Below are 144,179 nucleotides of genomic sequence, written 5' to 3'. Positions count from 1 at the left end.
TAATGTTGGGCTGGGGATGTGGCTCAAGTGGTAGCGCGCTCCCCTGGCATGCGTGCGGCCCAGGTTCGATCCTCAGCACCACATACAAACAAAGATGTTGTGCCTGCCGAAAACTAAAAAATAAATATTAAAAAAAAAAAAAAAAAAGAATGGCCTAATGCCCAGGCTGATTGCAAGGAGGATTGCAAGTTCAAAGCCAGTCTCTCAACTTAGTGAGGCTCTAAGCAACATAGCAAGATCCTGTCTCAAAATAAAAAAGGACCTGGGAATGTGGCTCAGTGGCTAACCCAGGTACCAAAACAAAACAACAAAAAAGAATGATATAGTGCTTGAGTTTACATCTTAGCTCCATTGCTTTCCCTCCTTTGTAGAAAGGGAGTAATTCTGTACCTAACTCACATAATTGTTATTAACTCATTAAAGTGAAATAAATTAAAACTTGTCTCTCTGGTTAGTTATGGCCACTACTTCCAAACATCATGAGAGCCTTGGAGGGGATATATAGGGCTTAGCAGAATCCTAGTAAGTGTATCTGCTCTTTGTGCTGGACACAGAGAACATCCTTGCCTCCAGAGTTCATCCCAGTGCAATGTCCCTAAAGTAAGAGAGATCCAAAGGAGTCATGAACTAGAAATTCCTTGTGTGTTAGTTTTTTTCCCCTAATGAGCATTTCACATCTCAGTTGAAGTTAAGACTACCAAAATACAGGTAGTTTCCAAGCCCCGAAGAAGCAAATCCTCATTCCTGGGTTGTATAACTTTCTTCTGTCACCTGCCCTTCTTTCTCATCCATCCTTCCACTCACCCCTGCTGTGGGTGACAAAGACTTTGCCTTTGCCTTTGCCTCTTTCTGCCTGCCCTAGATTCCCTGTTCTAAAGGTATGTTTAGGATGAGATATTGCTCATCCTGGCACAGCAGAGAAAGAAGCCCATACATCCTGCTGTTCAAGTCAGGCCCAGAATTAATCCCTTGCCTCTTCTTGCTCCACTTTCACCCCAGCTGACTAAATCAAGCAATAATCCTAAAAGGGAATTTCAGGCTATTTGTGACTCCCTGCCTCCCCCCCCCCCCCCCCCCGCACCCAACATGATGTTTAGGAAGGAGAAAGCAAAGCCCTTGGATCAGAGTAATCTGTTTCTAACCCATTTCCATTCTCAGGGATTACCTCTGCAGGGGGAGGGAGACAGAAATAAATCTGACACCTTGTTTGGGAATTTGGGGAGGAAGCTCCAGGAGGGCCCTAGAGGCCTGTGGGCATGGGGTCCCAAGAATCTAGGACCCTCCTTCTCACATGCTGGAGTACCCTGCAAAAAGGTCCACAGATTTGAAAAGCAATGTCTACACTAGTGTTTGGCAATAATAGGCACTCAATAATTGTGTTGAACGAAAGAATAAAAAAAGTACAGATTGTGGGCAGATGAAGGCAAAAACAAACTCGGGTTGTCTCTACAAGTCTTGTGTCCTTATATGCACACATCAGTTGTGGCTGAATTCAGTCAGCCAACAAATAAGGAAGTATGATGTGGTGGAAAGAGCTCTGGATTGGGAATCAGGAGACATGGATTGTAGTCCCACTGTTGCTTGCATAGGTTTGTCCTATGGCCTTGGGAAAGTCACTTTGCATTTCTGATCCCTAATTTCCTCCCATTAGAAAAAAAAAGGGGGGCTGGGGATGTGGCTCAAGCGGTAGCGGGCTCACCTGGCATGTGTGCGGCCAGGGGTTCGATCCTCAGCACCACATACAAAGATGTTGTGTCTGCCAAAAACTGAAAAATAAATATTAAAAATTCTCTCTCTCTCTCTTAAAAAAAGAAAGAAAGAAAGAAAGAAAAAATCTCTCTCTAGAGCCCTAAAAGTCCACAGTTTCATGTGATGTGTATTGAGCTCCCATTAATAGTGACCAAAGGGGCTGGGATTGTGGCTCAGGGGTAGAGAGCCCCCCCAGCACGGCGGGACCTGAGTTCAAGCCTCAGCACCACATAAAAATAAAGGCATTGTGTTGTGTCCATCTACACCTAAAAAAGTAAAAAAATGTAAAAAAAAAAAAAAGTGCCCAAAGGCCTGAGCTCATGAATTACTGAAAATTACTCTTTTAGAGGCCCTTTGTGACCCCGGTACTAAGCATACATTCTCTGTAGTCTGGGTTCCTTCCTCTACCCTCCTTGGACCCTAACATTCAACCATGTCTTCCCCCTGACATTATTTTGGGATATTTTTCAGTGACTAGGTGAGGGTGTGTGAATGCAGAAAACTTCCACTAGAGGGTACCAAGGCTGCACTGGGATCTCAGATTGCAGGGAGGGCCTTGCAGACCCAACAGTTCAAGATGTTTAAGTATCTGTGTTGCGAGATGGAAAGACTTTTCATTCATTGCTCATCACATGGTCTATCTCTTAGTGTGCCTTGATAGACTCAAGAGGTCTCTGCTATTTTGGCATCACTATGATTTGATTTCACTTTAAATCAAAGGCAGCTTGTTATCTTGGAGTCCATAGGGTTCTGGCAACTGATGTGAACCTTTCTTCATGATTTCAAAATTCTGTGAGCAAATTAATAAAATCCACTGTAGCTTGGCTACCCATCTATGAAATAGGGATCACAAAACTTACCTCATAGGGCTGTTGTAAGCACTAAGTGAAATAATATGTAGAAACATGTGACTGACACAGCAGAGTTGCCCAAAGCTGTTTCCGTGCTGACAGAGAGCTCTAAGGCCTGCCACAAACGCAGAGAATTGAGGTGTTGAGAATGAGAGATGGATTTCCAGGAGCCACTTCCTCCAAATGAGAAGTGTGGCTTTTTTGCTGTTTTGCTCTTGAGTCTTGGAGGTATGCAGGCTGGCACAGCTGAGCATTCGGGGTCATACCTCAGTTGTGTTGTATCATTCTCAGTAGCCTAGCCATGACACTCCTCTGCCCTTTCTTTATCTTGGTTTCCGAGGAGGTGAGTTTAGTTTCTACTTCCTCCTCTCTTCCTCCGCAAAAAGTCTCTTGTATCTTGCCCGGTGTTTTCCTGAAGTGCCACATCCCCACCTCGCTCTATACTTTCTTCCCCTTTCCTCTCATCTCATCTCTGGGGTTTCTGAGACAGAGCGGAGGTTTGGGAAAGAGGGAGAGGCAGAGTGTCAGAGCTTGCGTGTCAGGAGACACGTTACAGCTACAGGGCAAACCAGGGTGAAACCACAAGCCAGAGGCCCCAGGGCAGGCAACCGGAGGCCCGCCCCTTGGCTTCTCTCATCCCTGTCTCACCCCAGAGGTTTCCTGGCAGGAGTGGGAGAGGTTGGTATTGAGTCCTTGAGCCCTGACTCATTTTCTGGCCCAGTTGGGTGTTACTCCCAAATACTTCTCCAAGGTCCTGTCTTAGCCATACGATGGTGTCACCCCAGACAGAAGGCACAGAGAAGGAGAAAGCAGACCACCTATTTATTTCATCCCCTTTTGAGGATCCTCAACAACAGAGTTTATAGTCTTCATGATTGTACGTACCACCCAGAAGCTTCCATTGGTTATAAAATGAACAAAATCATCTTACATTGCCACATTACAGGACTTACTATTTTCCAAATTGTTTTATGAAAACAGTCATTCTTAATTTTCTCCAGAAAGAATGAAATGGTTATCTTCTTTTACTTACATAAGGAAAAGGGAAGGGGGGAGGTGAGGTAAGGACTAGAACATGAAGCCAGGAAGTGACTGGCCATTATCACACAGTGAGTCAGGGGCCTATCTAGGGACATAATTCAGGTTTCCCAACACCACCCCAAATTCCATTCTTTCCTTTACTACTTACAGACTACCCAATTATTCTGGGTTTTTTGGACTTTATGAAAGTTCTCATCCTGAGAGTTCAATAGGAAATCAATTGTATTGTACTTCTGGGTTGTTTTTTTTTTTTTTTTTAAAGAGAGGGTGGGGGGGGAGAGAATTTTTAATGTTTATTTTTTAGTTTTTGGCGGACACAACATCTTTGTTTGTATCGAACCCGGGACGCACGCATGCCAGGCAAGCGCACTACCGCTTGAGCCACATCCCCAGTCCCTACTTCTGGGTTTTGTATGTGACCCTTTCACTATTTGTCCTGTGGAAAATGTGAGATATATTTCTGTTGCCTCCTAGATGGATTGTCAAAAACACTTCAGAGGGGCTGGGGTTGTGGCTCAGTGGTAAAGTGCTTGCCTGGCAGGTGTGAGGGAGTGGGTTCTATCCTTAGCAACACATAAAAATAAATAAATAAATAAGATAAAAGTGTTGTAGTGTTCTGTCCATCTACACCTAATATATATGTATGTATGTATGTATGTATATATATTTCTTAATTTTTTAATTTATATATGACAGCAGAATGCATTACAATTCTTGTTACACATATAGAGAACAATTTTTCATATCTCTGGTTGTATACAAAGTATATTCAAACCAATTTGTGTTTTCATACATGTACTTTGGATAATAATGATCATCACGTTCCACTATCATTTCTAACCCCATACCCCCTCCCTTCCCTTCCAATCCCTCTGCCCTATCTAGAGTTCCTCTATTCCTCCCATGCTCCCTCTCCCTATCTCACTATGAATCAGCCTCCTTATATCAAAGAAAACATTCGGCATTTGGTTTTTTGGGATTGGCTAACTTCACTTAGCATTATCTTCTCTAACTCCATCAATTTACCTGCAAATGCCATGATTTTATTATTTTATTGCTGAGTAATATTCCATTGTGTCTATATGCCACATATTTTTTATCCATTCATCTAATGAAGGGCATCTAGTTTGGTTCCACAGTTTAGTTATTGTGAATTGTGCTGTTATAAACATTGATGTGGCTGTGTTTTATATATATATATATATATATATATATTTTTTTTAAACAAACACTTTAGAGTTATTTAAAATTCAAAGAAGACCAAGTAGTAGCCTGCAATCTAAGGTTAGATCTTGGAGACAGGAGATCACATTTTTAAATCATTTGTTGAAGGGCCTAATATCTTTGTGAATCCCTGTATCAGTGGATGCTTTAAATTATTTTCTCAGGGCTGGGGATGTGGCTCAAGCGGTAGCGCGCTCGCCTGGCATGCGTGCGGCCCGGGTTCGATCCTCAGCACCACATACCAACAAAGATGTTGTGTCTGCCGAGAACTAAAATAAATAAATAAATAAATTCTCTCTCTCTCTCTCTCCCTTTAAAAAAAAAATTATTTTCTCACCTTCCCTTTATTCAAAGGTTCCAATCTCTCCCAAACTAGGGTCATGCTTCCTGAAGATACAAGCTGCTTTCCAAGAAAGCAAGATTTTAGCTTTATCCCTTGGCAGAGAAAATGGAGTCATTGCACATGGGCCGGAACTTTCTTTCTGCCAGAGCTTCCCATCTGGAAGAAAAAAAAAGAGTTTCAGAATTTCCATAAGGGCTGTCTAAAGGGGAGGCAAGGAGAGTGAGCCATTGAGAAGGAAGAAAACTTCAGGGCTGGAACCCAAGCTCCGTAGCCTGAAAAGAAAATCAGATTCCAGACTAAAAATCACTCCTGGCATTGCTGCATTTCTCCCTCCTTAACCATTTGTCAGGATTTCTTTTCTTTTTCTTCTTTCCCTATCCCTTTATCTTTCACATATATTTATCTACCCTACCTCTCCTACTTCAGAATTTTATTCCCAACCTTTTTTCTTTATGTACCTCCCTTTCAATCCTGTGCTATTCCTATGGATGAGTCTTAGGGATTCTTAATACTCCTCAGAAAAAATAGGATTGCAGAATTAGAAGGAACTTTCTCAGAAGGATTCAGGTGAGTCCAGGGAGCTTCTAAAATTGGATGTCAATTTAGTGCACATATGCTTTGTTTTGGCAAGAAGACCCATAGTTTCCATTAGTTTCTCAAAGGGTTTCATGATCATAACTTCTATTTGAATGCCTACTCTGCGTTAGGAGTATAGCTCAGTGATAGAACACAAACTTAGCACACAGAAAGGAAGGAAGGAAGGAAGGAAGGAAGGAAGGAAGGAAGAAAGGAAGGAAGGACAAACGAACAAACGAGTTGGGCACAGTGGCGCAGGCTTGTAATCCCAGCAGCTCGGGAGTCTGAAGCAGGAGGATCAAGAGTCAAAGTCAGTCTCAGCAATTTAGCAAGGCCCCAAGCAATTCAGCGAGAACCTGTCTCTAAATAAAATACAAAAAAGAACCTGTCTCTAAATAAAATACAAAAAAGGGTGGCTCAGTGGTCAAGCACCTCTGAATTCAATCCCCAGTACCAAAAAAAAAAAAAAAAAAAAAGAGAGAGAGAGAGAGAAGGAAGGAAGGGAGAGAAAAAATTATCAAATGCCTCTCTGAATCATGCAGTTCGGTGTTCTTCAGGATGAAACTAGAAATCCAAGTTGGAATTTGGAACCTAGGTCATGACTTCCATATTTAGAAATAAAATAGAATAAAAAAAATCAACGTGCATTACACATAGTAAGTGTTGCTGAGGGTTTGTTCCTTGTCCCTGATGCCAATCCAATAAAGAGGACAAGATTTTGAGAAAAAGGGAAAAAAAAGGTTTATTGCTTTGCTAGAGAAGGAGAAACACAGGGGACTCCTGTCCCAAAGGCTGTGATTCTGCCCATCAGCAAGAACAGGGGATTTTTATTTTTTTTTTTAAATTTTTTTTTTAAAGAGAGAGAGAGAATTTTTTTAATATTTATTTTTTAGTTCTCTGCGGACACAACATCTTTGTTGGTATGTGGTGCTGAGGATCGAACCCAGGCCGCGCGCATGCCAAGCGAGCGCCCTTACCGCTTGAGCCACATCCCTAGCCCTAACAGGGGATTTTTAAAGAAGTGATTCAAAGAGGGGTTGGGGATGTGGCTCAAGAAGTAGTGCACTCGCCTGACATTTGTATGGCCTGGGTTCGATCCTCAGCACCACATACAAATAAAGATGCTGTGTCTGCCGAAAACTGAAAAATAAATATTAACATTCTCTCTCTCTCTCTCTTTTTTTAAAAAAGTGATTCAAAGAAAATGAGATTAGAGAGGAAAAATCAGGAAGGAGACAATCACGGAAAAAGTTAAGGAAAAGAAGATCACTGAGAAGATCAGGAAGGAGAAGGTTAGGGGAAAGAAGATCAAGGAGGAGAAGGTCAAGGAGAAGAAGGTTGGGAAAAAGAAAAAAACATGTAAGTTTCAAAGCAACAAGGGGTATAATCAAAGCATCAAGTGAACTCCTCTTACATAAGGCCAATAATACTTGAGACAAAATTGATGCATCATAACATTTAAAAAATATTTTTAGATGTTAATGAACCTTTATTTTATTCATTTATTTATATGTAGAGCTGAGAATCGAATCCAATGTCTCACACATGCTAGACAAGCATTCTACCACTGAGCCACAACCTAGCCCCAGCACAATAACATTTTTTTTAAGAGAGCGTGAGAGAAGGGAGAGAGAGAGAGAGAGAGAGAGAGAGAGAGAGAGAGAGAGAGAGAGAGAGAGAATTTTTAATATTTATTTTTTAGTTCTCGGTGGACACAACATCTTTGTTGGTATGTGGTGCTGAGGATCGAGCCCGGGCCGCACGCATGCCAGGCGAGCGCGCTACCGCTTGAGCCACATCCCCAGCCCGCACAATAACATTTTGATGTTGCATTTATATGAAAATAAAATACCCAACCTCATTTATTTAATGAATATTTATTGAGCATTTACCATGTGGCAGATATTACTCTAATCACTAGGAATATAAAGATCAAAGAAATGTTTCTGGCCCACCAGTGGCTCACATTTTTTATAGAATTTTTAAAAAATATATATGTTGTAGGTGGACACAGTACCTTTTTTTTTTTTTTTAAGAGAGAGAGAGAGAGAATTTTTTAATATTTATTTTTTAGTTTTCGGCAGACACAACATCTTTTTTTGTATGTGGTGCTGAGGATTGAACCTGGGCCGCACACATACCAGGCAAGCGTGCTACCGCTTGAGCCACATCCCCAGCCCCTGGACACAGTACCTTTATTTTATTTTTATGTGGTACTGAGTATCGATTCCAGTGCCTCACGCATGCCAAGCGAGCACTCTACCACTGGGCCAGCCTCTCTCACATTTGTTTTTTTGTTTGGTGCCAAGGATTGAACCCAGGGGTACTTAACCACTGAGCCACATCCCCATCTTTTTTTTTTTTTTTTTGTATTTTATTTAGAGACAGGGTCTCACTAAGTTTCTTAGAGCCTCGCTAAGTTGCTGAGGCTGGCCTCAAACTTGTGATCCTCCGGCCTCAGCCTTCTGAGCTGCTGGGACTACAGGCACACACCACCACGCCCAGCACATATTTGTCAAGAAAGAGATAAGTGCACAAAAGGTTGCAAAAGAATGTAAGAGCCACTACAGAAGTAAGCACAAAGTGCAAGGTGGCGCAAAGGAGAGCTTGATGGATCATTTGGGGAATTCAAGTGGGGCCACACTCAAGTTTGGAGAGATAATTGGAATTTGCGGAATGACTAATTGGGAGATTGTGGGGTCCAGCTTCACAGACTGTAGATGCAGGCTGGATCATGGAGAGTCTCCCCATTGAATGTGGAATTTTTAAATATCCCCAGCAGAATATTACCCAGCTCTAGCTAGGCTCTTGCAGTGATAGGGAACCTGGGTCTTTGTATAGAAGCTCATTCTGCTTTTGAGTGTCCGATTGTGACAAATTCCTTCCTATACTGATGTAATATTTGCTTTCCTCTTTCACCCAATAATTCTGGTTTGCCCTCTGCAGCATTACAAAATGAGTCTACATCCTTTTCTATTAAGTCAAACCAAATGAAATTGCCATTTTTCATAGACCAAAACAGTTGAATGTGACCATGACCAATTTCATATTGTTAGCCTTATAGTTGACAACTCACTACTTGAGGACACTGTTATTTATCATCTTAGTCTTTTCTTCCAAATTTAGTTATCTCTAAATTCTATCAAATTCTTTCTCACTTCATAAAATTGAGGAACACTAGTTCCTCAATTCTTTCTTAACTGGTATGACCAGAACTTGTCAGTTCAAAATACAGTGAGATTATCTCTCTGTATCTAACATTGTTTCTTCTCATGAAACTGTGACTGAACTGTGTTTAGTGAGGCCTAACCCTTTTTCACCTAAAATGCTGTCAAGCCAGTCTTGCTCCTTCCTGTGCAATTTTTTTCACCCTTGGGGTAGTGGGAATTGAACCCAGGGGTTCCTTTTTTAAGATATTTTTTTTTAGTTGTAGATGGACACAATACCTTTATTTCATTTATTTTTATGTTGTGCTAGGGATTGAACCCAGTGCCTCACTGGTGCTAGGCAATTGCTCTACCACTGAGCTACAACCCCAGCTGGAACCTAGGGTTCTTTACCACTGAGCTTTTTTTATTTATTTTTTGAGACCAGGCCTTGCTAAATTGCTGAAGCTGCCCTAGAACTTGCAATCCTCCTGCCTCAGCCTCTGGAGTCACTGGGATTAGAGGTTTCCACCATTAAACCCAGTTGATTTTTTTTTTCCAACCTAACTGTAGGTCTTCACTTTATTTGTGTTAAATTTCATCTTGTTGCCAGGTGCAGTGGCGCACACCTGTAATCCCAGAAGCTTGGGAGGCTGAGACAGTAGGATCACGAGTTCAAAGCCAGCCTCAGCAATGGCGAGGCACTAAGCAACTCAGTGAGACCCTATCTCTAAATAAAATGCAAAATAGGGCTGAGGATGTGACTCAGTGGTCAAGTACCCCTGAGTTCAATTCCTGGTACCTTACCCCCCCAAAAAAAATTCATCTTGTTGATTTTGACACTTTGTTCCAATCTGTCAGGATGATTTGATCACATTGTAAACATACATCAAAACCCCACATTGTACCCCACAAAGATATGTGATTATTTATCTGTCAATGAAAATTCTAATTTTTTTGTACTGGGGATGAACCTAAATAATTAATTTCTGAATTGTTTATTTAAGTTTCTTTATTTTATTTTGGTATGGTGGGTTGAACCCAGGACAACTTTATCACTGAGTTACACCCCCAGTCCTTTTATTTTTTTATTTTTATTTTATTTTTTTAAAGAGAGAGGGAGAGAGAATTTTTTCATATTTATTTTTTAGTTTTCGGCAGACAAAACATCTTTGTTTGTATGTGGTACTGAGGATCGAACCCGGGCCGCATGCATGTCAGGTGAGCACGCTACCGCTTGAGCCACATCCCCAGCCCTATTTTTTTATTTTGAGACAGGGTCTCACTAAGTTGCTTAGGACCTCACTAAATTGCTGAGGTTGATCTTTTTTTTTTTTTTTTTTAAGAATTTTAATATTTATTCTTTAGTTTTCAGCGGACACAACATCTTCGTTTGTATGTGGTGCTGAGGATCGAACCCAGGCCACACGCATGCCAGGCGAGCACGCTACCGCTTGAGCCACATCCCCAGCCCCTGAGGTTGATCTTGAACTTTTTTTTTTGTTGTTGTTAATATTTATTTTTTAGTTATTGGCGGACACAACGTCTTTGTTTGTATGTGGTGCTGAGGATCCAACCGGGGCCGCACGCATGCCAGGCGAGCGCGCTACCGCTTGAGCCACATCCCCAGCTCCGATCTTGAACTTTCAATCCTCCTGCCTCCAACCCCAGCACTATATGTATTTTTCTTAACTGGTATTTTATATATACGTATACATATATTATATGTATACGTATATATGTTTTTATTTATATGTAAGTTATTATGCATACATATATACATATATTTGTACATATACATATATATGACATTTACATATATAAAAATTTATATAAAATTTCAGGGTCTCTACCCTTATCTAATATCTCTTTCTTTCTTATATATATATATACATGAGAGGAATATATCTTTTTTTTTTTTGGTACTGGGAATTGAACCCAGAAGTGCTTAATCACTGAGCAACATTCCCAGCACCCCCCCCCCTTTTTTAAACTTAGAGACAGTGTTGCTGAGTTGCTTAAGGTCTTGCTAAATTGCTAAGTCTGGCTTTGAACTCACAATGATTCTCCTGCCTCAGCCTCCCAAGTCGCTGGGATTACAGGCATGCACCACCGGGCTTGACATATCTGCTCCTTTTTTTTTTTTTAATTTTATTTTTTTTAAGAGAGAGTGAGAGAGGAGAGAGAGAGAGAGAGAGAGAGAGAGAGAGAGAGAATTTTTAATATTTATTTTTTAGTTCTCAGCAGACACAACATCTTTGTTGGTATGTGGTGCTGAGGATCGAACCCGGGCTGCACGCATTCAAGGTGAGCGCACTACCACTTGAGCCACATCCCCAGCCCATATCTGCTCCTTTTAATGATTCTATAGTATTCCATCACACAGATATGCAATGATGATGGACACTTAGGTGCTTTCTAAACTTTTGCTATTACAAAGAAATAATGAATTTATTTGCAAACACTAACGTGTAGATAATGTAGGATAAATTCCTGAAAATAGAATTAAAGGGTCCAAAGATACATATATTTTTATTTGGATAGATCTTGCCAAATTGCTCCTCAAAGAGTTGCACTATTTTACTTGAGTCATGGTTTAGATCTTAGCAACATAAGAAATTTCAAATTAAATATATCTGTTATTTAAAGGTACCCTGAAGAATTAAAATTGCTCTAATTTTTCCCTCTCTCACTTCTAATTTCTCCACCCAACAACCCCAAAGTTTAAATTATACAAAGAGATTCTACTGCCTCCAAACTCTTCTGCTTAACTCTGCTTGGTCCTGCAATCTACACCTTGGCATGGTAAACTCGCTGCCACCCTCTTTACTAACATTAAACTTTTTTTTTTTTTTTTTTTGGTGGTGGTGCTGGGGATTGAACCCAGGGCTTTGTGCATGTGAGGCAAGCACTCTACCAAGTGAGCCATATATTCCCAGTCCCCAAAACTTTTTTTAATATATTTTTTAGTTGTAGATGGACATATTACCTTTATTTTATTTTTATGTGGTGCTGAGGATTTAACCCAGTGCCTCACATGTGCTAGGCAAGTGTTCTACCACTGAGCTACAACATTAATCTTAATCCATTTAATGCTTTCAACAATTTTATGATGCTAATACTATTGTCATTCTTGTTTCATGAGTGAAAAAATTGAAGTATAAAGAAGTAACTTTTGTAAATTCATACAGTGTTGAAGTTCTACCAATACTATTTGAATCTAGACAGCAGTTCTTTATTTGTTACTGATATTATTTTTTGTGGTACTGGGGACTGAACTCAGAGGCACCCTACCACTAAGCTATATATCCCTAGCTCTTTGTATTTTTAATTTTTGATACAGTTGTTAAGGCTGACCTCAAACTTGCAATCCTTTTGCTTCAGCCTCTGGAGTTTCTGGGATTACAGACTTGCACCACCAGCTCTGCAGGAGCAGGTCTTTAGAGACCACACTCTTCATCCCTACTGATGCCTTTCTTGGATTAGTCTTGAGGCCCCTATCAAATCCTAAGCTAACTTTCACTATGATTCCTGCAGTACAATTAAGGTTCAGGTCTCTAACTTGATTCAAACCTACCCACAACCTGTTCTATTAATTAGCTCTGCCCTGTAAAAGGGTCAGGATCAGCATAGAAAAAAAGTTCCAGGACTGCCTTAGCCTGTGGCAGAGGAGAAAGTAGGAGGTGGGATCACTGTCAATATGCACCTCTGCAGGGGTACAACCTTCCTATTCTGATCTCTGGGTGTGTCTTCACAGACAGGAAGGGAGCAGTTGGCCTGGTCAATCTCCTTTTCCCTGGAACTCAGCGCACTGAAACTCAGGAGATGCCTGGGGCCAAGTCAGACAAAGGTATTCAATAAACCTTTATTGAGTCTGTTCCAACAATAGACCAGACCTACTGTGCTGTGTTGGGGTACAACATAAACACTCACAAGTTTGACAAATGAAGATAAGCACCTCAATTACCAGTTACCTAAGTGTAATAAGTGCCTGAATGAGCTATAGTGTACTGTTTGGAATGAGAGCCAGTTGGAGGAAGAAGGGAAAAGAGAAAGCTTATCCCTGGGGTTTCTTATTTTTTATTTTTTACCTTTATTTTACTTATTTTTATGTGGTGCTGAGGATTGAACCCAGGGCCTTGCACATGCTAGGCAAGAGCTCTACCATGAGCCACAACCCCAGCCCAGGTTTGTTTGTTTGTTTGTTTGTTTTTTAAGGAAACAATCCCCATTAGGGAAAGAAAGAAGTCAGTAAGTGTTGCTGCAGTGGGAGGCAACTTCAAGAGCATCAAGTTTAGGTGGGCACTGTGATGCATACTTGTAATCCCAGCTACCAGGGAGACTGAGGCAGGAGGATTTCAAGTTTGAGGTCAGCCTTGGCAAGTTAAGGAGACCCTGTGAGTCAGTAGAGTGCTTGCTTAGCCTGTATGAGGCCTTGGGTTTGATCTCCAGTAATTAAAAAAAAAAAATCATGCCCTGTTCTTCAACTGTAGATGAGTCAAATACCTTGCCTGTTTATCTGGAATGGTGGGGGAAGGAAGGTCTGAGGGCAAAGAGCAGCTGGGAAAAGTTCCAGGACCCATGACAGTGTGTGTGTGTGTGTGTGTGTGTGTGTGTGTGTGTGTTTAATTCCTGATATTTCTTGGCAGCTTTTCTGGAAATTGTGATGACAGCTAGTGGTGGGAAAAATCACTGAAATCACTAGTGACCTCAGTAATTTCCCTGTCTCTAGGTGGCTGACTAACACCTGAGCCATTCCCAATGGCAGACTGCTACGAATTAATTTTTTTTTCTTGTTCATTTAATAAAATGAACAAGCCTTGGGTTTGATCTCCAGTAATTAAAAAACCCAAGGTTGGTTTTTTTTTTTTTTTTAAATTGGGAGGAAGGAAGAGAGAGGTTTGTTTTCCAAGAGTAATGAATAAGCAAGCCACATCCTTAACATTAACTAGACAGCTTCTTGCAGGATAGAAAGCCTTGGAAAGAGACCTAATCCACAGAGAGATGCAGTTTCTGGTTTTAGATCTGTTGCAACTTCTGTGAGCTTTAGAAATTCACAACCTATCTATGTCCAGTTTCTTATTTGTGCAGTGGGAATAAGAAGTTTTTGTCTCTTAATGCTATTGTGGAAAAGGAAAGAAAGGAATAAGAAACATTTAGTGTCCTTAGTAAAAAATCCTCTGTAGAGATTTATTTTATTGTTTTTAGTAATTTCTCAGACTGCTTTGGAAAAGTAAAAAGACCATTTGAAAATGATATGTCATTTTTAAATGGATGCCGGGTGTTGCTAAGGGGCCTCTCTTGAATAACTTCCTCCTCTTAACTGGGACAGAAATTCTGGCTGTTGACACAAATGTGAAAGAGCCAAAATAGAACTTAACTGTTTTACAACTTCGGATTCTCAAGAGACTCCACTTAAGCCTTCGATTTTGTCTTCAAAGCTCAGTCATTAAAATCTGAGCCAGGGGGGAAAAAAAAGAGCCAGATTTTTTTGTTTTGTTTTTAGGTGGACACAATACTATTTATTTATTTATTTTTATGCGATGCTGAGGATTGAATCCAGTGCCTCACACATGCTAGGCAAGTGCTCTACTACTGAGCTACATCCATAGCCCCCAAACACGAGCCAGTTCTAATGAAAAGAATACCAATGAAGAAATATGGATCATAGAGAATGAAAAAGGTAAGAAAAAGATCTGCTGATGAACTACAAGTAGCCATGAAATCTAAAACATAGCTGAATATAAACAATAAAATATATGATCAATAATATTATAAGATATGATAAATATATTGTTAAGAATGCTTAGTTCGGGCTGGGGATGTGGCTCAAGCGGTAGCGTGCTCGCCTGGCATGCGTGCGGCCCGGGTTCGATCCTCAGCACCACATACAAACAAAGATGTTGTGTCCGCTGAGAACTAAGAAAAAATAAATAAATATTTAAAAATTCTCTCTCTCTCTGTCCCCCTCTCTCTCTCACTCTCTCTTAAAAAAAAAAAAAAAAAAAAAAAAGAATGCTTAGTTCAGGGCTGGGGTTGTGGCTTAGTGGTAGAGCACTCACTTAGCACATGTGAGGCCCTGAGTTTGATCTTCAGCACCACATAAAAATAAATTTAAAAAAATAAAGGTATTGTGTCCAACTACAATTATAAAAATAAACATTAAAAAAAAAGAACACTTAGTTCAATGTGCTGTATCAATTGTGCATGCAGTGGCCCTGGGGAATTTCTATCAATCCTTGCAAACGAGTTTGTGATACCTTGTCTCAGTTGATCTTTTTTTTTTTTTTTTAATTTTTATTTTGAGACAGTATCTCACTACATTCCCTAAGCTGGCCTCAAACTTTGGATCCTCCTTCCTCAACCTCCTGACTAGCTGGGATTATAGGTGAGTGCCCCTGTGCCCAGCTATCTTTGGTTTTCACATATCCGGGAAGAAATAATAATAGGAGTCCAATTTGTACAAAATAAATTCCAGTCTATGTTTTTAGGCTTTATGACTATCTTGTAGTTTCTTTTTCTTTTTTTAAATATGTATTTTTAGTTGTCAATGGATCTTTTTTACTTTATTTATTTATATATGGTGTTGAGGATTGAACCCAGGGCCTCACACATGCCAGGCAAGTGATCTACCACTGATCCACAACTCTAGCCCCTATCTTGTAGTTTCTACAATGATGAACATAGAGAATAGATACAAAGAGACAGTGAGGGATGTAGAGAAAGATAGGGGGGAGGGGACATGAAACACAGAATATGACCATGGAAGCAAAAGTGCTGTGAGAGGGAAACATTCATATTATGATTTGAATATGATATTATGTACTATGAAAAACACTGTCAGTACATATATACACATACATTTTACATACATATATTTATAGGCATTCCATATAAAGCAACCACAAAATGATGAAGCATCCAATTAAAAAATGGGCAAAAGATTTGAATAGATACTTCATAAAGATACATAAATGGCCACTAAGCCATGAAAAGGTGCTTGCAGTAATTGCTATGATATATCATCCAAATTCTCCTCTCTGGAAGAAAGACTTATTCCTCAGCTTTTGGGAAGGCTGCCAGCAAACAGCCCTTAACTGTCAGTCCACTTCAGTGATTGCCTCAGCTAAAGAGCCCTGACTTGCCTAAGTTCACTCCCTCTTCTCATGGCTTGCATCCAATGACTAATCAGCACAGGTGAATAAAGGACCACCCCCTTCCCAAACTGAGGTGAGGTCTCTAAGATGCCACTACAGCTCAACTTCTTTTCTTTTTTCTTTTTTTTGGAGGGGGTACTGGGTATTGAACTCAGGGGCACTCAATCACTAAGCCACATTCCCAGCCCTATTTTTAAATTTTATTTAGAGATAGGGTCTCACTGAGTTACTAAGCACTCGCTTTTGCTGAGGCTGGCTTTGAACGTGTGATCCTCCTGCCTCAGCTTCTGGAGCCACTGGGATTACCGGCACAGCTCAATATGTGACTCTGCCCATTTGTGCTCCTATCTTTCCCTCCCTCTCTACTGTAGCTTGAATGTATCCCTTAATAGTTCATATGTTGGAAATTAATCCTTGCTATGGTTTGGATACAGTTTGAGTATGCCCCCCAAGTGTTCATCTTCTGGAAGCTTGTTCTCCAGTGTGATGATGTGAGAGGTGGTACAACCTCTTTCTTTCTTTCTTTTTTTTTTTTTTTAATATTTATTTCTTTTTAGTTCTCGGCAGACACAACATCTTTGTTTGTACGTGGTGCTGAGGATCAAACCCGGGCCGCACGCATGCCAGGCGAGCGCACTACCGCTTGAGCCACATCCCCAGCCCCTCTTCCTCCCTCCCTCCCTCCCTCCCTCCCTCCCTCCCTCCCTCCCTTCCTTCCTTCCTTCCTTCCTTTCTTTCTTTCTTTCTTTCTTTCTTTCTTTCTTTCTTCCTTCTTTCTTTCTTTTTCTGTGGTGAGAGAAGCACTCTACCAACTGAGCTATATCCCCAGCCCAGGAGGTGATACAACCTGTAGGAGCAGGACCTAGAGGAAGGTGATGAGGTCATGGGGCACTGCCCTCAGAAGAGATGGTAGTTATTGAAGGATCCTGATTAGTTCTTTCAAGATTGGGTTGTAAAGGGCTGGGATGAAACAAGTCTATCCCACACACTTGGCCCCTACTACACATGGCTGTTACCCTTTCTGAATCTCCACCACGTTGTGACATAGCCAAGGGGGTTCTTGTCAGGATGGATGGGGCTGCCTAATCTTGGACTTAACAACCTACAAAATTATGAACTAAATAACTCTTTTATTTATATTCAGTCTCAATTATTTTGTTATAGCAATGGAAAGAGAACTAATACAGTCCCCATTTCATATGCTAATGATATTTGGAAGTGGGACCCTGGGGAGGTAATTAGGATCAATGAGTTCAGGAAAGTGGGGCCCTTATAATGGCATTAGTGGTTTTATGAGAGGGAGATCAAAACTAGCACATTTGTTCTTTTTTCACCATGTGTTACCCTCTGCCATGTTGTGATGTGGCAAAAGGCCCTCACTAGAGGCTAGTACCATGCTTTTTTGACTTCCCAGACTCCAGAACTGTGAGCTAAATAAACTTCTATTCTTTATAAATTACCTGGTCTTGAATATTTTGTGATAGCAACAGAAAATGGACTGAAATACCTTTTTCAGATGTTGAGTCCTTTAATTTCCCTGAGTTTGCTACCATGTGAACCCAACTTGTGACAATACTCAACATAATCAGTCATCACGGAAATGCAAGTTAAAACCATACTGAGATGCCACTTCACATCTACCAGAAGGGCTACAAAAGACTAACACTAAATATTACTAAAGTTGTGGAGAAAGTGGAGCTTTCTTTTTTTTTAAATTAGTTGTTAATGGGCCTTTATTTTATTTATTTGTATGTAGTGCTGAGAATAGAACCCAGTGCCTCACTACATAAGCGTGCTACCACTGAGCCACAACCCCAACACCAGAAGTGGAACTTTCATACATTGCTGGTGGAAGGTAAAATGGTATAACTACATTGAAAATTATTTGATAGTTTTTGTATAAAATTAAATATACACTTAACCTATGACCAGCAATTACATTCATAAGTATGTACCCCAAATAAACAAAGACATATATACCCATAAAAAGATTTATACAATAATACTCAGGTGGCCTTCATTGTAATAGCTCTAAACTGAAAATAACCCAAATGTGTATCAAAGAAAGAATGGATAAGAGTTGTGGTATAGTCATGCAATATTATACCACAATATAAAATAATATAAAAGAATGAGCTATTGATACACATAATTGGATGGCAATAATAAAAACAAGCCCAGTGGGATGCCTCATACCAGTAATCCCAGTGACTCGGGCAGGAGGATCACAAGTTCAAAGCCATCTTCAGAGACTTAGTGAGGCCCTAAACAAATTAACTAGACACTGTCTCCAAGTAAAAAAAATATAAAAATGGCTGGGGATGTTGCTCAGTGGTTAAGTACCCCTGGGTTCAATTCCTGGTACAAAAAAAAAAAAATGATTCTATATCTTGTTTTGAATTGTAGTTACACAGTGGTTACAATTGTCAGTAGTCATCCACTTGAACATTTCAAATTTGCCTTTTTATTGTGTGTACATAATTTTTGGATAGAAGTTCATATATATATATATATATATATATATATATATATCCATGCACATGCAACATGAGTGGCATATTCTAGGTGCTCAATAAATGTTTAAAGAACAAGTGAAGGGCTGGGGATATGGCTCAAGTGGTAGCGAGCTCGCTAGCATGCGTGAGGCACTGGGTTTGATTCTCAACACCATGTAAAAATAAAATAAAGATATTGTGTCCACCTAAAACTAAAAAATAAATATTAAAAAAAAAGAACAAGTGAAAAGGAGATGATATTTTCAGAAGAACCAAATTATTAATGATAATGAAATAGATTTCATTCCTCTGGGTTATGGTAAAATGTGAGATTTTGTTGGGATACTTTTTTGATTAAAATCCAATGAATATTATCTTTTCACAGTGTTTCCCATCCCCCTTCCCTATTAAAGTGCTTAAGCTTTGATATTTACAAGAGCAGTAGAATAAGGTTTAGAATTTCTGCCGGCATCATTTTCAGATAAAAAAAACATTATTGATTTCCCAGTGTGGTATATCAGCCCTTGGCTGCTATGTGACATAATCTTGCCAATATCATTCTCAAAGTAATTTCTTATAAAATATGGCACAATCACCTCCCTATTCTGAACATGGGTATTTAATCTCAGAAAGAGCATTTAAGGTATTTGAAATATTTGAAGAGACAAATTAATCTTATGGAGCTAGTGATATTAACCTATGTTGTTTTCCACAAAAGTGAATCCCCTGTATTATAAGAAAATCAGAAGAGATTCAGAGAATCCTTTTAAGGGTCTCACAGCCTGAAACATTAAACATGATAGAATGCCAGTCAACTCTGAAGAAAAAGATTTTTGCAAATGCACATGGCTATTTTAAAATTCCCTTTTATAAAATCAAACAATTTAAAAGTCATTGGCTGCAATCTTTAAAATCTGAAAGTGGAGTACTAGCAGGATTGCCAGATTCAGCAAGTAAAAATACAGGATTCCCAATTAAATTTTAATTTCCAACTACAATGAATAGTTTTTAATATAAGTATGCCCCTAGCTATTATATATTTTTATACCTCTCAGAACATTTGAGACATACTAAAAACTATTCACTGTTTTGTTTTTTTTTTTTGTATCAGGGGTTGAACCAGAGTCTCTTAACTGTTGAGCTACATCCCCAGCCCTTTTTTATTTAGAGACAGGGTCTTGCTGAGTTGCTTGGTTGCTTGGCGCCTCATTAAATTGCTGAGGCTAACTTTGAACATGCAGTCCTCCTACCTCAACCTCCAGAACTGCTGGAATTACAGGTGTGCGCCACCATGCCCAGCTAAAAGCTATTCACTGTTTATGTGAAATTCAAGTTTAACTCGGCATCCTATATTTTATCTGGCAACCCTAGAACTCAGGAGAGTTACTTGACTTAACCTTTTAGTAGGAGTCCTAACCCGACTGATGAGAACATGCCTTTTGGGTTACTATAAGGAATCATATTATGAGGTTAGCATTGATCATGGTGAAAGGAGAATTGAACCTTTTTCCTTTACACTGTGAAAAACATTTAAATGTATTTTTATTTATTCAGAGTAGTAATGGAATGATTGTACTAAACAAAGAATATACTTCATTTGGATTTCTATCATTGGTTTGTTCAGGGGCTAAAAGCCTAGGCTTAACCATATGAATTTTTAAAATTGATTTTATTATTTATTTATTTTTTTTTAAAAGAGAGAGCGAAAGAGAGAGAGAGATAGAGAGAATTTTTTTTTAATATTTTATTTTTTAGTTATCGGCGGACACAACATCTTTGTTTGTATGTGGTGCTGAGGATCGAACCCGGGCCGCACGCATGCCAGGCGAGTGTGCTACCGCTTGAGCCACATCCCCAGCCCCTATTATTATTTTTTAAATACACAATAACAGAGGAATGCATACAATCCTTATTACACACTAAGAGCACAATTTTCGTATCTGTATATAAAGTAAAACATATGAATTTATGAACCCAGAGACCTTGTTTCTCTTGCTAAATTTTCTATTCTTAGTGAGAAATGAACAGACTCAATTTTGTAAAACAGTTTGAGGACTTCAAATATGCTGAATGAAAATATTTTGTTCTAGGGCTGGGGATGTGGCTCAGCGGTAGCGCGCTCGCCTGGCATGCGTGCGGCCCGGGTTCGATCCTCAGCACCACATACCAACAAAGATGTTGTGTCCGCCGAGAACTAAAAAAAAAAATAAATACTAAAAATTCTCTCTCTCTCTCTCTCTCTCTCTCTCTCTCCTCTCTCACTCTCTCTTAAAAAAAAAAATTTTTGTTCTAATGAATTCATCCCCACTCCTTTCACTAAAGGGTTACACCATTGTTAGAATTACTACAAATTCTAAACCTTATTCTACTGCTCATGTTGGACTGCATAGGACTCGTCATTCTATGTCAGATCTGCAGGGTGGAAACCTACCCAGTGGAGGCTGGAGTATAGTCACTTCAGAGGTAAGTTGCAAACAGCAACATGGCTGTCAGTCTGGTTTAAGCACTCGTGAAGAGAGCATTCTTTTCAGCATCAGCTGACGCTCTGAAGGATGAGATTCTGTTACCCTCATTTGAGCTGCCTGGTTATTCTAGCAATCAGATCTTCCTGTTACCAGGCCTTAACACCAGCTATCATGTGCCCTCTTTGTCTTGATTCTCAGATATAAAATCCTTTTTTTTTTCTTCCCATTTTATTTCAAGTCAAATGCCAGAATATTGGGATTTCTAAGATATTTACATGGCTTATAACAGCAATGGAGAATATTTGCACTCAGGACAATTCTGCAAAATCTAGGGCATGGCTGGGCGCAGTAGCACACGCCTGTAATCCCAGAAGTTTGGGAGGCTGAGACAGGAGGATCTCAAGTTCAAAGCCAGCCTCAACAAGGGCAAGGCACTAAGCAACTCAATGAGACCCTGTCTCTAAATAAAATACAAAATAGGGATGGGGATGTGGCTCAGTGGCCTAGTACCCCTGAGTTCAATCCCCAGTTCAAAAAAAGAAAAAAAAAATCTAGGTACAAAAAAAGAAAAAAAAAAATCTAGGACATGGATGGTCCCCCTAATACTTCAACACTTGTCCTCTGTTAGTTACCTAGGACAGCAAGGACATTTGGAAAGGGGACAAGGTTGGGAGTCAGAAATCCTTCTCATTGTGACTTTAGTCTTTGCTTTGCAGTTAACCTTGGGAAAATTGCTGCAACTATGTCTGTCTTGTGTCAGTTTATTCTTCCCTTTTATTTGAAGCACCCATAACAATAATTTTTAAAAAGAAAAAGGAACTAATTTCCAACTTATGTGGGCTATCAAAAAGTAAAGAATGAATCCTAGGGTTTGTAACATAGTATACTATTTTATCTTTCCCTTTATCATGAAGTGGGAGAGAAACTATGGAATTCAAAGGCCTTAAAGATTTTGTCATGTGAATGTCTTATTTAGGAGAATGATGAATCTTGTCCACTTTCAGGACTGCAGTTTGTAAAATTTAAACCTGAAACCAACTTGGATAGAACTCACTCTACTGTTCTAGTTCATGGAAAAAATAAAAGGGGGTGGAACTTATAAACTAAAGACATCCATTTACCCTGTCAGTAATAATTTCTGTAACATAATCTCTCATTTCCCTCCCTTCTACTTCTCCCATTCTTTTGATCCTGTCACTCTCCCTTGCATCTATTGATACCTTTTTGCATTGAGATAAAACAGTAATGAATCACTTTAGCAAAAGTGCATAGGGTTAAACAAAGATGACATATATTGGTATCTCTTGGCGCTGAGACATATCAGGACAGGACACAGAAGAGTTCAGGGTTTTTCCTGATGCAAAGTGACTAAAATTGTGGTCTCTAGGCACTAGCTAAGTTGCATAGGTTTAAGGCAAGAAGAACAAAAATTTCCCTTGAATGGTTTAAATTGTGCATTTTTGCCTGAAAAATTGTCTTTTTTTTTTTTTTTTTTTTTTGAACATGCCCTAATTCCTGATGTCAGATCCCTAGGGTATCTGTGCTATGCCTCATTCTCAGTGAATGTATATTTTATACAGTGTGATCGCACTTTGAACTAAAATAGAGCATATCCAGAAACCTGCTGGTTCAGGCTTCCCAGGATTAAATAATATGAGCAGTTCGAATTGCTTTTTGTCTCTTTGGTTTTTGTGAGTTCAATTCACAATACAGAGGTGTTACCATCTAGATTTTTCTTCTTCTTCTTCTTTTTTTTTTTTGTACTGGCGATTGAATCCCAGGTGCTTTACCAATGAGCTTCATCCCTAGTCCTCTAGAATTTTTTGAGATGGGGTCTCACTAAGTTGCTCAGGGCCTCACTAAGCAGCTGATGCTGGCTAAGGCTTGTAATCTTCCTGCCTCCGGCTCCTGAGTAGCTGGGACACCATCTAGATTTTGTTTAACAAAAAAAAAAAAAAAAAAAAAAAAAGATGAAGGCGACTTCAGATTCTCAAAGCTGGCCTCTTTGCCAAACTATTTTGCTAGAAAATGCACAGTATATGCCGGGCATGGTGGTGCTCGCCTATAATCCCAGTGGAGCAGGAAGCTGAGGCAGGAGGATCATGAGCTCAACGCTTCAGGAAAATCGAGGCGCAAAGCAACTCAATGAGACCCTTTCTCTAAAAAATAAATAAATAAATAAATACAAGATAGAGCTGGGGCTGGGGCTCAGTGGTTGAGTGCCCCTGAGTTTAATCCCCGGTACCAAAAGAAAAAAAAGAAAATAAAAAGAAAATGCACAGTATCTGAAAATGAAAGGGTCCCATATACTTACCTTGTTTCTCTTCAGCTCTAACATTATTTGTTTACTGGGGACAAGATGACTGTCAGTTGAGTTCTTGAATAAGTGGATCACAAAATTTCTCCCTTCCCCTATGCTTTTTGTCTGTGTATGAATCTTGACTCCTGTACAAACTCTGTAGGAAGCCTGGCAGCCGAGGAACCTCATCTTCAGTTATGCTTGTGACTGAGACTCCAAGGCGAATCCCTGTTGTTAAATCACACCCCACAGGATGAGAGTCTACTGAGTTGGCATGCCTTAGTGTGTTGGATTTCTTCTCTTCACCCCACCCTTAACCCTGGGATTGGACAAAGGTTGAGTTTATTCTCTGTCAGATATTGAGAGAGGATTAATTCCGATGTCAATTCTTCTCATCAGAGATTTCAGAAGAAATAGAGCCAAGGGTGGAGAAACTGAGGCCTTCTGAGATTTTGTTGTCAAACTGCTGAGACTTCTAATCCTCTTGGCTACTCTACCGGACTGGTTCTATATGAGCCCACAGTGATTTATTTATTTTTGTTTGGACTTGAAATCATGGCAAACATCACTGTAAACTCAATGTCAGCATGCCAGCTCCAGAACACTATAGCCTTTAAAGACTTGGGGATTCTACAAGAAATGTTGTAGCAGCATTCCAGAGACCCACACATCATAGACATATGCATTTTTTCTTGCCTCCAGCAAAGGGTGTTGGCTTCACTCTCTAACTCATATTCTGCAAAGCTCTGGTGCCTTATTTGACACAGTCAAATAAGGTCATTTCAATTTGAAGATCACCAATGAAGGGCCTGGGTTAAGTCATGTAGCTGCTTGTTATTTGGGATTGGTATATAAAACTGCCTTAGTGGTTGTAAGAAGGGAAACATCAATGCTGAAAAAAATGGGGGTGGGGAGGGCTAGAAAGGAAGTGAGACAGGTGAAAATGTATGACTTTTTGAACTTCCTGATGGAAAGATACTAAGAGAAATAGAAATCTTTTGGACTAGACACAAGCTTTTCTTTTGCCATAGTTATATATATATATATGTATGTATGTATATATATATATATATCTATATATATATATATGTATGTATGTATATATATATCTATATATATATCTATATATATATATACACATAACATTGCTACTCTCAAATAACTAAGCCTATGTATATTTATATTTTTCTCAAATATTATTATATCATCTATTTATTAGTATAGTATAAGTTTTTTTTCTTTTTCTTTTCTTTTTTTTCAGTATGGGAAAATCTAACCCAGGGCCTTACACATGCTAGGCAAGTGATCTGGAGTAGCTGGTATTACACCACTGTGACTATGCCCAGCTAATATAGTATGCTGTTTCTTTTCTTTTTCTTTTTGTGGTGTTACACTGGTGATTGAGCCCAGTGGTGCTTTACCACTGAGCTACATCTCCAGCCCTTTTAATTTTATTTTGAGACAGGGTCTCCCTAAACTGCTCAGACTGGCCTTGAACTTGAATTCTCCTGCCTCAGCCTCCCAAGTAGCTGGGATTACAGATGCATGCCATCATGCCCCAAAGTATAACATACTTCTTAAAGGATATGGAATTACCTTACTTCCTTTCATGAAGAACACTGATGGACAGGCAACATTCCATCTACTCACATTTCCAACTGTCATTCCAACAGCCCTTTTAAGTTACAAAAGAGTCAAGGTGGGGATCTCATGATATTAGCTTCCCATGGATTGCTCTCCAGTTTTTTGTGTCCCTGGCTTTTGGAACCCCTTCACTGTATTCCTCAGGTAAGATTCAAATTACTGGAATTAGAGTTATGATTTCCTTGCTTGAAATTGACAGTGAAGGCTATAATTTCTAAATCAGGAAAGCTAAACAGTAACAGTGATGTTTTGTTTTGCTTTAATAGGTTGGGTTTTTTCATCCCAAACTCTCCACATCTTTCTCTTCTCCTTTTAATGTTCCACAGCCAAGGTTTCTTTTTCTCCTGCCTGAATATTTTGGCTCCCTTTTCCAACTTCTTTTTATTCTTTTTTCTTTGAAACATCTACTTTAGTGGCTAACATAGGCTCCATATATTCTTTACACCAATCCTTTACCATTCCTGCTCAGAGGACCTTTCTGACATTAACAATAGATTTAATTTTTTTTTTTTTTTTTTTGGTGCTGGTGAATGAATCCAGGGCCTTATGTAGTCTAGTGCTGTATCACTGATCTGTATATTCCCAGTCTTTTTTTTTTTTTTGTACTGGGGATTTAACTTGGGGGCACTCAACCCCTGAGCCACATTCCCAGCCCTTTTATGTATATTATTTAGAAACAGGGTCTCACTGACTTGCTTAGTGCCTCTCTTTCACTGAGGCTGGCTTTGAACTCAAGATTCTCCTGTCTCAGCCTCCTGAGCAGCTGGGATTATAGGCCTGTGCCACTGCACCCGGCTCCAGTCCACTTTCTTAACTTTTTATTGAAATTTATGAACTTCCACAGTTTTTTTTTCACTTGCAGATTTTCAGAGGCTTGGTAAACAGAAGCCCAGAAATCTGTTAGAAGTAGGGCTAATGACATTGAGACTTTATTGGCTTTCCCACTCCTTCTGAAGCACCAAGGGGGGAAATTAACTCTGAGGTTCCTTGAGTTCTTCATTTCAGTTATTTCAGAGAAGTGTGCATGGAGCATCCAGTTATATTTAAGGGAATTGTATGTTACGTTCTACTACCCTATTCCAAATTGTACATAATAAATCTGGGTTCATCCTTGACTTGCTGCATTGAGGCCTCTTTGGTCATGGGACCTGGGACAGGACCAAGTAAGCCTTTTCCCTTTCTTAGCAAGATCACAATTACTGTTGACACGAAGTCTATAGCCCTGATGTTTTTGTTTGTAATCTTACCTGTGATTTTTATAAAAGAAGGTTGCCTTTAGCTACAGGTTTCTCTGTGGGGCACACATAAAGTAACGGCCACAAACTGAATAAATATTTTCTCTTAATCAATTGGTTAGTCAGTTCAATAGCAATAGTACTTTGTGTATGGCCCAGCACTGGAAATAATATAAGGATTAGAAAGCAGGTTATTAAAAAGAAAAATAAGTGTGTATGTGTGTGTGTGTGTGTGTGTGTGTGTGTGTAAAGAACAGTAAGAAAGCAAGCTCTTGCTAGTAGTATATCTTGCAGATACATATAAAAACAAATTTAAAGTGCAGTTATAGAACAAAAGAATGTGTAGAAATAAGTCAGCAAAACACAGTACTTGTAAACTGATGGGAAAGGGTTTAGATTTTGGGTGGAGTTAGTCAATGAGGACTTTTCGGAAAAGGTGTTTAAAAGAAGGGAGGGGCATGGGTTTGACAAAAAAAAAGATGAGGAGGTCATTCCAGCAATATGTGTGAGCAATGGTAGAGAAGAGAGAATGAGCAAGTTGTAAAGGCCAATCAGAAAACAGGTTAGTTTGTTAAGACTGGAGAATTTATGTTAAAAGAAACAAAACAAAACAAAAACAAAAAACAAGTCTGGAAAAATGATAAGGACAGTTCATGAACAGCCTTCAATGGTTATAAATAAAATTTGCTTTAACAGACAAGAGGAGCCTTATGGGTTTTTGCATAATGAAAATAACATTTTGAAAAGCTGAGATACAGATGGATTAGAATACAACAAAACTAGAGAGTTAGAAAAATAGGGAAGCTGTTGCAAAATTGTCAAGGATTTGGGTCCCAATTCCAACTTCGCTAATTATTAGCTGTATGTCCTTAATTTTTTTTTAAATTTTATTTTGGTACCAGGGATTGAACCCAAGGGCACTTAACCACTGAGCCACATCCCCAGCCCTATTGTGTATTTTATTTAGAGGCAGGGTATCACTGAGTTGCTTAGCACCTAGCTTTTTTTGCGGAGGCTGGCTTTGAACTCGCGATCCTCCTGTCTCATGAAACTACTCTTCTGAAGGTCCAAATCTCATTAGCCGGAGTAATCTGGATTATTAAAGTTTTACTGTCAAAATTTTTTTTCAAATCATTCTTTGAACTTGCTATCTAAAATAAAATTAAAGAAATTAGAGGCAAAGAAACTCAGATCAGGGCTCCCCACTGATCTGAAGGTAGAATCCAGTTTGGGGCTTTGCTCTGAACTGATATTTTAACATGTTACCCTGACGAAACTGACCAAACGTGTAGGAGCCAACTTCCCAAGGTAACCCAGGCGCCCCTCTCACATTCCCCTTGGCTTCTCAAGCCCTTCCCCGCTCCTTCCGGTTCGCAGGCGGCCCTCTCTCCTAACAGGCGCCGACAGGTGCAGGGCTTGCTGCAGGCTCTCGCACTCCCGCCCTGCCAGCCGCGCCCTCGCCGCCCCGCCCACTGCCTCAGCGCGCGTGCACTTCGCGGGGGCGCGCCCTACTGGCGGGACCGCGCACGCAGCCGCCGCTGCCACCTCCCTCCCTCCCTCCCTCCCTCCCTCCTTGCGGGTCCTCCTCCCCTTCCCTCCCCTCGGCCCCCTTCCCCGTAGGCAGCCAGCCCGACCGCCCGCCCGCTGCCCGCCCGCACTGCCGCCCTGCCGGCCCCTGGCTCTCGGGCTGGATTTCTCCCCCGCCCCCCAAGCTCCCTCAGTGGCTCTCCTCAGGCGGTCGCCCGCGCTCGGTGGATGTGGCTGGCAGCCGCCGCCCCCTCCCTCGCTCGCCGCCTGCTCTTCCTCGGCCCTCCGCCTCCTCCCCTCCTCCTTCTCCTCCTCAGCCGCTCTCGCCGCCGCCGCCTCCACAGCCTGGGCCTCGCCGCGATGCCGGAGAAGAGGCCCTTCGAGCGGCTGCCCGCCGATGTCTCCCCCATCAACTACAGCCTTTGCCTCAAGCCCGACTTGCTGGACTTCACCTTCGAGGGCAAGCTGGAGGCCGCCGCCCAGGTACGGCGACCCTTGGGCGCCGGGGGCGAGCTGCGGGGCGAGCTGCGGGGCGAGCAGTTAGGCCGCGCCCGCGGTCTGGACTGGGGGCCCGACCGGAGGGCGGGTGGGCCTCGGTGCCTCGGGACTGGGGTTGGGAGGCTGCTGCGGCGCGGGCGCGCCCCTCTGGGCCGTCGCAGGGCGCCGGGGTCGGCGTGCTCTGCCGTGCTGGGTTGGGGCTGGGGCCGCGCTTCGGGAGCCCGCGGGAGCCCGCGGCCTGGCCCGTGCGCCCCTCCCGGACGGGCACACCTGTATGGGGCACCCCCGACACCAACCCTTCTGGGTTTGGTAGTGTTCTGGGAGAGGTTGAAGGGGCTTGGGGAGGGGTCGTGGGAATCCCCGTTCAGCCTCAGCTTCCTGACTCAGTTCTTTTCTCTGGTTGTCCCTACATCCTACGGGGAATAGATTAGAATGGGCAGTCATCTGGGACTCCGGCCTCTGCGCTGGAGCGAGGAGGGGAGCTTCTAGAAGGGGGGAGAGAGTAGAACGAGAATGTTAATCCCAGGCAGCCTCGCTGAGTTCTCCCCGCCTGCTCCAGCCCAAGGGGCTGGGTTTACAAGATGATCCGCCTCCTCCCCCTTCCCCTCAAGTGACAGTGCAGCAGTGACTTTGTTCTCTCCTAACCTCTAGAGAAGCTGCGGGAAGACCCCATCTCCGCGTTTCCTCCTATCTTCCTTGCTTTGCAACCTTTGAGTCCGGTGGATTTATTGCTACAGTGATGGTTGCTTAGCAGTATTCTCCTCTGAAAGAAACTCTTAGTTTTAGCATACCACTGGTGAAAATATTCCATTACTCTTCATTGCAGTTTTTGGTGAATCATATTCCCCTCCCTCCTCCTGCAGCATTATCTGAACTATTGTTTTGAGTTTGGAGACCATTAATATAGGTGCCCTACAATGGTTCTGAACAATGGATATTTATGATAGATACTATGTTAATTTGAAATCTGCAATAAAAATGGTAGATGTTTAATAGCTATCTGTAAAGAGAATGGTGGTAAATATATTTGGTTTCATTTCTTTTCCACTAAGAGCTAGTGGGTGGTAGTGGAATCAGTAGGCCTCAACCTGAAATAACAGGGTGTGTGTAGCAATGAAATAAAAGAAATGTGATCTAGTACTGGAACTGAAAGTTGGCAGTCATCTTTGAAAGCCAAGAGGGCAGGATACTCACATTGAAAATATGTCTAAAAGTACAGAATTTAAAAGTATACTTGTAGATATGGGGCTCTGGTTGGAAAGCTTGAGGATCTAGGGTTCGGTTGCATTAAAAGGCACTATTTATCCCTGTGAAAGTCAGATGATTTAAAATTTTTCCATTAAGAATATGAATCAGAATGAGTGCATCTTGGTCTAAATTAGGATTTGAGAGGGCTATTTGGGAGACTGGTTTAAGCCAAGTGACTAGAGTGTTTGATATATGTTGGCAGGGGGCAGATGGGAGGGATTGTAAACAGTGGTGTGTCTTGTGACTTGGCAAACCTTCGGAAGAGGGACCTGGCCATGGATGAGTTCGCCTTTGACTTTTAAAAGTAATTTGTTTCTGTTTCTTTTTCTTCTTTCTTTTTTTTTTTTTTTTTTGCAGTGCTTTTTTTTTTTTTTTTTGCAGTGCTAGGGATGGGACCTCGGGCTTGGCTTATGCTAAGCAAGCACTCTATCATTGAACTCTGCCCAGAGCCTGTAATCTGTTTCTTGTCCCATTAGTTGGCACAGTGGGTTCAAAATTTTGGGAAGTATACATACTTAGGAAAAAACTGTCAGGAGAATATAGTACAGATTTAAAAATATTTATTTATTTATTTAGTTTTGGTATATTTGTTGCTCAACTTAAGTTTTTTTTTATTAGTTGTAGATGGACACAATACCTTTACTTATTTATTTAATATTTTTTAGATGTATGTACCTTTATTTTACTTATTTATTTATGTGTGGTGCTGAGAATCGAACCCGGTGCCTCATACATGCTAGGCAAGTGCTCTAGCACCGAGCCCCAGCCCTAGCCCCTATTTATTTATTTTATTGTGGTGTTGAGGATCCAATCCAGTGGGTGCTAGGCGAGTGCTCTACCAATGAGCCCCAGCCCCAGCCTGTATTTATTTATTTTTATGTGGTGTTGAGGATCGAACCCAGTGGGTGCTAGGCAAGTGCTCTACCACAGAGCTATAACCCCAGCCCCCAAATAATTATTTATTAAGAGGTGACTTTTATTGACATGTTGGATGGAACAAACAGTGACCTGCTCCTCCTTACCTCTTTCTTTTTTTCTTTTTTTTTTTTTTAAACATTTTTATTTTTTAGTTATAGGTGGACACAATATCTTCATTTTATTTTTATGTGGTGCTGAGGATCGAACCCAGTGCCTCAAGCAAGCTGGGAGAGCGCTCCACCTCTGAGCCACAACCCCCAGCCCTCCTTACCCTCTTTCTATTTCTCTAAAGAGATGAGAAATATGTGAAAGACTGGTTTGTGTTATTGAGGAAGCACTTGGCAATATTTTTGATAATAGCAGGGACTTTTAATTTTTTTTTTTTTTTTAAGTTTTATAGATAGGGTCTTGTTATGTTGCCCAGGCTGGCCTCAAACTTGCCATCCTCCTCCTCAGCCTTCTGAAGTGCTGGGAAGTACAGGCTTGTGCCACCATGTCAGTTGATTTGTTAATTTGATATAAAGAAGTAAATGGATCTTTTTGGTAATATGAACTTTTCAAAAATTAAAAAAAAATTCTGTTCAAGCTAGGTGGCAACACAAAGATAGTGTGATAATGAATTCTAACAGGTTTTATTAAAGAATGATTGGGCTTTTTATAATTGTACCTATTGATACCTTTCAGAGTGTTAGAAAGGAGTTAACATTAGTAAGAAGTAACTAAAAACATATAAGTGTTTTTGAAATCCCTGAATTGAATAAACTTTTAACTGTGGCATTAAGTGGTATTTTATGGTGCAAATCTAATTATTGATAGAATTTCCATTTCTAGAAACCTAGATTTATAACTGGTATCAGGTCAGTTTTCTAACAGTTGGAATCATATTACACAAAGTATGCAAGTTGCTCGGTTGCCTTTGTTGCAAAATTTTATGATAAGACCAGAGTATTTGTACAGGTTACACATTAGAAACTTAGTGGATTTTTAACCTGGTCTGGGTGTGGACTCCTTGAGAAAGGGAAAAAATTAGTCAGTGTGCAGTAATTTAAAAATTAATTGTCTTTCCCATAGGCAAATGTGTTCTAATTCTGCACGTTTTGAAAATCTGTCATTGTAGGCCTAGGGAAATTTCTGGATACTTAAACCTGTTATTTCTGTAGGCCTGCAATTCTAATTTTATTCTCTCTCCCCTTCCTTTATATTACTTGAGAGCAGTGGGCTTTTGTAGATATTTTAAATTCTGGACCTCTTTGTATGGCTAATTAATTAAAATGGTTACAGGTGTATGTATGAGTATAATTCCTGGTTACATTTATAGTGGTTGGTACAACAATGGAATTTTGTCTTATGGAAATATTTCATCTGTGCCAGAGAAATTAACTTAATCAAGGCCAGAAATCAGGATATGCTGGCCAATCTCTGACCTCCACCATTAAAATTTTCATGTGGGGATGACTAAATTAGCACTAGGAAGAGAGATACAGAAACAGTAGTTTTGTTTGGCAGACTAAAAACTTGGCACCTAAATGGGTATTATTGTCAACTCTATGTTAATGAAATTTCTGCTCAAAGTTTGTATGTTTTCTAGGCAATCATTGGGGAAGTTTTTTATTTCTTTAAAGAAAAGGTAAAATTAGGGGCTGGGGATGTGGCTCAAGCGGTAGCGCGCTCGCCTCGCATGCGTGCGGCCCGGGTTCGATCCTCAGCACCACATACCAACAAAGATGTTGTGTCCGCCGAGAACTAAAAAATAAATATTAAAAATTCTCTCTCTCTCTCTCTCTTACTCTCTCTCCTCTCTCACTCTCTCTTTAAAAAAAAAAAAGAAAGAAAAGGTAAAATTAATAATTATGTTTGTATTGTGCCAGACCACTAAATGGCATTAAATTAAATTTTAGGAGGGTTGAGAGTATAGTTTAGTAGTAGAGTAAATGCTTAGTATGTACAGGATTCTGAGTTCAATCCCGAAATTTTAAAAAAAAAATCTATAAATTTGGAAGATTAGTGATAAGGAGTAGAATTTATTCAGATTTTCTTTTTTTTTCCTTTCTTTCTCTCTTTTTTCCAGTACTGAAAATTAACATAGGGCCTTTCACATATTAGGCAAGTGTTCCACCACTGAGATATACCCAAACCTATTCAGTTTTTTGAAGTGTATCTGTGAGAAAAGTGTAAGAATCTGTTTCATATGTTAATCTTTTTTTAATACCTAGCAATGAATTCTGTAGTGAATTCATATCTTTTTAGGCTTTATAATTCTTCATAATCTGGGTTTCTTTTCTTTTTTCTTTCTTTTTTTTTTTTTTTTTAAATACTGGACATCATTCTGAACATCCATCATTGATGCTAGAATATTTAGAACCATAGGTATTACCTCAAACTATGCATTATTTTTATGTGGTGCTGAGGATCGAACCTAGTGCCTTGCGCATGCCAGGCTAGCGCGCTACCACTTGAGCCACATCCCCAGCCCCTGCATTATAACTTTTTAAGTTTATTATCTGGTTTTTAAAATTTTTTGATTTGTTTTCTGCTACTACTTCTTGCTGCTGTTGTGCCTGCTGCTGCCTATGGTATAATTTCTTCCCTCTTCTATTTCACTGAATTTGAGCTGAAGAGATCTGTGTAACCAGATAAACAAACTTGTTTGAGCTTAAAAATGTTTCCAAGAGAGTTTGATGAATTCTGGGTAAAGGATATGAGCTTTATTGTATGGACTTTGTATCATCTATTCTGGCTTTGTATCCAGGCTTTTTTTTTTTTAACTTCCTGGTTCTGGATAATTGATATTGTCTAATACAACCTGGATAAATGTGGTCTTGTGTAGTAAATTATCTATGAAACTTCTCTGAACTTTGCCACATAAATGAGCCTATTCTAATTGTAAAGTAAATCTTATTCTAATCTGTACATGAGTTAATGACAAAGGACTCAGCTTTCTGATAGGTGTGTTGTTAACTAAGATTAGCTGTCCAGATTTTAGAGATTTTGTATTAAACATCATAATAAGTATGTGGCTTTTTGGTTTATTTAGTCATTTGTAGTCTCTTTAAAATTTTATTTTAAACAAGGAAATATTTTAGAAATATGGAGATGTGGGCTGGGGATGTGGCTCAAGCGGTAGCGCGCTTGCCTGGCATGCGTGCGGCCCGGGTTCGATCCTCAGCACCACATACCAACAAAGATGTTGTGTCCTCCGAGAACTAAAAAATAAATATTAAAAATTCTCTCTCTCTCTCTCTCTCTCTCTCTCTCTCTCTCTCTCTCTCTCTCCTCTCTCACTCTCTCTTTAAAAAAATATTAAAAAAAAAAGAAATATGGAGATGTAATCTACCACCCAGATATAATATTTTGCTCCATTTACTTTAGGCTATGCAGACTGCTTTTGGGGAAATAAAATGTCACAGATACCACCCTGAAAAGTAACTTCTCTCTTGGAGATAGGTTCATGTTATTCCTCCATATGTTTTAAACTTTAATGAGTATGTAAGTAGCTACAAGATATAAATACCAATATTCTGTGTGATTTGAAATTTTACTTTAGGGGTACTTCTGTTTGACCTTCTTCTATTTGCTCTTTATGTCTCTTTTGTTAGAAAACTTGGCACACTTTGAGTTCATTCTATTATTTTCTTCTTACTGACTTAAGAAATTAGTGCACTATTCCACCAAGGCAATAGTTCTCAAAATTTTAGCAGTGAAATCACTTATTAGGCAAAGTGACTCAGGCTTTCTTTTTCTTTCTTTCTTTTTTTTTTTTTTTGGTGCTGGAGATTGAACCCATGGCTGCCTTGTGCATGAAGGGAAGCACTCTACCAACTGAGCTATATCCCCAGCCCATGACTCAGGCTTTCTACTGATTGGTATTGGAATTGTCACTTTTGGAGATTTTCTTTTTTTGTGGTACTGGGGATTCTACCACTGAGCTACATCCTTCCTCAGCCCTTTTTATTTATTTATTTATTTTTAATTTGAGCCAGGGTCTTTCTCAATTGCTTAGGGTATCCTTAAACTTTTGATCCTTCTGCCTCAGCCTCCTAAATTGCTGTGCCATTGTGTCTGGCTGGAGATTTTCTTAGTGTTTTTTTTTTTTTTTTTTTTTTTGGTGGTGCTGGGGATTGAACCCAGGGCTTGTGCACTCTAGGCAAGCACTCTACCTACTGAACTATTTCCCCAGCCCCCTGGAGATTTTCTTTATGAACATCTTTGGACTTTGGTAATTAGAAAACAAAACTTAATAACAACAAAACCTCTTGAGTCTTACTTAGTAGTGATTGTAGTAAAGGTTCATTCAGGAAAACTTGTCTCAGATTGCTGCCTCCCTAGCTCATAGGAAACTTCCACTGTGAAATTGTTACCAAGGATCATGCTGCCTCTTTAGTATAGCCATTACTTAGTATGTGCTTCAGTTGAAGTACATTCTGTATAGGAGACAAAAAGAGTTAACCCTGTGGTTGAAACAAAGGATATGGTAGCATTCTATATTTTAATAGTAACAGGTGAAATAAAAGAAAGTGAGCTTCTTATCAATGCACTTTATATGCCAACTGTAACATTTCATTTCAATTTTAAACTTGGAAAATGAAGATTTTTTTTTTAAGAGAATTTTAATATTTATTTTTCAGTTTTCGGCGGACACAACATTTTTGTTTGTATGTGGTGCTGAGGATTGAGCCTGGGCCGCACGCACGCCAGGCGAGCGCGCTACCGCTTGAGCCACATCCCCAGCCCGTTGGAAAATGAAGATTTTATTTTATTTTTTAATATTTATTTTTTAGTTATTGGCGGACACAACATCGTTGTTTGTATGTGGTGCTGAGGATCGAACCCGGGCCGCACGCACGCCAGATGAGCGCGCTACCGCTTGAGCCACATCCCCAGCCCGTTGGAAAATGAAGATTTTAATGCTATAATTCATTTCAATTATTACTTGTTATTTATTTATTTATTTATTTTAGTACTAGGGATTGAACTCAATGGTGCTTAACCACTGAGCCACATCCCTAGCTCTTTTTATTTTTTATTTTGAGACAGGGTCTCATTATTTTGCTTATATCCTCGATAAATTTCTCAGGCTGGGTTTGAACCTGCAATCTTCCTACCTCAGTCTCCTGAGCCACTAGAATTACAGGCATGCACCATCATGCCTGGTGGTGGGTTTTTTTGGCAGGGGAGGATACCCGGGATTGAACTCGGAGGCACTCAATCACTAAGCCGCATTCCCAATCCTTTTTATTTTTTATTTTGAGACAGGGTCTTGCTAAGTTGCTGAGGCTGGCCTGGAAATTGTGATCTTTCTATCTCAGCCTCTTGAGTTGCTGGGATTACAGATGTATGCCTGGCTTCCACATGGATTTTAAAAATTACTTTCCTTGGGTAGTACATACATGCCAATATCCTCTAAAGTATGTCACATAGTTCCTAACATTTATATCGTTTGGATCAGGTACTTTATAAACCAGTATGTGAATGTTGTTACATGATACGAGAATACATTTAATCTCTGTGTTAATAACATTTATTAAATGATTACTATGTATCAGCAAGTGCTAACACAAGCACTTTACATTTTTTTGGTCAGCTTTTTAAATTAGTGCATCTCCAATATGGGTACAATATACTAACTTAAAATTCAAGTTGAGTTTTTTTTTTAATACCTTTATTTACTTTTTTTTAAATTTATTTTTTTATATGTGGTGCTGAGGATCGAACCCACTGCCTTGAACATGCTAGGCAAGTGCTCTACCACTAAGCCACAACCATAGCCCGAGTTCCTTTTTTTAAAAAAATATTTTATTTTTTAGTTTTAGGTGGACACAATATCTTTAGTTTACATTTATGTGGTGCTGAGGATTGAACTCAGTGCCTCGTGCATGCTAGGTGAGTACTCTACCACTGAGCCATAACCCCAGCCCCCAAGTTCCATTTTTTTTTTATTAGCTACACATGACAGTACAATGATCTTGACAATTCATACATTTGAATCAAATGGGGTATAATCACATAGGTCATACAGTCACCTATATACATAATAATAATGTCTATTTTATTCTGCTGCCCTTCCTATCCCCCCCCCCCCCAAGTTCCTTTTTTAAGATAAGTATTTTTTTTTTTTTTTTTTTTTTTTGTCTTTTGGCTCTTCTTGCCTACTTTTTCAAAAATGGCAGTATCCTGAAAAAAAAAAATCAGTAACTATTAAGTAACAAACAGCTTAATTCATTAGTACAAATAGGTAGGTTTTTTCTAAATATAGGAGGAATTAGAATGCACTTGTAATTGGATATTGTGTACTGCGACTTTTCAAAGTACACATTTTTAAAACTTTCACTCAGGATGGTAGTGGTAGTAGTATGCCAATTGTTATTTGGCAAATGTAATGTTATAAAGCTGTCTGGACATTGGTAGATTAACTGCTTGGTTACCATTAAAATTCATTGTAGAAGTTGATGAATGACAATATGTTGCCTATTAAGGATTAAGACCAGTAACTAAACCACTGTTATTCTGTTAACATAAACCTCAAATTCTGAAAGATTTTTTTTTATGTGGTGCTGAGGATTGAACCCAGCATGTGCTAGGCAAGTGTTATACTGCTGAGCCACATCCACAGCCCCAGCTCCAAATTCTGAAAGATTAAAAAAAATTTTTTTTTTTTTTTTTTGGTAGTTGTGGATGGACAGAATGCCTTTATTTGTTTATTTTTATGTGGTGCTAAGGATTGAACCCAGTGCCTTACACATGCTAGGTAAGCACTCTGTCACTGAGCTACAGCCCCAGCCCCCTGAAAGATTTTTATTTATTTTGCCCTTTGGAGCAAATCCAAATAAGTGCTTCATTTTTCTCTTGGTTTCTGAGCTTTTCAAGACAATTAAGATTTTATTTTTAATTTTTTTTTAAGAGAGAGAGAGAGAATTTTTAATACTTATTTTTTAGTTATCGGCAGACACAACATCTTTGTTTGTATGTGGTGCTGAGGATCGAACCCGGGCAGCATGCATGCCAGGCGAGTGTGCTACCGCTTGAGCCACATCCCCAGCCCCTTATTTTTAATTTTTAAGATTTTTATATTTAAGTCAATTAAAAATTTTTTTTGGTCCAAATGTAATACCAGAAATGGCCAATTTGGTGTAAAGGCTTTAGTGCTGTTTGGATATGTTCTGGTGAAATATACAGTAAAAAGGAATATTGCCACTTCATAGAAAAGCTGAATGCCTAAGCAAATTTACCAGATACAGTGGCACACACCTGGAATCCCAGTGTCTTGGGAGGCTTGAGTTCAAAGCCAGCCTCAGCAATTTAGTGAGGCCCTGAGCACTTAGCAAGACCCTGTCTTAAGGAAAGAAAGAGGGTCTGGGGATGTGGCTCAAGCGGTAGCGTGCTTGCCTGACATGCCCGCGGCCCAGGTTCGGTCCTCAGCACCACATACAAACAAAGATGTTGTGTCCACCAAGAACTAAAAAAAAAAAAAAAAAAAAAAAATATATATATATATATATATATATATATATATATATATATAAAGAAAGAAAGAAAAAAGAAAAAAAGAGGAAGGAAAGAAGATTTCTGAGAAAGATTCTGTCCTCCCCTTGTGGATTGAACCCAGGGCTGTGGGCATGGTAAACATATGTTCTACTGATCCACACCCATAGTCCAGATTTTTTTTTTTTTCTGGTGGTATTGGGGATCGAACCCAGTGGTACTCTACCACTGTACATTCCCAACCCTTTTTCTTTGTTGAGACAGTTTTTCACTGAATTGCTCAGGTTGACCTTGAATTTGATTTCTTCTTGCCTTAGCCTCCAGAGTGGCTGGGATTACAGTGTGTAACACTGTGCCTCACTCCCCCCCCAAATTTTTTTTTTTAAAAATAAGCCAAGGTAGTTTCACTTTGTAGTTTATATGTCTGGATCTATATCTATATCTATATTTATATAATTTATATATCTGTATCTATATCTATATCTATATTTTTTTTTGGGGGGGGTATGGTGTTGTGGATTGAATCCAGGGCCTGTGCATGGTGGGCAAGCACTCTATCAATTGAACCAAATCCCCCGGCCCTGTGTTAAGAGTTTTTTTTTTTTTTTTTTTTTTTTGGTACTGAGGATTTAACTCAGGGGTACTGAACCACTGAGCCACATCCCCACCCTATTTTGTATTTTATTAAGAGACAGGGTCTCTCTGAGTTGCTTAGTGCCTTGCAGTTGCTGAGACTGGCTTTGAACTCAGGATTCTCCTGTCTCACCTCCCAAGCCTCTGGGATTACGAGAGTGTGCCACTGCCCTCCCTGTGTTAGAGATTTTTTTTTTTTTTTTTAAAGAAAGAGTGGGAGAGAGAGAGAGAGAGAGAGAGAGAGAGAGAGAGAGAGAGAGAGAGAATTTTTTAATATTTATTTTTTAGTTCTTGGCAGACACAACATCTTTGTATATGTGGTGCTGAGGATCCAACCCGGGCCGCTCTCATGCCAGGCGAGCGCACTACCGCTTGAGCCACATCCCCAGCCAGTGTTAGAGATTTTGATAGCCTGTTAACAGGCTTAATATTAATAACATTAATATTATTTATTTATTTTGTTTAGTGGGCTAGGGATTAAACCCAGGCCTAGCAAATGCTGGACAAGTGCTCTACCACTAAACTACATCCATTAGCTCTTATCTGTGATTTAGACCAGGTAATTTTAGTTTATAGTTTATCATGTTTAAATATGTATTGGTTATTGGGGCTGGGGTTGTGGCTCAGCAGCAAAGCTCTCGCCTCCCACATGTGCGGCCCTGGGTTCGATCCTCAGCACCACATAAAAATAAATAAATAAAGTGAAGGTATTGTGTCCAACTATAACTAAAAAATTAAATATTTAAAAACAGTATGTATTGGTTATGAATAAAATGAGTGCCCACAAATACGTATTTACATACAAATATCATATTACTCCAGTGTCTTTACCTAGTCTCGTGATTCATTCAATAGTATAAGAACATCATTGATCTTCATACAAGTTTTGTTTGGTCTACACATTGTTTATGAAAATTTTAAATTAGTTTTCTTTTTTTTTAAATATTTATTTTTCAGTTTTTGGCGGACACAACATCTTTGTTTGTATGTGGTGCTGAGGATCGAACCCGGGCCGTACGCATGCCAGTCGAGCGCTCTACCGCTTGAGCCACATCCCCAGTCCCTTAAATTAGTTTTCATCAATTAAAAATTGGAAGATTGGGGGCTGGGATTGTGGCTCAGCGATAGAGTGCTCACCTAGCACGGGCGGGACCAGGTTTTGATCCTCAGCATCACATAAAAATAAAGGCATTGTGTTGTGTCCATCTATACCTAAAGAATAAATGTTTAAAAAAAAATTGGGAGATTGCGTATGAAATCTGAATTTGTGACTTTTCTTTCTTTTTTTTTTTTAATTATAAGGTCTCTCAACACTGTTTGCTTCTTACTATAGCAAAATTGGTTGGCTCCAAGAAATAGCTACTCTCTCCCTTCTTTAAGGGTTTAGGGGATTATGTATAGCTTCCAAGTGGCCAGCTGTACTCAACTGCCTGGTTGGCCCCGGTAGGCATATTTATTCTATTTATATTCTTATTTTAGATTTAGACCATTCAGATGTCTGAGAATGAATTTCAGATTTGTTTAAAGCACCAAAATAAATGTACATAATCAGGCTTATTTCCAAATTGAAAAATGGTCAAGGGTTTATTTATTTATTGTAGTGCTGGGGCTCAAACGCAGTGCCCTGTGCATACTCTAGGGGCAAGTTTATTGTTATTTTTTTGGTGGTACTGGGGATTGTACCCTTCGTACCCTACCACTAAGTGACATCCACAGCCCTTTTTGTTTTTTTATTTTGAAAGAGGGTCTTGCTAAGTTTTTTAGGTTGAAGTCAAATTTGTGATCCCTTTGCCTCAGCCTCCTGAGTTGCTGGGATTACAGCATGTACCATTGAACCTGGTTTAGGGGTAAGGTTTTTATTATTATTATTATTTTTTTTTAAAGAGAGAGTGAGAGAGGAGAGAGAGAGAGAGAGAGAGAATTTTTAACATTTATTTTTTAGTTCTCGGCGGACACAACATCTTTGTTGGTATGTGGTGCTGAGGATCGAACCCGGCCCGCACGCATGCCAGGCGAGCGCGCCACCGCTTGAGCCACATCTCCAGCCCCCAATTATTATTATTATTTTTTAATATTTATTTTTTTAGTTGTAGTTGGAGATGATACCTTTATTTATTTATTTATTTTTAAATAATTTTTTTTAGTAGTAGTGAGATACAATATCTTTATTTTATTTATTTATTTATTTATTTTTATGTGGTGCTGGGGATCGAACCCAGTGCCTCACATGTGCTAAGCAAGCGCTCTACCGCTCAGCCCCAGCCCTAAGAGCAAGTTTTTTTTTTTTTTTTTTTAAATTTTTTGATGTGTGGACCTTTATATGTGATGCTGAGAATTGAACTCAGTGTCTCACACTTGCAAGGCAAACGCTCTATCACTGAGCCACAGCCTCAGCCCCCTAGGGTCAAGGTTTTAAGCAAGCAATTCACAGAGGAAAAACTTAATAATGTGTATGTGTATACACACAAAAAATTATATATATTCACATAAACACACATACATATATATACTTGAATATATGAAAAGATGCTTAGTAAACAATGTTATTTAGTAATTTTTTATTTTTTGTGGTGCTGGGGATTGAACTCAGATGGTCTCTACACTGAGCCATACATCCCCAGCCCCTTTCCTTTTTTATTTTTTTAAGAATTTTAAAATACACACACACACACACACGCACACGCACACGCACACGCACGCACAGTTGATGGACCTTTGATTTATTTATTTACTTATATGTGGTGCTGAGAATCGAACCCAGTGCCTCATACATGCCAAGCAAGCACTTTACCACTGAGCCACATCTCTAGTCCCCAGCCCCTTTTCCTTTTTTTTTTTTTTTTTGAGACAGGTCTCGCTAAGTTGCCCATGCTGCTCTAGAACTTGCAATCCCCGAACCTCTGCCTCCTGAGTTGGAGAAAGCTCACAGTTAGGCTTCTTTCCCTGGAATAATTATTCCATGTGTGTATGAGAAAGCATGGATCAAGATGTTTATTGTAGTATTATTTTCTTCAAACAAAAACGTCATTTAAACAAAAAAGTGGAAACAACCTTACTTACTTCCTTTAGGAAGGGATTAGATAAATAATTGGTTTATTCAAAGAATGGAATATTACTATGTCAAAAATTAATGAATTAGGGGCTGGAGTTAAATCACTTGCTTAGTCTTTGTGAGGCACTGGGCTTGATCCTCAGCAACATATATAAAATAAAGTAAAATAAAGGTATTCATCTACAACTAAAATTTAAAAAAATTAATTATGTTAGTTTCTATAAGCATTGTCTGTCCCCCAAATATAATATTAAATGATTTAGGAATGGTGGCACCTGCTTATAATTGTAGCTGCTTGGGCAGGCAGGAACACTGCAAGTTCAAGGCTAACCTCAACAACTTAGTGAGACCCTGCCTCAAAAAAAAAAAAAAAAAAAAAAGGGACTGGAGATGTAGCTCAGTGGAAAAGCTCCCTTGAGTTCACTTCCAGTGTGTGTTTGTGTTTTGGGGGGGTTGCTAAATAAAAAAAGCAAGTGTGAAAGTTTGTAAGATTGTACACATTTTGATACCATTTATGTAAAATTAAAATTATTTAGAGGTCCTTATATATGTGTATCTAAAGTACTGAAACATACATGGTAAAGAGATACATTAGCCTTAGGATAGTGGTATCTTTAGGGCATGAGGAAGAATGGAATGGATTTTTCATTGTGTCTATTCAGTAGTCCATCATTGTACATGAGGAACATGTTCCAAGATCCCTAGTGGATGCCTGAAACCACAGGTAGCACTGAACCTTTATATACTGTGTTTTCCCCCATATGCCCTGCAGTGTTGCCACATTGTACCAGAGTTAAACTGTCCTTCATGGTTAATACCTAGGTACCTCCTTTGTATCACTACTCTTGCACCCTGGGGCCATTATGAAGTTAAATAAGGTCAATATTTCAATACAAGCACTTCAGAACTCAGTAGTCAATCTGATAACCTAGACTAGCTTCTAAGGCTTTTAAGTTACTAACTGTGGTAGTGTGTACAACCTGGCAATGATAGACAAATTGCTGATTCCCAGAAGAAATAGAATGAGATTTTATCATGTGAAAGTGGACAGTTTAAAACTTAAGAATTGTTACTTCTGGAATTTTCAGGCTGCCAGGGAACCATGGACAAAGGCAGGGGCATACCACTATATTTTAGTTTTTTGGATCAGAAGAAAATAAGATAATCTTAAAAACCAATTTTATCTTGGGTCGTGGGTCATTAGTGTGGGTCATTACATTTGGGAATAGTGTTTCTTTGGGAAAAGAAATATTTGAATAGGTTCTTATGAAGTTTTGACCTTATAATATGAGATATACCTTTTTCTTGTATCCTCAAAGAAAACCTCATGCTGGGTTAAAATATGTAATTTACAGTATGTAAAAAATGTTTTCTAGGACTGGGGTTGTAGCTCAATGGTAGAGCGCTTGCCTAGCATATGTGAAGCACTGGGTTCCATCATTAGCATCACATAAAAATAAATAAAATAAAAATATTGTGTCCATCTACAACTAAAAAAATACATAAAAAGTGTTTTATGGGCTGGGGTTGTGGCTCAGCAGTAGAGCCCTTGCCTAGCGTGTGCGAGGCCCTGGGTTCTATCCTCAGCACCACATAAAAATAAATAATTAAATAAAACAAAGGTGTTGTGTCCAACTACAACTAAAAAATAAATAAATAAAAGTTTTCTAATTTAAAAAAATTTTGAAATAAAAAAATTAATTAAAATTGTTTTAAATCCCAGTGTAGGGAGAAAAGATGCTTTTATTTGTTTCGTTGGTTAGATGTTTAAATAGTGTGAAATAAATTTATTAAATTATTTAAAAAATTTTTTAATAATAATAAATGTTATTGAAACATTTGGAGTTGAGTGCTGTGGCACCCACCTGTAATCTCAGTGACTCAGGAGGCTGAGGCAGGAAGATTGGGGGTTCAAGGCCAGCCTCAGCAATTTAGTGAGGCCCTGAGCAGTTTAGTGAGACCTTGTCTCAAAATAAAAATTAAAAAGGGCTGAGGATGTACTCAGTAACCTTGGGTTCAATCCCTAGTACCAAAACAAAACAAAAACTATAACTTGGAAAATAATGAATTATATTAAGACTGTTCTTTTATTTTTACCTTTGATGCATAAATACTCGTCCACATTTGGTTAAGTCTGGCAGTTAAGTCTGCAGTAAATTGCCTGCAATATTAGTCCAAAATGAAGATGTACATATTACTAATATAGGCTATTTTTGATTGCTTTCTTTTCCCCTTAGGTGAGACAGGCGACCAATCAGATTGTGATGAATTGTGCTGATATTGACATTATTACAGCTTCATATGCACCAGAAGGAGATGAAGGTAAAAGCTGTTTTTCATTTTCATTTGGTGTGTGTGTGTGTGTACATGTGATACACACTTTCAGGTTAAGATGTCAATGTTTGTTACTTTAAAAATAGAAAAATCTGGGAGCTGTGGCGCATGTTTATTATCCCAGGTACTTGGGAGATTGAGGATTGCTGTTTTGAGGTCCGCCTGGGTAGTGAGACCCTGTCTCAAAATAAAAAGGGCTGGGGATGTGGCTCAGTAGTAGAGCACCCATGGATTCAATCCCTAGTACCACACATAGACATACACACTCAGAAAAGAAAAGAATATTTTATAGATTTTTTTGGGGGGGGAAACAAAAACAAAAGATGTTTATGAGAAATATTTGAATAGTATAATTTCTTTTTTATATTTTTTATAACTTTATTTATTTATTTTTTGTGTGGTGCTGAGGATTGAACCCAGTGCCTCACATGTGCTAGGCAAGTGCTCTATCACAGAGCTACAGCCCCAGCCCAGAATAGTATAATCTTATTGAGATACAGAAATGTCACAACTTAAATTCTGCTTTAAGCAATAACTTTTTTAAGACCATAAGAAAATCAGATTTTCATAAGTGTAAAATCAGTATAACAATATGTATAAAAAAGCTGATGAGTTATTTTAAAAATTAAGTACTTTGAACCTGGAAGTTTCATTAAAGGAGCTTAGTTTATATGAGTTTTTCTACTCCTCCACACTTAAGACATTATCTTAAAAATTTAAATACTTGCTTTATGAGTACAAATTTGAAGGTTAGAAGGCTAGATGATAGGACTGGTTTTTCAGGAAAAACATGTTAAAATGAAGAGTGGCATAGAGTATGAAAACTATTAATATCTTTAACATGAGATACCAGTGTCTTGGCTGGGCACAGAATCACGAGCCACCACACAGCTTTGTAGATTCAAACAGCAATTCTTTATTCACACCGGCCTCTACACACGTTCTGGGGAAATCCCAGTTCTGCTGCCGCCCAATTCACCTACTCCACAAGGTTTTCTTCCTAATCCTTTTTTTTCTGAATCTCCCGAGAACTCAACTGGAGCTCAGGCAGCAGGAACGCCCTATTTCCAGCAGCAATAATCTTCAACCTCCAACTTCCCTAAAATCCATATTGTCTTAAACCGGGAACGCCCTAAACCCAAGGACCGGGATACTTCCTCAAACCTGATCAGCTCTAAACCCGGATCCGCCCTGGTCCTTGAGCAAGGTCACCTTACATGCAATGTCAACAGCGAAATTCCAAGGCAAGTCCATTTAACATGGGGTACGCTGGCAAAGAAATTTCGATGCGTCATTCCTACTTGGCAATGGCCCTCAGCATCTCCCCCCTTCTGATTAATTAAACAATAAGCAATGTGGCTTAAGGACCGTGCCTGGTAGGTTGTCCAATTCAACATATGGTTCTTACCCGTCATGGGAAAACTGACCTTTAGGCGTCAGCTTCCTGTCTTAGGTTGATACCACTGCAATCAGATCAACCCGTCACTGACTACCGGTCCAGCATTCAGCCATGCTTGTGGATAGGCCTATGCACCAGTGGGGGGGTGAGGTTCTTGCCTCACCTCTGTTGGCCCCCAAATTTAGCCTTGGTGCCAGTGGGGGGGGTGAGGTTCTTTGCCTCACCTCTGTTGGCCCCCAAATTTTAGACCATCACTAGTAGAAGGGAGGAAGATACAGAAATGCCACGACACCAAGCCAATTGACGGCTCCTTTGGAAAAATTGCGTCACTGGTGACACCATCAGCAAAGATATGCCAGCATTACCACAATTAACATGGGGTGCGCTGGCAAGGAAATTGCATCACTGGTGACACCATCAGCAAAGATATGCCAGCAGTACCACAATTCGCTGCACCAGATGATAGTTCACAATGCATGCAACTGATATATAGTCCAGGCAAGTTCTGCAAGCAGTTCAAATCGGAGGAGTCTATCAATATGTCCATTTCCTCCCAAAGTAAATCAAGTCCTTGATTGAGCATTACTTGTTGAGTTATATTCATTGATGCATCAGTTTATACAGTTTACTGTGATAGCTATCGTAGAAGCTGTAGTTTGGTTTTATCTTAGTCTTCACCGGCACTGGGATGGAGATGGGAATTCTGGCAATGATGCTAAAGAGACATTATCCTGAACAGAATTATTAAATATAATGAAAAGGAAAGGTGAAAGTAAACAAACAGATCTGTTAACCACCTTTAAAAACAATCCTTAACAGCTGTTTACCTAATTTAAATTAGTAAACAAACAGATCTGTTAATCACCTTTAAAAACAATCCTTAACAGCTGTTTACCTAAATTAAATTAAACCATTTAAATCATGTGAATAAAAAAAAATTCGGATCCATTTCTTCATGAGCGCTCCTCATATAAGAAATATGGACATACACACAAACAGACATACAACACAAAACACAAATGTGCACACAAACGTACAACACATAAGACAATGATAAAGGCCTTATAGTTTTACCTAGGTGAAATCTCCATTGCAATGTTTAAAAACTCCACAGTCAAAAAATAAAACACAGTCAAAAAATAAAACTGATCAGAAAAACATTAACCTAGGTTTGTATGAGCTCAAAAATAAAATAGAACTTTATGATGTGGGAAAAATGCAATAATAAAATAGATATTGAAAAAAAACACCTTGGTTAATCACTGTCGCAGATGTAAGAATAGCCAAGCTGGATATCAGCTGTTATGGATTTGAGTCAAATCATCTTCTTTTTGGTCTGTAGAAATTGCTTTAGTTAGTGTCTCTGGAATCCAAATCGGCTGCTGTTCACCCTGTGGAAAAACAAAAACAGAACCCCGACTCCAGACAATCACTGGGTTGGGACCTTTCCATTGTCCTGTTAGAATATCTTTCCAAAGTACCTTAGGCTTATGTACATTTTTTGGATACATATGTCTTTCTGCAGCACTGAGACCTGATGAATCCAAATTTAAAAGGTTTAGGGTAAAAAGGGTTATATTAAGTTTATCTTTGGGGGATATATACCCCTTTAAGATCCTTTTAAATTTAAGTCTTTCAAAAGCATTCTGCCTTAGTTTTTTAGAATTACTTTAGTCCTTTTAATTTTTTGATGTGGTTTTAAACCAATTTCCTTCTATTTTAATGTTTTCTAAATTGGCTCTTGCCTATAAATTTTAACACCCTCATCTGAGACTTCTAATTTCTGCACCATCAGAAATTAAAGTTGATCGGCTTTTGAAAAAAATTACTAATAATCTCCTTGTTCTTTTATATTATCCAATATTTGCCTTTGAACTTCTCTCTTCTACCTTTTTCTATCTTGAATGTCTGTATCTAATAGTTGTCTTAGCTTTTTGCATTTCCTATCTGAAATACCTTTATTTGACATTTTTAACCATTTTCTATCTTATTTCTATCTTCTAGTTTTCTTTTAAGGTTTGTACATTCACTCTTAGTTGCTTTTTCTTTTTTTTTTTCTTAGTTTTTTTTTTTTTACTTCCTATTTTGTGAGTTTAAAATTCTTGTCTTCCTACATCTTTTTTATCTTTCTACATCTTCTTTATCTTTTTTCTTTTTAACTTTCTATACTTCTGTCTTTAAAGTTTTTCACTTCAAATTTTTAATCTTCTTTATCTAAATATCTTTTATCTTATTATCTTCCCATTTTCATGGGTTTTTTTCCCCTCCATCATGAAGGCATCTTAACCACCTTCAATTTAACCTTTTAAAGCCTTTTGCAACTTATTTAGATATTTTACAACATTTTACTTTACCACACAGATTATCTCATCTCCCTCTTTTTGGTTTAATAAGTTTGATGAGTAAAGCAGACTTTTTTCCGCCATGAAGGTATCTCTACCACATTCAATTTAACCTTTTAAAGCCTTTCAATTATCATCTGTACTGTACTTTTAAATGTACTTTTTCACCACCTACAGCTTCACTCTTTTAAACGAGGCTTAGATTCTGTTTAAATCGCTTTAATGTTAGTTTACATGGCTGCCCTTCAACCAAAGGCCTTTTTTTTTACTCCATTAAGAAGCTTTGTCTCAATCTGCCATGTACAAATACCTTTTTTCTTCTTTCTTCCTTTCTCAAGCTTTTCATTATATTTAATAATTCTGTTCTACCGCTGAACCGCAATCCCAGCCCCAAGCTTCACTTTTAAAAGATGTTAAGTTTGGGCTGGGGTTGTGGCTCAGCATTTGAGTGCTCGCCTCGCACATGTGAGACCCTGGGTTTGATCCTTAGCACCACATAAAAATAAATAAATAAACAAAATAAAGATGTTGTGTCCATGTATAACTAAAAAAAAAAAAAATATTAAAAGAAAAAAAAGATGTCAAATTTGGGGCTGGAGTTGTGGCTCAGTGGTAGAGCACTCACCTAGCATATGCAAGGCCCTGGGTTGGATCCTCAGCACTTCATAAAAATAAATAAATAAAATAAAACTATTGTGTCTAACTACAATTAAAAATAAATATTTTAAAAAAAGAAAAAAAAAAGAGGGCTGGGGATGTGGCTCAGCAGTAGAGTGCTCGCCTAACCTGGGCAAGGCCCTGGGTTTGATCCTCAGCACCACATAAAAATAAATAAATAAATTAAAGATATGCAACTACAACTAAAAAGTAAATATTTTAAAAAATTTGAAAAGAGGGCTGGGGATGTGGCTCAAGCGGTAGCGCGCTCGCCTGGCATGCGTGCGGCCCTGGTTCGATCCTCAGCACCACATACCAACAAAGATGTTGTGTCCGCCGAGAACTAAAAAATAAATATTAAAAATTCTCTCTCTCTCTCTCTCTCTCCCCCCTCTCTCACTCTCTCTCTCCCCTCTCTCACTCTCTCTTTAAAAAAAAAAAAAAAAAGTTTTGAAAAGAAAAAGATGTCAAGTTTGATATAAGCTTATACAAGTACATTAATATTGGAGCTGAATTGCCTTTTACTTTTGACTTTACCTTGGCATTTCTTATCAGAATGGTTGATTGTTTACTCTGAGACTTCCTTTTAAGTCCTCTCATTTGATATAAAATAAGTTAAAAATTTGATCTTTCAATTTACATTTTTTTTTAACAATTTACATTTTGTATTGTTATTTCTTTTCTCCTTTACATTAATGCTGAAAAGAAGCATACAAGGTTTATTCTAAGACCTGGCAAAAAAAATTATCATTATTATTTTTGGTGGTACTAGGGATTGAACCAGGGCGGTTGTACCACTGAGCTACATTGTCAGCCATTTTTATTTTTATTTTGAGACAGGGTCTTGGTAAGTTGTCCAGGCTGGCCTGGAATTCACAATCCTCTTGATTTAGCCTACAGGCATAAGCCTTGCTCTGGCAACATTTATGTCATGTATTTTTCTTTAATTATCTTGTCCATACTAAGTTGAAGTAGTAGCAGTTTTTTGTGCATATTATTGCCATGATTATGTTATTTTCAGCTGATTGTGAAGGTGAACTGCCATGGTTTTAAGTTTAAAGTAACATATACTTCAAATGGACTTGAGTGAGTGCCAATTTCTTAAAAATTATATGGTAAATGAAGGGATGATTTTTATTTTTAACTGTGAAGAAAAATGGAATTACTTCATCCAGTTACATCAAGGCAAGCTTTCTTTGTTATAGGTAGAGAACATTGAAATTCAATATAGGGTTTTAAAATGGTGCCCAGAGATCCAGAAAATTAAATATACATACTCCAGCTGACATGGTATGAACTTGATTTGTTTTTTATCTTCCTCTACTAAAAAGCCAGGAAAGAATTCAGAGGACAAAAATTTTGAGTGTGTATAACTGAATTAGCTGTGCTAAATTTATAATTATTAATTTCTTTTTTTAAATATATACATTTTAGTTGTAGTTGGATACAATACCTTCATTTTATTTTATTTTTTACATGGTGCTGAGGATTCAACCCAGCGCCTTGCTCTTGCTAGGCGAGCACTCGCCACAACCCCAGCCCCAGTGATTCATTTCTTTCTTTCTTTTTTTTTTTTTTTAACATTTTTTTTTTAAGTTGTAGACAATACCCTTACTTATTTATTTTTATGTGGTGCTGAGGATCAAACCCAGGGCCTTGCACGTGCTAGGCGAGCGCTCTACCGCTGAGCCACAATCCCAGCCCAGTAATTCATTTCTTAGGGAAGCCGAGTTAATGTTCTATAAGTGACTCAAGAGAAATATACACATTTATAGAAAATGAAAGGATTTGGAGACAGATTCAAATACAACATGAAACTTTTTTAAGTACATAAATTATTTTCCTTCAGAATTAGGTAAGGTACTTTTCTCATCTCTTCTATAGCAACACGAAAAACCTGGAGTCATATGGAAACCCATTTAGTTTTAGAGTATAAGAAAATGGGAAATGGTATTAATTTGGTATTTTAAAATTTGTCAGCAACAGGGTTAGATTTGGCCTTCTATACTACACACACACACACACACACACAGATCTTTTTTTATTTTAATTTTTTTTTTTTTTAAAGAGAGAGGCAGAGAGAGAGAGAGAATTTTAATATTTATTTTTTTAGTTCTTGGCGGACACAACATCTTTGTTTGTATGTGATGCTGAGGATCGAACCCAGGGCCGTACGCATGCCAGGCGAGCACGCTACCGCTTGAGCCACATCCCCAGCCCACACACACAGATCTTAATTTTGCCCTTAAATATATTAGCAGTTAGTGATTTTTACCTTCTAGGGAAATATAATGTGTTGTTTCTTCAAAATTAGCAGTTTTGATTTTTCAGTGCCAGCTCTTTCCCAAGCTGTATGCTGATGACAGGGAAATAAATGAGTAAATAAGACATCATTATTTGATCCAACTTATCACACTTCTAGTACCCATTAATGCTTACAATTGGCCTTCTGCAAGATTGATTTAGATATTTGTAGCCACTAAATTTTGTTGCTTTAAGGTAAAATCAGAAAATTCTTTGAAAGCATAAAATTGTTGCTTCTTTGTGTGAGTTTTTAATGGGTGTAAAAAGGCCATCTTGTGATATATGCAGTAATCCTGAAAGACCTATTGGCATATGTCTCTTTAAACTAAGGCACTGTCTTTTAAATATAATTAATTAAAAAAACCTATTTGAGATCCTACTTTGTAATATTTAAAAAATGAGAAATCAGTAAGAAAAACGGCTGAAAACTGTTTTTTTACTGTTCTGCACTTCAAGGGTTGGTGAAATCACTAGCATTTAAGCCAGTACAAGGAATGTACCTCCCTACACAGTGCAGGGATTAGTATTGCCATCAGCTTCTGCAAGAGAAATACGAAACTCTTGAGTGCCTGAACTCAGGTCTAACAGGTAAAGAGTCTTTTAATTTATCATTATAGATGGCTTGAGTGTAACTACATAGAAAATTATCACTTGAAAGTTTTATACCAATTTTTCCCTTATACTCTGTCAGGTATATGTTTGTAGAATTAGCTATATAAGAAAACATTTTCCATTTGTGACATAATATTTCATATAAAATTCTAATATATAGTTTCAAATCTGCTAGCATCACTTTGGTTTATCTATATAAAGCATGCAAATTTTAACATTTTTCTCAAAATGTGATTGCATATTTGTATGCATGTGAGTGTGTGCATTTGTTTAATGGAATGAAGTAGCTTATCGATATTGCCAATTAGTAATAATTTCAGAGCAGAAGTATTATATTAATAATAAAAAGGAATGGTTCTTCACATTAAAAAAATTTTTTTAGTTGTAGGTGGACACAATGCCTTTATTTTTATATATTTATTTTTATGTGGTGCTGAGGATCAAACCCAATGCCTCACGTGTGCTAGGCGAGTACTCTACCACTGAGCCACAACCCCAAACCCAGTTTTTCACATTTGATCATATCTTTATCCAATTCTTAGTAATATCTATCCTATCATACAATTATATGTAGATAACTAGTAACATTAATGAGCCATTATCTATTTGCTTTTGACTTATTTAGTGTCATTCTGAAAAGATATGCAACCCTCAAAACAGAGAGATTGAAAGAAAAGGAAATATCAATTTTTAATACAAATATATTATAGAATTTCATAAAGAAATTTTAAATGAAAGGACTCTTAAGTATAACTTCAGTTCTAAAAGTTACAATATAGATTAGAACCAAAGTTCTTGTGGGGACAAATCAATAACAAGAATGAGTGAATTGGTTGGTTTAGGAAAATGAGTGACAGGACAGAGGCTGAACCAAAGAAAGAATGTTTCAAATATATATATTCAAATTACAAAAAGAACTTTAATGGCCAAATAAAACATTTTTGTGAGCCATTTTGAGTTCTGCTGAAATGGCTCTGCTGAAGAGATATTCCAGGGAAGTGGTGTAATTTGCATCTTCTTTGTATCTTGAACCTAAAGACAAAATTTAACATAGCTGCCTCATTGAACAGAGGAAAAACCCATATGAGAGTCTTATAGGCTTTTTTATTATTTATTTTTTTGTTCTTTTTATTTTTATTTTTACTTTTTAATTTTAATTTTTTTTAAAGAGAGAGAGAATTTTTTAATATTTATTTTTTAGTTTTCATCGGACACAATATCTTTGTTTGTATGTGGTGCTGAGGATTGAACCCGGGCCACACGCATGCCAGGCAAGCATGCTACCACTTGAGCCACATCCCCAACCCCTACTTTTTAATTTTTAGATTCTCATAGGCTTTTGATGAAAACATATAATATGCCATATTATGGTGAAATATGTTAAATTGAGTTTGTTGTGTGTATTCCATTGATACATGCGGTGTTGTTTTGGGGGGTGGGAGGAGGGTACCTGGGATTGAACTCAGGGGCACTATCCCCAGCCCTATTTTGTATTTTATTTTGAAACAGGGTTTCGGGCTGGGGTTGTGGCTCAGGCGGTAGCGCGCTCCCCTGGCATGCGTGAGGCCCAGGTTCGATCCTCAGCACCACATACAAAGATGTTGTGTCCGCTGAAAACTAAAAAATAAATATTAAAAAAATTCTCTCTGTCTCTCTCTCTCTCTCTCTCTCTTAAAAAAAAAAAGAAAGAAAAGAAACAGGGTTTCACTGAGTTGCTTAGTGCCTCATTGTTGCTGAACCTGGCTTTGAACTCAAGATACTCCTATCAGCCTCCTGAGCAACTGGGATTACAGGTGTGAGCCATTTCAAAGGGCTCTCCCACATAACTATATCTCCAACCCATAAATACTCTTAAAAAGATTCAGAATCTAACACAATCTTTTTTTTTTTTTTTTTTTGGATAGCTTTTAAAAGTTTTTTATTTTTATTTTTTTTTGTCGTTGTAGATGGACAGCATGCCTTTATTTTATTTGTTTCATTTTTATGTGGTGCTAAGGATCGAACCCAGTGCCTCTTGCATGATAGGCAAATGCTCTGCCTCTGAGCTACAGCCCCATCTCCTAGAAGTTTGTTTTTTGTTGTTGTTTATAACTTTATTATTATTATTATTATTATTATTGTTGTTGTTGTTGTAGATGGGCAGAATGCCTTTATTTTGTTTATTTTTATGTGGTGCTGAGGATTGAATCCAGTGCCTCACACGTGCTAGGCAAACACTCTGCTACTGAGTTTATTTAAAAAATAAAGTTATACAGCCCCAGCCCTATAACTTTATTTTTTTAATTTACTTTTATGTGGTGCTGAGGATGGTACCCAGTGCCTCATAGGTGCCAGGAAAGCGCTGAGCCACAACCCCAGCCTTCTTGTTGTTGTTTTGGTGCTGGAGTTCAAACCCAGTGTTCTAGGCAGATGTTCCACTACTGAGGTACACCCCATGCCATTTTTAGAGGCCTTATTTCTGAGATCTTACTTTTATTAATTAGTGAACACTTTTTGTCTCTAGTTTATTCACTATTCCTTAGTGTATGAAGTTTTGGAAATTTGAGTGTAAAGTCTTTGCTGTTGTTCTACTGAAGAATTTATGCACAAGCCACTCACCATTTCAGGCTACACTGAGGAACCAAATATTTTCCAAATTCTTTGATAACTTTCAGGGCATCCTGTTTTTTTTTAATTCAGTTGTTGTTTTATTATTAGATAACAAACTTAATTCCTATATACTCACAACCTTTCCTACTGTCCTGCATCAGAGTGGTATATTTCTAAACAACAAATAACCCTATGTTGAAATGTCATTATCACCTGAAGTCCACAGTTTATCTTGTAGTTTATTCTTGGTGTTGTACAATCTAGGGTTTGTGTATGTGTATGTACGTGTGTGATAACAGGTATCCACCGTTATGGTATCATACAGAATAGTTTCACTGGCCTAAAAATCCTCTGCCCTGCTGGATGTTGCTGCATACATCTCTAATCCCAGACATTGGGAGGTTGAGGCAGGCAGGTTACAAGTTCTAGGCCAGCCTCAGCAAGTTAGCAAGACATTGTCTTGAAAGAAAGAAAGAACCCCATTGTCTTGGGGTTGTAGCTTAGAGCCCCTGGGTTCAGTTCCCAGTACCAAAACAAAACAAAAATACTTCTGCCCTGCCTGTTTATCATTCTCCCATCCCCTCCCTTAGCAACCACTGATCTTATTACTGTGGTCATAGTTTTTGCCTTTTCTAAAATATCATGTAGTTGGAATCATGTAGTATATAGCCTTTCAGATTGGCTTCTTTCAATTTACTAATATGCATTGAAGTTTTATTTTATCCATGTCTTTTCACAGCTTAATAGTTATTTCATTTTAGTGCTGAATAATATTCCATTTTCTGGATGTACCAGTTTATCCATTTACCTACAAGGACATCTTGATTGCTTCTAAGTTTTGGCAAGTATGAATAAAGCTGCTACAAATATCCATGTGTAGGTTTTTGTTTGGTCTTAAGTTTTCATCCCATTTGGGTAAATACCAAGGAGTAAGATTTCTGGATCATATGGTAGGAGTATGTTTAGTTTTGTAAGAAACTGCCATGCTGTCATCTGAAGTGGCTTTACTATTTTGTATTCTGACCAGCAGTGAAAGAGAGTTTCTATTGCTCTAAATCCTTAATAGCATTTGGTGGTGTTAGTGTTGTGGATTTTGTCATTCCAATAGGTGTATATTGGTATCTAATTATTGTTTTAATTTGCATTTCTCTGGTAACATAAAGATATGGAGCATCTTTTCATAGGCTTATTTGCCATCTCCAAGGTCTTCTTTGTGAGGTGTCTATCTGGATACTTACCTTCCCCTGCTCTTTTTTTTTTTCTCTTTTTGAAATCCTGGGAATTGAACCCAGGGATGCTCTACCAGTGAACTACATCCCTGTCTCTTTTTTAAATTTTATTTTGAGACAATGTTTCACTAAGTTGCTCAAGTTGGCCTCTAACTTGTGATCTTCTTTCCTCAGCCTATAGAGTAGCTGGAATTATAAGCATGTGCCACTGTACCTGCTTCCCTATTTATTTGAGACAGAGTCTTGCTTTGTTTCCCAGGCTGGCCTTAAACTCATGATCTTCCTCCCTCAGCCTCCTGAGGAGCTAAAATTATAGGCATATGTTACTATGCCCCGGTAGAAGTTTTTAATTTTGATGAAGTCTAGCTTATCAGTTATTCTTTCATAGATAATCATTTGGTGATATATTTAAGTCATCACCAGCAATTACAAGTTAGTCTGGGCAATTTATTGAGACCCTGTTTCAAAATAAAAGGGCCTGGGGATATATAGTTCAGTGGTAGAGCACTCCTTAATTTAGTTAGCTCACTAGTAGAGTGTTGGCTAGTTGGCTAGTATGTGCAAGGTCCTAGTTCAATCTCATCCCCAAAAAGCCATTACTTTACTCAAAGTCTCCTAGAATTTCTACTTTTTTTTGTCTTCTCTGAGTTTTTAATATTTTATGGTTTATATTTAAGTCTTTGAGATAATTTTTGTGAAGTGTGTAAGGTCTGTGTCTAGATTCTTTTTTTTTTTTCCGCATGTGGATGTCCAGTTGTTCTTGCATGATACTTGTTGAAGGGACTGGCTTTTTGCCATCATATTGCCTTTGCTCCTTGTCAAAGATTGTTTGACTGTATTTGTGTGGTTCTATTTCTGGGCTCTCTGGTCAGATTTATTTGTCTATTCTTTCACTAATACCACACCATCTTAATTTCTGTAGCTTTATAATAGGTCTTAAAGTTGGGTGGTTCAGTCCTCTGTATTCTTTTCTTCTTCAATATTGTGATTTTTTCTGGGTCTTTTGCCTTTCCATGTAAATTTTAGAGTCATTTTGTCCAAATCTGTAAAATAATTTGCTGGAATTTTGGTTAAGTGCATTAAATTTATCCATCAAATTTGGAAGAAATGATATTTAATGATATTGAGTCTTTTGTCTGCAAATGTGGACTGTTTCTCCATTTATTTAGATGTTTGATTTCTTTTACCAGAGGCTTGAACTTTTCTTTCTTTCTTTTTTTGTGGGTGGGTAATCAGGGATTGAACTCGGGCATTTGACCAGCCCCATTTTGTATTTTATTTGCATGCCAGGCAAGGGCTCTGCCAACAGAGCTACATCCCCAGCTGTTCTCTTTTTCTTTTCTTTTCTTTCTTTCTTTCTTTTTTTTTTTTTTTATGGTGCTGGGGATCGAACTTGGGGTCTTGTACATGCATTGAGCTATATCCCCACCTGTTTTCATTTTTGAAGAATAATTTTTCTGGCTATAGCTTTTAAAGTTTGCAGTTATTTTCTTGCAGCCCATACAGCTTTCCCATTGTTTTCTGGCTTCCATCATTTGTATTCGGAAAGAACTAAGTTGTGCAGTTGCTTCTTGACTTGATGATGGTATTACATTCTGATGAACACATCGTAAGTTGAAAATATTTTGAATCAAAAATGCATTTAACATACTTAACCTACCAAACACCATCATAGCCTACCAACCCAGTACTCTTAGAGTGGGGATTGTTGACCCTTGTGATTGAGTGGCTGACTTGAGCTACTGTTCACTGTGGCTACCTAGCTTCTGCAGAGAGTATTGTATGGCATATTGCTAGCCCAGAAAAAGGCCAATATTCAAAATTCTATATTTTCTACTGAACGCTTATGCTTTCACATGGTTTTGTCATGAAATCCTAAGTTGAACTGTTGTAAGTTGTCATTATTGTTCTTTGGAAAGTGTGAGGTCTTTTCTGTAGGTATCCTAACCCCAGCTTTGATATGTACTTAATGTACAGTAAACTGCACTTATTTGAAGTGTATAGTTTGATGAGTTCCCTGCCCCCTCGGTACTGGGTGCTTTACCACTAAGCTACATCCCTAGCCTATTTTTTAAAAATATTTATTTTTTAGTTTTAGGTGGACACAATATGTTTATTTTATTTTTATGTGGTGTTGAGGATTGAACCCAGCGCTCCACCCATGCCAGGAGAGCGTGCTACCGTTTGAGCCACATCCCCAGCCCCCATTTTGTTTTTTATTTTGAGACAGAGTCTTGCTAAGTTGCTTAGGTCCTCAATAAGTTGTTGAAGCTGGCCTCAAACTTGTTATTCTCCTGCCTTAGCCTCCTGAGCCTCTGGGCTCATGAGTTTTGATATATATATATATATATATATATATATATACACACACACACACACACACACACGCACACACATATACACACATGTGAAACTATCTGCACAATTAAAATGATGAAGATAGCTGGGTGCAGGGCTGGGGTTGTGGCTCAGCGGTACAGAGCTTGCCTAGCATGTGTGAGGCCCTGGGTTCGATCCTCAGCACCACATGAAAATAAATAAATAAAATAAAGGTACTGTGTCCAACACAACTTAAAAAAAAAAAAAGATAGCTGGGTGCATGGCATACACCTGTAATCCCAGCTCTCAGAAGTCTGAGGCAGGAGGATTGCTTGAGACTAGCTCAGTACAGTAGTGAGATCCTGTATAAACAATTAGTGATTTGCTTTTTGACATTCTAAATGAATTTGAATTTTATATGGGTGGAATTATGCTGCTATACTCCTTGTTTTTTGTTTTGACTTTATTCAGCATAAAATTAACTTTGGCTATGTGTGTATCAGTGTTCTTAAAAGGTCAGTTTTAGGGCTGGGGATGTGGCTCAAGCGGTAGCGCGCTCGCCTGGCATGCGTGCTGCCCGGGTTCGATCCTCAGCACCACATACCAACAAAGATGTTGTGTCCGCTGAGAACTAAAAAATAAATATTGAAAAATTCTCTCTCTCTCTCTCTCTCTCTCTCTCTCTCCCCCTTTCCTCTCTCTTTAAAAAAAAAAAAAAAAAAAAAAGGTCAGTTTTATTATTCAGATATGGTGAAGTCAACAGATCAGGAAATAACTGCTATTGAAAAGATAATCAGGGCTGGGGATGTGGCTCAAGCGGTAGCGCGCTCGCCTGGCATGCGTGCGGCCCGGGTTCGATCCTCAGCACCACATACCAACAAAGATGTTGTGTCCGCCGAGAACTAAAAAAAATAAATATTAAAAAAATTCTCTCTCTCTCTCTCTCTCTCTCTCTCTCTCTATCTCTCCTCTCTCTCTCTCTTTAAAAAAAAAAGAAAAGATAATCAGTTGCTTATAATTTTCAAGAGGTAAATAAAGGCATGCCATACCTGCAGAGCTCCATGGGGAGTTGATCAGGAGATAGAGGGAGCAGAAGGAAAATATGGGCAGTCACCATTCCACTTTTTTTTTTTTTTTTAATTTGACTGCTCTATGTACTTTAGTTAAGTAGAATTACATTGTGTGTGTGTGTGTGTCACACACACACACAATGTAATTCTACTTAAATGAAGTACACACACACACACACACATTTTTTTTGGTACTGGGTATTGAACCCAGGGGTAATTTACTGCTGAGCTACCTCTCCAGCTCTTTTTTATTATTTATTTTGAGATAGTGCCTTGCTAAATTGTCTAGGTTGTCCTTAAACTTTTGGTCCTCCTGCTTCAGCCTCCTAATTGCTGGGATTATAGGTGTGTGCTACCCACACATGATCAGTATGCTTTTTTGTGAATGACTTATTTCAGTTAACATAATGTCCTCAACATTCAGCTATGTTATAGCATTCTATAACATCAATTGCCTTTCTTTTGAAAGGCCAGTGGGTCAGAAGTTGGGACCACTCTGGGTAATTTATCTATAGCCTGTTTCAAAATGAAATAAATTAGAAAGGGCCACAGATGCAGCTTAGTGGTAGAGCACTTACTTAGCATGACTGAGGCCCTGGGTTCAATACCTGGTACTACCACCAAAAACTGTGTGTGTGTGTGTGTGTGTGTGTGTGTGCGCGCGCGCGCGCGCGTGCGCGCACGTTTTTATCCATTCATCTATGAATAGGCACATGGCTTGCCTCCACCTTCGGCTACTCTTAGCCTGTACTATGAAAATGGATACACGCATACCTCTTTAAGACCCTAATTTTAGTTCTTTGGGGCATATTCTGAAGTAGAATTTCTAGATTTTTTTTATTTTTTATTTTTTTTGTGTACCAGGGATTAAACCCAGTGGTGCTTAACCACTGAGCCACATTCCCAGCCCTTACTAATATTTTCTTTAGCGACAGGGTCTGAATTGCCTAGGTCCTTGCTAAGTTGCTGAGACTGGTTTTGAATTTGCAATCCTCCTGCCTCAGTCTCCTGAGCCATTGCGATTACATGTGTGCGCCACTGTGCCAGGCGAATTCTGGATCTTATAGTAAATCTATTTTTAAGTTTTTGAGAAAATATAATGTTTTCTCTAGTGGCCACATCATTTTAGAGTCTCATCAACTGTATACAAAGGTTCTAATTTCTTTGTATCTTCACCAATACTTGTTATTCTCTCTCTCTTTTTTATAAGTGACCATCTTAATGGGTGTATCATTGTTTTTTGTTGTTGTTGTTTGTTTGTTTTGGTACCAGGGATTGAACTCAGGAGCACTTGACCCCTGAGCCACATCCCCAGCCTTTTTATGTATTTCATTCAGAGACAGGGTCTCACTGAGTTGCTTAGCCTTTGCTTTTGCTGAGGCTGGCTTTGAATTCTCAATCCTCCTGTCTCAGCCTCTTGAGCTGCTGGGATTACATGTGTGTGCCACCACGCCTGGCATCACTGTGGTTTTGGTCAGTATTTCTGTAATTCTTAGTGAGATATTGAACATCTTTTCATGTGTTTGCTGTTCATTTGTAAATCCTTTTTGAAGAATTGTCTGTTCAAATCCTTTGCTCATTTTTAAAATCAGGGTTTTTTTTTTTTTTTCTTATTGAGGTTGTATATGTTCTTTATATATTCTGGATTTTAATTCCTTGTCAGATGTATGATTCACAAATATTTTCTTCCATTATGCCATTTCTGTTGACTGTGTCCTTTGATGCACAGAGGTTTTTAAGATTGATTAAGTCTAATTTGTCTTTTTTCTTTTGTTGTATGTGCTTTTGGTGTCATAGTTAAGAAATACCAACTCTGATGTTCTAAAACTTTTCTCTTACATTTCTTCTAAGTATTGTTTTCATTAATCTGCTGAAGGTTCTTTTGCTCAGTTTGGATAGAAATCACAAATAGGTAAAGTGCAGCTCCCTTACTGTTAGCAGCTCTGAGCTTTGAATAACAGTGACTTTCGGCTCCTAGCAGTCCTCATCAGCATTCTCCTGACAACCAGAACTTGCTGGAACTCTTCCAGCAGCTGCAGCTAGCCGTTTCTGGTAGCTATCCATGGCTACCTACTGTTCTCCTCTTGTTGTGTCCCGCACAGCGAGGGAACAGTTAACCAGATGGAGGTTTGGAGCAAGCTGAGAAAATAAATGTCTGAAGTAGTAATGAGAAATAAAAGACACGAAAAATAGTTTACAGCGGGACGGGGTGGGGGGTGGTGGATTAGACGTAATCCCTAACAAAGAGAAAAAGCCCACCAACCTTTATTTATAAGGAAGCACATCAAAGGGATTTATTGTGAGAAAAGTTTTTTTAAAGATAAACAAGAACTGAGAAGCTGTGGGGAAAATGGATTGATCAGAGTCTTATCACTTGCACAGTATCTTCTCTTCCTCTAGACAGCTGGTGCCTCAAGGCTATTGAGGATGCCCATATTTCTTTGACCCCAGGGCAGCAGGCATCAGAATTCAAAGCTATAGAACTCGCCAGGCATGGAATCTGCCCCATTAACAGTGGCCACCTGCAAATTGGTATGTCTTTCAGCACCATTACAGGGAAAGATTCCCAGAAGCAGCAGTCTGCTGTTCAAGGCTATCGAGTTAGAAAAGTAATGATTTATTTGCTGCTCCCGACAGTTCTTCTGCTGCTAGCTGCCCTCAGTGTGACCATCCCTTGCTGCTGGCCTCTTTCAGTGCCAGCAGCCTCAGGGTTATCAGCTGAACCTGCTCTCTTGAGATAGAAATCATGAATAGGCAAAATTTAACCATCCAAAAGAGGCGTTATTTGGATTTATGTTACAGCATTAGGGGAAGCAGTACCCAGGCTGTTCGAATAAGCAAATGTGGAATCCTGCTTATATAGATCAAAAGGCAGCCTGGGCTCTTGCATAAGCAGTGTCTTGCCAGCTAACCACAGATTTTCTACCTGGTCATGGGTAAGAAGGGGCTTCTCACAGATGGGGCAACTGAAGTGCCTGCAGAGGGCTTGAGTTATTTAGAGAAGCTGTGGGACAGAGTTATCTGGGATGGACATGCCACTGAAACTTGTGACAGCCAAAGCAAAATGTCTTCCAGTGGCCATGACTAAGGGGTGTCTAATGTAGTCTTGGCTGACCACGAAATATTTTGGGGCAACCATGGTTGTCAAAGAGAGAAGAACAAAAAGTAACTCTTGGAGAGCATTGGGCCCTTCTCTTCTCACATTATAATTTTAGATCTTACATTTAGATCTTTGATTTATTTTGAGTTAATGGTATAAAGTAATGATCCAGACTTCATTCTTTGTATAGATATCCAGTTTTCCCAGCATCATTTCCTGCCACATTTTTATTGGGATTTATCTAGAGGATCCTATTTTATTTTGTTGCCCATTGATTTAGCTGTTTTGATTCAACTTGTCTTTTTCTGCTGATGTGCCAAGGTTTATTTGATTGAATACCAGATACTGAATTAGGAAAAATAGGTGCTCAAAATACAATGGTGGTATCATCTTCTGGAGAAGATTTTTTGTTTGCTTCATCTTTGTTCATCTTAAGGTTAATACTACTCAGGGGTCATCTTTTTTTACTATCAGGACTTGCAAGGGTGTTTTTGAAGTTTAATCTCATTCCATGAGTGGATTACCTCTCTTCTTGTTCATTCTTATTATGAGAATATTATTTTTCAGATTTTAAGTCCAAAGCAGAAGCGTGGTTTATCAAAGCTCCCATTCTTTTCGTTTTTAATATTTATTTGTACTGAGAATCAAATCCAATGCCTCACACATGCTAAGCAAGCACTCTACCACTGAGTTGTAACCCTAGCCTAAAGCTCCCATTCTTAATTGGTCCTGGATTCTGACTTTTGGCTGTGAGGCCTAGCAGACTCAGCAAATGACTCCAGAGCAGAAGTGACCTAGAGTGCAAAGCGTCTGTTCTTGGAAACCCATACTCTTCTTCATCTTGACTTCCTAGTCTTGTAGTCCTTTACTACTTTTAAGAAGAAATCCCTCCTCCATGGAACATTTTTATTTCTGCAGGGGAGTCAGGTAAAGGAGAATGAGAATTTGTTTAAATTATGCTCCATTCTTACTTTAAATAAAGTTAATAATAATTTTACAGATGAAAATCTAGAATTGAGGAGTAATGTCATACCATTTAATCAATGGCAGAATCGGGTCTAGACTCCAGATATTTGCATTACTTTAGTGTTTGTACTGCTGATGAGTGTTTATAACTAAATACTCAGTAATCATTTATTAAGAATAGGTATACCCTGGAAGGGATTTCTTTGTTGGACGAGATTTATATTTGCCATATTTACATTCTTTTTATACTTTTTAGATAGCTCAATGGGATAGTATCATCCTATGTTACATAAATAATGGGTCAATTTAGAAATAGAGAATTGTCAGATAGGTTTGGCTTGAACTTTAATTATGCATATGTCTGAATGGTTCTTATGCCTGAGGATGAGAAAGAAGTCCTTTTGCATCCTTGCAAAGTAAGATGTATCTTTGAGCTCTTGATTTTATTTTCTCTTAAGTCTCCTTTGGAATTTCTCCAGAATGATGTTTTTTTTTTTTTCCCCCAATGCAACACATATGAGGGTTTATGAAGAAGTATTATGTTCCAAGTAGCAGTGGCTATTGTAATCCTTTGTTGACCGTGCACTTTCTTTTTCTTTGAATCACGAATTGCTTTTTAAAATGAATAATATGATAGGTGGATTGTCATCTGGATTAAAAATATAAAAAAACATTATGTTTGATTCAGTACTGAAATATATAGGCACATGTGGGATATATAGAAATTTGTAGATTATGTTACCTTTATTATGTTATTTATTTACTGCAGTGGCTTAGAAGAAGACAGTCTTTTTAAATTTACTTTTAAAAATTGTATTTATTTATTTATTTTTAAGAGAGAGAGAGAGAATTTTTTAATATTTATTTTTTAGTTTTCGGTGGACACAACATCTTTGTTTGTATGTGATTCTGAGGATCAAACCCGGGCCACACGTATGCCAGGCGAGCGCACTACCGCTTGAGCCACATCACCAGCCCTAAAAATTGTATTTATTTTTAAGTTAACCAATAACCAATCTATTATGTACAACATTGTGTTTTTAAATATATTTGTATATATGTGGAGAGAGGTAAATCTACTGATTTAACAAATATATTAATTGGCTCACATAGTTATTATTTTTGTAATGAGATCATCTAGTATCTTTGTATTTTTCAAGAATATAATATATTGTCATTAATTATAGTCATCATACTGTACAAAAGAGCTCTTAAATTTATTCTAAAAGAAGACATTTAAATTTGTAATTTTTTTTTTTGGATGTGTGTGTGTATGTGTGTGTGTGAGATTGGGAATTGAACCCAGCACCTTATGTATGCTTGGCAAGCAGTTTATACTGTGCTATATCCCCAGCCCTCTTTAAAAAAAAATTTTTTTTTTTTTTTTTGAGGCAGTTTCTAAGTTGACACAGGCTGGCCTTGAATTTGGTGTCCTCTTGCCTTAGCCTCCATAGTAGCTGGAATTATGGGAGCACACCATCACACCCAGCTAGAAAGGAAATTTTGAAGTACAGTTGAATTGGCATTTCTGGTATTAGAATTTTTGGGTTATATATTTATTGTCTTGTTATAATGGCAGGGCAAAATCTACTAGAGATTTGTCTGCACAAGGCTAGCATAAGCAGTAACAATTTTGACTGGCTTTTTTTTTTTTTCTATTTCAGTGATTTTCTTTTTCTTTTTTTTTTCCAGTACTGGTGATTGAAACCAAAGGCACTCTACCCCTGAGCTATATCCCCAGCTCTATTTTTGCTTTATTTTTTTCTTTTTACTGAGTCTGTCCTTGAATTTGTTATTCTCCTGTCTCAATCTTCTGAGTAGTTGGGATTACAGGCGTGTGCCATTATGCCTGGTTCTTTTTATTCTTTTTTAAAAGATAGCCTCCTAGCCAGGTGTGGTGGCGCACACCTTTTATTCCATTGGCTTTGGGAGGCTGAGAGAGGAGGATCATGAATTCAAAGCCAATCTCAGCAAAAGTGAGGCGCTAAGCAACTCGGTGAGTGTCTCTAAATAAAATACAAAATAGGGCTGGGGATGTGGCTCAGTGGTCAAGTGCCCCTGAATTCAATGCCCGGTATCAAAAAAAAAAAAAAAAAAAAAAAAAGGTAGCCTCCTGAATATACCATCTCATCTCAATCATCCTTTCCCATGATGCAGTTTCATCATAAAGCTAGCCACAGTGGTGCACACTATAATCCTAGCAGCTCAGAAGGCTGAGGCAGGAGGATCACAAATTCAAAGCCAGCCTCAGCAGTTTAGCAAGGCCCTAAGCAATTTAGCAAGATATTGCCTGAAAAAACAAAATAAAGAGGGTTGGGGAATGTGGCTCAGTGGTTAAGCGTTTCTAAGTTCAATTGCTGGTTAAAAAAAAATTAATACAGGAAGACTTTTTTGATGCAGTATGTGTATATGTTTGTAGAAGGCTAACACTGAAAAGTTAAATGGGGTGAGGAACCAGAGACAGTGTCCTAAATTTAAAATCTATTTTGTCTGTTAAATTTTACTGAGAAAGCAGCTATTTTAGTGAATTACAGACTTCCTTTTTAATGTACATGTAGCATCTTAGGAGAAACTGTTCTGGCTCTGCATATCTTGGAAGTTGTTATAAATCAGTACATAAAAGGCTTTCTTATTTTTTATGGTTAAATAGTATTTGGCGGAATAAATTTATCATAATTCATCAAGCTAGTTCTCTATTGATGATCGTTTAAATGGAATTCCATATTACAATGAACAACCTTGTATATATCTCATATCATTCAGGAAGGTATATGTAGGATAAATTCCTGGGAGAACAAATGCTGAGTCAGAGACTATGTGTATACACATACACTCATACACACTCACACATACACACACATACATACACATATACACACACACATCTTTATTTTGTATTAAGAATTTTTTCAAATATATGTGTGTGCATATATCTGTATATATAAGGCTGGCATAAACAGTAACAATTTTGATTGACTTTTTTTCTGTTTCAATAAATATATATGAAAATATGTATTTTATAATTATGATTTTTTTTTAAAGTACAGGGGAACCTAGGTTGCTTTACCACAGAGTTCTATCCCCAGTCCTTTTTATTTATTTTAAGATGGAGGGGTGGGTCCTCTCTAAGTTGCTAAGGCTGGCCTCAAGCCTGTGATCCTTTTACCTTAGCCTCCCCAGTTGCTGGGATTATAGGCCTATGCCACTAGACCTGGCTTGTATTTTGTAATTCTGATTGATATTCAAATTGCACTTCAGAGAGATTTGACTAATATTCACCAGTTTGTTAAGGAAACACCCTCATCAGCAGTATATCTGAGATTTTTTTTTGATCCTTTTTTTAATCTGGTAGGTTAAAAATTGGTTATCTTGCAGTGTCTTTATTTTGAATTTCTTTATTAGTATTACGAATTTTTCATATTTTCATGTTTGTATATATACACAAACATACATACACATGTACACGTGCAATGAAAATATTCATTTGTATGTGTTTGTGAATTCATATATATTGGAATTTTTTCATTGCTGGGGATTAAATGCAAGGCCTTGAGCATGCTAGCTAGGGAATCTCCCACCAAGCTACACCTCCAACCCCCTTTTCATATATTTTAAATACAGTTTATATTTCCCTTTTTAATTTTTTTTTGTAGTTGTAGATGGACAGAATGCCTTTATTTTATTTGTTTATTTTTATGTGGTGCTGAGTATTGAACCCAGTGCCTCACATATGCTAGGCAAGTGCTCTACCACTGAGCCCCAGCCCCAGCCCTATATTTCCCTTTTTTAAATAAAACTTTTATTTGCATTTATTTTATTCATAAAACCATAATCAATTCTTGTGCCATAAGGTTTTGTTTCTTCAGGGATATATTTCATGCAAATTATCTTCTGGTTTAGGAATAATTGATCCATCCTTCCTTCCTTCCTTCCTTCCTTCCTTCCTTCCTTCCTTCCTTTCTTTTTGGGGGTGTGCGGTACTGGAGATTGAACCCAGGGGCACTTAACTACTGAGCCACATCCAACAGAGCTCAGTTGAGGCTGGCCTTGAATTTGGATCATCCTGTCTCAGCCTTCTGTATCACTGCGAGTAACAGGCATGTGGCACCATGCTTGGCCTTTTTCCTTCTCACTGAGGATCATTTCAGTATGGCAGGGGGAATTCATGTATTGGTTAATCCAACCATGAGCTCTGTAAATACAGCCATGCATCCTGGGTGCTTTGTTCACCTACATATATTCAGTGACCACATAATCTATAATCTAAACTCTTAAATTCTGAGTTATTATTCTCTGCATTTTTAAGCTTGTGCAACAGAAATTCATCACTCCTTTTAAGCCACCAATTTTGTGTCCAGCCCCACTGTTTGGCCTGGGCACACTTTCCAACTCCTCCATTGTAACACCCAAATAGCACACATTGCTTTTTTTTTTTTTCCCTGGGGGCTACTGAAGATTGAACTCAGGGACATTCAACTATTCAGCCACATCCCCAGTCCTATTTTGTATTTTATTTAGAGACAGGGTTAGGGTTAGGGCCTCACTAAGTTGCTGAGGCTAGTTTTGACCTGACAATCCTCCTGCCTCAGGCTCCTGTGCTGCTAGGATTAAATGTATGTGCCACTGCACCCAGCACTCACATATTGCTTTTTTTTTTTTTAATTTGTTGTTTTTTGTTGTTAATCTTTATTTTTATTTATTTGTATGTGGTACTGAAAGTCAAACCCAGTGCCTCACACGTTAGGTAAGCTTTCTACCACCGAACCACAACCCCAGCCCTCAAACATTACTTTTTAAGGTGACATCCTTCAGACACTCTGTGTTTTTTTGGGTATGCATACCCTTGATGGCAGTTTCATGGATGTTCTTAGTGTGAACACAAAGATTTTAACCTCTTTCACTGAGTTTTATTTTTTGTGGTTCCAGTGATTGAACCCAAGGCCTGTGTATTCTAGGGCAAGCACTCTACATTGAGCTATACCCCTAGCCCCCTGAACTTATTGATTTGCATGATTTTGTGGAGGTTTCTGGGTCAAGAGAGTAGCAAACCATTTTGATAGGTATGTACTACTGCACCCAGCATTTTTCATTTTTATGAATACCAATAGTATTTACCAATAGTGTTTAAATTTGAGCCAATCGTGGTAGCCCATATCTGTAATCCCAGAGGCTCAGGAGGCTGACAGGAAGATCACAAATTCAAGGCCAGCCTCCGTAGTTTAGTAAGGCCTTAAGCAACTTAGTGAGATTCTGTCTTAAAATAAGAAATAAAAAGGATTGGGGATGTAGCTCAGTGGTAAATTGCCCCTGGGTCAAATCCCCAGTACCCTAAATAAATAAATAAAATTGAGATGGCACTAAAGTGTCTAGAAATATTCTGTGCTAATTCTGTTAATGAAAGAGACCAGAGAATCAGTGAGACTTATAGGAAGGAAACTCCTCATTTTTTATTCCTTATAGTACTGATTGAATAAATGATTAAATAAAGATATTACAAGTTCATAAGGGCACATGGACATACTTAAGTAGTTTTTCTAAAGAAAATTTTGCTATCTAAATACTATTTAATAAGGAAAGCAGGAGTTACCTTAAAATTACTGATTGTATTATTTATCGATAATATGCATTGATTCTAACAATAACAGTAGGGTCCCTCATGGTGCTGTGTGTTTGCCAAAGAAAAGGCCTGTTGTGTCAAAATGGGAGAACCAAAATTACTATATTAAGTGAAAAGTAGGAAAAGTCAGCAGAGAGGGTGATAATTAGGAGTTAAATAGATGGGCTCATAGAGGAGGCCACGGAAGATGAAGTTTGTTTCTTAAGGACCTTTTTTCCCTTTGCAGTGCTGAGACTCCAACCAAGGACATTTTGCCACAGAAGAGGCAAGTGTTCTGCCATTAAGCTGTATTCCTGCCCTGAGCAGGGATATTTAAAGGAAACACACTGGACTAAATATTAGCATATCTACACAAATGTTGAGCAGAAAGTTAACTTTGTATTTTGGAAAAATTCACATGAGGGAGGCTCTGAAATTTTGGCACAAACTAAAGTAATACTATACAGGTGTTTGCCTTCTTTTAGTTATAAAGTATTGTTGCTCCTTGAGGACTGTTACCCTTCAAGACTGACTGATTATACAAATGAGGTGAGTCACTGTACCCTCTTTGTTCTGTAAGAACAATCATAATTTTTAAACTATGGGTGGCCCAAAACCTAAAGACCTAGGCAAGAGCATCTTCTTATTATTAAACCATTCTTGGAAGACCCAGAATAGGATCACATATTCATTAGCAGACTGACTATAAAAATTTGATTAGGATCTCAAAATGAATATCTTTAAAAAGTAATTTTAAACATTTGAAAACTCTCTTAGTTAATATATGCCACATGATGCCAAATTCAGAATGTGAAAACAGCATAGATTACAACCTTCCCAACCCCCTTCATGGTGATAATTATCTTTTATCACATATCCTTCCTCAGAGTTTCTGTGCCTTTATAGATGTCATGTATGAGAAAGTTTGTGCTCACAAATGATAGCATATCGTATACATAGTTTTGAATTTTTTTTACTTATAGTTAAAATTGTATCTTAATTTTAAGTAATTATCTTTAAGTAATTATCTTAATTCTTAAAATAAGACATTAAAAAATCCAGTTTATGAGCCCATATTATTAAATGAAAACTCTAGGTCTATATTGTTGTAAGTAAATTTTAGTCAAAGTGAGTGTATTGTAATTGGTTTTTGAGTGTAAGCTCTTTCTTGTCATAGTTTTATGTAAGTTAGGGTTATATTTAAATTCTATTTCTGGGGCTGAGATTATAGTTCAGTGGTAGAGTGCCTTCTTAGCGTATGTGAGGTCCTGGGTTAATCCCCAGCACTACCCCCTTCAAAAAAAATTTTTTTTACTTCTTATTAATAATCAATATACTACTATACTTCTAATTAATAGACTACTAACATAGACACTCATGCATTCTGTATCCAAATATTTTATATGTGCATAGATGTTTTAAAATCTTTTTTTTTTTTTAGTTGTAGATGGACATAATACCTTTATTTATTTATTTTTATGTGGTGCTGAGGATTGTACCCAGTGGCTCATACGTGCTGGGCAAGTGTACTACCACTGAGCTACAACCCCAGCCCTGTGCATAGATTTTAAAATGCCAATTGTATTTAAAATACTTTTTTTCTGAAGTGTAGCAAGACTTACATAATAAATTATTTCAATAAGAGCCTTTATTTAGGCACTGGGGTTGTGGCTCAGTGGTAAAGTGCTCATCTAGCATGGTTCAATCTTCACCACATATAAAATAAATAAAATAAAGGTATTGTGTCCTTTACTACAACTAAGAAATGAATGGATTTTTCTTAAAAAGAGCCTTTATTTATACATATATAACCAATTAGTTGTAATTAAATAATAATGAATTGTCAGGAATATTATGATCTTCTTGAAAAGGAGTTTTTTTTTTTTTTTTTTTTTTTTTTTTGTTACTGGCAATTGAACACAGGGATGTTTAACTACAGCTAGATCCCCAGCTCTTTTTTTTTTTTTTTTTTAAGAGAGAGAGAGAGAGAATTTTTAATATTTGTTTTTTAGTTTTTTGGCGGACACAACATCTTTGTTTGTATGTGGTGCTGAGGATCGAACCCCAGGCTGCACGCATGCCAGGCGAGCACACTACTGCTTGAGCCCCGTCCCCAGCCCCATCCCCAGCTCTCTTTATTTTTTATTTTGAGACAGGTTCTTGGCTGTTCCCCAGGATGGCCTTGAACTTGGAATCCTCTTGCCTCAGTGCCCTCCCCCCAGTTGCTAATATTATAGGCCTGTCCCACAGTGCCTGACCTCCTTTTGAGTTTTTATGGAGCCTTCATTACACATCTAATAGACTAGGTGGGGAAATTCAGCATGGCCTATCTCTTCAGATTCTTCAGAACCCCTTCTGAAATGGGAGTCTTATCCTCTATCAACTAAGATAAGTCAGAGAGAGGTGGAGAAGATTTAACAGTTATGAGGGGGTTATGAGGTAGGAATCACAAACAAAACCCCCCAAGTAGATATAATATTACAATAGGCAACAGCAAATATCTAATGTAAAATAGTGGTGAATGCTAAAAATAGTTCACCAGAGGATATAGAGTAAGGATTTTTTTTTTTGCGGGGGTGGGGGGTGGGGATGGGGTGGGGGGGTACTGGAGATTAAACCCAGGCATGCTTAACCACTGAGCCACATCTTCTGCCCTTTTAAATTTTTTTTTTTTTTATTTTGAGGCAGTCTTGCTAAGTTGCTGAGGCTGCCTTGAACTTGGGATCCTATAGCCTCACTGGGATAATAGATATGTGTCACCATGTCCTTCCAGAGTAAGGGTTCTTATGGTTCTGGAATGAATAGATAGCTCAAGAAGTGAATTGAGCAGAGGCCTAAAAGGTTTAGATAGCTGGAAAAAGAACTGTCCAAGCCGAGTAGTTGAGACTATAGATGCACACCAATGTGCTCGGCTTCTTTTTATTGAAAACTTTGAATTGCATGGATATAGCACATTTCATTCATCAATTGCCAGTTATTTGGATAACAAAAGCCCACTTTGGAACTATCGTAAGTAATACTACTATGACATTTGTGTACACATTTTTGTGTGGACATCTTTTCATTTTTCTGGGGTATATGCAGGAGTGGGACTGCTGAATCAAATGTTAACTCTATATTTAATTTTTGAGGAACTCTAGGCTGTTTACCAAAGTGACTACACCATTTTACATTTCTACCAGCAATGTATGAGGGCTCCAATTTCTCTACCTCCCCCTAACACTTATTATTATCTATCATTTTGATTATAGTTTTTTTAGTGGGTGTGAAGTGGTGTCTCGTGGTTTTAACTTTCATTTGCCCTGTGGTTAATGATTCTAAGGATCTTTTCACATGCTTATTAAGGCCACCTCTTTGAGTGACTTTTCTTTTGGAATGGGGATGGATGTCTGTGGTTGGAACTTGGCCTACTTGTTTTTGTTTTGTTTTGTTTTTTAAATGAGTCAACTAAGCATCTTAAAGTAGCAGCCAAAATCACTCTTGGTAGAAGGTAAATTAAAGACTTGATTTAATCTACATGTGTGTTTTTATCTTTTTATTTCTGTAAAATGTAACAACAAAGATTTTTTTACATGTGGATATGATTTATTTATTTATTTATTTATTTACATGTGGATATGATTTATATTGTAGTTTGAATTGTTATCAATTGGCCAGAGGTTGGGGGGGGGACTTTCATTGATATTAGCTTTTTTTTTTTTCTGTATTGAAGATTGAACCCAGGGGCTGGGGATGTGGCTCAAGCGGTAGCGCGCTCGCCTGGCATGCGTGTGGCCCCGGTTCGATCCTCAGCACCACATACAAACAAAGATGTTATGTCCGCCGATAACTAAAAAATAAACATTAAAATTAAAAAAAAAAAAAAGATTGAACCCAGGGGTGCTTTATCACTGAGCTACATCCCCAGCCCTTTTTATTTTTATTTTCGAGATAGGGTCTTGTTAAGTTGCTTAGGGCTTTGCTGAATTTCTGAGGCTGGTCTCAAACTTGCAGTCCTCCTTCCTCAACCTCCCAAATTGCTGGGATTACAGGTGTGTGCCACCATACCTGGCTTCACTGATATATCTTTAAGGCCAAAATTTTGGCGATTTAGTAAATCCTTCAAATGCTCATCAGTAAGACTACAACATCAGTCACAAAGGATTAGAAATGAAACATTTCTTGAAATTTCGTAGAAAGCTATCACATTTATAATGGCAGTGTTTCTCTTAACATCACCAAAGTTCTGTGAATTATGAAAAATGTATAATTTTTTTTAGGAACATATTTAACTTCGGTCATATAATCTAAAATGTGTTAATTTGAAATGACATTCTTGTTTTACTAAATTAAAAATATCTCATTTTAAAGCCCAATGTGGTCACACACACTTGTAATCCTGGCCACTTGAAAGGCTGAGGCAGGAAGATTGTAAATTCAAGGCTAGCCTGGGCAACTTAGCAAGACCCTGTCTAAAATAAAAAATGAAAAGGGATGGGGATGTAGCTCAGTGGTACAGTGCCTCAGGTTCAATTTCTAGTACTGTTCCCCCCATCCAAAAAAAATTGCTTTAGTAGAGATTTTGTTCTCAAAAATGTTATTGCTGCAGTCTAGATTTGGTCTTGTTCATCCAGATTTGTAAAGTAATTTTTTTTTCCTTTCCAGAAATACACGCTACAGGATTTAACTATCAGAATGAAGATGAAAAAGTTACCTTGTCTTTTCCTAGTACTCTCCAAACAGGTAAGAGACATGACTTTTGTAAAGTCCCATGATAAATGGTGGCATTTTAGTTATTCCAAAGAAATTTATTGTGTACTCTTTTAGCTTTTATTGTTGTTAGCAGATTAAGTTTTAAGAATGATTTTTTTAAAAAAATAAAAAAGGTTCATTGTAATTCAGGGGACACCAAGGTTTTTTTCTCTCTCAAGAAACAAGACTAAGGGGCTGGGAATGTGGCTCAAGCGGTAGCGCGCTCGCCTGGCATGCGTGCGGCCCGGGTTCGATCCTCAGCACCACATACCAACAAAGATGTTGTGTCTGCAGAGAACTAAAAAAATAAATATTAAAAATTCTCTCTCTCTTTCTCTCTCTGTCTCCTCTCTCACTCTCTCTTTAAAAAAAAAAAAGAAAGAAACAAGACTGAGTCTCTTTCTACTCTAGAATGCATTTTTAAAAAATATTTATTTTTTAGTTATAGGTGGACACAGTGTCTTTACTTTATGTGGTGCTGAGGATCGAACCTAGTGCCTTACACATGCTAGGCAAGCACTCTACCTCTGAGCCACAATCCCAGCCCTAGAATGCATTGTTTTTTAGCTTCAGCTTTTTAAAAATACACTTACCTAGACCCATCTTATACTAATTGATTCAAACCTCTAGTTTTATACTCCACATGTAATTCAGATGTACAACCAGCACATTGTGTTGGGCGTGCAAGGAAAGATTTGTTAAAATGTTATTATTAAAACACAAAGAAAATGAAAGACTTTCTGAACCTAATATAGTGGAAGAAATTATGTACAAATCAATTGGCAAAGCACTAAGAATTCAATAAATGAACAAATGAAAAAGAACAGATAATTCATAGAGAAGAAAATGAAAATGACTATTAAACAGTTGAAAAAATATTTAGTTTCTTATTAATGAGAAATATCAAAACAGTGTTGTTTCCAAATTAGTTTTTGCCTGTTATATGAACTGAAGAAAAATATTCCCGATGATATAGTTGCTTTGATATTACTGGTAGGAGTATAAATTCATATAATTGTTTTGAAAAATAAATTGTTGTATATCAGGAACCTAGCAATTCTGCTAATAAATCTGTATTCTTAGGCACAGTGGTTCACACCTGAAATCCCAGCTGAGGGATTACAGAAGGCTGAGGCAGGAGAATGGCAAGTTTAAGCTCTATTGGGGCAACTTTGTGAGACCCTATCTACAAATTTAAAAAGGCCTGGGATGTTGCTCAGTGGTTAAACACTTGCTTAGCATGCAGAAGGCTCTGGGTTTAATCTGCACATACCCCCCTCCCCCAAATGTATTCTTAGGAAAAAAATTATAATAATAAAATACTTTATGCTTAGAAGTATCTTATTGTATGTGGTGGTAAAAAAAAAATAGAATTAATAGGGCTGGGTTGTAGTTCAGTGATAGAGCACTTGCCTAGCATGTGTGAGGCACAGAGTTTGATTCTCAGCACCACAAACAAACAAATAAATAAAGAAAGGAAGAAAGAAAGAAAGAAAGAAAGGTTTATCAACAACTAAACCATTTTTAAAAAATAAAATAAATAAAAGGTCCATTGACAACTAAAATATTTAAAAAATTAAAAATAATGAATTAATGTATTTGTCTACAACTAAAGAAATGATTAATCATGACATATCAATATAGTAAACTATATTTAATAGTGAAGATCTGCAAATTTATTTATTTGTTTATTTTTGCATTACTGATTGAACTCAGTGGCATTTTACCACTGAACTACATCTCCATCCTTTTTTATTTTTTTTGAGACCAAGTCTCAATAAGATGCCCAGGCTGGCCTCAAAATTTGAATCTTCCTGCCTCACCCTCCTGAGTAAATAGCTTACAGGCAGGTACTACAACACCCAGATTATGAATTCTTAATAACACTGAAAAGTGCTTATTGTAAGGCAAAATTGAAAAGCAGAATATAAAATTACATGTTCAGATTGATGAATAATCTGTCTAAAACAGTACGAATAAAATGCTGTCTTGTTTATCTCTGGGTGTTGGCATAAATGATTTTTACTTTTATTTATACCTGTTTTCTGGTTCCCAGAATTTTCTTTCTTTCTTTTTTTTTTTTTTTTCCGTGTGTGTTTGTGTGTGTGTGTGTGTATGTGTGTGTGTGTGTATACTACTGGGGATTGAACCTGGGGCACATGCTGGGCTGGTGCTCTACCACTGAGCTGCATCTCCAGCCTAGGTTTTTAAAAATTTTATATTGAAAATCTATTGCCTTAATATGAATACTTTTTGGAAAAAATTTAAATTGGAGTAGTTTTCTTTTGTTTTAGTACTTTTGGAGGCCTTTTTGTTTATGATTATTAACAAAATAAATGTTTTGCCATGAAATATATTAAGAGATATTGGAAAATATACAGTAATATGAAAATTGAGATTCCCTGTCTTTCACCCCTTTTACTTCCATTGTTTTTGGTGAATCCTTCCAGAAATATATTACGTGTATATAAACATGTATGTATACATTTGAACCCACAAATAAGATCATACATCTCAGTGGCTTGTCTTGTTAATATTTCTTGCTTACACATGACTTATGAGGACTGCTGATGATCTGTAGCCTTGTTACCAACTTTATAGGGCTCCATTTGGCTTACAAGTTTTCTCTTTTACAAGTCACTTAGGACCTTTAGTGACTAACCACTATCTGCAGCATACTATTTTTTACACGTGGCAGAGGGCAAATAGGTGAACCACAAAAAGTTAGTTTTTTTCATGGGTATTATATGTTTGATGTTCACTCACATTTTGTTGGCCAAAGCAAGTAGCATGACCAAACCCAGTCTCTGGGGCAATAATTACCGAACATGTGGGGAAAGCTTCTAACATGAAATAAATGAAAGAGCACAAAGCAAAACAATAATAACATAAGAAATTAGAAAGAGGGACTGGGGGCTGTGGCTCAGGGGTTGCGCACTTGCTTAGCATGTGTGAGGCACTGGGTTCAAATATCAGCACCACATATAAATAAAAAAAATAAAGGTCTATCAACAACTAAAAAATTACAAAAAAAAAAGAAATTAGAAAGAAACAAAAGCAAAGAAATATTATAGTAACATAAGAAATTAGAAGAAACAAAGACAAATTATAAGGAGAAAAAAGAACCTCAAACTAATTAATATCCTTAAGAGAATTAAGAGGAAGACAATACATTCATCAAATAAGGATGACATAAGGCCATCCAACAGGAAGAATTAGAGTAAGAAACTTTTGGAAAATATAATATGATTAAAACAAAACAAAACAGGTAGAAATTTTGGAAAATGAAATTAAGGAATCTTCCAAACAGGAGGAAAGCCAAAGAAATGGAAAACAGAGAAGTTGAAGGTTTGAGAACCAATCCAACAGGACCAACATCCACCTTAAAAAAAAAAGAGAGAGAGAGAACAGAGAAAATGGGAAGAATTTATTAAAGACATAAAATTTTTAAACATTTTATTTGAATTGATGAGGCAGGAGCCTTCAGTTTGCAGAGGTATACCATTGGGAGAGATTAACTTATGAAGTGTAAAAAGTTCAGACCAAAGCAGATTTTAGAACTTTTACAATAAAGTGATGCTCTCATAGATTTTGTATTTGGGATGGGACAGAAGAAAGAAAGGCTGTTAAATTATTTTCAAATTTCAGGAATCAGAGCAGTGGTACATGTCTGCAATCTCAGCTACTCTGGAGGCTGAGGCAGGAGAATTCCAAATTCAGTCAGCCTAAACAACTCAGTGAGACCCTGTCTGAAAATTTTTAAAAAGGGATGTAACTCAATGGTAGGGTGCTTCTCTAACATGTTCAACACTTAATACTTCAAAGAAAAAAAAAAGAAAAGGGAAAAAATTTCAGAAATCAGAATAGCACTAGGCTTTCATCAGGAATGTAGATTATAGTGAAGCCATTGCTTCAGAATACTAAAGGAATCTGAATTTCAACTTAGAGGTCTGTGCTTAGCCAAATTATGAATTTGTGTGAGAGTAAAAAAAAATTTTTTTTTTTTTTTCAGAATTGCAAACTGATAGAAAATTTCATTCCTTGTAAGAGATGTGATGGGGATGGTTTAGCTAAGACTTCACTTTCTACGTTAAGGAGAAAATAATGTTTAAGATTGAAAAACTGAAGAAACAGTTATATCTTCTAAACAAGTATTTAGAAATCACAGGAGTTGAAATTGTTCACTTCTGGGGGCAGGATATGGGGAGTATTGGGTAGGGCCTGCAACTTATAAGACTCAGTATTATATGAGTTTTAAACTATGAATGATTACTTTGATAAAAATAAAAAAAATTAAGTTTAAATCTTTATTTCTTTTCTGTGAAAAGAAATCAGTAGCAAAAGTGAAACAAAACAATCCTTTTCTATAATTGGAAAATTTTCGGAATAATTAATGAGTCAAAGACGACTTGTTATGATAATTAGGAAAAGCTGGGCTTTGGTGGCGTGTATATACCTGTAGATCCAGCTATTCAGGATTCTGGGGGTTGGAAGGATCATTTGAGCCCAGGAGTTCAAGACAAACTTGACCCTGTTTCCAAAAAAGAAAAGAAAGAAAATCAGGAAATATTTAGAACTGAATAAAGAAATTGCCACATATTAAAACATGAGGGGGCTGGGGATGTGGCTCAAGCAGTAATGCACTTGCCTGGCATGCGCGGGGCACTGGTTTGGATCCTCAGCACCACTTAATGAAGCACATAATGAAGATGATGTGTCCATTGAAAACTGAAAAATAAATATTAAAAAATTCTCTCTCTCTCTTTAAAAAAATAAATAAATAAAACATGAGGGATGTAGGTAAGACATTACACAAAAAACAATATTTAGTTAAGGAGCAAGACTGAAAATTAATTAGCTAAATACCAAAGCTTGGGCTGGGGCCGTAGTTTGGTGCCAGAGCAGTTGTATACCATTTATTAGGCACTAGGTTCAAGCCTTAGCACCACATTAAAAATAAACAAATAAAGGCATTCTGTCCATCTACAATACAAAAAAATTTTTAAATAAATAAATCAATAAATCCCAAAGCTAGACAAAAAAGAGCACATAACTTCAAGAAAGTAGAAGATAAAAATAAAGATTAAAGAGCAGAAATTAATGAAGTGAAAAGAAGAAGGCAGGAGAAAATATTTTGAAACACTGATTTTAAAAATAGTCTGAGCTGCTCTGGTGGCACTCTCCTGTAATTCCAGCAACTCGAGGCTGAGGCAGGAGGATTGAAAGTTTAAAGCCAGACTCAGCAATTTAGTGAGGCCTAAGCAATATCCTGTTTCAAAGTGAAAAACAAAAAGCTCTTTTGGCTCAGTAGTTAAGTGCCCTTGGACTCAATCCCCAGAACACCCCCCCCCCCAAAAAAAAAAAAAAAAAAGTCTGAGCCAAGTGCAGTAGTGTTCACCTGTAATCCCAGTGACCTGGGAGACTGGTAGGAGTATTGCAAGTTCAAGGCCAGCCTCAGCAATTTAGTAAGACCCTGTCCCTAAATAAATAATAAGAAGGCTTAGGGATGTATCTCAGTGCTAAAGAGCCTTAGTGCCAAAAAAATCTGAGAAAATATATACATCTAGCAAGCATAGGAAACAAAATGTGTCACATGGGCCTGGTGTAGTGGCACAGCCTATAATCTCACTTACTCAGGAGGCTGAGACAGGATGATCCAAGTTCTCAGCAATCTGGTGAAATCACATCTTGAAGCAAGAAATAAAAAAGACAGGGGATATAGCACAGTGGTAGAGTGCCCCTGGGATGGATGGATGAATGGATGGATGGATGAATGAATGAATGGATAGGCAGACCAACCATACTTACCAAAAGAAATCAGAATATATTGGCGGAATTCATGGGACAAAAGTAAGAACTCTTAACATGATAGATTTGTATTATACACGCAGATATATATTGAGTGTTTAATCTATTCCAGATAATATTGTAAGTGCATCAGAAATATTAACTTGGGACTGAGGATGTTGCTCAGTGGTAGTATGCTTACCTAACATGTATGAGGCTCCGAGTTCAGTCCCCTGCACTGCCAACATAAAGAAACAAAGGAATGAAAAATTAGCTAGGCAACCTAGTATACATGCTGATAATCCCAGGATCTCTTGAGCTCAGAAATATGAGGCCAGTCTGAACAACATAGTAAAACCCTTTTGAGAGAGTGTCTTATTATCTCCATTGATAAAGAAAACTAAGATACAGAAATGTTTAATTAACTTAAATAACTTGTCTAAGGTCACACAACTGGTGAGTGGAGGTGAGATTTAAACCCGAGCAGTTTAAATCAGAAGACTGTACTTCTAATCACAACATTATGCTTGCTTGCTTATTTATTTATCTATGTATGTATGTATGTATGTATCTATCTATCTATCTATCTATCTACTTTTTTATAGTTTTGGTACGAGGGATTGAATCCAAGGATACTTAACCACTGAGCCATATCCCTAGCCTTTTATTTTGGGACAAGGCCTCACTAAGTTGCTGAGGCTGGCTTTGAACTTGGAATCTTTCTGCCTCTGCCTCCAGTTGCTGGGATTATAGGTGCCCAGCTTGTTTTTTATTTTTTAATTAAATATTTTTAAAACATTATACATGTACATATTTGAAATTCAAATGCTGTATAGTGAAATTTTGTTTGCCATTCTATCTAGTCGTCTTAGCTCAACTCAAAAACAATCAGTTTATTCTGTGTCCTTATAAGACTATACCATGTTTTTGTGACAATTATGTACATAATTTTTAAGAACATAGAATGTTGTATGTTTAAGAACACAGAATTACATACTACTGTCATAGGTAATAGTCTGTACCTTTTTTCCCCTTTATGTGTGTGTTTCCCTTTAAATATGAGGTCATATATATATATGAGGTCATTTTTTAAAATCAGCATTAGTAAGACCTGCATCTTTCTTGATAAGGACACAGCTAACATGCTACATGGTAAAGCCATTTCAAATAATAGAAAAAAGTCGAGGAAGGTTATGACCATAAATATTTTATAATTTAGCTTTTATTTATTTTTTATTCTGGAGAGTGAATCCAGGGTGCTTTACCAACGAGCTACATCCCTTTTGCTTTACCAAAGAGTAAACATTAAATATATGATATTAGTAACTTTTGTGCTTGACATAATCAAATTTAACTCTGATATTGGCACTGTTCTAGAATGGTGGTTAAGCTACCTTAACCATTTTATTTATTTTTTATTTTGACACGGGTATTGCTAAATTGCTTACTCTGGCCTTGAACTTGTGATTGATCCTTTTACAAGATTACAGGCATGTGTTACTATTCCTGACAACATAGTTCTTGAGATTTTTAGTAATGTAACAATTTTTAATATAATAAAGAAATAAATAACCAGTACAAATGTTAGAATAGGAAACTCTGCAGGTATGACTATATTTAATTATCGAATATCTATATCAATATCTACTGGAAAATCATTGGCTTTTACATTTTACAAAATTATTTGGGTCAAAGTTATCCAGTTATTGTTTGCTGTAATTCTCTCTCTTTTTCTCTCTTTTTCTCTCTTTATTGTGGTACTGGGGATTGCACCCTGGGGTACTCCACTAAGCAACTTCCCCAGTCCTTTTTGTTTTTTATTTTGAGACAAGGTCTTGCTGGCCTTGAACTTGTGAACTCCTGTCTCAGGCTCCCAAGTCACTGGGATCATAGGCATGTGCCTCTGCACCCAGTCACTGTTTACTTTAAGAATGAATTCTGGGGGCTGGGGATGTGGCTCAAGCGGTAGCGCGCTCGCCTGGCATGCGTGCGGCCTGGGTTCGAACCTCAGCACCACATACCAACAAAGATGTTGTGTCCGCCGAGAACTAAAAAAATAAATAAATAAATATTAAAAATTCTCTCTCTCTCTCTCCTCTCTCACTCTCTCTTAAAAAAAAAAAGAATGAATTCTGACTCTATAAGTATTTACAATTATTATGTGTCAATTAAATAGAGAAAACTAAAGTTCTTGTTTTTTTCAGATTTTAACACATTGCAGAAGTGGTCTATCTGATAATGGAGTAAACATTGAATATATGATATTAGTAACTTTTGTGCTTAACATCATCAAATTTAACTTTGATACTGGCACTATTCTGGAATGGTGGTTAAGCTACCTTAACCATTGTAAGGTCTCACAACCACAGAAGCGGTGGTTAAGGGTCCTGTAGAGTGGTAGTTATGTGGAGAAGCACTATTAGGTCTTGTCATTTTAAAGAGGGTAGATCTTGGGCTGAGGTTGTGGCGCAGGGGTAGAGCACTTGCCTAGCATGTGTGAGACACTGGGTTCAATTCTCAGCACCGCATATAAATAAATAAAGTCTATTGACAAAAAAAAAAAAAAAAATTGAAAAAAAAAGAAAAAAAGAGTGTAGGTCTTAGCATTTAACATTTGGTGGATGTTTCTGTTTTTTTAGTTGTTTAATTTATAAGTAAGCTTATTATGTTTTAAAAGGTTTACTACACAAATGGATATATTGGGTATTGAAATAAGATCTCTAATTTGAAAAGCAATGTAAATTATGTCTGTGAATAGGTATAAATTAGAGTAACTGGCAGTTACTTTATGGTATAAATATGGTGTAAATTTGATAAGTGAAATTTGTCAAGAAGTTTCTACTTTATTAATAGTATGTATTTTGTAATTAGTATTTATAATGTGACACTAATTACATTTATTAATGATTTTAAAAAACTTTAACTTGTGTTTTGTTTGAATTTCAGGTAATAACTTTCCAATACTTTGTATTTTGTTTAGTATGCCACTTTTTGGAAGTGGCCACTGTCAATATCTTGTTATGGTTTGATGGCCTTGGAGATTTAATACCGAGTAAAAGTGTAAGCAGCCTTTCTTATTTAGTTATGAGTTTTAAATCCACTTTTGTTCCAAGTAGGAAAAGTTTAAAGTAGATTTACCATGAATTATGAGTTACATTAAAAACAGCTGACTTAGCAAGAACAGACTGGCCAGTTCCACTAATGGAATTATAACATAAAATTCCTGAAACAAGTCCCATTTAAAGTAGTGGGTTTTACTAGTCCATTAGATCTTCCTTGCACAAGTTTATTAATGTGAATATACCTATCATTTTTTTTAAGATGTCAATGGACATTTATTTATTTATTTATTTAAATGTGGTGCTGAAAATCGAACATGCTAGGCAAGCGCTCTACCCCTGAGCCACAGCCCCAGCCAAACATACCTGCTTTTTTAAAAATAAAAACTTCAGTGAATTCCTAAAGAAAATAGAATATAATAATTTTCCCCCTCAAAAATTCCATATTATTTATTTATTCTTTAGTATTAATCACTAAAAATTCTTATAGATTCTCTGTTCATATTTATTGTCCCAGTAATCTGTAATTCTGAAGAAAAAGCATTCATTCAGGGAGTATAGGTTAGTATGGGATTGCCTGCTTGTCATGCCTTAGGACCTGGGTTCGTCAACAATAACAAAACAACAACAAAAGTATTCATTGTCCCCTCAGATGTTCGAAGATGTCTGATTTAAAAAAAAAAAAAATAACCATCACAGGTGGTCTGTTCAGTTAAACTTCAGTTGAGGAGTTATGATTTTCCAACATGATTACTTTAAGATGCGGCACTTGTCTTTGGTGATGATTTGCTACAGAGGTCTGAAATTTTCATTTAAGTTACTTTCAAACTAGTTTGAGGCACATAAGAAAGCTTTGTTTTTGTGTAGAAACAGTTTGTAATTTGTCATTCGCTTATTTTGTAACCTTGCAATTCTCATGATTTTGGACTTTTGCAAAAAAGCAGATTCAGTTTTAGAAGATGAAGATTTGACTTTAATATCATCCAAAATAATATGTCAAGAGAAAGAAAGTCAAAAACATTTTGACCAATATCAACATTGTTCTACAACATTCTAAAATAACAGTTTGAAACACTAGAATATAACAAGTTTTGTATGATTGGCTAATTTCTTTATAGTTATACCATATCTTTGATTTGTTAGACTGTCATGCTCTGGACCTTGTTAAAAATAGGCTTTAAAAAGATCAATTACAAATTCAACATTTTTGAGGGTTTTTTGGTAGCTTGATTTATAAATGGGATTATTGTTTTGCCATGCATGTACATTTGGCAGATGACCACTAGCTAATATTTTTTGTTGTTGTTTTAAAGCAAGTCATACACTGAAGTTGGTTTTGCTCTATACAACAATAGAATTCATATTTAGTATTTTGTATTTGTTCATTTTAATAATTTGTTAATTTATTTTTTTTAATATCATTGTTCAACTGACTGAGGTAACTGAGTTTGTTTTGTTCCTTTTTTGCTGATTAAGTCATTGGTCTTCCCTGTGAACAGTAGTATCCAATCAGTATTCCATTTGGATTGAACAGATAGCACTAGTCTTTAATGATGGAGTAACTGGCTACGTTTTTCTTCTTGTGCATGAAGTTTTCTTAAAAGAGCAATCCATATAGAATAATCGACAGAGAGCATGAATTTTAGGTTAAAACATTTTATCTCACTCTTGCTGCTTACTAATTATTATGACCTTCAGCAAGCTGTATAACTTTTCAGTCTTAGTTTCCTCATCTGAAAAAATGAGGACAGTACCTATTTCCAAATTTATAATTATAAATATTTGAAAAACTCTATGAACAGTATTGTATGTCAGGCGTTTAATAATAAATGTTTCCTTTCCTGTTCCCATCTTCATGTACTCATAATTTGAGACTTAGGTTAAAAAAGTTAAAGAACTTTGAGCCAGGCAAGGTGGCTCATGCCTGTAATCCTAGTAATTCAGGAGGCTAAGGCAGGAGGATCACAAGCTCCAGATCAGCCTGACAATTTAGCAAGACCTGTCTCTCAATCAAAAATAAAAGGGAATGGGGAAAGGGAGTGTAGTGTAGTGGTAAAGGACCGTGGGTTCAATCTCCAGTACCAGAAGAAAAAAAAAAAAAGAACTTTCTGAGCATTTACCTAAACTAGATTTGAAAAGTTATTTTAGGATTAGTTTGCCATTTACTTCAGACTGTTCTCTCCAGTGCAGGAGTGTTTGAGAAAGGAAAGAATGATTTGAACATTGTAAATAGCTACCAGACTATAGTATCTTGAGCACATATTTTTGATAATTGTACTTAACATATCCATAAAAGTGTTTTTTATTTATCTTTAATCACAGGTACAGGAACCTTAAAGATAGATTTTGTTGGAGAGCTGAATGACAAAATGAAAGGTTTCTATAGAAGTAAATATACTACCCCTTCTGGAGAGGTGCGCTATGCTGCTGTAACACAGTTTGAGGTATGTGTTATTCTTCTCTAACATTATGATTTTTAACCATGTTACAAAACTTTATTCTATTTGGGATAATTATTTGACACTACATGCCTTTGAACATAATTATAGAATATTTTATATTCAGCCATTGTTTCTATCTTCAAAATGGAGAGAATTAAGTGTGTGTGTTGGGAATGATTATATATAGTTGTATACACATACACACATACATTCAGGGAAAGAAGTTTCAATACCTGCCAAAACTGTTGTGTCCTCCCCACCCCGTATTGGGGATAAAAGCCAGGGGTCCTCTACCACTGAGCTACATCCCTCCTGTATCCCAATTTATTTTCCCCCTGAGACAAGATCTCACTAAATTGCATAAGACTGGTCTCAAAATTGTGATCTTTCTGCCCATCAGCCTTATGAATCTCTAGGATCACAGTCATGTGCTACCATGCCTCGTTGAATTGCTTTTATACTATGTGTCTTTCTTAATTGCCTTTCTCAATTTTATATTTGATAACTATGGGTTTTCCTACTACATTATTAGCTATTTTGTGGCATTCCTTTGCTGCTACCACTGCTTCCTTTATGTGTGTGTGTGTGTGTGTGTGTGTGTGTGTGTTGCTGGGGAATGAACTGAGGGCCTTGCACATGCTTGGCAAGTATTCTACTACTAAGCTACAGCCTAACCCTTTTTTTCAATTTGAGATGGGGTCTGATTACATTGCCCAGGCTGGTCTCAAACTTGATAGTCCTGTCTCAGCCGCCTGGGTAGGTGTATGTCACCATACCTGGCTATTTTGCTCCTTTGACATTTCCTTTGTTTATCTTACTTACGGTATTTGTGCTTTCTTTCAAGTGTAAGTTATATAAATTGTTTCAAATCTGCTAATGGTATTTTTATGTGTTAAATCTAATTAAATTTATTTCTGTAAATTTCAGTATGAATTAATGATAGAATTGATGATGTCCATTTTCCAACTTCTTTGTTTATCCTTGGACTATTTGTTTTGTGTAACCTGAAATTTTAGGTGCAGTTTAGTGCAACTTATTTTACCTGGTATATATTCTCTTTCAAGAATTTTAAACCTTCTGGGTTTTTTTGTTTGTTTGTTTTTGGTACTGGGGATGGAACCCAGAGGCACTTAACCAGTGAGCCATATCCCCAGCCCTTTTGTGTATTTTATTCAGAGACAGGGTCTTACTGAGTTGCTTGGGGCCTTGCTGGGTTGCTGAGGCTGGCTTTGAACTTGCAATCCTCATGTCTTAGCCTCAGGAGCCACTGGGATTACAGGCGTGCTCCAGTGGGCCTGGTTCCTTCTGGTTTTTGTTGTTGTTGTTGTTTAATTTTTAGTTGTAGGTGGACATAATACCTTTATTTTACTTATTTATTTTTATGTGGTGCTGAGGATCGAACCCAGTGCCTCATGCATGCTAGGCAAGTGTTCTACCACTGAGCCACACCCCCAGCCCTCCTTCTGTTATTTTAATATAACATTTGCCACTACTGTTTAGGCTTAATTCTGTCTGAATGATTCTAAAGCCTTTTTGTAATCCTTTGAACACTTCATCCTGGAATGTTGACGGGAGTATGTATCCAAAACAATTTTCCTTCCTTCCTTCCTTCCTTCCTTCCTTCCTTCCTTCCTTCCTTCCTTCCTTCCTTCCTTCCATGTGTTAAATCTAATTAATTTTATTTCTGTAAATTTCAATATGAATTAATGATAGAATTGATGATGTTCATTTTACAACTTCTTTGTTTATCCTTCCTTCCTTCCTTCCTTCCATCCATCCATCCATCAGGGATTGAACCCAGGGTCACTTAATCACAGAGCCACTTCTCTAGCCCTTTTTTATTTTTTGAGACAGGTCTCACTTAGTTCCTTAGGGCTTGCTAAATTTCTGAAGCTGGCTTTGAACTTGGAATTCTCCTTCCTCAGCCTTCTGAGCTGCTGGGATTACAGGCGTGTGCCACCTTGCCTGGCCTCCAAATTTTTTTTTTTTTTAAAGAGAGGATGTATGTGTGGTATAATTTCTGAGTGTTTACATATTTGAAAACCTGTTATTTGCCTTTATACTTGATCAGTTTTACTGGGTATATAGATTTGTTGATGAAAAACAAAAGAGCTATCTGGAAGCTGCTCTGGTCTGTGTTTTTCTCCCGTTGGGCATAAACAATATCACAAAATACCAACCTCAGATAAGGGAAATCTGAGACCATGATAAAGTGAGACAAAACAAGAATACTTCATAATTTCATCTAGGCATAGACAAAAAACAAGGTCATTTTGGCTCACAAAATACCAAGTATCTCCAAGTCTGTTAAAATGAGTGACTACTGCATTTTTACCCATTATAGTTTTATGCTTGCTCTAGGCTGCCCTCCCTACGGGTTTTTTTAAATACCCACTCTTAGAATTGCCCTTACTTGCTCATGTGCTCTTTCTCTCTTGTGGCACTGAGGATGGAATCAGTGGCATTCTACCACTGAGCTACATCTCCAAGTTTTTATTTTTTATTTTGGTCTTTTTAAGGCCTAGGCTGGCCTCAAACTTGTGATCCTCCTGCCTCAGCTTCCCAAACTGCTGGGATTATAGGCATGTGTCACTGTGCCTAGCTCCTGCCCCTACTTTCTGACAGCACTCAACCTGGAGTGAATCTCTGCTTCCTAGTCCCAGCTTACCCAGCCAAATCATATAATAGGGTGGTGAAACATCCTGTAGTTCCCTGTGGTATGAATTCTTGCAGCAGTGAGTAGTAAGCCCAGTTTATTCAACTATAAGAATAATACAATTAGCTTAAAAACTTTTCCTTTCAAAGGTCTATAAATATTTTTCCAAAGTCATTCGTAAATCATTTTATCAAGAGAAATCACAGACTAGAGTGTTTCTTCTCCTTTGTAGGTAACACATTATTTTGTTTTGCTTTGTTTTCTTCCTTCTCAAATTATTTCTTTTTTGGGTGGGGCTGGGGCAGGTACCAGGGATTGAACTCAGGAGTGCTTAACCACTGAGCCAAATCCCCAGTCCTTTTTTAATTTTATTTAGAGACAGAGTCTCACTGAGTTGCTCAGGGCCTCATTAAATTGCTGAGGCTGGCTTTGAACTTGAGATCCTCCTGCCTCAGCCCCTGGAGCCACTGAGGTTACAGGTGTGGGCCAATGTGCCCAGTATCAAATTATTTCTTGATCCTGAAAATTAAAAAAAAAAATTACCAGGAGCTAACTTTTCATTAGTTTTGCGTATTACTTGGTGAACCCTGTTGGTTTTTCAGATTCAGATCTTCCTTCAGTGTAGCATAATTTTCCCATTACATTTTCTTTGTAGTATCTGTTGTGATCTCTTCTTCAGGAACACCAGTTAGTAATAAATTTAGCTCCTGTGTCTCTCAAGTGAACCTTTCATTGCTTTTATCACTATATCCTTTGGACATTTTAAAACTTAAATCTTGTTATCTATGTTACTTATTTAATATTATCAAGTATGAAATCATTTCTCTACAGCTGTTGCTTCTAATTTAAAAATTTCTGTGCTGTAATTTATTTCATTATATCATGTTTTCTAATATCTTGTGTATTCATTGATAGAATCATATGATTTACTTAAATTTGAGTGCGCTGTTAGCTAGCCATCTAACATTTTACTCTTGAAGAAATCCTTTTTCAGAAATAATATACTACTTCTGCATATTTTATTACTTTTCATGTTCTTATCATTCTTTCCATTTTATGATTTTGTTCTGATTCTAAAGTTCATTTTATTATTACTGATATCCTTCAGAGACATTAGATTTTATCTTGCTTTAAGTGCATTCTTTTTTGATTTTGATTCGTTAATTTTTTTTTTAAATAAATGGAACTGGGATTGAACCCAGGACCCCGAGTATTCTAGGCAAGCACTCTAACACCAAGCTACATCCCTAGCCCTTTTTATTTTATTTCAAGACAGGGTCTTGCTAAATTGCCCAGGCTGGCCTCAAACTTGCAATTCTCCTACCACAACTTCCCAGGTAGCTGATTCTTTTTTTATTTTTAAAGAAAGATCGAGGTCTTTTTAAGTAGGTGAGGTGGTAATAGTTTCACTTGTAGTGTATGGAAATGCTATTAAACTAATGACCTGTTTTGAATTGACAGAGCATCTATCTTTATTCCCGTTGCTGCCATTCCAGATAACAAACAAACAAACAACAAAACACACACACAAACACACCAGACTGAGAATACTTTAATTTTAAAATAAAAGCGAGAGAGGCAGCCTTTCATGTTTTCCCAGCTCTGAATCCTTACAGCATACTGTTGAGTGTTCTGTGCTTTGTGTTATGTTAGCATTACTGGTGAAGTCAATTACATTAAATTTGAAATGTTTTATTAAAAGCAAAAATATAATTATAAATGATTCCCATATCTTGTTAAGATCTATAGCAGACCTAGTTCCTAGATAATTGCTGGTATGACAAAGGGAGCAAGCATTTTATTTTCTTAGTAGTTAGTATTGTAGCTTGTTGCCTGGCATTGATCAAATGAAGGAATGAATGATGGAGAAATGGTGATTATGTCTTGAAATTACCTTTTAGGTTAATTTTGTGGTACTTTGATATTTAATTTTTGTGGTATTTAATTTCGTGGTATTTTCATATTTTTTTCTTAAGGCTACTGATGCCCGGAGGGCTTTTCCTTGCTGGGATGAACCTGCAATCAAAGCAACTTTTGATATCTCACTGGTTGTTCCTAAAGACAGAGTAGCTTTATCAAATATGGTATGTTTATGTTTTACAAGTCCATTTAAATATTTAATAGGCTTAGGTATATTTAGTTTGCTGATTAGGTTGGATAACATGAAACCACTAGTACAGTGTATAACAGAAACACCAGTATTAGTTTTCTTTATTTTCAGGTAAGCCCTCTTTTTCATAGTTGCCTTATTTTTTGGAGAGTTTTCCTCCTCATGGAAGAAATTTCTTGTTAAATACATGAATAACATTATCTACTTCTTTATTAAAGATATAAAAAGAAATTTAAAAGATATTACCCAAATGAAAAAGGTCTTAATTTTCTTATTAAATACCAGAAGTTATAGCTATAAAGTGTATTTTCTCTTCACTACTGTCATTGATCTCATTCATAAATAAAGTAAGCATTCATCACTTGAAGTGTATTGTCTAGAATTGCCTTGTTTAAGACATGTAGTAGCCGGCAGTTTATAGTGTGACTCTGAGGCACTTGGAAAAACCTACTGTACCTGAAAATAAGTAGTTTTTGCCTATTTATTAGTGGAGAGAATTCCATAGATAGAATGTCATTCTCTTCTTAAATATTCCTAGAGAGGAAGCTAACATATTAAACTGAAATATTAATTTATATTTTAGTGTAAATGAATTTATTAGGTTCTATTCTTGAATAAATTTTCCTTGGAAATTAGAAAGAGTTTGAATAGGACAAAAAGGAGGACACCAGAGAAAAATTAATTTCTGAGGGTAAAGTGAACATTTCTTATAAATTTGCTCAGATCCAGTCTTATTGTAGAGACTGCTTGAGATCTAGAAATCTGTACCTTTAAAATATAATCCACTGTTATATTTATTTTTATTGATAATTTTTCTCCTATCCTTATTTCATTTGAAAAGTTTTTGAAATCTTACTTAAAACATCCCAGTGTCTGGTATATAATAAGAATTTTTAAAAAGTTGATTTCTTTTTTTCCTCTCACAAGTCTTCATAATTTGAATATTTTAGCCCCCAGCTAAATATTTGTATGAGTGCTTTATCAAATCACTCTCCTTCTTGAGAGGAAAGATCTTGGTAGCACTGGATGAATTGGGATGGAAAAGCAAGCCATTTTGGAAAGTAGAAAAGAAAAACATTGAAATCTGCAGCTTTTGGCTAGTGTTTACTCTTAGGTATTAGTGTAAATCTGTTTAAATTTTCTTTATTCTCCCTGTCTTTTTTTTAAAGAATGTAATTGACCGGAAACCATATCCTGATGATGAAAATTTAGTGGAAGTGAAGTTTGCTCGAACACCTGTTATGTCTACATATCTGGTTGCATTTGTTGTGGGTGAATATGACTTTGTAGAAACAAGGTCAAAAGATGGTGTGTGTGTTCGTGTTTACACCCCTGTTGGCAAAGCAGAGCAAGGAAAATTTGCGTTAGAGGTAAATGTACTTGAAGAGGATTGTTCCAACAGTCCATAACTCCAGGTTGGGGAATTTACATTTCTGATCAATTACTTAGTACCATTATTTATAATTTAACCTGAAAGTTGTTGTGTTACTTTGGTTTTATTTTTAATAGAACTTTGGAAATACCAACTTTAATGTTGTATTAACATTTTACAAAATGATTCAGAGAATATAAGTCAGACTTGGGATGTAGCTCAGTAATAGAGCACTTGCTTTTAGCATGCACAAAGCGGTGGGTTTAAACTCTAGCTCTGAAAAAAAAAACCGATTATATATAAAAGTAAAATTTATTTAGGAAAAGGGCAAGAAAATATGTAGTTATATTTTTTTCATACCAAATTACAAATGGATTAGGGTTTGACCAATGTATACAAAGCTTGGGGCTAAGGCAGTCTTTGGAAGTAGGGCTCCCTGGGATTGATTTCTAGTAACTTGAGATACTTTGGCTTGCAACAGGTTTCCTTTGTGGATTTCTATATGAATTATAATAAAATACTTATCAGTTGGTTCTTTTGTTTATACTTTTATAGGTTGCTGCTAAAACCTTGCCTTTTTATAAAGACTACTTCAATGTTCCTTATCCTCTACCTAAAATTGATCTCATTGCTATTGCAGACTTTGCAGCTGGTAAAGTAAATTTCATTTTATTGCTGAATTGTAATAAATTTATTTGAATTTTGAGATTTTTGAGGAAGAAACATTCATATGTATCAATAAATGTTTATATTTATTTTATGAAGGTGCCATGGAGAACTGGGGCCTTGTTACTTATAGGTATGTTAATGATGCATTACTCTGCCCTATCTTTCTCATCATTGTCTTCATAAGGGCTTCCTCCTAATCACAGTTGAGCAGCTTCTGCTTTGTGATCTGGTATAAATTTTTCTGGCTCCCTCCAGTTCCATGCACATTTAAAAAATGCAGATAGACATCCCCCTCTGGTGCTACTATCTTTGCATGTAAAATTTTAAAAGTGAGCATCTGGCATTAGTAGCATTTTTGGATATATTCTTGGCTGAGTCTTTCATTTCAGTGCCTTTCCTTCCTCCAGTAGTTTGATAGTTATTTATCCAGTTTGAAGAACCTCTGATTTCATATCTTCTAGCCAAGGTTTTACATTTCTGTCACCACAACACAACCATGTGGTTGTGTAAATTTTAAAACAAAGTCTGTAAACATTTTTTTTGCCTTCTACTTTCAATTGCCTTTTTAGATGCATTAAGTTTTGGACATCCTGCTCAGTGTTCTTTTCGGGACATTGGAATGCATCTTTCCCCTCCGCTTCCCTCAGTTAATGGAAGGACTTCTTCTCTACCACAATTATCCCTAATCCCTTAGACAAAGTGTTTCTAAAATTTCAGAAAACAAACAGATAATTAAACTGTTTCACATCTATTTGGGGTAGTCTTGAATATTCCTAGAATTTTTTCTATCCTGTGTATGCTAAAAAATGTTTTCTTGGTATCTAATTGATCTGAATGTTCCCCACTTGTGCAAGTCTGCTTTTATTACAATATTTTAATTGTTTCAATTTTTTCCCCCTTTAACACAGGGAGACTGCATTGCTTATTGATCCAAAAAACTCCTGTTCTTCATCACGCCAGTGGGTTGCTCTGGTTGTGGGACATGAACTCGCCCATCAATGGTTTGGAAATCTTGTTACTATGGTATTTAATATTTTTAAGTGCTCAAATATATTTATTTTCATCTTGCTGTGTATTATTTTGGCCACATTATGTTTCAGGATTGGCTGTAACATTGTGCCAAAAAATAATTGATTCAAAAATTTTATTTTAAAAGATCTACTTTGAAAAGCATTCATAATCTCTGTGTTGATTGAGAACATATGGACAATTTAACTTGTTCTATAATTTGTCTGCAAATGGGGAATTTCAAGATACTAAATTGGGTGAGAAACATTCCTCTTTGGTAAAGATGAATGTATCATGCAGTGAGATTCCAGGCTAACTGTAGTTTCTTGAGTCATCTTTGTGGTTCACTAGCTGAAATGTAACCAGATAAATAACAAACTGATCTTTGATTAGATTGAAATGTTTTCGGGGGCCATTTTGTTGTTTCCTAAAATATTAAGTTGAGGGCTGGGGATGAGGCTCAAGCGGTAGCACGCCCACCTCGCATGCGTGTGGCCCGGGTTCGATCCCCAGCACCACATACCAACAAAGATGTTGTATCCACTGATAACTAGAAAATAAATATTGAAATTCTCTCTCTCAAAAAAAAAAATTAAAAAAAATATTAAGTTGAAATATGATGAAATGAAAGCTAAAAAAAATGCTAAAACTACAGAATGACTACAAAATAAAGGTATATTAAAATTTCAACAGTGCTGTTGAAATCCTCATTTATCAGAGTGTTTGCAGTGAATAATCTGTACATTAGTCCTGACCTTTCACTCTTACTCAAATAAATCCTGTCTATGGAAGCCCTTAGGAGCACAGGATATTAAGTGAACTAAAAGTACCTCTGCAGTGAAAGAACTGGAGATTGTAGAGCCAGCCAGATTCCTTGATAGCATTTTAGGCTGCTAAAGAGTTGATCCTGGCTTGAATGTTGTTTAAATTCATATGTATGTTTTAGAAACAAGGAACAAAGTATGGCATTTACAAGTATGACATGCCTGATTCAGTCCTTGAAAATAAACTCTTTCCTTTACCTTTGAATATTTAAAATTTTACTTACAAATGAAAAAAATTTTTTGAAATAAAATTTCATGTGGAATTATGTGTTAGTGCCTGCATTCAAATACATGCAAAAAATTATCTTTTAATGAAGCAGTTTGCTACTTTCTATCAAAATTTTTTCCTTAGCTTTTAGAAAACTTATGATTTTATTTTGAAACTACCATAAATTTTAGTAAAGGAAATGTGTGCATATTGTTTACCAGCAACTTTTTACTGGATTTATATAACCGTTCTAATTATTATAGATGTGAGTTGTTTGATAAACTGAAACTCCATGTGGGTTGAAGAACAATTTATTTTAATAGAGTCTACTAGTTAAGTAGCACTGAGACAACTAGCCACCTATCTTATAATGTTAAAAGTATTTGATCTTTTCAGTATTTCTAAATACTTTTGTTTTACACTAGGATTTTGGTCTCTGCCTTAGATTAATATATGTCCTTCCTTTGCTAAGAAATTTAATCAACTTTTTTATTTTTTTAATAGATGGACACCATACCTTTAATTAATTAATTTATTTTTTTAATGTGATGCTGAGGATCACATATGCTAGGCAAGTGCTCTACCACTGAGCTACAACCCCAGCCCCTATAATCAACTTTAATAAAAATTAGATTAAGATAACTGTCTAAAAAGTTGACTTTTAAAAAATGTAATTTTTTATTTTTATGTCACCCATTTGTTCTTTGTTCATTTCTCCCTCTTCCTCTCCTGTCTTTCTTTCTCTCTACATACATACATACACATATATATATATATATATATATATATACACACACACACACACACACACACACACACACACACACACAAAATACCTTTATTTTACTTATTTTTTGTGGTGTTGAGGATCAAACCCAGTGCCTCACACATGCTAGGCAAGTGCTCTGCCACTGAGCTATAACCCCAGCCCCTCGCTATATATTCTTAAAATAGTGAGAATTTTGAATTCCATAAATGCTTAAATACCATTCATTACAGAACTACTTCCTGCCATGACATTTCTGTTAATTTCACATAAATCTTATTGAAGTAGTATTGTTTTTCTATTTATCTAGAAAGTTCAAATCAGCTTCTCATTTTTTTTCCTAGTCATTATAGAAATAATTTCCAGTTTTCCTGTTTTGTTCTGATAGCTTTCTGGGTTTCTTGTTGTTTGTTTTAAGAAAAATTTGTAACTACATTTTATGTAACGATACCTCTGCTCTTACCTGTATTTATCTTTTCTCTTTTCCTATCCATCTATAGATTCCTTCCCTCCCACTTTCCTTCTTTTGTCCTTTGGTAGTAAGAAGTTATTTAATCAATGTTTTGAAAATGTCTCTCAGTCATGACTCTGATATCACTAGTTGGTCATTGTTGACATATGATGCTTCTCTTTTTTTCACAAATGTTTTCAATTTAATTTTAGTTGATTAAATCGTAAGTTTTGGAGGATAGTAGAAAGGACATGCTTTTCAAATTAGTGGAATTGCAGTCATTTTGTTTTTTTCAAATATTTTAACCTTTTGTTTTTAGGAATGGTGGACTCATCTTTGGTTGAATGAAGGCTTCGCATCCTGGATTGAGTATCTATGTGTAGACCACTGCTTTCCAGAGTATGATATCTGGACTCAGTTTGTTTCTGCTGATTACACCCGAGCCCAGGAGCTTGATGCCTTAGATAACAGCCATCCTATTGAAGTGAGCTATACTTTCCAACCATTGGCTTATGACTGCTTTCCTTTCAGTGAAATGAATAATTAGTTATGGAGAAGCTTAGGATTCTGAAAGCAAGAAAAATTGCACGAATGGTTCCACTTTTTTTAAAATTGCAATACTGGAAATTGAACTTAGGAACTTGTATATTCTAAGCAAGTGCTCTGCCACTGAACTATATCCCTATCCTTCACTTGTTTTTATAGTTCATATTTCCAGTCTTGAAGATCTAAAAAGAATACGTTCTAATTAATATTTCATTTTAAGGTAGCTCATATAAAAATTTTGGACGGTGCTATGTACATTTTTGTAGAATGATACTGTAGGAACCATATGTCTTAAATAACACTATGATTCCATTGTTTCTCTCAAGGAAAATGCTAGACACATTATTTCATTATTGTCATTATGTTTTTGTGCATTTTTAATTCTCTTGAGTTAGCCTATCCTTACTTCAGTTAGTATATACATATATATTTTACATTCAGAGAACTAGAGTTATAATCCTACTTTGACATACTTAGCTAAGATTGATATATTTATGAATAGTTAAAATTAACATAAGAAATCAAATGTTTTACATCTCTATATTCCTTTCCCTCCCACTCCCCACCAAGAATAAACAGAGCTGTAACAACTTGCCTGCCAGAAGAGCAGAGTCAGGACTAGAACCTAGGCTCTGAAAGATAACGGGGATTGTGTTATATATTCTACTTCATTAACACTAGTTACTATGCCCTTTTGAGGGTTAAGATACACATTGTGAGTGATCTAAAGGCAGAAAACTATAAGTTAGAAGGGTTTTCCTAGAAAGCTCTTTATGTAATTCAGTATTACAGGCTGTCTGCTTCCTGTCATAACCCTGAATCACACTGTCTGCCAGGTCAGTGTGGGCCATCCATCTGAGGTTGATGAGATATTTGATGCTATATCATATAGTAAAGGTGCATCTGTCATCCGAATGCTACATGACTACATTGGGGATAAGGTAAAAGAGCAATTTTTTTTTTTAAATCTTCCATTCTTTTGTGGTGAAATCCTAAATTTTGCATGGATAAAATGTCTGGCTTTTTAAAAAAATTAAGTTCCTAGGTAATTTTTGGCTTATCTTCATTTCTTTTTTTATTTACTTTTGTGGTGTCTTAGAAGAAAAATGTGCCAAGTATGTTTTGGGATAGTAATGGGAGGCTGATTTAAAACTTTAATTAGAAGACTAAGTGTATACATTCTTAAAAGGTAGTAAATGTTAGAGGGATAGATGTTTTCCAGTATATCTGATACTTGAGTAATTGAGTAAATTTTGCTTTTGACTACTAATATGCATATATACTGTAAAGTCCAAAATCTGACTCTTCTGGATTTAAAAATTGTGTTTTCTCAGGACTTTAAGAAAGGAATGAATATGTATTTAACCAAGTTTCAACAAAAGAATGCTGCTACAGGTAATCTTAATAGCTTGAGTTAGTATTGAAAGCATTGCCACTTTATCCAGGGTGGGAAATTTCTAACAAACTTCTGGGTAACCTAGTGCTACTAAGTCATGGGTCACACTTTTGAAAAGCAAAGCCTACCATTTAACATTTTTTTTCCTTGTTATTTATGAAAGTCAATTGGCAGTTCAATGCCTACTTATCCACTACTTCTTGCCCTGCTGCATTCTATTCAAGTGTACCTCTTCTTTTTTTAAATATATATGTGTTATTTTTTAGCTATAGATTGTCACAATACCTTTATTTGTTTAGTTTATGTAGTGCTGAGGATCGAACCCAGTGCCTCACACATACTAGGCAAGTGCTGTACCACTGAGCCACAACTCCAGCTCAAGTTCATCTCTTATATTGAGGCTAGAGTTATCTTGCTAGAGGGAATATCAGATCATATCCTCCTATTTATTGTCACTGAAGTCTATACCTCTTTGTAAGCCAGTGATCAATAGGTTAGCCCCTACCTAATGTTTTAGCGTCATCTCCTGTTATTCCCACTCTCATACCCTACTTTCTTGGAGCTTATTGAACATATTGCTATTGTTTCTACTTTTCCTGTTTGTACATTAGACCATTTATTCTGTGTACCTTTATTCCCTTGTGTGTGTGATGAACAACTCCAAGTTGAAGGCTAAAAATCATACTTGTGAACCCTTTATTTTCTTTGGATTTTTCTTTATGTGCTTTTCCTTCCTCTGTGCATGCTACCATCATAGTATGTACCCCTTATTGGTATTTTGCTTTATCTTCCACCATATGAATTTAACCCTGAGTTTTACTTCAGTTTGATAAGCAATGAATATTTTAAAACTGGTTAATTGAATGGATACAATGCTTATTTACACAGTGAGTTTGAAAAGTTTCTATATTTTCATTCTTATTTCTTATTTGAACTCATTTGTCTTTTGTTATAGTTTATAATTTTTCTTATATGCTAGAATGATTAAGAACATCTTAGAATAAAAGACCAGTTTTTTAATTTATTTTATTGGTGCATTATAGTTGTACATAATATGGAATTTATTATCACATATTTGTATAGGTACACAGTATAACAATATAATTTGGCCAGTATCTCTTCCCAGTGCTTCCTCCCTTCCACCCCGCCTCTATCTCTCAGTCCCTTTTCTTAACTGATCTCCCTTTGATTTTCATGATATCTAACCACACCTACCTTTCTTTACCTTTTTCCTCTCTAGTTCCGTATATGAGAAAAAACCATACAACCCTTGACATCTGAGTTTGACTTATTTAACTTAACATAATGGTTTCTAGTTTTATCCATTTTCCTTCAAATGACATAATTTCATTTTTCTTTATGGCTGAATAAAACTCCCGTGTGTGTGTGTGTGTGTGTGTGTGTGTGTGTGTGTATGACATTTCTTTATCCATTCATCTGTTGATGGACACCTAAGCTGGTTCCATAGCTGGGCTGTTGTGAATTGTGCTGCTATAAATGTGGGTATACATATATCACTATAGTATGATGACTAATTCTTTAGGATAAATAATGAGAAGTGGTATAGCTGGATCATATGGTGGTTCCATGCTTAAATCTTTCAAGGTACCTCCATACTGATTTATGTAATGGTTGTACTAATTTACAAACCAAAAAATGTTCCTATATCCTCTCCAGCATTTACTGTTATTTGTATTCTTGATGACTACCATTCTGACTGGTCATTTCCATTTCTTTGAAGTGTGTCTGTTTAATTCATTTGCCCATTTATTTTTATTTTATTTTATTTTATTGGTATTGGGGAACTGGATTATTATTATTTTTTTGTGTGTGTGAAATTTTTTTGAGTTTTTTGTATATTCTAGATATTAATCTTATGTCAGAAGAGTAGTAAAGATTTTTCTCCCATTTTGTAGGTCCTCTTCTTTACATTCCTAATTATTCCTTTGCTGTGCAGAAGTTTTTTAATTTGCTGCCATCCTATTTATTAACTCTTGGCATTATTTCCTGAGCTTTAGGGATCTCCTATTAAGAAAATTGTTGCCTGTGCCTGCATGCTGGAGTCTTGATGCTATATTTTCTTCTAGGAGTTAAATAGTTTCTGTTCTAATTCCTAGGTCTTTGATCTGTTTTGAGTTGATTTTTATGCAGGGTGAGAGAGAAGGGTCTAGTTTCATTCTTCTACATATGGATAACAAGTTTTCCCAGCACCATTTGTTAAAAAGACTGAAAGCCAAGTTTTTATAAGGAGATGTTAATTTGGCCTACTGTTTCCTGAACCTGAAAGAAACAAAGAATTGGTCAGCATTGCAGTGTTAAGAGTTAAATAATATTTCTAATTTGTTTTAAGAAAATAAACACATAAACATTTTAGATTATCATTGTTTGTGATTTGCCTTCCAGAGGATCTTTGGGAAAGTTTAGAAAATGCTAGTGGCAAACCCATAGCAGCTGTGATGAATACCTGGACCAAACAAATGGGATTCCCTCTCATTTATGTGGAAGCAGAACAGGTAAACTTATAAAAAGTCCTATTTGTCTGATATTACACTGCATGAAATTCAGTTCAGTGTTACCAAATTTGCTTTTCTGTACTTTTTAAATTGTAGTGAAATTTATACCAACCTTGTACTCTTTTCTCAGTGACTTTGCCCCTGCCCAATATCATTAAATTATACATAGTTAGGGAACAAAATTGTCTGCTTGTACTATCCTCAGGAAGACTGTGAAAATTTGTTGGTTTACTTCTAAAAACACTATTTGATGTTTATTCTTGTTTTGGTGCTGGGGATTGAATCCAGGGTTTTAGGCATGCAAGGCAAGTGCTCTACCACTGGGCTAAATAAACCCCAATCCCCATATGAGTTTCATTCTAGAAATACAAGGTTGATTTAATATTTAAAAAGTCTTACTACAAGAGCTAGGCATAGTGGCACTGACCTATAATCGCAGTTACGTGGGAGGCTGAGGCAGAAGAATCAAAAGATTCAGGGCAATCTGGGCAATTCATTGAGACCCCCATCTTAAAAAAAGAAAATCTCACTATATTACTAGAACCAAATAGAAGAACCATGTAATCATTGATTAAATGTAGAAAAAAAAAATTTGGTAAAATTCAATATGCCTTTATAATTTCCTTTTATAATATTGTTTTTATTGTTGATTGATTGAACCTGAATTAAAGAGGAGTACTTCAGAATGAGTTATTCTCCAGCAGGACTGAAAATTACACGTGAACCCTTAATGCCTACCAAAAAGTTTGTCTTAATTCAGTTTTACTTATGAAATTATTCTCTTAAATGTGTTTGTCAAGGTTTTGTGAGCTGTGTAGGAAATTAGTTGCTATCCATTTTTAAGGAAAAAGATTGATAGCACTTTCTTCTCTTTATTTTTTGGTACAGGGGAATGAACTCAAGGGTACTTAACCACTGAGCCACATCCCCAGCCCTATTTGTTTTTTTATTTTGAAATAGGGTCTTGCTAATTTGCTTAGGACCTCACTAAGTTGCTGAGGCTAGCTTCAAAAGTTGCAGTCCTTCTGCCTCAGCCTCCTGAGTTGCCGAGATTACAGGTGGGCACCACTATGCCCAGTTTATAACTTTTTTTCTTGTCTTGAACTGTTTATAAAGTCAAGTATAATTTTACAAAGTATTTACAATTTTATAATTTTTAAATTTATAATTTTACAAGTATTCTACATGACATTTAAACCACCCTTACACTCTCAAAATGCAGCCACATTTACAAAGAACATTTTAATGTGGATGCTTGCAAGTTAACCTTCTAGAGCCATATCTTAACTTAAAATATGAGTGGATTTATAATAAAGTAAACATACTGGAACACCTCTCAGTTAAATGATTGCAAGGATTTGAAATGTCAACTTAGGGAATGCAATTTATCATATTTGGTGGACTAGACTACTTCTAAGTTTAGTGACCTATATTGTGTTTCCTTTAATCTTCTTTGTCTACTTAGGAGAAAAGTCTATTATGAGATGACTCATGATATATGATTATACTCGACATTCCATATAGATTTGACAAGTAGTTATCTCTCTACCTGACTTGTTTAATATTAGCAAGCCAGCCATGGTGGTATATACCTGTAACTCCAGGGGCTCTGGAGTCTGAGTCAGGAGGTTTGCAAGTTTGAGGTTAGCCTCCTTAATTTAGTAAGGTTCTCAGCAGTTTATCAAGACCCTGTCTCAAAATAAGACATATCTGTAATCCCAATGACTCAAAAAAGAAGAAAGATATTAGCATACAAAGATGATTGTTCTTTTCATCTCTAAGCATTTCATTCCTCAAAACTATTAAACTGTTTAATGATAACATATAGTGTGAACTCTTAGTTTTAATTTTTTTCTTCAAGCAAAACACTTTAAAATTTTTTGGCGGAGGATCTGGGGTTGTGGCTCAGTGGTAGAGCACTTGCCTAGCATGTTCATCAAAATCTAAAAAAATATTTAAAAAAATTTTTTTCGGGGGGGACTGTGGGGTGAACCCAAAGCCTTATATATGCTAGATAGGTGTTCTACCACTGAGCTACTTCCCTGAGCCCCCTTGTAATTTTATTTTTGATGCAGAGTCTCACCAAGTTGTCTAGATTGGCCTTAAATTTGTGATTTTGTCTCAGCTCAGTATCTGGGACTATAAGCATGAGCCACCATGCCTGCCTCTAGTGCACACTTTTAAGAGCATAGTTGTTATCAAATAGAAAACAGGAATACCACTGCTTCTTAGTGTTACTGAAACTGAGCTTACTTTCCCCATCTAGTTACTTAAAGGTGTTGCTCTATTTCTTTTGTTGTTTTTTTGTCTATGTAAAGAGCTAAACTCACCCATTTTATAATAAAAAGGCTCTCTGTGGGGTTGGGGTTGTAGCTCAGCAGTAGAGTGCTAGCCTAGCATGTGTTAGGCACTTAACCACTGAGCCACATCCCTAAGCCATTTTTTTTTTAATTTTTTACTTAGAGACAAACTGAGTTTGATCCTCAGCTAAATAAATAAATAAATAAATAAATAAATAAATAAATAAATAAATAAATAAATAAATGGCTATCTGTGACTTAATTCTTTTGAAAGTAGAAGAGCTCTCTATATGTTATAGTTTTTTTCTTTTTTTTAAAATATTTTTGTTTAGTTGTTGATAGATCTTTTTTATTTAATATACGTATATTTTTTTATTTAATATACGTGGTGCTGAGAATCAAACTCAGTGCCTCACAGATACCAGGCAAATGCGATACCACTGAGCCACAGCCCCAGCCCTCTTTTCTTCTTTTAAATGCAGTACTGGGAATTGAACCCAGGGGCACTCTACCAGTGAGCTACATCCTCATCCCTTTTTATTTTTTATTTTGAGACAGGGTCTCGCTAAGTTGCCCAGGCCGGCCTTGAATTTGTGATCCCTCTGCCTCCATCTCTAGAGTTGCTGGGATTAAAGGCCAGCTGTTGAAGTATTTTTTTAAACAAATGAACTTGCTATTGTTGGTTCTGGCTTATTTTCAGTGCCTGCCCCCCAATCTACACACACACACTTTTTGTTTCATTGCAAAATTCATCCTTTGAAACAACATGTATGCCTATTTCATGTTTAACAAGCATTTTAAAGTTTGAATTTTGAATAGTGAGTCCACATGCCAATGTAATGTTGCTGCTTCTTAGAAGTTTAAGACTAAAGTTTAAGACTTTCTTTATAAAGATTAATATAACTTGTTTATTGTGTTGTATACCTTGAAAACTAATACATTGCTTTTAGGAACATCTCAACTGGGTATACGTCCCTTTTGAGGGGTCATATTACATGAACATTTGCCATTTATTTATTTATTTTGTTAATTTTTTAAAAAATAGTTATCAACGGACATTTATTTATTTATTTATTTATATGCGGTGTTGAGGATCGAACCCAGTGCCTCACACATTCCAGGCAAGTGCGCTACCGCTGAGCCATAGCTTCAGCCCTAATATCTATTTATCTATTTGTTTGTTTATTTATTTAAATATGTATTTTTTTAATGTTTTTTTTTAGGTGTAGATGGACACAACAAAATGCCTTTATTTTTATGTGGTGCCAAGGATCAAACCCAGGTCCCACCCGTGCTAGGCAAGTGCTCTACTGCTGAGCCACAATTTAGCCCCCTAATATTTATTTTTTTGCAGTACTAAAGATTGAATCCAGGGGGGCTGGGGATGTGGCTCAAGCAGTAGCGCGCTCGCCTGGCATGCGTGCGGCCCGGGTTCGATCCTCAGCACCACATACAAAGAAAGATGTTGTGTCCGCCGAAAACTAAAAAATAAATATTAAAAATTAAAAAAAAAAAAAAAAAAGATTGAATCCAGGGGCATTCTACCACTGAGTGCCCCCACAAACCCATTATTAATTGATTGATTGATTGATTGATGGTGCCAGGAATTGAACCCAGGGGCATTTAACCACTGAGCCACATCCCTCATCCATTTTTTTTTTTTAAATTTTTATTTTAAAACAGGGTTTTACTAAGTTTCCAAGAGAGACCTCAAATTTGCAGTCTTCCTGCCTCGGCCTCTTGAATTGATGTGATTCGAAGCATGCACCACCACAACTAGCTATTTATTTTTTTTCGCAGTGCTGGGGATGGAACTCAGGGCCTCATGTATACTGGGCAAGCACTCTACCACTGAGCTACATCCTGCCCCAGCCTTTTTTTAGAATAAAGATTCTATAGTTCATCATCGCTGCATTTTGTGTATTTATCAGTCATTTGGTTCTGTTGGTTCCATCATCTACTTTATCACAGGAATATTCCTCCCACTGCTCCAAAAGTGTTGATGCTATTATAGTCTTTATTTTGTTTCTTTAGGTAGAAGATGACAGATTACTGAAGTTGTCCCAAAAGAAGTTCTGTGCCAGTGGACCTTATGTTGGTAAGCAAATGGCTATAAATGGGAGGTAATTGATGATTTGGGGTATCAGTAGTGGGTTCCAAAGTAATAGGAAATATTATCTTTTTTTTTTTTACCCCCTAGACCACAGATTGAATTCAAGGGTGCTTAACCACTGAACAACATCTCCAGCCCTTTTTATTTTTTATTTATAGACAGGGTCTTGCTAAGTTGCTTAGGACCTCACTAAGTTGCTAACGGCTAGCTTTGAACTCAAAATCCTCCTGCCTCAGCCTCCTGAGCCACTGGGATTATAAGCATGTGCCATCACACCTGGCATTATTATCCATTATTTATAGTTATAATGGAACTAATAAAAACAAGGAGATGGTAAAAGGATAAAAGTGAGACTTAAGAAATCAAAATATAAGATTCAACACGCTATTTGTAGTATTTAATTACTTTCTTAAAAAAATCTCATGTGTTTATGTATTATTGGAGTCTATAATGAAGAATTAGAACATCTAAGAAGTGATATCTAGTCTTAATCCATAAAAGAGGATTTCTGGTGTACCTAAGTGGATGGCTTAAATATAGGTGGTATTATTTTCATTTTGCACATGAGAGAGCTGAGGTACAACTAGGTTAAATTGGTTGAGGTCACTTATCGAATAAGTTACAAGTGGAGATTAGCTGGGCACAATGGCATGTGCCTGTAATCCCAGCAATTTGGGAGGCTGAAGCAGGAAGACTGCAAATGCCCCTCCCATACACACATAAAAGGGCAAGGGAGGAAATTGAAACAAAATGATCGAACCCCATGAGTTCTGCTTTTTTTCCCCTCCACATGTGGATTGAACCCAGGGCTTTGCCATTTAGGCAAACACTCTACCAATTAACTACCTCCCCAACCCTGAGTTTATGTTTTTATTTTTTTAATATTTTTTTATTTTGTCACAGGAATGGACACAATATCTTTATTTATTTATCTGTCTATTTATTTATTTTTTATGTGGTTCTGAGGCTGGAAGCGCTCTACCACTGAGCTACAGCCCCAGCCCATGAGTTCATGTTTTTAACTCACACTTTTTCAAACACATTAGACTCCCTACCTATAAAATTTTATCCAGGAAATTAAAGTTTGATTGAAAAAAAAACCAAAAGTAAAGTGTTTCTCTGAATAGTAGTTCTCAACAGAGAGAAGTATATGTTATCATCACCAATGCCTTGTCATGTTCTACCCTCAAGATCTGGTGCATCCTCCTAGGATTAAGAAGTATGGCCTCTGCCCTTAACTCTTCTTAAAACATTAGAATTACTCTTACAATAAATAGGTGTGACAAGTCGGGAGTGGTGGTGCATACCTGTAATCCCAGCAATTCAGGAGGCAGAAATACAAGGATCGCAAGTTTGAGGCCAGCCTCAACAACTTAGCACTGATCTAAGCAACTTAGTGAGACCCAGTCTCAAAACTGTAAAATTTTTTAAAAAAGGATGGGGATATAGCTGAGTGGTAAAGTGCTCCTAGGTTAAATTCACAGTATTATAAAAGATTTTTTTAAATGAAATAAATGCCTTACAAGTCAAACAATATATCCAAATAAATCCTTAAGGGTCATAGTTGATGTTTTCTACCTCATACCTATAATCTGCTTTGAAATACTGATAGGTTTTACAGGCTTTTATAATGTTCAGTGACAAATATAAACAACATTAAAACCTGAATAGTGTGTGAAGGAGAGGGGTTTAATTTGTTGTGTAGCCTGATATATATAACTTACATATGTTAGGTATGCATCTATTTAAATAACTGTTAATGTACTTGGTAAGGACTCTTGTTTGGCATCATAATGCAAGTCTGTTTTGCTGCCTGATATCTAAAATAGTATTTCTGCCTTACAAATGCTTTGACTTTTAGATATGACTCCTCATTAATAGAATGCAACAGCTCCCAGGATGTGTCGTATCATAGCAATAAATATCAGTGTTTCATCAGTGTGTATACCCATTAAAGACTGCACCTTAAAATTGGTTTTTAAATGCAATGCAATGGGAACACTTTCACCTACTCAAAATTTATTTTCACAGTAAAATCATTGCTATGTCTATTGCTTTGTGAAGGGAAAACAATGATTAAGGTTAAATTGTTGCATTTGTGATTCTATGAGTTAACTGCTCTTTTTTTTTTTTTTTAATCTGTTATTATTTCACTAGTTATATCTTCCTTTCCACTAATATTTGGGTTAGCTGGGAGAGTTTCTGTAGCACTAAGAATGAGCTATTGGCTTACCACCTAAATTTGGGCCCCTGACTAGAACAACACTAGTCCTCTCTACATTTTACCATCTATTTCTTCCAGGATAAAGTTAATTTTCAGGTTTTCTGTTTGTTCTTCTCTTGATTAGGAGAAGACTGTCCCCAGTGGATGGTTCCTATCACAATCTCTACTAGTGAAGATCCCAATCAGGCCAAACTTAAAATTCTAATGGATAAGCCAGAGATGAATGTGGTTTTGAAAAATGTCAAATCAGACCAGTGGGTTAAGGTGAGTCCAGAAATGGCAGAGCCATTTTTACCTTATCTGAACTGATTTCTTTAATGCATTTTATAACTCTCTCTAAATTTTACTGCTCCAGTTTAGACTGAGACTTTTTTGGGGGAGGAAGGCGTAGTGCGGGGATTGAACTCAGGTTTCATGTATATTAATGCATACTAGGCAAGTGCTCTACCACTGAGCTACATTCCAGCCTCATAGACTAGGACTTTCAATTCTAAACTTTGTGAAATTTAGGGCTGTTTTTCATATAGTATAATCCAGATATGTGCTCTTAATTAGATAAGGGTGTGGTAGATAAGCAAATAAAACAGAATAAGACTGAAGTGGAAAAGAAAAATAATAGACTCTGTATAAAGTCATGTTAGCCAAAATATTTGTGGACTTACAACTTTAAACACCTATAATCTCATCAACTCAGTGAACTGAGACAGGAGGATTCCACATTCAAGGCTAACCTGGGCAACTTAAACCATGTCTCACAATAGGGCTGAGGATGTGGCTCAGTGGTCAAGTGTCCCTGAGTTCAATCCCCTGGTACCAAAAAATTAAGAAATAAAAAAGGGCTGGGATTGTGGCTCAGTGGCAGGGATAAAGGTATTAAAAAAGGGCAGGGGATGGGAATGTAGTTTGGTGGTAGAGCATCTCTGAGTTTAATTCCCAGTACCACCACACAGGAAAAAAAAAAAAAAGAAGATAAAGGAAATCAATAAAATAGAGGCTGAGGGGCATACCTCAGTGGTAGAGCACTTATCTGGTATACACAAGATCCTGGGTTCAATCCCCAGCATTACAAAATGAAAGAGGGAGAGGAAAAAAAAAGGGGGAGGAATCAATAAAATAAAAGTTGCATTAGAATTATGGGATGATTTTTAAAAATATTTATAAGAAATAAAATATTTAGGGCTGGGGTTCTGGCTCAAGTGGTAGAGTGCTCGCCTAGCACATGTGAGGTATTGGGTTCGATCCTCAGCACCACATAAAAATAAAGATATTGTATCTGCCTAAAACTAAAATATAAATATTAAAAGAAGTAAAATACTTATGTCTTCTTATTTTACCATTATACTATACTGTATATAAGTATTTTCAAAAATATTTTTGGTTGTAGCTCAGTAGTAGGGTACTTGCCTAACAAATGCAATCAATCCCAGTCACAAAAAAAAAAGGAAAGAAAAATGGTTTAAGTTGTTTATAAATAGCCTATAGAGAAATCAGTGGTTACCTTACTCCAAAAATAATATGAAATTACCTTTATTTCATCTCTCACCTAAATAATATGATAGATTTTTTTGATTAAAGGTTCTTATTCCACCTGGAGTATCTGAGACATAATTAGAAAAATATGGTTCTTCCTGGAGGTTAAAATTTAAAATATGAAATTGTTGAGGCTTTTTACTCAATGTTTGTAAAAGCTTAATCTTTCTCAGAGAGTCTTCTATCAAGTGCTTTTATATATAGTAAATATTTTCTATAAATCTATAACGATCCATTGAGATTAGAAATAGAAATTTAGCCAACATTATTCTCTCTCTTTCTCCCATGTTCTTCCTACTGTCCCTCACTTTGGACCCTATTGTTACAAGTTTCTGGGTTTTTTGCCTTTGCATTTATTTTGGACAACTGATTGCTAACTTTGTGGGCTCTGTGTTTTAATCCCTACTCGTTAGCATGTGTGATCTTTGTTATTTTTAACACAAATATATCTAAAAGCATAATTCATTTTACACATACAAAAGGTTGATTTGTTAAATAAATGGAAGTTCGAAAAAGACATAAAATAAAATAAATAGAAGCATTTAATAGTGCCTATTGGATATCATTTCAGTTAAATCTGGGAACTGTTGGATTTTATCGAACCCAGTATAGCTCTGCCATGCTGGAAAGTTTATTACCAGGCATTCGGGACCTTTCTCTGCCTCCTGTGGATCGACTTGGATTACAGAATGACCTTTTCTCCTTGGTAAGTGTCTCTCATTTAAGTAATATGATAGATTTTGTTGATTAAAGGATCTTGTTTTTCCTGGAGTGTCTAAAGCATAATTAGAAGAATATGGTTCTTCTGAATGTGAACACCTTTGGGAAAGGAGCAAATGACTGTTAGTAATTAAATGACAAGATTGGATCTATATAATTTACCAGAAGCAAATACCATTTCACTACTCCTAAGCCAGTTTTTTTTTTTTAATTATCTTTAGTCAACCATTCTTTATAAGACAAAAAGTTCTTTCTTTTAAATAGAAATAGATATAAGCCTTTAAGAAATTTCCCTACTTTTTTTTTTTTTTTAATAATTCAATGATTTGGGTGGAGGGCAGAGGTACTGTGAATTAAAACCAGGGGCACTTAACCATTGATCCACATCCCCAGTCCTTTTATTTATTTATTTATTTTTATTTTGAGACTGAAGTCTTGCTAAGTTGCTTAAGGTCTCACTGAACTGCTATAAGGCTAGTTTTGAATTTATGATCTTCCTGCCTCAGCCTTCCCAGTCACTGGGATTACAGGCGTGCGTGCCTGCCTGCATTCACGCACCACTACATCTGGCAGTAATTTAGAATGATTTTATGTTTTTTCTAAAGTAGTTTGCAGGAAAAGCTAGAACTTTTGTAGTTTTGTTATTATTCAAATTATAGTGTGTATTAACTTAGAAATATATTTATATTTGGTTTTATTCCAGAAAGGACTTAAAGCAGCAGCTAGTAGTATTATTTTTGTGACTCCAACATAGGTTTTGTAATTTCTGGATGTCTTTGACTATGATAAAATTGTTACATTCCTCCTAATGTTCCTTTCAATTGAACTTGAAATTTTCCCTGCCTTCTGCAATCACTGGTTTTAGATTCCTCCTTTGTATAAACATAGATTAGCATTGATGCTCAAAACTTTACATCTGCTGATCTCTTTGCCAAAAGAGACCTGTCCCAGGAGAGTGGGTCATTTGTGCAGTTGGCTGCTGTAACAGAAGTTCTTTTTCCCAACTCCATTAGTTAGTGCTGAAAGAACTCTCAATTTGTAGTGCCTTCCAGTTTGTGCTCTTTTGGAAACGAGTAAAGGAGAGGCTTAAGTTGACACAGTTTTTAAGGTCCAGCTTTGAAAGAGCCTCTGTCAAGAATTAAAGCCCCAACTATTTTTGTAGTTTTTTGAAAATATGAAAAATTTCAAAACAAAATCAGGGGCCCAGAAACCAAGTAGAAATATGAAGTTGACTGGTTTATTGTTGTTTTTCCTCAAGTAGGGGAGTTTAGTATAATTTTTAAAGTAGTTCTTTTATAAATAGTGAAGAAGTAAGTAAGGGATATTTTCATAATAGGAATTTTATTTCAATGGTGTTCTTCTGAACTTATTTAGTCTCATTTCCTCAAACCAAAAAAAATTATTAGCAGTAGATTATGCTAAAAATACATGCTTATTTTTTGTTTTGTTTTTTGAAGACTAGGTTAATTTATGTTTTTTCCTATCCCAGGCTCGAGCTGGAATCATTAGCACTGTAGAGGTTCTAAAAGTCATGGAGGCTTTTGTGAATGAGCCCAATTATACTGTATGGAGCGACCTGAGCTGTAACCTGGGGATTCTCTCAACTCTCTTGTCCCACACAGACTTCTATGAGGAAATCCAGGAGTTTGTGAAAGATGTCTTTTCACCTATAGGGGAGAGACTGGGCTGGGACCCCAAACCTGGAGAAGGTAATGGATGTACTTAATGGGGGAAAAAAATCAGTCAGAAACTGGTACTTTTTTATTCACCTGTAGTTAACAACTTAATTAAAATCATCTTTATATTTGTAAGATGTTACTATATATTCAACTGCCAGAAATTAAAACTCAAGTCATCCAAGTCTGCTGGTGAAGTTAATGTGTCATCACCATCAGTGCAGTAGTACTTACATATATATTTATTGCTACATGTAATTTATACAGTATTGAAAATAAAGTGTTCCAAAGGCACATTTATAGTCAAGAAAAGTTAATGGGAATTTTGAGTTATTTTTCTTATTTATATTACCATACTACTAGGCACCTTATATACAACTTGTAACTCAAGGTTACAGCTAAGAGACACAGGGGCCAGCTTTCTTAATTAAGGAAGTTAATTGCTTTTTTACACATGTTCTCCTCCAACATTATTTCTGTAATCACATATTTACTCTTTTTGCTATCATTTAAATGTTGAGAATGGTGATTTGAAGACTCCAAATACAATTATTTTTTACCATCTTCTAATAGTTAAAGGTGGTACTTTCTCCTAATTTTAATTTGAGAGTCTTTTGAAATAAGAACAGTAGTAACAGTACTTAAGCACTCTTTGTCTTTCATTGGTTCAACAAATATTTATGCAACTTATATGCCAAGTATTATTCTAGAAGCTGCTGATACAGCAGAAAGCAAAACATTGCCCTGTATGGTTTATATTCTAGTGGGAGACACAGCAAACAATTAAATATATACTGTTCTGGGTTGATAGCAAGTATCATGAAGAAAAACAAAGCCAGGTAAGGCAAATAAGGAGTACTAGACCACTATTTTATAGAGAGCAGTTGGGGAAATCACTAATAAGGTAATCTTTGAATCTAAGTAGAGATACCAAAGAGAGAAGTACAAGGATATCTAGGGGGGAAATGGTCCAGACAGAGGGACTGACAAATGCCTAAGGTGGGAACATGGAATAACAAGAAGGCGGGCTGGGGATGTGGCTCAAGTGGTAGCGCACTCGCCTGGCATGCGTGCGGCCCGGGTTCGATTCTCAGCACCACATACAAACAAAGATGTTGTGCCCGCCGAAAATTAAAAAATAAAGATTAAAAAATTCTCTCTCTCTCTCTCTCTCTCTCACTCTCTCTTAAAAAAAAAAAAAAAAACAAGAAGGCTAGAGTAAATGAGAGAGGGAGGAACATGGGAAGCGAACTAGATCTTATAGGACTTGTGGACCCGTGGTAAGAAGTTTTTGACTTTTATATTTTGTGACTTGAGGTGATAATTTAGAGTTTTGGGTAGAGGAACATGATTTGATGTACTTGAGTATGCGAAGAATAGGCTGAAGGCAGATATAGCTTGGTGGTGGAACACTCGCCTAGCATGCTCTGAACTCAACTTCCAGCACTGCAGGAAAAAACAAAACAAAAAAAGAAAAATAGGCTATCTGATGAATCCATTTGAGGTGCTGGCTACAACTTATAAGTAGTTAGTAAGTTCTGTGTGAAGTTTGAAGGTAGAACAAACTATTTTATTTTAAACAACTTTTTAAAAGAATTTTGCTAAAAAGAATGTGTGGTTGAGAGGAGTCATCAAATTAAAACTGCCATAGAAGCACCTTTGGGTACAAAAGGGAATCAATCAGGAGTTTGGTTTGAGGCATATTAAATTTGAGGTCATGTTAGACATCTGAACATAGGATTCCTCAAAATCCAGGTTGGATAAATACATTTGGGAGTCATTAGCAAGTAGATAATATTTGCAGCTATGAAACTATAAGAGACCACTCAGGGACTGAGTTTAGATGGAAAAAAGAGAACTGAGGACTGGATCCTAAGGAAGTCCAGATTGAGAGATTAGGTAGAAAAGGAAGAATCTATAAAGGAGACTGGCCAATGAGGCAGGAGGAGAGCCAGGAGGGAAAGGAGTATCCCAAGACATAAACAGCATATTAAAACAGAAGGAAAGTAATCAGCTGTATAAAAGCTCTCTAAGTCAAGTAAAGGATGGAGAATTAGTGATTGCATTTAACAGACTTTATGGGATGATAGGAAACAATAGTGCTTTCTCTGCAATGGGAGGAGATGAAATGGAGCCACACATCTAGAAAACTTTTTAAAAGAATTTTGCTAAAAAGAGAGTCAGAGAAAAGAGTGTAGTCTTGAGAAATGTGGGCTCAGGGAAGGACTTTTTTTAGTTGTAGTTAGACACAATAGCTTTATTCTATTATGTGGTGCTGAGAATCAAACCCAGGGCCTTGCACGTGCTAGGTGCGCGCTCTACTACTGAGCCACAACCCTAGCCCCGGACTTTTCTTTTTTTAAGTTGGGATATTTTATGTCTTTTTACCAATGAAAGTAATGTGTAGTATTGAAAATTCACGTTGGAAGAGAGTGGCAGCTGAATAATGGAGAGGAATTGGATCCCAGTGCACAGTAGAGAAGTTGGCTTTAGACAGGAGCACAGATTAATAATAACAAGATGTAAGTAAATTAGTAGGCATTGTACTTTTCTTTTATGATGATAATGTGTGAAACCTTTTGAGCTTAAAAATTATACAGAAGGCAGGGCTGGGGTTATGGCTCAGTGGTAGATCACTTGCCTAGCATGTGTGAGGCCCTGAGTTCCATGGGTCCTGAGTTCCATCCTCAGCACAATGTAAAAATAAGTAAAATAAAGGTATTGTGTCCAACTACAACTAAAAAATAAATATTAAAAAAAATGATACAGAGGGGCTGGAATTGTGGCTCTGTGGTAAAGCATTTGCCTAGCATGTGTGAGGCACTGAGTGTGATCCTTAGCACTGCATAAAAATAAATAAATAAAGGTATTGTGACCATCTACAATGAAAAAATATGTAAAAATGATATAGGAGGGGCTGGGTTTGTGGCTCAGTGGTAGAGTGCCTGCCTCACATGTGTGGGGCCTGGGTTCAATCCTTAGCACCACTTAAAAATAAATAAGTGAGGGCTGAGGATGTGGCTCAAGCGGTAGTGCGCTCGCCTGGCATGCGTGCGGCCCGGGTTCAATCCTCAGCACCACATACCAACAAAGATGTTGTGTCCGCCGAGAACTAAAAAATAAATATAAAATAAATAAATACGTGAAATACAGTTATTATGTCAACTACAACTAAATTATATATATATATATATATATATATATATATATATATATATATATATATGAATGAATGATAGATACAGGGAAGCCACATCAATGTTTATAGCAGCACACTTCATAAATAGCTAAGCTATGGAACCAATCTAGATGCCCATCAACAGATGAATGGATAAAGATAATGTGGTTTATATATACAATGGAATATTACTCAGCCATAAAGAAGAATGTTTTTATGACATTCATCATTATGATGGATCTGGAGACTATATGCTATGAAATAAGACAATCCCAGAAGATCAAAGGATGAATGTTATGGATGCTATTGGTAAGGGGAAGAATAGAAGTTCAATGGATTATACAAAGGGGAAAGAAGGGAAGGGAGGGGAGATAGGAATAGGAAAGGCAATAGAATGAATCTGACATAACTTTCCTATGTATACACATGAATACACCACAGTGAATCTCAACATTGTATATACTCCACCAGACTGGGATCCTGATTAGAATAAGGTATATGTCATGTATAAATATGTCAAAATTGGGCTAGGGATGTGGCTCAAGCAGTAGCGCGCTCTCCTGGCATGCACGGGGCACTGAGTTCTATCCTCAGCACCACATAAAAATAAAAAATAAAGATGTTGGGGGCTGGGGATGTGGCTCAAGCGGTTGCGCACTCGTCTTGCATGCGTGCGGCCTGGGTTCGATCCTCAGCACCACATACAAACAAAGATGTTGTGTCTGCCGATAACTAAAAAATAAATATTAAGAATTTTCTCTCTCTCTCTTAAAAAAAAAAAAAAAGATGTTGTGTCCACCGAAAACTAAAAAATAAATATTAAAAAATTCTCTCTCTCTCTCTCTTTAAAAAATTTTGTCAAAATTAATTCTACTGCCATATATAACTAAAACCAAAAAATTTTAAAAATGATATAGGGGGAATGGCTTTAGTTTTCTATCAGATGAAAGAATCAAAAAGCAAAATAATAAAACATCACCTTCCACCACATAGCAAGTCAGTACCAGAGCCAGAGTTATAAATTGTTTTTTGTTTTGTTTTGGATCTCTTGGTAAGTTTTCTTAAACTTACTTTTTATTGAATTATGATTTAAATATAGCAAAAATGTGTAATGTCAGTGTTCTGTCTAGCTCAATGATACCTTCTGCCCCCATTTCTTTGTCAGTACAGGGCTTCAGCATATGCTAGGCAAGTGTTCTACCACTGAGCTATATCCCTAGTCCCCCAGTTTGATGACTTTTGACAAATGCATACATTTTTATTCTTTAAAAGTAGCCTCAGGCCCCTTCTAAACCAGTCCCTGCTTCTTGATCACCCTATCCAGGCAAACACTATTTTAACTACTTTCACCGTAGATTAATGTTGTCTATCATACAAGTAGAATCTCATACACATATATGTATTTCTTCCCCCCCCCCAAGTATGGGGGATGGAACCCAACAGTGCTCTACCACTGAGCTACATCCCCAGCCTATTTATTTATTTATAGATAGGGTCTTGCTAAATTGTCAGAATTGGCCTGGAGCTTTCCATCTTCCTTCCTCAGCCTCCCAAATGGCTGAGATTACAGAAGTACACCAATATATCCTGTGAGAAATTGTGTTATATTTTGCTTTTCTTATTCAGCATGTTTTTGAGACACATACAGGTTGTTCATTCCTTTTACTGCTAGGTAGTAAGAATATACTGCATTTTCCATTGTACATCTATCAGATTTGTGTGCTAATTTTGACTTTTTTGCGTCGGTCATGGTGACATATACATATTTCCAGACCACTTAGTGACACCCTACCTCAAAATAAAAAGGACTGGGGATGTAGCTCAGTTGTAGAGTATTTGCCTAGTAAGTGCAGAGACTTAGGTTTAATCCTCAGTATCTCAAAAGAAAAAGAAAAAAAAAAACAGTTCAGTGCTTTTTAGTATGCTCATAATAAGCTTATACAATCATCACCATTATCTAATTTCAGAATAATTTCTTCACCCCAAATGAAGCCCCATGCCCAGTGGCAGTTAATCCCTATTCCCTGAGAACCACTAATCCTTCTCTCTCATAAAGTTGCCTATTTTTGACATTTCATATAAGTAGAATCATATAGTATATGGCCTTGTGTACCTGGCTTATTTCATTTAGCATTTGCCCAGGTGGTAGCTTAATGTCAGTATCTCATTCCTTTTTTTTTTTTTTTTTTTTTGGTGCTGGGGTGGGGTGTTTACTGGGAATTGAACTCAGGGGCACCCGACCTCTAAGCCACATACCCAGCCCTAATTTTTTTTTTTTTTTTGGTGGTGCTGGGGATTGAACCCCAGCAATTACTCTACTAACTGAGCTATATCCCCAGCCCTTTATTCCTTTTTATGGTAGAATAATATCTCATTGTGGGGATATAGCACATTTTATCAGTTGGTAAACATGTGGATTGGTTTCACTTTTTGGCTATTATGAATTCTGTGAATTTTTATGTACATGTTTTTATATAGACATAAACTTTCATTTCTCTTGGGTAAATACCTAAGAGTAGAATTGCAAAGTCACATGATAACTCTATGTTGAACCTACAGAGGAACTGCCAAACTGTCTTTCTAAATGGCCACACCATTGTACATTTCCACCAGCAGTGTTTTAGGGCTCTAATTTCTCCACATCCTTGTCAACACTTTTGTTTATATTCTGTCTTTTCAATTGTAGCCATCATAGTGTGAAGTAGTATCTCATTGTGGTTTGTATTTGCATTTCTCTAATGATCAATGGTGATACTTTTTTTATGTCCTTAATGACTGTTTATGTATCTTTGGAAGAATTCATCAACCAGCCTTCATTTAAAAATATAATTTCAGGGCTGGGTTTGTGGCTCAGTGGTAGAGCACTTGCCTAGCATGTGTGACGCACTGGGTTCGATTCTCAGGACCACATAAAAATAAATACATGAATAAAGGTCCATCAATAACAAAAATATTTTTTAAATATGATTTCAGTTTGTCATACACAGGGTATACTAGTTCCACATACTATCTTTTTCTGAATCTTGTGTCAGAGCTTTGTGATGTAATAAGCCTATTCTTTCCACACACAGTCCTTAGCAGTATAATTAACTAGACTGAGTAACATTTAGTAAATCCAGATAATTGGCATTTGTGAATAGAGATGGTCAGCAAGTTTGCTTGTCTAGTCTGTTTAGCATTTTCCCTCTTACTATTTATTAAATTTAAATCAAGTGTTCTCTCTTGTATTAGGGGAATTGTGTTTGTTTAAGACCACAGACTTAGAGTAATATAATTATAAAGTATTCAGGTGCTAAATTAATAAAAACAGTCCTTTTAAATAGTCCTATGTCTTTTTTACTTTTCAATCAGGTCATCTAGATGCACTCCTGAGGGGCTTGGTTCTGGGCAAACTAGGAAAAGCAGGACACAAGGCAACGTTAGATGAAGCCCGTCGTCGGTTTAAGGACCATGTGGAAGGAAAACAGATTCTCTCTGCTGACCTGAGGAGTCCTGTAAGTTTCCACAATAAATTTCTTTGATTTCTAGTTACCTACATTACTCTATAAAACATGAAACTTCTTTTTTTTTTTTTTTTAAAGAGAGAGTGAGAGAGGAGAGAGAGAGAATTTTTAATATTTACTTTTTAGTTCTCGGCAGACACAACATCTTTGTTGGTATGTGGTGCTGAGGATCGAACCCGGGCCGCACGCATGCCAGGCGAGCGCGCTACCGCTTGAGCCACATCCCCAGCCCATGAAACTTCTTTAATACTAACCAAAACTGACCTAAGGACTGACCCACAAGCCATGTCTAACTCTCATTTTAACATATCCCATTTGGGTGGTTTGTAGCCATTTAAGTTTCTCTGCCACATGGTACTTCTGAAAGGTGATTCCCCTGTGCACATTCCCCAGAGAGAGTTGGTGTGCTGTGCTATCACAACATGCCATTTGTCTCTGTGGTTGTTCATGGGGTTTTTACATCCTTACCCTGATTTGTATGTACCTCCACACTTCTTGCAACGATTTTACTTGCTTTCTGTATTTTTGTAACGTTAAAATACCTTGAAACAGGGTAGATGTACTCAGATAACTTCCTTTGTTGTCTTGTAGGTCTATCTGACCGTTTTGAAGCATGGTGATGGTACTACCTTAGACGTTATGCTAAAGGTGAGTGATTTGGAAAAGGCTCCTGAACTTGGATGGACACAGAGAACAGCTTTAAATGGTTAAAAGAACAAAATGTCCTGGCAAAAATATATGTTTATTGCAGATATGCAAATATTAAGAAACTGGGCGGGGGGGGGGGCTGGGATTGTGGCTCAGTGGTAGAGCACTTGCCTAACATGTGTGAGGCACTGGGTTCAATTCTCAGCACTGCATATGAATAAATAAATAAAGGCCCCATTGACAACTAAAAAAAAAAAAGAAGAAGAAGAAGCTATGGGAACTGGATGTGGTATTGCAGGGCTGTAGTCCCAGCTACTTGGAAGACGAAGGTAGGAAGATTGAAGGTTCATGGCCATCCTGGGGAACTTCAAATGCAAGGCCCTGGCTCAAAAAATGAGGTTGTTGCTCAGTGGTAGAGTGCTTTCAGCCTGGCATATGTGAGGCACTGAAAGGTTCATCCACAATTAAAAAGATACTTATTTTTTAAAAAATTACCACTTTACCCATGTTGTTTATCCATGGGTTTTCTTTTTAATAATATAAAAGTTATATTTTGGATTTACTTTTCAATTAGACATCAAGGTCCCTTCTCAGTCTGAAAAAAACAGCAGTTCTGAAAGTTTTATGGCAGAAGCCATAAATTGCCATCTTCATATTATGGTATATTTTTAAGAATTTATACAAGTATATGTATTTACGAGAAGTTGCATTTATTAGCATAAGGGAGTGTACAGTATCAATATAGGAAGAGTTCTAATGAAGGCAGAATCAGAATTTTTTTAAAAACATTTATTTTTTAGTTGTAGGTTGACACAATACCTTTATTTCATTTTATTAATGTGGTGCTGAGGATTGAACCCGGTGCTTCATGTGTGCTAGGCAAAAGATCTACCTCTGAGCCACAACCCCAGCCTCAAATCAGAATTCTTGAAGAAACCATTTAGTGGGGCTGGAGATATAACTCAGTGGTAGAGTATTGCCTAGCAAGTGTGACACCTGTAGATCAACCCCCAACACTGCAAAAACAAACATACAAACAAACAGACAAGCAAACAGTTTGATGACAAGTGATTATTTTCTGTTGGTAATTTAGGAATAGCATTAAAACATGCTTGAATGCCTCTTAATAGTATATTTTAAATGTGGTACTAGAGTGCCACCTGGTGGACTAATATATATCAGGGTTATCTTCCGGGAAGAGATGCTTCCTGAAAGCTTGAGTTCTGTCCTTGAATATTGCAGCTGAAAGGACCTTACAAATCATCAGTTTGTCCCCCTCACTTTACTGGTGAGTGAACTGAAACCCAGAGAGGCTTAGGACTTACTTTAACCTAGGCAAATGCTCTGCCTTGAGCTACATCCCCAGCCTCTGCAGTTCTAATTTTTAAAAATATGATGTTTTGTTTCTAACTATGAAAAAAAGATTTTCTGTATTCACTACAGAAGATTTAGAGACTAGGAAAGAATAAAGAAGAAAATAAAACTTACCTATAATTATTTTTTAAAAGTGGATCACAAAGAGCATGTATAATATAATCTCATTCCAGGTTTGGCAGTATGCATATAGTAGTAATTTTACTTTTTCTTTATGCATCTCTGTCTTATTAATATTCCACATTCAGTGTATGCTGCTTTTACAGTTAAGAAATGTGAAGAGGGCTAGGTGTAGTGGCAACTTATAATCCTAGTGGCTTGGGAGGCTAGGTAGAAGAATTAGAGTTCAAAGCCAGCTCCAGCAATTTAGCGAGGCTCTAAGCAACTTGTTGAGACCCTGTCTCAAAATAAAATACAAACAAAGGACTGGGGATGTGACTCAGTGGTTAAATATCCCTGGGTTCAATCCCCGGTACCAAAAAAAAAAAAGAAAAAAAACGTGAAGAGGGCTAGTGGTATAGCTCAGTAGTAGAGTGCTTGCCTGGTATGTGCAAGGCCTTGAGTTTAATCCCCAGCACTCCAGAAAAGAAAGAAATGTGAAGGTACATGATGCCATTGATCAGAGACCATCATTAATTAGTATTAGCATTTTGGTGTGTTTTCAAGTTTTTACCCTTCACATTACATTTTTTTTATATATATATAGGATTATTTGCTTTGTCTCTTTTTTTTTTCATTTCAATATCAAGAACATGCTTATGGGGGCTGGGGCTGGGGCTTAATAGTAGAGCGCTCGTCTTGCATGTGTGAGACCCTGGGTTTGAGTCTCAGCACCGCATAAAGATAAAGATAATAAAGTTATTGTGTCCATCTACAACTAAAAAAAGAAAAGAACATGCTTATGTCATGAAATATTCCCAAAATGTAACCTTCTATAGTGCATCTTTTGAGCCAGGCATAGTGGCATATGCCTGTAATTCTAGTAACTCAGGAGTCTGAAGCAGGTGGACTACAAGTTCGAAGCCAGCCAGGGCAACTTAGCTAGACCCCCGTCTCAAAATGTAAAGAATTTTTAAAAGGATCTGCTGGGCGTGGTGGCGCATGCCTGTAATCCCAGCCGCTCAGGAGGCAGAGGCAGGAGGATCGCAAGTTCAAAGCCAGCCTCAGCAATTTAGTGAGGTGCTAAGCAACTCAGTGAGACTCTGTCTCTAATAAATACAGAAATTGGGCTGGGGATGTGGCTCAGTGGTTGAGTGCCCCTGAGTTTAATCCCTGGCACCCCCCCCAAAAAGGACTGGGGATGTAGTTCAGTGATAAAGTACCCCCAGTGTTCAGTTCCCAGTATGCCTCCCCCTAGAAAAGCATCTTTTTAAAAATGAATAAGTAATTAGGATAGCTGTTGGGTATTTAGATTATTTTCGTTTTCACTATTATAAATTAAATTGATGATCTTTAATGGTATAAGATTACCAATGATTAGTTTTGTTCATAAAACATAGACCATTAACCAGATATCAGTGCTAGAAAGTATTTGGCCAGGACAGATGTACTCTTTATATGTTGATGTTAAACTGCTTAGAACTGATGACAGGCTACTATTATTTATCTACTGAGCACTTACATTTCATGACTGACTGATTGTAATGGCAAGGGACAAATTTAGTGCCCAACCATCTTGACAAGTATTTTTTTTCTTAATATTTTTTTTTAGTTGTAGATGGACACAATATCTTTTATTAATCTATTTATTTATTGCTGAGGATTGAACCCAGTGCCTCACACATGCAAGGCAAGCGCTTAACCACTGAGCCACAAGCCCAGCACACGACAAGTATTCTTTTTAATGTAATACCTTGACAGTCCTACCCAGTGTTTTACCTTATTGAAGGAGAAGCTTATATAAGCATATGGAGAATTTCCTGGGAAGAGCTAACTGTCTCTGTTTTTATTTTTTCCCTATAGCTTCACAAACAAGCAGATATGCAAGAAGAGAAAAACCGAATTGAAAGGGTCCTTGGGGCTACTCTTTTGCCTGAACTGATTCAAAAAGTCCTTACATTTGCACTTTCAGTAAGTTACAAGGAAAACTGCTTTCAGAGGGAGTTGTTACTCACTCATCTGTGGCAAGTGTCTTTGATTCAGTATCCTCTTGATCTGCCCTTAGATTAAGGCGTCCTCTTGGAAAACTGGTATAAACTTTTTTAACTGACTTCTCTTATCTCCCACTAATAATGAGACTCAAAATCAGAGTATTTGGGAGAGAACAAATGCTTTCTCTACAAGCTTCTGGTGCCATTTATTCCTAAAAACAAAGAATACATGTCTTTGATGTGGTTACTTAGGTATTTCAACAGTATGTTGCACTTTCTAGAACCAGAAGATGTTGTGGAAATGCTAGACTTTTAATCTCTTTCTCTTCTTAGGAAGAGGTACGTCCACAGGATACTGTATCAGTAATTGGTGGAGTAGCTGGAGGCAGCAAGCATGGGAGGAAAGCTGCATGGAAATTCATAAAGGACAACTGGGAAGAACTTTATAATCGATACCAGGGAGGGTTCTTAATATCCAGACTAATAAAGGTGTGTGAATTTTTTTATTTGAATAGGTTGATAATCATGGATGTTATTGAGCAATATCCATGATTCAATAGACCCAAAGGTTCTTTCTTTTTAAGAGATTCCTCAAATAATTATTGGATTTGTTTAAGGGCTTCTGCATCCCTCTCCTTTACCTTCTATAACAAACTAAAGTTTTGAAGATAACAAAATAATTCATTTTTTAGGGTAAATGAAAGTTTGTTCCTAGCCTTTTTGATTTCACTTACTATTTTAAAACCTTGTTTTTCAGCTCTCAGTAGAGGGATTTGCAATTGATAAAATGGCTGGAGAGGTTAAGGTAAGGAGAAAGTACTGTTTACTTTTTTATCTTCCAATCTAAAACATAAAAACACTAAACTTTGTTTTAATTATAGAGGTATTGGGATAAAGTATTCCCCCCCCCGCTTTTTTTTTTCTTAGAGAAAGACTGGTTAGATTGTATCTTCTAATGTCTAAAAAATTTATAGTTGGGATAATCTTTGAAGATGTTGAATTGTGGTTGAAAGAGTATGAAATCAAGTCACTTGACCTGTGTCAATTTGTGCTCTGTCCCATATTAGCTTTGTCTTTTTTTTAAATATTTATTTTTTAGGTGTAGATGGACACAATACAATGTCTTTATTTTTATGTGGTACTGAGGATCGAACCCAGGTCCCACCCATGCTAGGCAAGCGCTCTACCGCTGAGCCACAATCCCAGCCCCTTAGCTTTGTCTTTGAGGATGTTTTTTAACCCCTGTGAGCCTGTGTCTTCATCTATAAAATAAGGTGATGATGAGATTGTTAGATTAGGTAATATGACTTCTATAGGTCTATTGTGTGCATAGTGAGACTAGATGGTTATGTGTGGTCTCTCCTGTTAGCCCTTAATAAAGATTGATAATCAGCTTAGTATGGACCTTGGACCTGATAAAATTCAGCATTTGGGAGACAAATTTACTTTGATTAGAAAAATCTTAACTTTAAGCTTCCCATTGCTTTTAACTGCTAAAAATTTTAAAAGTAAGTATAGTGATTATCAGGTGTGAATTTGGAAATTCTGAGTTATAACAGTTTTTTAAAATTTTTTAAAAATCTAAGTTGTAGATGGACATAGTACCTTTGTTTTATTTGTTTATTTTTATGTGGTGCTGTGGATCAAACCTAGTGCCTCACGTGCCAGGCAAGCACTCTACTGCTGAGCCACAACCCCAGCCCCTGAGTGTGTGTGAACCATTGTTAGGAATAGGTTTTAAGAATTTAAATCTTGAGAAAATAATGAAAGATTTGGCTTCTACTGTCATCTAGTGTACATTATATATTGTATTATATAAACAATTATTGTAATGTCAATAGGTTCTGTGCAGGAGAATTAAGTAATGGGTTTTGTGGCAGAGTAGTGGGAGGCTGATAAGGTAGGTAGGAGCTAGCTCATACATGTGGCCTTGTGGATCATATTAAGAATTTTCTAGACTGGAAAACCCTCAAATGGTTTATAAACATGATCTGATTTGTGTTGTAAAAATTTCAGTCTGTGTAGTGTGGAAAATGATTTAGAATGAGGAGGAAATTGGGGTGCTAATTCTCTAAGCAAGAGTGGCACAGAAAAAAAAAAAAGAGTGGCACAGCACGGTCTGAGGTTGTAGCTCAGTGGTAGAGCGCTTGCCTAGCACTTATGAGACACTGGGTTTGATCCTCAGCACCATATAAAAATAAAAATAAGTAAAATAAAGGCATTGTGTCCATCTACAACTAAAAGATAAAATTAAAAAATAAGAATGGCACAGCAGTAAGAATGGAGGAATTGAAAAGAGATTCAGGGGTTGATTTTGTTAATCTTTAGTTTTAACAATATTTACCAAGTGGTTTCTCTGTATTGTGAACATGTCTGGGAGGAAAGTCAAAGATAATTCCCAGGTTTCTGATATATAAATGTTGGTACTGTTTGTTGGAGATGGAACTGGAAGACTTGTATCCAACTTTAACTTAGTCACTGAGAAACCAGCCATGATTAGAAGCCTTGAAGCAAGAGCCATTGTCATCCTTGTAAATTGATTTCTAAAAGATTAGAGTTAATCTTATGAAATAGTCATTTTTCTCTTCTACACCTATGATGACTAGCTTAAAGGAAAGACCCCTATCATTTTGCAGGTTGGTATTTAAGAGCTGCTTTATTTTCATTGAAATTAAGTGTACTTCATTAAAAAATGGTTTGACTTTTAAGATTTTTGGGGGGAGGAGGGGTTACCAGGGATTGAACTCAGGGGCACTCGATCACTGAGCCACATCCCCAGCTCTATTTGATATTTTATTTAGAAACAGGGTCTCACTAGTTGCACCTTGCTTTTGCTGAGGCTGGCTTTGTCACAATCCTCCTGACTCAGCCTCTCACTGCTGGGATTACAGGCAAGCGCCAGCCTATTTAAGCATTTTGATAAATTACAATAAACAGAAATAGTTTTATTTAGCTGGGTATGATGTCGCACACCTGGAATCTCTACTACTCAGGAAACTGAGGCAAGAGGATTGCAAATTCAAAGCCAGCCTTGGCGATTTAGCAAAACGCTGTCTTGAAATAAAAAGGGCTGGGGATGTAGCTCAATAGTAGACCACCCCGTGATCAGTCCCCAGTACCAGCAGAAAAAAAATGTTTATTCTATGAAAAATATGAGACTATGAAGTATTATAGTATAAAACAGCAATTTAAAATTCTTAGTTTTATCATTCCTTATAAATTGATCTTTATTTGCGAAAGTCAGAATGTGTCAGAACGTGTTGAGTTCATGAGTCCTGTGTGCCAGGTATTTTGCCAAATGTTTCAGTTATCTCTTAAGTTTTGGAGTGCATATTTTTTCACAGATGAGAAAAGTGAGACTTAGAGTAGTTAATTTACTTAAAGTGACAGGCTGGTATTTTGACCAAGCCTAGATTAACCACTAAGCAATTACCCTAAGAGAAAGGCAGTAGGTTCTGTCTCTCTTGATTAGGTTTTGTACTTTTGATATTGGGGAGAATTCTTATATGCAGACTGAAGTATTTATTTGTTTTAGCCTGAGGGTAGCAGCAGTTAATTCTAATGACTGTGGCTAATGAATCCTATATGTAGGCCAGTGGGTACTTTTTCATAGCTTTGATATTAACTTGCTTTTGCTAGCAATGATTCTACACTATGGATTTTCTTACACCAGGCTTTCTTCGAGAGTCACCCAGCTCCTTCAGCTGAGCGTACCATCCAGCAGTGTTGTGAAAATATCCTGCTGAATGCTGCTTGGCTAAAGCGAGATGCTGAGAGCATCCACCAGTACCTCCTTCAGAGAAAAGCCTCCCCACCTGCAGTGTGAACCCTGAGCAGCCACTGCTGCGGCTCTTCTGCTGCTTCGCTGCCAGGATAAGGTGGAGCTACCGAACAGCTGATTCATATGCCAAGAATTCGGAGTCTTCTTTCAAACCAGTGGGGGTTGGACAATGAATGTAGTTAACTGGTTCCTGCTCACACTCCAGAATTAAATTCTATTGAAAAAGGAAAATCAGCAATTCAGCAAAAAAAAAATAATAAAAATAAAAATGTAAATATGATAGTAATAAAGTAGAGCATAATGAAACTGTGAAACTTCCTGAAGCCTTGTCAGTGGTTAAAAGTATTTAACACTCTTGTTAATGACAGATGTTCTGTTTTTATAACCTACCAAAACGAAACTAGAGGCTTCTAGGGAAGAGAATTTTTGTGCAGTGGGTTCTGCAAGCAGCCTACAAGCCCAGGATAGTGTTGTCCATTGCTGGGAATGGCTAAACATGAAAGGCTAATGGTTGGTATAACATAGTCCAAGTCTGTGCATATTTAAAAAAAAAAAAAAAATTTTTTTTTCTTTGTCATGGGGACTGACCAGGAAGATAACTTTTCCTGCATAACTCAATCTGAACCAAGGATTGTAGTTTTCCTCCTTGCCTCCCTTCTGTGTGACCCCTTGGCCAAAAAAGGAGAAAGAAAAAAAAAAGGTAAAAACAAAAAATCCTCTACCCTCTCTGGGTTTTTCCTCCCGTAGTTCTACTCCAGCCCCCAACCTGACCCCGATGTCCTTCTTAGAGAGAAAGAAATATTAAGAAAACATCTTTCATAGCCACATTAAATAAGAGAAACTGATATACATTATTTTTCTTCCTTTTTTAAGATGACTTTTAAGAACCCCAAAATGCATATAGGTGAGACAATAGTAATAAAATGATTTTTAGCCAGTCCTTCCTGAAGGAGTTATTCTGCTAAAAATGGTCTTAGTTGTCTAACATGCCAACTATTGAACCTCTTCATAACAGTATCAAGTCAACTCTGGCTTCTCCTGGTTCATTTTTTGCGTGCAAAAAGCCAGTGGTAACTGCTACGGGGCCTATATAATAGTGGTAACTGGTTTCAAAAACAATGACTATAAGCCTATGTGTGCCACTCTGCTTCAACAGTATATCCTACTAACAAGACTCACCTACCTAATCCAATAAGTTTTAACTCTAAATTTCATTCCCTTCCCTTCCTCTTTACCTACTTTTTTCTTTTTTCCTTTTCTTTTTATTTTTCTTAAAAATTTTTTTTTGTGTTAACAGAAATTCATATTTGGTGTGGCTTAACTGTATTTCAGAAGGTCATCAGATTGTGAGACTGCTTCCTTGAAACATTTTTGTGCTATTGTTTTAAAAAAATAATAATTAAAAAACGGTTGGCGTTAATAAAAATGTCAATGTGAAATTGATGTCCTGGTTTCTTTTATTCTCTTTGATTAGAAAGTGAAAATTTTACTGTTTCAGTAGGATTGTAGGAAGTTTTAGTATCATAGGATTTTCTTTTAAATATGCATTGAAAGTTTTAATTGTTTTTTTTTTTAAAGAGAGAGAGAGAATTTTAATATTTATTTTTTAGTTTTTCGGCGGACACAACATCTTTGTTTGTATGTGATGCTGAGGATGGAACCCCGGCCGCACACATGCCAGGCGAGCACGCTACCGCTTGAGCCACATCCCCAGCCCTCATAGGATTTTTTGAGTATAAGAAAATCTAGTTCCAGGCTGGGAATGTGGCTCAAGCGGTAGCGCGCTCGCCTGGCATGCGTGTGGCCTGGGTTCGAACCTCAGCACCACATATAAAGATGTTGTGTCCGCCGAGAACTAAAATAAACATTAAAAGAAAAAGAAAATCTAGTTCCTGCTGGGTGCAGTGGTGCATGCCTGTAATCCCAGCAATTTGGGCAGAAAGATCACAAATTCAAAGTTAGCCTGGGCAAATTAGTAAGAGATCCTGTCTCAAAATAAAAAAGGTTGGGTATGTAGCTTAGTGGTAGAGCACCCCACTCCTGGGTTCAGTCTTCAGTACTGCCAAAAAAAAAAAAAATCTAGTTCCTTAATTCCTAATGAATAGAACCTAAACAGAAAAATCCTAATATTGATTCTAAATTAGTTCTAGATTCTCAAAAAATCTCTCAGAGATCCTTACAGTCAGTATTCAGGAGTTAACCTGAGACTTAACTCATCTTCTCTGGCACCAGGCCCAGGGCTGCCTGTGTCTATGCATGTGCTTAAGGTACAAAAATACTGAGAAAAATGCAGCTTCAAGACAGTACAATGAATTGGACATAACTTTCCTTTGTTCATATGTGAATACATGACCAGTCTGACTCCACATTATACAACTGCAAGAATGGGATCCTAATTGGAATGGGTTGTACTCTCAAATACACTCTACTGTCATGTATATCTAAAAACAAAAAGGTAATGTAAGGGCCGGGGGTGGCGGATGCAGCTTTAATTGAAGAATTTATAGAATTTTGAAATCAGAAATTCTGAAAAGAAGTTCTTTTAGTTGCAGCATACATGCAAATTTGTGTATAACAATATGAGTTATGTTGGGGAAGAGTTGGTGCTGAGTATTTTCAATCCCCAAAACAAAACTACTTTTCATGCTGCCTGGGCCCTAGGAGGTATAAATTTTCATGGACCGTATCAACAGGACCCCTTGCCTTCTGACTTCAGGTTATATGTAACCAACTAGTAAACCCAAAGATCAAAAGACATCAGGAAAGGATGGTAAAAATATATTCCTCTGGCTTTCTTACTGGCAAGGTCACATGGATTGTCTTGTGTCCCCCAAAGACCAGAGTTCCTATCAAGCGGCCCTCTTTAGCTTCTAGCTCCTCTTTCCTCTCCAGATCTAAAGATAGAACTAGCCAGGTGCGATGATGCAAGCTTACAATCCCAACTGCTTGGGAAACTGAGGCAGAAGGATTGCAAGTTCAAGGCCAGACTGAGCAATTTAGGGAGATCCTATCTCAAAATTTATAAAAAGGACTGGGAATGTAGCTTAGTGTTAGAGAGCTTGCTATACTAAAGGTGGCAGGGTAGAGGACTATTCTTTTATTAGCTCTGGATTTTATATATATAAATTTTAGTTGTAGATGGACACAATATCCCTATTTATCTGTTTTTATGTGGTACTGAAGATTGAACCCAGTGCCTCATGTGCGAGGCAGGCGTTCTACCACCGAGCCCCAGCCCTAGCTCTGGATTTTTGTATTACTCTTTTTTTTTTTTTTTTTTTTTTGTACTAGGGATTGAACTCAGGAGGACCCCACCCATGGGATGAGCCACATCCCCAGCCCTATTTTGCATTTTATTTGGAGACAGGGTCTCACTGATTTGCTAAGCGCCTTGCTATTACTGAAGCTGGCTTTGAACTCATGATCCTCCTGTCTCAACCTCCCGAGCAGCTGGTATTACAGGCATGCCTCACCGCTCCTGGAACTCCCATTACTTCTCGATGGTTTCTGTGGACTCCATTCCCATGTCTTTGTTAATAGTTAGGCCTACCTCAGCTTGAGTGTGTTCTCTGTTTTCTACTAACAACCGATTTGGGCACCAAAGTCCTGATGCTTTAAGTCTCTAAAGATCATAATCCAGGGGCTGGGATTGTGGCTCAGCAGTAGAGCTCTCTCCTAGCACGTGCGAGGCACTGGGTTTGATCTTCAGCACTGCATAAAAATAAATAAAATAAAGCTATTGTGTCCATCTACAATTAAAACAAATATATATATATTTTTTTTTTGAGAGGAGAGAGAGAGAGAGTTTTTAATATTTATTTATTTATTTTAGTTCTCGGCGGACACAACATCTTTGTATGTGATGCTGAGGATTGAACCCGGGCCGCACGCACGCCAGGCGAGCGTGCTACCGCTTGAGCCACATCCCCAGCCCCTAAAACAAATATATTTTTTAAAAGAGAATTTTTTAATATTAATTTTTTAGTTATCAGCGGACACAACATCTTTGTTAGTATGTGGTGCTGAAGATCGAACCCGGGCCACACGCATGCCAGGCGAGCGCGCTACCACTTGAGCCACATCTCCAGCCCGCAATATATATATATATATATATATATATTTTTTTTTTTTTTTTAAAGAGAGTGAGAGAGGAGGGAGGGAGAGAGAATTTTTAATATTTATTTATTTATTTTAGTTCTCGGCGAACATAACATCTTTGTTTGTATGTGGTGCTGAGGATTGAACCCGGGCTGCAAGCATGCCAGGCAAGCGCGCTACCGCTTGAGCCACATCCCCAGCCCAAATATATTTTTTAAAAGGTTTTAATCCATCCTTTTTTTAAAAAAAATATTTTTTTTCTGGTTGTTGATAGACATTTATTTATTTATATGTAGTGCCTCATATATTGCCAGGCAAGTGTGCTAACGCTGATCCACAGCCCCAGCCCTTAATCCAGCCTTTTTTATGTTGGATATTTTGTTATTTTCCAAGTAGCTCACTATCATAAATAACATGTCCACATTTCATAGATGAGAAAGCAGGCTCAGAAAAATTAGATAAATTTTTTATACAGCAAATAATTATCAGACCTGGTGGTCAGCCCAGGCTTGCCAGTTTCCAAAACCTGTATTCTTCCAGGTATCTGTCATGTCTCCACAGCTAAAAAGTTACCCAGTTAAACGGGCTGGGGCTGGGGCTATAGCTCAATTGGTAGAGTGCCTGCACATAGGCCCTGGTTCAATCCCCAGCACCACACACACGTGCACAAAAAAAAAAAAAAAAAAAAAAAAAAGGCTGAGTCTGGCAAGAGCTTTAGAAGTATTTCATAACTTTTCCTTTTTCCTAATACTTTTTTTTTTTTTTTGGTACTGGGGATTGAACTCAGGGGCACTCGACCACTGAGCCACACCCCCAGCCCTTTTTTTTTGTTGTTTTATTTAGAGCGGTGTCTCACTGAGTTGCTTAGGACCTTGCTAAATTGTTGAGTTTAGCTTTGAACTCCTCCTGCCTCTGCCACCTGAGCCGTTGAGATTACATGTGTGTGCCACCGGGTCCAGCTTCCTCATACTTTCTGGTTAAATATTTTAGTGGAAATCAGAGGAGTTAGGAAGAATTATGAGTGTGCAGATACTTCCTGTAGACAGTTTTACATTACTTTTGGTTGATAAGCAGTAGTCAGAGCTACTTACTTCGAATGAACAAGGCTCTAGGCTCAATCCCCAGCACCAAAAACAAACAAAAAAGGCAATACATATTCATTTTCCAAACTTAAAAAAAAAAAAGGAGATAGCTCAGTGGTATCTAGCATACCCAAGGCCATGGGTTCATCCCCAATACTACCACCACAATGATAATGATAAAATAACAAGGGCAAAAAAAAAAAAAAATGAAAGCTGGACATGGTCATATACACACTTGTAGCTACTCAGAAGGTTGAGTCAGAAAGATCACTTGAGCAAACCAAGTTTGAGACCAGCTTAGGCAAAGTAGTTAGACTACCATCTAAAAAAAAAAAAAAAAAAAAGGTGACTATGTCTTCTTACCAGGGATGGAACTCAGGGGCACTTAACCACTGAGCTACATCCCCAGACCTGTTTTGTATTTTATTTAAGAGACAGGGTCTCACTGAGTTGTTTAGTGCCTCACTTTTTTTTTTTTCTGAGGCTGGCTTTGAACTTGCGATCCTCCTGCCTCAGCCTCCCGAGCTGCTGGGATTACAGGCATGTGCGACCGTGCCCAGCTCCAGCTGTGTTTTTATACACCAGTTTGTGTATTTTGAGTATTTTTGGTAACGGAGATAGTTAGGCTATGCCCCCTTTGCAGGTATCCAATGTAACCAGTGCTACTTATTTCCAGTCTTAACTTTTTGAAGCTCAGTGTGCCAGAGTTGATGTCATGCTCATCAAAGACTACTTGCGAAAAAAAGTCATGGTTGGCAAATTCATAATTGGGGAAATGTGTCTTTCTTGTTTAGATTCATTGGTTCATGATATTTTCCCGTCTGACTTCCTGATGTTACACACCAGTTTTGTAGAGTGCACACATTTGAGGAATGTAGCTTTAGGCTCCTTGTTGCTTACTTTAAAGTGGCTCATGTTATGAATTCAATACTCAATCTTCTTTTCCTCACTGGCAATGTGAACTGCACATATTTGTAACCAAGCCTTGCAATTCTATACATTGTTGCCTGAATGTTCAACTTCAAATTTTGGCTAATATCACCATTAGTTAGATGTTGGAAAGTATATGGTGATGAATTTCACAAAGACAGGTAAGGAGAGACGTAACTGGCTTTCAAAAGGAGCAAGGGATACTGGGCTGAGTGGTGTACTCCTGTAATCACAGCATCTTGGGAGGCCCAGGCAGGAGGATTGCAAGTTCTAGGTCAGTCTTAGCAACTTAGCAAAGGTCTAAGCAACTTAGACATTGTCTCAAAATAAAAATAAAGAATAAAGGGCTAGGGGCTGGGAATATAGCTCAGTTGGTAGAGTGCTTGTCTTGCAAGCCCAATGCTCTGGGTTCAATCCCCAGCACCAAAAAAGAATAAAAGAATAAAGGGCTAGGGATGTGCCTCAGTGGCAAATTGTCTTCTGGGTTAAATCCCCAGTACCAAAAAAAAAAAAAAAAAAAAAAAGCGGGGTGGGGAGGTGTTCATGCATACCCAACTTGCAAGGACTTCAGCTGGCTAAAGTTGAAACAAGGCCATGAGTTCCTCCCACTAGGGCTTGCTTACCAGCCAAATGCCTGCCACACCACGAATGACTGTTACTTCCTCTGACTGCCTTATTAATTTGGTGACTATTCCTTCCAACAAATGGGGCATGGGGCTAGGGATATAGCTCAGTTGTTAGAGTGCTTGCCTTGATGCACAAGGCCGTGGGTTCAATCCCCAGCACCACAGGGGGGAAAAAAATTGGCTGGGAATATAGCTCAGTGGTAGAGCACTTACCAAGCATGCATGAGGGCCTAGGTTCCATCCCTAATACCATGAAAAATGAACAAAGGAGGGGAAAAAATTGTGATCCATCTACAAATGATCCTAATGTGCACTACACCCAGGAAGCAGCTGAGATAGGAATAGTCTGGGCAGCTTTAAATTTCCCTACCATCTGTGACCCTGCCCAATAGGGTACTGTCCATGGCTTGTGAACATCACAGAAACTGGAAGATACTGAGACTAGCACTGACCTTTTCTGATTGTTATCAAAGGGAGGCACTGTGCTCCAACCTCATTTGGTGTGGGGTGGTAAGTTCACATTTTTGTCACGGATCAAAGGACTTTGGTTATTGAAATAGATGAAGGAGCCTTGTCAAAAAAGCCCTACAGCATTGAACCTGAGGGTGGGATTCAAGGTAAAGTTTGGATGCATTCATTTCATGGCCATAGGCCATGCAGAAAAACAGTGGTTACAAAAGAAAGGCTACAATATCAAACAAGATGGACTTGCACTATGCCTGTGTGAAACTTAGGATCTAGTGAGTAGAGAAAAGTCTAATGAGTAAATTTTTTTTTCTTTTTTTTTTTTGTGAAGCTGGGGATGGACCCCAGGGCCTTGCACATGCTACACGAGAGCTCTACCACTGAGCTTCACTCCCAGCCCTTGAATGAATAATTCTAGGTATGATGAGTCTTCATAGTAGAAAGTGTGGGGCACTACACAGAGCATTACCAAGGAGTCCAAAGTAGACTGAATGTTCATGAAAGCTCCCTTGAAGAAATGATGTTAAACTGAGACCAGGCAAAGAGGAGAGAAAAAAGTGTCCCAGCAGAAGAAATACCATCTACGATGGATCTTTAGCTAGAAAGAAGACCTACTTAAGAAAGTTGGGCTGGGAATGTGGCTCAAGCGGTAGCGCGCTCGCCTGGCATACGCGGGGCACTGGATTCGATCCTCAGCACCACATAAAAATAAAATAAAGATGTTGTGTCCACCGAAAAACTGAAAAATAAATATTGGGCTGGGGATGTGGCTCAAGCGGTAGAGTGCTCGCCTGGCATGCGTGCGGCCCGGGTTCGATCCTCAGCACCACATACCAACAAAGATGTTGTGTCCGCCAAGAACTAAAAAATAAATATTAGAAATTCTCTCTCTCTCTCTCCCCTCTCTCACTCTCTCTTTAAAAATAAATAAATAAATAAATAAATATTAAAATTTTTTCTCTCTCTTCTCTCTCTTAAAAAAAAAGTAAAAGAAATCTAAGATGGCTAAAATGGAAAGTTTTGGAAAAAGTGGTGCAAGAGGGGTCTGGAGAAGTGGGCAAGGACCAGAACAAGGACTTAGGCCATGTGAAAGATCTTGAACTAGATCAGATGACATTAAATTATTAAACTGTATCTTAAGGGGGAGGACCTCTGTAACCCTAAAAGTTAAATGTTATGCTTACAGTCCTGATAACTGGGGATGTTAAAGCCTGGTGAGGGAACTTCTGTAGAGTGACATATTCCAGCTGCTGCAACTTTCATTCAGTACTCATGGTTTTTGTTTCTCTCATAGAAGCACCCATCCCCAGATGACAACCTGTTTTTCCCCAACCAGACTTCAAATAGAACTGACTTCTAAAAGGGAACTCACGTCCCGCACGTCGTCCCCCATGTCGTCGAGCCCCCTCATGTTCGACACCCCTTTTCAGCTCTGAAGAAGCCAGAAGGAGCCATCGCCCCTTCTCCTTACAGCAATAAAGAGTTCCTAAAATTAGGGGGGAATGAAGCCAAAAATAGATAGTGTAGATAGGTAAATCGAGTCAGGTTGGATCTAGGAAGCCAATTTTGAGTGAGTCTGGGAAGTTGAAGACTGTCCCCTGAGGATTACTGTTTACCAAGATGTAGAGCCTGCCCAAATAGGCCCCCAACTGAGGGAACCATGATTGGTTCCCAAGTTTCCAGACAAAGGGGGGGAATGAAAAACCAGCCTCTACCTCAGAGCAAAGCCTGTCCAAGGAAGGGACATCACCTTTGTCCTTGGAAAGCCCCACAGAGCACTCCTAGGCACATTCCCACCCTGCTAAGTTGTTTATCTACAAATAACAGGAGAGATCTGCTGCGCCAGGTGTCCCTGACTCAGTCAGGCTAGGTGGGGATCCATAGCAACCCCCTAGCAGCCACCAATCAGCATGAGACAGGGAAATACCTGGGATTCCAGATGACCCTCCCAGTAGTTTATGGTGGTTGATAATGTGTTGGGAAACCATGTAGTTCAGCATGAACACCCCTCTTGGCTTAAACCAATCAGTTCAAATGAATACCCCTTTTGTAGTAATCAATCATCCCTACCCAACTTGTTCCCGCCAGTGAATGTGCTAATCATTTTTTAGAGTTGTTGTTTGATTTTCCCACGGTGTGTGATGATTTGCTAAGAGATGCTATGATGTATGTGGGGGTCCCTGCCTTCTCCAAAGAATGTATAAAACTGCTGCAAACCCTGGGCTCGGGGCCTCTCAGCGTCATCAGTTGCTGTGTGCACGGAGGACTGAGCTAGCTCGCAATAAACACCTCTTTGCTGCTTAAAAAAAAAAAAAGAAAAAAGAAAAGAAAAGAAAAGAAAGATCTTGAACTCAGCCAGGTGTAGTGGCACATGCCTGTAATCCCAATGATTCGGGAGGCTGAGGCAGGAGGATTGTACATTCAACGCCAGTCTCAGCAACTTAATAAGACCCTGTCTCAAAAAGGGCTGGGGATATGGCTCAGTGGTTAAGCAACCTTGGGTTCAATTCCTGATACAAACAAACAAAAAAATCTTGAGCTCTAACTAAATGTCAATAGAAATTCTTATAATGGAAATAGGGAATATATCTGGGAAAATACCAGATTCCTCATCTGAAAGTAGGAATGACAACAGCTATGGAGTTATCAGGGAGCAACATGAGGAGATACAAGTGTAAATTGTAAAGCATTATAGCAATAATGAAATTATAATATTCTCAGTACTGATGATTAACTATGCTGCCTTTGTGTGCATATGTATGGTATTGGCGATTGAACCCAGAAGTGCTCTACCACTGAGCTATATCCCCAGCCCATTTTTAAAATTATTTATTCATATATATGTATATGTATATATATACCTTTATTTTATTTACTTATATGTGGTGCTGAGAACTGTACCCAGTGCCTCACACATGCCAGGCAAGTGCGCTACCACTGAGCCACAGCCACAGCCCCTCCAGCCCATTTTATTATTTATATTTGAAGTCAATGTTTAAGTTGCCTAAGGTGGCTTTGAACTTGTGATCCTCCTGCCTTAGCCTCCTGAGTTGCTGGGATTATAGGTTTGCGCGATCATGCCCAGACTATGAGTAATAGAATCTGAGAGTTTAGTTAGTATTTTCCTGATGGGAATATGAAATACACTATAAAACCCTGACCTACTCCAGAGAACTGGTGGAAAGGTCAGAAATTTCTTTCAGCTGAACTTTCAGTGTGAGATTCCTGAGGTCTGGGGGTGAGCTCAGTTGTTCAGAGCAGATCAGACCATTTATGGCCACATGTATTTCTAAAATCCACAGATTCCTCAACATCACTTCCAGAAAAGATCAGCATTCTGTCTCTGTCTCAAACCCACTAGGGAAGAACCACTAGGGCATTCTTTCCTCTTGGTTTCTTCCAGCTAGAGGCTGGTTCTAACATCTCCTGGCTCAGCTTCTACAAAAGCTACCATCATTCCACAAATGTTACACTCCTCTGAGCTGTTATTATTTTGTTGTGGCAAAATAATCACTCCAATTAGCACTTGCATAACATTTTAGGAAAAAGTCAATGTTTTGCAAGTCAATGCTTATAATGGCTCCAAGAAGTAAACACAAACAGAATGGGTGAGAGACCTGGGGCTTGCCTCTCCGGTGGGACTGGCACAGACATGCTACCATGGAGAACTTATTTGTTCATTTTAGGTTGTTTCCTCTCAGCCTACAAAATATTCAACAATTCCCAAGTATAGTTGTAGGTATTTGACAGATGTCCCATTATCACACCCTCTTTCTGTTCTAGGAGAGAACGAGAACAGACACATTTCTTCTCCAGAGGCCACCGACTACCATAAATGCTCCATAGTACAAGCACACCAGAGATCGCAAACTCTCAGTTTTTCCTTTGACTTACATGATGCTTTTTTTTTTTTTTTTTGCAGTGCTGAGGCTTCAATCCAGGACCTGGCACATGTTAGGCAAGCTCTCTGTCATTGAGCTACCTGCCCCCAGCCCCTACTCAATGCTTCTTAAGACATTTTGAAAATTTAATTGCCAATTTTTAAAAAATCAAGATATTTCAAACACAAATTTTAGGAAAGGTATAAGGGGTAAAATAGAAGGAAAGAAAGAAGTCAGGATATTCCACGTAAACACCCACCACCACCACTGGGTTTCAGTTGAGCGTGGTGGTACATGCCTATAATCCCAGCAACTTGGAAGGCTGAAGCAGGAGGATCACAAGTTCAAGGTTCAACAAGTTAGTGAAACACTATCTTAAACAAAAACAAAAAATTGGGGATGTAGGTCATAGGTAGAATACCCTTGGGTTCCATCCCCAAGTACCATAACAACAACAACAACAACAACAACAAAAAACAGAGTTTTAGCTTTTCTTAAAAAATCAAAATATCTGGTATAAATGTCCAGAGCTGAGTGCTAGTTTAAGATAAGCTACTTGGAGATTTCAGTGAGGTTCTGTAACAGGCCCAGGACATCTTCATTTGCATCTATGCTATTAACCCCAACACAGACCAAGTATCATACACAGGATATCGGTCCTTTGTGACCCCTGAACATCTGTAGGACTTAAATGTTTGAATGCAACTTTGTGAATGTTTTGGAAGACTGTAAAAGAGGAAAAAAGCTTTGCCTTTGCCCACTCAGTCCATTTCTTATGGTCTTAATTATCTGCAGCTACTTCCCAAAGGTAAAGGTGAAGACTTTTATTCCTCAAAGACTTTTTGTGTGTGTATGGTGCAGGGGGTGCTCTGCCACTGAGCTACATCCCAACACCTTTTTTTTTTTTTTTTGATACATTTATTTTATTTATTTATTTTTATGTGGTGCTGAGGATTGAACCTAGGACTTTGTGCATGCTAGGCAAGTGCCACACTCCCAGCCCCCAACCCAACCTTTTTTATTTTGAGACATGCTCTCACTAAATTGCCCAGGTTGACCTGCAATTTATGATCCTCCTATCTCAACCTCCTGAGTTACTGGGATTACAAGAATGCACCACCACACCTGGCTTCCATCAAAGATTTGTTGGTCACACTCCTCTGTTACCTTCAGTGGTTTTCATTGGTTCAAAAAAATTTTTTTTAAAAAGATGCTAAAGAAGAGGCTGGAACCATGTCCTCAAATCATTTGGGGGTAAGATGTGGAATTTTAGAATACATCCTTAGCCAGGTGGGGTGGCACACACCTGTAACCCTAGCAACTGGGGAGGCTGAGACAGGAGTCCATAATTTAGTGAGATCTTCACTAGCAACTTAGTGAGACCCTGTATCAAAATAAAAAATGGAATGGGGATGTAGCTTGGTATTGGGTTCAATCCGCAATACCAAAAAACAAAACCAAACCCAAACAAAACCCTAAGCATGGTAGTGTGCACCTGTAGTCCCAGCAACTTGGGAGGCTGAGGCAGGAGGATCACTCAAACCAGGAGTCCAGGGCCAACCTGGCAACACAGAGACCCCATCTCAAAAACAAAAACTCATTGGGATACCACTTCTGGGTTTATATCTAAAAGAATGGAAAGCAGAATTTTGAAGAGATATTCACACACCCATATTCATTGCTATTCATAATAACCCAAAGATGGAAGCAACCCAAATGTCACCAATGGATGGCAACATAAACAAAATGTGGTGTCTACCTGATTATTCAGCCTTAAGAAAAAAGAAGAGTATCTTGTCACATGATATAACATGGACCATCCACCTTGAGGACACTATGCTAAGTGAAATAAGCCAGTCACAAAACCATAAACATTACATGATTCCACTTATAAGACATTTAAAATAGTCAAACTCACAAAGTGTGGTGGCGCATGCCTGTAATCCCAGAGACTTGGGAGGCTGAGACAGGAGGATCACAAATTCAAAGCCAGCCTCAGCAACAACAAGGTGCTAAGCTGCTCAGTGAGACCTTTTCTCTAAATAAAATACAAAATAGGCCTGGGGATGTGACTCAGTGGTTGAGTGCCCCTAAGTTCAATCCCTGGTACCTAAATAAATAAATGAATAAATAAAATAGTCAAACTCATAAAAACAGAAAATGGATTGGGTTGGGGGAAGAAGAAAGGGGTAGTTGTTCAATGTGTACAGTGTTTCAGTTTTGCAAGATATAGAAGTTCTGGAGATATTCTGCACAGCAATGTGAATGTATTTAGCAATACTGGACTGTACACTTAAGAATGGCTAAGATGAGGCGGGCATGGTGGTGCATGTCTGCAATCTCAACAACTCAGGAGTCTAAGGCAGGAGGATAGCAAGTTCAAAGCCAGCCTTGATGGGGCTCGGGATGTGGCTCAAGTGTTAGAGCGCTCACCCGGCATGCGTGAGGCACTGGGTTCGATCCTCAGCACCACATAAAAATAAAATAGAGATATTGTGTCCACCTAAAAAAAAAAAACTAAAAAATAAACATTAAAAAAAAAGCCAGCCTTGGCAATTTAGCAAGGCCCTGAGCAATTTAGTAAGACTACCTCAAAATAAATAAATAATAAATAAATAAAAAATAGCTGGGATGTAGCTCAGTGGTTAAGTGCCTCTGGGTTCAATCCCTGGTCCCTCCCACCCCCTAAAAAAAAAAATGGCTGAGATGACAGCTGGGCACAGTAGTGCACTTGGGAGGCTGAGGCAGGGAGGGCCACTTGAGTTCCAGAGCTTAAGACCAGTCTGGGCAACACAGCAAGACCCTGTCCCCCCAAAAATAATAATATTAAAAAGGAGAAAGAAGAAAAGATGATAGGGGCTGGGGTTGTAGCTCAGCGGTAGAGCGCTTACCTAGCATGTGCGAGGCCCTCAGCACCACATAAAAATAAATAAATAAATAAAATAAAGGCATTGTATCCAACTAACCTAAAAAAAAATAAATATTTTTTTAAAAAGTGAGCCCCAGTACTTGGGGGGGGGGACATTGTTGTGGAGGCCATTTAGAGACCAGGCCTCTCTAAGTTGCTTGGGGCCTTGCTTAGTTGTTGAGACTGGTTTTGAACTTATGACCCTCCTGCCTCAGCCTCCACCTCCAGAACCTCCATCACCACGCTTGGCATGAGATCTAAATTCTGATAGAGAGGCTCCAGTGCTGATTTACCTTGGGGCAAGGTATTGCATTCTCTAGAATTTAGATCTTTTTCTGAAAAATGGCAGGGTAGAAGTGATGGTAATAAAAACATCAATCTCGGTATAGGGTTGTAGCTCAGTGGTAGAGTGCTTATCTAGCCTGGGTGAGGCCCTGGGTTCAATCCTCAGCACCACATAAAAATAAATAAATAAATAATAAAGCTTAAATTCTTAAAAAAAAAAAAAAAAGAAAGAAAAGAAAAAAGAAACCACATCCATCTCAGTGCACCCCGCAGGCAACTGAGATAGATCTGTGTAAACAACTGAATGCTCTGCAAATATTAGGGTGTGGTTATTCTCTCAAATTGTGGTTTCTATACCAATTTGATAATCTTAAATTTAAAAAAATATCCAAGCCCAAACCCTGCAGACAAAAGAACAAGAAGCTGCCCTCAAGTTGCTCATGGTCCTGTAGGAAAAATAAAACACAGAACTAGAAAAAATTGTACAGTATAATGTGTTAAAGAGTTACCCTAACAGGCTGGGTGTGGTAGTGCATGCCTGTACTCCCATCAGCTCAGGTGGCAGAGGCAGAAGGATCATGAGTTCAAAGCCAGCCTCAGCAAAAGTAAGGTGCTAAGCAACTCTGAGACCCTGTTTCTAAATAAAATACAAATAGGGCTGGGGATGTGGCTCAGTGGTCAAGTGCCCCTGAGTTCAATCCCCAATACAAAAAAAAAAAAAAAAAAAAATTACCCTAACATAAACTAGATTCAAATATGCACAAAATTCCTCATAATGGGACAAAAGCTGAGTATAAACTATATGTTGTTCAGGTAAATCTAAAGCTCCCAAGTAATTGGAACACAAGTTTTAAGTTTCAGTTCACCTTTTCCACGTACTTATTAAAAAAAAAAAAAAAAAAAAAAAAAAGCGTGTGTCAGGAAGGGGCTTTTCTCCACAACTGCTTAGACCAATTTTCTGCCTGATCTTTTTCTTTTTTGGTAAATCTTGGTATGTTGTCCAGCCTGGTCTCAAACTCATGGGCTCAAGTAATCCTCCTGCCTCAACCTCCAGAGTAGCTAGGACTATAGATGCCATCCATCACTTGGCTTTTGTTTTTCCCTCAGTACTGGGGATTGAACTCAGGGGCACTCTACCACAGAGCCACATCTCCAGCACTTAAAAAAAATGAGGGGGGCTGGGGTGTGGCTCAGTTGTAGAGCACTAGCCTAGCATGTGCAAGGCCCTGGGTTGGATCCTTAACACCATACAAAAATAAATAAAATAAAAGGTATTATGTCCAACTACAACTAAAAAACAAAAATAAAAATTCTGAAGATTTCTTTTTTTTTTTAATTAATTTATTTATTTTTTAGTTTTCTGCGGACAGAACATCTTTGTTTGTATGTGGTGCTGAGGATCGAACCTGTGCCGCACGCATGCCAGGCGAGCGCGCTACCGCTTGAGCCACATCCCCAGCCCCTGAAGATTTCTTAATTTAAGAAAATGAAAAAAAAAAATTCTGAGACAGGTCTTGATAATTTGCCCAGGCTACCCTTCCTTATACCTGCAATCCTTCTGTCTCAACCTCTTGAGTAGCTGTGTGTCACCATTCCTAATGGTGATGTATCTTTCTATGGATCACTTTCATCCACCAAGTTGTTTTCAGCATTCTGGAAACAGGCCATTTGATGCTGAGATGATTTCTTGAATAATTCCTTCAATGACTGCTTTCCCTTTATTTTTCTCTATCTTCCATATCTCTTCATATGGAATATGAAGAATTAGTCTTCATATGGAATTAGCTTTGGAGTTTTTAAAGGATATTTCAAGGGGCTGGGGATGTGACTCAAGCGGTAGCGCGCTCGGCTGGCATGCATGCGGCCAGGGTTCGATCCCAGCACCACATACAAACAAAGATGTTGTGTCCGCCAAATACTAACAAATAAATATTAAAATTCTCTCTCTCTCTCTTACTCTCTCTTTTTAAAAAAAGGATATTTCAATTTTGTTTTTCAATGCTTTAATTGAAGTTAATTGTTTTTTTTTTTTGGGGGGGGGGGTTGGTTTTTTTGGTGGTGCTAGGGATTAGACAAATAAAATAATCAGGGCTGGGACAGTTGTTAGAGTGCTTGCCTTGCATGCATAAGGCCCTGGGTTCAATCCCCAGCACCAGAAAAAAAACAAAACAAAAAGAACAATTTTATTTGCTAACATCCTATTTTATAACCTCTTGTTCTTGTTTCATGTATATAATATTTCCAGATCTTTCTGAGAATATACATCATTGTTTTAAAGATTCGATTTTGGAACTGGAGTTGGAGCTCAGTGGTAAAGTGCTTGCCTAACACAAGTGAGGTACTGGGTTTGATCTTCAGCACCACATAAAAATAAATATATAAAATAAAGGTATTGGGTCCAACTAAAACATATTTCAAAAAATAAAATTATTTTTTGTTTTGTTCTGTCCTCTGAACTGCTTCTATTTTCTCTCATTTCCTTCTTTCTTATTTATATTGGACTTTGTTCTTCATGTTACAGATTTTCTTAACCACCTAGCACTAGTCTTTGTACATAGTAAGTAGTAAGCACTAAAATTGACTCGAAGTTCTGTGTAAAGCAAAGCTTTTCAGTGAGTGAGCATTTGTATAGTGAGCTTTTATTTGGAATTCTCAGCTTTTTGTATCTGAAGTAGGTTGAATGGTAACCTCTCAAACATATCCATCCTAAACCCCATTACCTGTGCATGTGATCTTATTTGGACAAAGATTCTTTGCATACCTAATTAAGGATCTTTAGATGAGGCCCTTCTAGATGAGCATCTGAATGGGCCCTAAATTTGATAACAAAGTATCTTCCATGTATCTGTGCATTCCTGGCAATTGACCCAGCAACCAGGGATTTGTGCATGTTAGGAAAGTGCTCTATCATTAAGCTATATCCCCGGTCCAACAGTGTATTTTTCTTTTTTCCCCCCAAGTACTGGGGATTGAACTCAGGGGCACTCAACCACTGAGCCACATCCCCAGTCCTATTTTGTATTTTATTTAGAAACAGGGTCTCAGAGTTGCTTAGCACCTTGCTGTTGCTGAGGCTGGCTTTGAACTTACAATCCTCCTGCCTCAGCCTCCCAAGCTGCTGGGATTACAGGTGTGCGCCACCACACCTGGACCTAACACTGTCCTTATAGAAGGTAAAGAGAGGAGAAAATTGTGAACTGGGAGGCAGATGGATAATGCAATCAGAAGACAAAGCATACCTGCAGCCACCAAAATCTGGAACAGGCAAGGCAAAGAATGCCTTCACCTCCTCTAGAGAGATGACAGACCTGTTGACACCTTTATTTCAGACTTCCTTCCTCAGAATTGTGAGAGAATTCTATTATTTTAAGCCACACATTTTTGGGAGATTGTTAACAGCTCTAGAAAACTAAAACAGTATCCATAGGTACTTCCTCTTGGGCTGGTCAGTGTTTCCAGAGGGTTCCTCTAGTCTACAGAATTTAAGGGTGTTATTCACCAGACTGAGAGAATCTAAGGGACAAGTATGACCAGTGGGACAAGGAGGTCTTGCCATCTCCATCTTGTCTTTTGGTATTTAGTCTTTTTCTTTTTTTCTTTTTCTTTCTTTCTTTCTTTTTTTTTTCTTTTCTTTTTTTTTTTTTTTTTGGTGCTGGCAATAGAAACCAAGGCACTTCACATGATAGGCACCCAATGTACTGCTAAACTACAACCTCAGCCCCCAGAGTATTTTATAGCAATAAACAGAGGCTTAAAAAAGAACAAAGGTTGTGGGGCTGGGGTTGTGGCTCAGTGGTAGAGCGCTCACCTCCCACGTGCGAGACCCTGGGTTCGATCCTCAGCACCACATAAAAAAAATAAACAAGGGAAATAAAGGTGTTGTGTGTGGAGAGCCATTCTGACACGTGATTGGGTGACTCCCGTTAAGGGCCTGAGGCGCTCTGGCTGTGTCGGAGCTCTCTGATGAGAGAGCCCATCCGTGTGGGGGTGTGCGTGACCACTGACCCTGGAGACCCAATCACTGACCCTGACCTTGGAGTGCAGCCCCCCCCAACCTTCATTGGATGGAATTCTCCCCTGAATCTCTTGTCCCCCAAATAAAAGGCTACTCCCAGGCGTGTTCACTCTCTCTCTCTCCTGCTAGCCCAGAGTAATCCTCGCTGCCCTGCTGGGCGGCTAGAGGCGGGAACCAGGGAGGCGAGCCGTCTTGGACCTAGCAATGTAAAATAAGGTACTAGTTTGTGTGTTTTATTTTGATCTCTTCTAACTAACTTAATGCCTAGAACCTCATTAATGAAACCACTGCGCAGGCCGCGTGGTAGAATTGGCGCCCACGAGGGGGGCATTCTGAATTAGTTAGATTGAGTGGGAGCGCACGCTAAAAAGATAAGGAAAAGGGCTGGGGATGTGGCTCAAGTGGTAGTGCGCTCGCCTGGCATGCGTGCGGCCCGGGTTCGATCCTCAGCACCAAATACAAACAAAGATGTTGTGTCCGCCGAGAACTAAGAAAAAAATAAATAAATGTTAAAATTCTCTCTCTCTCTCTCTCTCTCTCTCTCTCTCTCTCTGTCCCCCTCTCACTCTCTCTTTAAAAAAAAAAAAGATAAGGAAAAGAATAAAGAGGAAATAAGGAATAAAGAGGAAATAAGGAAAATAAGGAATAAAGATAAAAATAAGGAAGAGGTGACATTTGGGTCACAAAAGTACCGGGAGCTATTGAAGGAAAGAGACATTAAATTACTTAAAATGGGAAATTCTACTTCTTCGGATAAGGAAATGTATCTGACTATTTTAGACAGTATAATTAATCAGAAAGGAAAACAGATAAAGAAAACTCAGTTATTACAATTCTTAAAGATTGTAGGTGAATATTGTCCTTGGTTTTGTGACCAAGAGTCTCCAAATTTACTTACTTGGGAAAAATTAGGAAGGAAGTTACAGAGAGTCTGTCTTTCTACTGAAATACCTGGAGGTATAGAGAATATACAGAAAACTTGGACAGCCCTAGAAGTCTGTCTTTTTGAATATATGGGCCAGAGTTCATGGCCTCCTGAAGACCTTTTAAAAGGCATTCAAAGAGCTATTAGGTCTATTCAAATGGAAAATCAGCCTGAAGCTAAGTTAATTTCCTTTCCTTTGAGCCGATTAAAAACAAAAGTGCTAGGAGCTAAAACAAAGGTTAAAATTATGCAGGCTAGCCTGCAGGCAAATTGTACAGAAGAAGCATCTCTAATCTTAGAGAGCCCACCGGAAGTGGTAAACGATCTTCCTGGAGAGGAAAATACGGAAGAAACTCCTAGAGGGGCTCAAGTTTCTTCTCAACCACGTGAGTTAGAAACCCAAATTCCAAATGGCGATAGTGCAGAGTCTGACTGCAGCTCACAATCTGAGGAAGAAGAATTAGACATAGAAACTCAGGACTTAGAGAGAAATTTTAATAGACTGCATTTAGCACCACCTGCCCAAGCTTTTAAAATTCGGCCGGTACCTACTAGAAGGACCAAATTTAACAGGTATGCTGAATTAAAGATGACTTTTCTTACCCCAGTTCAGCAAGGTATTAGGAAGGCTCAAGAAATGGGAGAGGATACTACTGGTTTTCACCTCTTTCCAGTTTTTGAGCAAACTAATGAGCAAAATCAGAGAGTTAGAGTTCATGCTGTAATTCCATTTAAAACTATCAAGGAATTGAAAAACGCATGTGAAACGTACGGCCCAAATTCGCCCTTTGTACAGAGTCTGATAGAAAATATTTGCTCACAACCCCTTCCTCCTAGTGATTAGATTTTTTTAGCCAGATCTTATCTGAGCGGGGGAAATTACTTGCTTTGGAAAACTTATTGGACTGATTTTTGTAATGAACAGGCAGAAAAAAACAGAAGACAGGGCATAGAAACGCCAGTAACAATGTTTTTAGGGACCAAAGTTAGAAATGTGAACTCGCAGCCCCATGTGGAGAATTCAGATGGCGCGGATCAGCCCGCTTTCTCACCGCCGCCGGCATTTCCTCCTAGCGGGAGCCCAGGAATTCCAGGGGAGGTCACACAGTGTGACGTCATCGCGCCGACCATGGGGGCCGCCATCTTTAGATTTACCGGAACAAAACAAACAGTTTCCATGCCGACCATGGGGG

The 144,179-nt window shown here is 37.5% G+C and overlaps 1 protein-coding gene across 1 annotated transcript; it reads left to right on the top strand.

Annotated features, from left to right (window-relative positions):
* Positions 1-27,813: 27,813 nt before the first annotated feature.
* NPEPPS (aminopeptidase puromycin sensitive) lies at positions 27,814-124,666 on the top strand. The gene is made up of 23 exons (XM_081272665.1): positions 27,814-28,235; positions 43,818-43,902; positions 72,742-72,819; positions 83,997-84,118; positions 88,748-88,855; positions 90,051-90,251; positions 90,809-90,905; positions 91,019-91,052; positions 91,831-91,945; positions 94,499-94,663; positions 95,562-95,666; positions 96,060-96,120; positions 98,525-98,634; positions 102,969-103,032; positions 105,396-105,535; positions 107,373-107,507; positions 109,011-109,230; positions 115,727-115,869; positions 116,470-116,526; positions 119,863-119,970; positions 120,324-120,479; positions 120,748-120,795; positions 123,664-124,666. Exons 1-23 carry the CDS (start codon positions 27,981-27,983, stop codon positions 123,814-123,816), a joined length of 2,760 nt encoding a protein of 919 aa, XP_081128791.1. The 5' UTR covers positions 27,814-27,980; the 3' UTR covers positions 123,817-124,666.
* The last annotated feature ends 19,513 nt before the right edge of the window (positions 124,667-144,179 follow it).

This window comes from Spermophilus citellus (assembly GCF_964194105.1).
Source record: "Spermophilus citellus genome assembly, chromosome: 17".
NCBI classification, from domain to species: domain Eukaryota; kingdom Metazoa; phylum Chordata; class Mammalia; order Rodentia; family Sciuridae; genus Spermophilus; species Spermophilus citellus.
The sequence above is the reverse complement of the archived record's forward strand: the minus strand, read 5'-3'. Positions and strand labels throughout refer to the sequence as shown.

Excerpts from the sequence above, each read along its gene's own strand:
- NPEPPS (XM_081272665.1), top strand. The coding sequence starts at position 27,981 with ATGTGGCTGGCAGCCGCCGCCCCCTCCCTCGCTCGCCGCCTGCTCTTC. Across the intron at positions 115,870-116,469 it reads CTGCTGACCTGAGGAGTCCT|GTCTATCTGACCGTTTTGAA; the intron begins GTAAGTTTCCAC and ends GTTGTCTTGTAG. Across the intron at positions 120,480-120,747 it reads TAATATCCAGACTAATAAAG|CTCTCAGTAGAGGGATTTGC; the intron begins GTGTGTGAATTT and ends CTTGTTTTTCAG.